Source organism: Anoplophora glabripennis, unplaced genomic scaffold (assembly GCF_000390285.2).
Source record: "Anoplophora glabripennis isolate ALB-LARVAE unplaced genomic scaffold, Agla_2.0 scaffold53, whole genome shotgun sequence".
Lineage (NCBI taxonomy): Eukaryota > Metazoa > Arthropoda > Insecta > Coleoptera > Cerambycidae > Anoplophora > Anoplophora glabripennis.
Genome location: NW_019416376.1, coordinates 604,033 through 748,211, shown reverse-complemented (window position 1 = coordinate 748,211; position 144,179 = coordinate 604,033). Strand labels below are relative to the sequence as shown.

The window sequence follows — 144,179 nt, the reverse complement described above, 5'->3', positions numbered from 1 at the left end:
ATGCTGTAATTGTAAATATTAATCGAAACGATTTAAATAAAAATGTTCTTATTAATAACTGGAATTCTTCATTTATTCCAGCTTACGCCGAAATATTACTTTATTATTTACAGGAAAACAGTGATGTTTCAGGAGAATGGTGTCCTCACGACAGAAACGCAGTTGTTTTTGCGTTTGGTTTCAAGTTTTGAGAGTACCCTATTAACAAAAAGCTCATATAAAAGAAAAATGTGACACATAGTAGCATGGTGATTATAAATTCAAAGAAAACCCCAATAAATCACTCCCTAAGCAGTGTTTCTTATAGGTACAAAGGAAGCTCTTAAGTCTAACAGCGGTTTTAATCATGGGTATGAAATGGACACTTAAATAGACACTTAATATATTTTACGATTGACTAGGATAATGTGATACACTATACCTATGCAAGGAAGGCTTCTGATAAAGGACTATTACTGATATTTATTGCAAGGGTTGCACTTTATCTGATACAATGGCTAAGCGTCTTTGTAGTACCTCTTTTTGTGGAAGTTATAGTTCAATTTAGGAAGTGACAAATTACTGATGTTTATTACCAAGTAAGCATTGTACAGTACAAGCAGGAAGTAGTTTCATATCGTGTAGGTACATTTCTCTAATTTTGTAATTATATATTCTTCACGTTTTTGTAGAAGTGTAAATTATATGTATTTCCAATCTTGCTTTCTTTGTATTTATAATCCTGCTTTCTATTAAAAATATACCTAATGCATTACAGAAAATTACAATTTTTCAAAAACAGTGATACCACAAATCTGTGGTTATTATTGTAAAGAGTAATTTTAGTTTTCTTCTTGATTATAAAACTTCGTTATGGGTTATTGACTTTTTGATTTATGGTTAGAATATGTTGTCTTTGAGAACAAGATTTATACCTAATTGGTTTTTAAATTAAGGTCTGATATAAATTATAAATATCTAAATACCACTTACTCTTTAATATTATGATTAATGTTCCACACTTGGCAATTAAGAAAATATTGGTTTAGTGTTTTTTTCCATGATCCATTTTAACTATATCCGTAACATAAATTAAGTGACTGTCGGTGTTCTATTGGCACTACTACTCCTGCATATTTGAACAGTTTTCATTTCTTTTAGAATACACATATGTGTAACAAGTAACATTAGATTGTTTGAAAAGATACTTAAGATTTTCCTTCTAAATCCCCACTAGTTAACCGAGAAGTAACGCTACATAGTAATTTCGTTATATTTCAGTCGCTGGAAGGTAATGTTTTCGAGAATAGTAGGGGAGATCATTAGTTCCAGACCGCATTAAAAAGAGCGAGGAGTTTGGAGAACATATCGAATTTTCTATGGCACAATAGACCTGGCTCGAAGATGTCAGGAATAATAAAACTAATACTTAATAGTTAATTGCAAGCCATATGTCTGTTGGTTGCCGGGCTGCAAGCTGGATGTTTACGCTGATAACTGTTGTTAAAATTGTTGGGTTTTTAATATTATATTTTAATTGAAGTCTATTCGAATGCATTACACAAGTATCTACTTCGCGCGATGCAAATGTTGTTCTTATGTGCGTTTATTACCTAGTTGTACCTATGTCTTGTTAAAATTCAGTCATTTGCCTTGGCCTCGACTTAATTCCAGGCTTCTGTATCTGTAGAGTAACAATTAGCTTTGCATTTAGGCGCAATTATACTACAGATAAAACTAATTTTAAATATTTCCGTGCAATCGTCGTGTTTACCCAAACTCATTTGCTTCTCCACGTCCAATAACGTTACACTAAAGTAGAATTTTAGATGTTCCTACAACAGGTTTTCAATAGTCGTATATTTGAATGGGACTGTGTTAGGATTTAATGTATGTACAAAGTTTTGTATGGTGTATGTAACGAAAATTGAAAATTATTGGTAATAACAGACATCTTTTTTTCCTGCTATTCCTCACGAAAACTGATTTGTTCTTTAACCTTATTTTCATAATTTTCATACTCCGCCACTGCAAGTTTTCACCTTGTGAGGTTAATTAGACTATTTGATGAAAAAAAAATGTAATTTTAGACCCATGGTTTGGGAAACACGTACCTACTTTTAAACCTAAAAGTCTGCTGACTTTTCTAGTCAAAATGGAAGTTATATTTTTATAATTAGTAAAATGTCACATGCTGCTTGAAAATTGAATTAGGAGACATATTTATTCTTCTTCATGTTTATTTTCTATATATTTAACCCAGTAAATGAAATTTGTAATACATGTAAATCAAAAAGTAATTCGTTTCAGATTGGAACTTGATTTAATCGTTAATTTGACAGCAGATTTGGTGCATTACACTTGTCCAATTTCTTGATGAAGCGACTTTATGAATTAATTGATCAATAAATTCTTAATGTAAAACAGCTATAAAAGAATCGAGTTTTTGGTTGTAATATGCATAATAGTATTATTTTTTAACATTAAATTTCATATTATATTTTAAAACAGGTAACTAAAACTCAAATGAAGCGTTTTTTGAAAACCTATAAGCATAAACAAAAGCAAAAACTCCTGTTGAAGAGCGTTTTTTAATACCGCTAAAAAACTCAATTTTTTGGTAATTTTTACATTATAATCATTGTTTAAACAATGATCTTGTTGTTTTAAACCGATACTTTTTGGGAAATATTATTTCTTTTTGCCTAAACTAACGATTAAACCAAGTTTCAATATGAAACGAATTTTTTTTACATTTTTTTTTCATTTACTGGGCTAATTAGCATAATGTGATATTTGTAACAATTTCTCTTCCTATCCCTGAGAGAATTTCTTGGATAATTGGGTTTTTAGGCAAAATGAAACCTAATTGAGATATGCCGGCTTCTTCAGTACATTCAATTCAGTAGGAAGCAGGTGCAGGTACAATTAATTGGCAATTGAGTTGGTCACTGTTACTGTGCAGTTATCTAACAACAGAGCACGAATCCAACGAATATTCCTGCCGTTGTTACTTGTGGGAGTCACTTTTCTCCTTTATCTTCCATGTAGCGTCTGCCGTTACTTCTCAAAGTGACTATTCGACGGAGCAATGGAATAAATTTTCATTACAACAGCAAATGCCAATTAAATGATTAATTAACGTGCAAGATGTAAGTCCAATGGTCGTTTTGTTGAAATTATAGAGATGATGGATTAGAGGAACAAACGCCGATTCCAAGGCAAGATAATTTAGTAGATAATAGATATTATCTATTTGTAGCGCTGCTGCGATTTCTTGACTCGAATATATTCTAATACTGTGCAGATCACCTGTCTGTCGATTTTTTTCTTAAACTAATAAGTTACGACGCTATGCAACTGCAACTGTTCCAGTAAATTTTTTGTTCAATTAATTATTCAGTTTATAGTACATATACTTTATTGTGTGACTTATTGCTTTTCAAAGAGTAGTATGGTACCTACCTATTTAAAATTACTGTACGCAGGGCTAAGAAATACTCACTCATTCAAGACAACTGGAGAAATCAGCTGTTTTGCTTCAACGTTCGAATAACCCTGTATATAACTTCATTAAATATGGTATTAGAAGCATTTTGAGAATTCATTTGAATTAGCTTAACACTTTAAATACGAGACTACAGCGAAATAAAACTGTTCGAGCGTGATAGGAATTTTTACCATGTTACCAAATTAAGAATATAGTTGCAATGCAGAAGTTCAGCAAATTTACAAATTATTACTCAGTTGCCATCTTCCACAGTTAAGTAGAATATCAGATAAATCCTTACGCGTCTCTATTAAAACAATCATCAGCGTAAAACGGGCATAACAAGAACATAATTATCTCAACGTGTTATTGCATCATATAATTACATATCTCTTTGATGGCTTCATTAAAATCATTATCTCCGAAATTTCACGGCTGAAAAAAAAAATGAATGATTTGGTTTCTGGGCGGCAGGAATGAGTTTCCCAGCGGTTTTGGTAGTGGTAGTGAAAAAAAGCGGCCTATTAGATTGTGCGTTTACCAAAAATGTTAAATATAATTACACTGAAAAAACAATTACTTTCTATTAAAGGAATCGGTTGTTTTGAATGCAGTTAGTTTACATTTATGCTAGTTACATTGAGATAAACCAGTTACATTCAATACAAGCCATTTGATTTGTTTGAATTAAAAAAAGAAACAGTTTGCAACAGATTTGTCTATAATTAACAAATTAGATTTAATATAACCATTTATGATTTTAGAATATTTGTTAGGCGAATTAAAAGAATAAATTTTTAATACAAATTTATATTCGTTTTTATTTAATAAATATTATTTTATATTGGCCTATCTAACGTTACAATTAAACTTTAAAGGAAAATTATTCCAAATATATAATTTCTTAAATGTGAACCAGCTGGTTATAAAAGTTAAATTTTTATATAGTTTAAAACTATTATCAGTTCAATAGTAAAATATATTATTTAAAAATTATTCCAATCACGTGACCAAGTTGTGTTCTCCCCTGACAGTCGTATCTTCGCCATCATGGCGACTATGTATGCAAGGTGCCTGTAGTGTATTGTGTAGTTCAGTAGGCTAGTATGGACCTCGGTATGGACTACGAGTATATCAAAAGGTAGTGTTTCTTGTTGTTCTTAGATCATATTCATAATATAACATGTGCATATAGTTACAGAGTGCTGTGTGCTGTGTTCCGTTTACTCATCATTAAAATGGATGCAGAAACTGTGGAAGTTAGGGTCAAACAAGTAATAATCGTCAAAAAGTCAGTTTTAAATAAGGACATAGTGTTGCTGTTGTAGTTTCATAAATTTATAATAAAACCCAATTTAACAATCCGCCAATTATTTTTAATCATTAAACTGTCAACAACTATGACAAGTAGTTTTGATCGATATATGTATGTATATAATAAGTTCGGAAAATACAAATCTTAAAATTAATTTTTAGCAAAAATGAAATGTTCGAATAAAAGTATCGTATATACTCGCATGTGCTTCTCTATTAGTAGATCTCAACACTATGTACCATTTCAAAAATTATAAACTTAGTTAGATAAGTTATCTAATTATCAGTTTAATTAAATTTGAGAAAGTACATAATTTTGAGACTAATCAAGAAAGAAATACGTCCAATTTTAGCGAAAAAAACAATTCACTTTTTATAAACCATTCATTTATTAATATTAAAATAACCTATTTTCACTGAAAAACTGTTAGTTCACATTAAGCTAAGATATATTTCTAATAATCTTATGTCATCTACATCTTAAAATATGTAGATTAATAATAAAGAGGCGAAATGTGATATTACACTAAAAATAAATTAACATTCAAATAAGATTTATTACAAAACTATGAACTTATTATTAGTTACTTTTCACAATATATATGCTAGGCAATATCCAAAACTAGGATTAGTTCATGGTAAACGATATTTATTTAGTCCAAATAAATCCTTTTTTCAGTGTAGATGTTGGTGAAATTTAGTAGGAAATTAGGATCCACGGATTTGGTGGACTTCTGCTTAATGAGATTTAGAGCTAAACAAAATTTAGGTGAAATGAGGTTTAATTTTTTTTTGTATGTGAATTCGTCTTTAGTTGCCTGGTATTTTACATTGCCATTTTTTAACTGTGTCATTGCTTTTAATTTACAGAAGTATTTTTTACAGTATGTATTTTATTTAATTTGCTGTCTTGGCACAATAATATGAATAAATATTTTTGGGACCGCTGAATAATTGATAACTAGGAGACGGTTCCAGAAGTTCTTAATAAGTTTTAGCACTTTTAATTTTAAGCAGCGTTTTAATTCAAATATTTTCAGTTGTTTTTCAGAAAAACGCAGGCAAAACTGATCACATTTACATATCTAGCGAAATAATAATAATACAAGAAATGTTCAAATTTAAATTATAATTTATTAATTAATTAAACGTTTTTCAATAAAATGCATTAACTTATGTATTTCCAGGGAAAGAAATTTGGGAATATTTAATAATTTTCTTCTTATACCAGATGGAATCTTTAGTCTCTCACAAATCCTTACGATTTCATACCTTTTCTTGGAAGAAATTCAGTAGCAATACATTGTTCAATGCTTGAACAAATTTTGGCTTCGCTTATACTTGTCGAATACCTACATCACTGAAGACTTAAACTTGAATTTGTTCCAAGGCTATCGAGTATTGTAAAAATACTTCACTTTTGTTTCGTTTCTTCGAGGTGTAAATCAAATTACAATATAAATTTGAACGCTCCTCGTACATTGTATTAGGAGCATGATATAATACTATGTGCGTTAAAAAAGTTACATTAGCCATTGCAATTATTTTAAAAAGTGGTGTAATAAATCAACAAGCATTTTATGTTTCAGTATATCCTGATAACTTTGTCATTTGAAGATGGAAAAAGTTAAACTTGCAAATATACTCTTCAACTGATTTATCAAACCATTTTCGAATCTAATCAATGTATAATTATACGCAATTACGTCAAGATAAGCCTTTTTGCGTTTATATTTACATAATATGCATAACAAATGAATAAATCTATAGGTATTTATTGGAAAAGTTACAGTAATGAAGAAAAAAACACGCCAAAGAGCAATGCCTTTAGTGATTAGCAATCAATAACTTTCTTTGTCAGAATGGAACCGAACCAGTGGCAAATTAGAAAACTGTAAATTATTATCTTTATAAACTTGTTACAGTGGGCAGACGATGGAATTTCTTCGCGGCACAAACCAAATCAACATTAAATTATTGAGACTAATCTTTTGAATTAATAATCAACGAGCGCTGGTTTTTTTGCTGGTCGGTTTCTTCAAATTATTTATAAATAGGCACAACGCTCTATTATTTCGTGTTGGTAAAAAATATTGCTTCATCTGCTTAACGAGGTATAATCTTGGTATTACATTGTACTTAAACATTATTATACTCCTATATATTGGCTCTAACAAAAAAGCGAGTATACGTGTAATCTTTTTTTATCTTGTGTAGGTACTGGGGTTTTTATACGGATCATTAGAGTTATTTTGACTCGAGAAAACTGAATGCTTTGTCGGATGTTTGTAAGATACGGTTCTATATGAAGAGATTAATTTGGCTGTGCTTTCCTAACCCGTAGAGAGATCAACCAACATGTTGTATATCGAAAAGTGCCTTCATCTGGGAGAATGATAATGCTGGGGCAAGATAGGTATGTAGCATGGATTAGTAAAGTCTAAATCGTATTTAGATACTTGATTTTATAGATTACAGAATAGATGCATTGGAGACTGCAATAGTCGCATAAGAAAGTAACCCCAGTTTTGTTGGGTTGGGTGTTTTCTTTCTTGTACTTAGGTATGTCGAAAAGTGCCCATATCTGGGAGAATCATTGTGCTAGGGCAAGACAGACAGTTGTCTATTTTAGATACACGAGCACCTTTTCATACAAAATTCAAACATAGGTATGTATAATATCCACAGAAACTTATAAGTACCTATCTCCCTAATCTAACCTGTACCTACATTAGGGAGGACCAAAAAAAAACGATTATTTTTTTTTCCTGTATCTTGTGAAAATATGTTAGTTTATCATATTTTAAGAGCCCCCTCAAAAAATCAGCTCAAAAAATTTTTTAGAGGTCGCTCAAGATTTTTAAAAATTTCCAAAATCGTCAAAAATTGATTTTTTTTCTCGTTATTTTATCATTTTCTAGGTTGAAAAAAAAATCTCGATTCTGAAAATTTCAATTTGATATTTTAATTTCTAAAGGTTACTCATAATTATTTTAACTTTCAAAGTAGTGTACCTATACCTATGTTTTCGGGTGACCTCTACAAAATAAATATCAACGAACTAATATTTTTTTTATGGAATTTGATGAACAAAAGAATAGAAATAAATCATGAGACACTTAAATTTTAAAAAATTAAAAAATTATAAATATTTGATACTCACAGTGTGGTAGTAAATTTTACCTCGAGAAGATGATATCTTCACGTTAACAAATAGTTTGTAATTTCTAAATCGCATTTAGATACTTTATTTTATAGAATACAGAATATTGGAGACTTCTATAGTCGCATAAGAAAGTAACCCCAGGTATAACTATTCTAACCAGTAAATATTCTAAATCTAAATATCTTTCATATTTGCCACCATAAATATATTAGGTATACTAGCAGCACCTTTTTGGTATAGTTTTATATGAAATTTATATATATGTATTTAGACACTTTATTTTATAAAATGCAGAGTAGTTGCACTGGAGACCTCAATGGTAGGATAAGAAAGTAACCCCGGTTAATAATGTTTTAATATAAAAATCTGAATATCTGTATGAAGTAAAAATTCATAAAATATGTGAAATTAAAGTAATACCTAGTCTAGATAAATCTAAACATTGTTCATATATGCCAAGCTAAATATTTTAAACTAGCAGCTCCTCTTTGGTACCTATAGTTTCGTATGAGATATTCACGTTAAGAACTAGTTTCTATTTTCTAAACCGCATTTAGATACTTTATTTTACATAGTACAGAATAGGTGTATTGGAGACTTCAACAGTTGCATAAGAAAGTAACCCCGATTAAAATAATAATTTGATACCAAAAATTGAATATCTGTACGAAGTAAATATTCTGGATATTATTGTTACTGGTACCGAAATGTGCTAGGGAACGATAGACATCTAACATGGTCTTCGTTTTGTACAAAATTGCATAATATCGCATTTAGATACTTTATTTTATAAGATAAAAGGTAGATATACTGGAGACTTCAATAGTCGCATAAGAAAGTAACCCCAATTAAAATAATATTTTGATACAGTGAACTGAATATCTGTACGAAGTAAACATTCTGGACATATACCTACATATGTGAAATAAAGATTTCAGTTAGAAGGAACTACCAAGGTGTTTAGGCTCAGTCAGAATTTTTTTTTTCTCACAATTAAATACTTAGCTAGGTACTGCTAGGTATAGGTACTGCAAAACATACCTACCTACTTATTCTCATAAATTCTCATAATTTAAAGCGCACCATATTGTTTTTTAAATTGGGATTAATATGTAATTGTGACGAAAAGAATAATAGTACCATATCCATCTGGATCAGTGATTTTTTGAATATCCAATTCATAAATTAATTTAAATTTAATACTTATATGTTCACAATGTTACTGATCTGTAGTACCTACCTGTAAAACTAGAAGAGTTGGTACCTAAGTACTTTTAGATGATATAACTAGTTTTGCGGATAAATTTGCCTCATATCCTTTAAAATTTGATACGAAGGAGCAATTCTGACAACAGAGTCTTCAATTCTAATTTAGTACCCATGTATTATTATTTCCAGCCAACACGGAAGCTTTCTTGAATCCTTCTTAACCTCAACTAACGTTTCAACTAAATAATGGACCATCCCACACTGCACAAACGCTGATATTATCTAATAAACACTGCACTAACGTGAACGCCGCACCGAGATTAATCGATTTCGCAGAGAGCGCTCACATTAATTAAATGTCATAGATTTATAATTCGAATAAATATACTTAATATTTCGTTCCTCAAAGAAATGTTCTGCCGCTTACCGTACATAATGGTGTAAGAACAGTACGAACGTCATGCTCAGAGTCGAGGAATTTACGACCACATTTCATTATCGATCGCGGCTTTCAATTCACGGTGGTCCGCTGTATCTGAAAACCGTGCATAAGTGTGAATGTTCTCTTGTATATTTTTGCACGTAGATGCCCCAAGAAACAATGCCGAATACAAAGAAGCAAGCAGGTAGATGCTCATAGTTGAGCCAAACTGCAATATGGACAATCGATAAATGATCATTTTTATAGCAATTTACTCGATTTATATTAAGATGATCGTTGAAAAAGAATTAGGTATCTACCAGCAAAGATAACAAAATAATAATTTCTTACTCATACAGTTGTACAATAATATGTACATGTCTGTCCATACTTATTCTGAAGCTTCGCATCGATCAATTTATTCGATACGTATTTGGAGGCAAGGGATGTTGATATAGTTTTTAAATAGCAAAAAAATTCTTACCTTTACCCTTACCCTTATCTCTTCCTGAGGTAAATGGAACAAGAATGGTTTTGCCATTTTCGATAATTATATACTGCACTGAAAGAAATGCGTTTTATTCTTTATTAGAATTCTATATACCATTATAAGACCATTGTATACTATATGTGACAGTTAAACAGGTGAATATTGGATATAAAACGCGTATTGCTAGCACAGTTGTATAGTGACTATAAACCTTATTCTTTATTAAATTATTGTATAACTAGTATACAACGTTTTTTATACCCTTTACGAAATAATAGCAATAACTGTTATTAAAGTGTTCCATATCGTTATTAGAACATCTAGTACTGGTTATAAGTTTTATAATAATAAATGTATTAAACTGTTGTATACTCTGTATGAGTTAAAAACATATGTCATTAAGTTTTCAGAAATTTTATTGGATAACTGTAATTACAAGCTAAGGTTCTAATGTAAACATACATAAAACATACTTTTAAGCATTAAAAATGATGACAAATCGCTCCCAAAACTGTCCAGTTTATTTTCTTAGCAACGATGCACCCGTATTTTCTTGTATTACATGAGAATTTGCACTATAACTCTTCCACCTTAAGAATGAAGCATCCCCAGAAAGGTTGAGCTTCTTTCCATATAATTTTATTTCCTCTGGTTGATTGACTTTATACCCATGCTCTTCTTTGTCACCGTTAACCTTCTGTTCCTCCATCTTATGTAAAACTTAACATCAGCGATTTCTAATAGGACCTACAAAATAATAATTTTTAAGATTTAGACAAGATTTACATTTGAAAAAACAAAACAATTACAAGCCATAAAACAGTTAGATACTTACATAATAATTTTCCATTTCACACAACGCGATATGATCATGTATCCCACAAAACATGTGCATATACTGTCCATTTTCATCAAACTAGACGTGTGTAAGTCGATGCACAGCGGACTGTCGGAAATTTTACGATTGTTGTATTTTCTCTTCTTGAGTAAAGATAATAAAGACGTTGTGGTTTTGTGTGTTTATTTTGACAATGATTGAACATGTATGGACAATAAAAGTGGACTGTATAAGATAGTTGAGTACCGTTCTGCTTCATGCATAGCATGCTACTGAAATCTTAGAAGGGATGAGCTCGTGCGGCGAACCCTAAATCAGCGGCTGGAATAGCCAGGTTTCTTATTGAGTCGGCGCACTTCGCTCTCGGGTCTGACATATGATTATTATTACAAGACTATGAATATAACTTAACAACGATCATAACCGATTATGCACCGAGAGGTGACGATCACTTAACCATTATAAGATGCGTTTTACACGTTAAAAACGGAAACATATTCAGTATAAGAACGAATAATTCTGTTAATACAATTGTTATATACAAATTCGGATACTGGTCTTTATACAACAAATCTTCCCTACTATACAACTGGAATATAAAGTCTATAACACCTAATAATGTATAAGTAATTCATTATAACCTTTATTTCATAGATGCATAAAGTGTATTAAGCACCTTCCAGTTAAACTGATTGAATAATGAGTATGGAGATGATTGCTTTTTTTTTAATAAAAGTTGTATATTGGTTAAAAAAGTTTTAATATGCGCTATACACATTATTCTAGATAAACAGTTTAATAACCCCATTTTTTTCAGTGTACATGTCTGCCTATATTCTGAAGCTTCGCATCGATCAATTTATTCGATACGTATTTAGAGGCAAGGGATGTTGATATAGTTTTTAAATAAAAAGTTTCCTGCAACCAGGGGTTTCTGAGGTAAATGGAAGAAGAATGGTTTTGCCATTTTCGATAATTGTATGTAGGTATTTTAAATTATATACCTACTGATAGTATCATTTTCTAGACTTGAATGTATCCATTAACATTTAAAAAGCTCTCGCTCTTTTGCGTACTAAATCTGCCAACTGAGCTGAAAAGCGATTTATAAGAATTTTAACAATTTTTTTAACTGACGCCTTTCAGACTTCCGCTATAAACTGTGAAACAGTATGTACCGAATGTAGGTACTACATTGTAAGACCATTTTACCGTTGAATAAGAAGCTCTTTATAGGTATATGTTTAATTACTGTGGTAAAGCCATTACTCAAAAGACCCCGACAAAAACCTTCAACCTCGTTAGTCGTGAGAATCTAATAAATATTGCCGAAGACGTGAATACTAACGTTTTTCTTTTCCAAGTTAACGTTTTTTAATAAGTCGCAACGAGCAAGCGTTGAAAGCCAAATGATAAATCTAAAATTGCTAGTTCTTAAAAACTATAAATCATTCGGTTTTCCTTAAGAAATTATAAACTGTCTTTTACTGTTACTTTGACACTATTTACCATTTAAGAAGCTTTGAAAAAACGTTCACTGAACTGAACTGAACTGAACTGGACTGAAATAAACTATTAGGCTACATTTGGTCTGTGATGAAAGTTATTGTCTTTCTTACAGTATATTCTTCTTGATTAAGGACGTTACTATGTTAATTAACAGCACATTTGTCACAAATCAAATGAATTAATTAATTACGTTTACGAGTTTCGTACGTTTCCAGCACGTGGCGCCTATATTGCTACGTTCACGGTACCCGCGACATAATTAAGACTTAAATATCCTCTGTCAACCTTCTGTTAACATTGTCATAACTGTTTCCCTCGCTAGCCGACGTTTACCGGTGTGGAGTGATTCAAATAATCCTTCGTTTGAAGTACGTCGAAAAAGATTGTCGGCCGTCTCCAAAAGAATAGGCTAACTGTTCTCTCACGTCCGCAACAAAGTTATCTCTGCTAATCATCTGCGGATGAGGTGTTATAAGGCTGATTATGATTATTTTCATTCATGGACATTTTATACGGTTTGTGCCACACTCGGTGTCTGATAGACAATAAGTGGTCGTCCTGGTGGAAACTCGTAGCGTCTTTATAAATAATTTCTTTATTTCAATCGTATTGCAATGGTAATGTCTTGCTTTAAATGCCAGGCGTAACAAATTATTGTCTTTTAAGTAAGTACTATCTAACTGTTTCAGTTCATTAACTTTTTTCTGAACAAAAGTAAAGCTAAATCCTTCCAGTTTGTTGTAATTGTTGTAATAACACGAAGAAACACTTTTTTGTTTCGCTTTTAATTTCTCGTATTATCAAAACATAGTGTTCGTTAATTCGATTTTTCTCGAAAACGGATCGAGATACCGAAATGAAACAAGAATACATAATTAATGGAAAAATGATTGCTCTTTCAGGTTTTGAATCAATGTTAGACAAACAGGGTAAAAAGTTGTTAACTAAATTCTCGGTAAAATTGGTCGTAAGTGGCGCCCTCTATGAATAATGCTGAAATTACAACACGCATCTTATTCGTCGCCTTAAAAAAATATAGTTTTACAAATTTTCAAGTTCCTACACTCTTAAAAATTGGGGTAAAAATCCAATACATTTGTGAATTTACACTACAGTATTACATAATAAGTAAAGTAAAATTAAATATTCTTCGTAATAATAAAAATATTTATATTTTACTAAGAAAGTTATGTGTTTTTACTTTATAATCTCAATTTCGGTAAATTTACACCGTGCTATTACCACAGTTAAAAAATTTTACAATAAAAATGTATATTTCATTTGGTTATGTGATTTTACATTAAAGGGTAAGTATATTTACAGAAGATTTAATGTAGAAACAACAGCGCGTCTAGACTAGCAATGATGCAATTGGTCAGACAGACCACGCTGTGTAGTTGTAGTAGTGAGTTGTGCGTATATTGTGCGTTATACTTATAATTAGTGATCTTTCTTAAAAAAGATAAAGGTAAGATATTTAAACTAATTTATAATTTTAATAAATATGTGTGGAAGTAGTTTACTTTGTCATAACATTATTATTAGGTATAAATATTAATAATATGATGAGAAATAACCACTCTGCCTCGACCAGCATTGAATTACTTCCACAATATTTTACTCACATCTATTTCATTATTAGTTTTTTCTTCATTCTAAGGGTATTAAGCTAATTCTAATCAATTCATATAGTATGAAATAGTTCTTTGATAATAACTGATAATAAGCTGGATGCTGGATATGGTAAAGAAATAATTCCACAGACAAGGATGGAATCAGAAGCTATCTAAAATAACAATAATCTACGCAAATACACATGCCTGATATAATGAAATTATTAAATAACTTTCCTAATTACAAAATTTACTCTTAAACATTAGTACATAATTGTAGGATTATAGTGTAATACCTTTACAATAAAATAAATAGTTTATTTTGTAGTTTAGACTAGGAGTTATGAAACTATGTTTTATTCGTGTTTATTTTATACGAAAAAAGTTCTTTTCCTCGAAAAGATATGGATTACTGTAGGCAACTCTTAATTAAAAAAGCAATGTCTTAATTGTTAACAATTAACGATTTTATTGACTTGATAATGTGTACCAAAAAGTGGCTAGTTAAAATTTAACAATATTAAGAATTCTTAACCATTGATTTGATACTCATATACAGGGTCATTCATTGAGAATGGGCAATCTCTAAACTGGACCAACAACAAAGTTGGAATTTTAATTTCAAATTTCTCAATAATTTTGAAATTTTCAGCAGAATCAACTCGAAAATTGGTGATTTTATGTTTTTTGGCACGAGAATTACGAATTTGATGCTGAATTTGCCGCTATCTGTACAGGTATTACTCTCTGTTACTTCAGTAAATCAGAACACATTTTGGTGTGTAGTAACTCCTGTTTAGAGATTGCCCATTCTTAATGATATACTTATTCTTAATATTTAAACTAACTTAATAACTTTTTTAAGAGGTCCAATTCTAATATGTTTGGGTTAGCTCGGCTGACTTGGAGGTTACATTACATTATATTTTTTGCTTTTTGATTAAATTTAATTTCGGATAACAGATAGTCAAAGTTGTCCACAATAAACATTATTTTAACAAAAACTTTCAGAACTACTTTACTTAAACTTTACTTTACTTTACTTAAATCCAGCGCTACGGAGTTAAATAGCATATCCTACTGGAATTTAATAAATTTATACCTATTAACGAAGTTTAAATTTGAAGTTAACAATAAGTACTTTATTATTTAATATTTATGTACAATAGCATTGCTGTTAGTGACATTTTATGTGAAATGTGTGTATTAAAACTTATTAACTGTTAATTAATAACAAAAGTTTAGCCAGCGCACAGCTCACTTTTGAATTTTTCTGCACAAAATTACATTGATGGGAATTGATTTAAGTTAGTTTGACACCTTTACGAAAAAATAAAAAAAAAGGTATGTATTATAATTTTGTAGTATGAAACTTAAATGTTACATTATTCTAAATTATATCTACGTAAAATTTTCAACTTACACCATATGCATTATTTAGTGAAAATACACTGCATTTCTACATGTAGGTGTAAAAATATCTCTAAGGCCCGGTACTTTGAGTCTCGGTTAAGGTTTGATTAACTAATCAAGCGATTAGACTGTGATTTATAAAATAAATCAGTATATGTAAAGTCTAATCAGTCTGATGAGTTAATCCAGCTTTAACCGAGACTCAAAGTACCGGGCCTAAATAATACAATTTTACAGTGTGAACCTAAAAAACACAAAATAGTTTTACAACACCATTGTAAAAGTAGTGTGTAAAACAAAAATTTTACAAATTAAAATTACAATTTTCAGTTGTAGAATTACAATTTTACAGGGTAACATTAATATTTTACAATGTAAAATTACAATTTTACAAAGTAAAATTACAGTTTTACAAGGTAAAATTAAATTAGTACTTATTAAAATTGTAACATTATGCATGTAAAATCACACAGTAATATATGTATGGATCTATTTAAAATTACGATGTGAATTTACAACTTTTTTGTAAATTTATATAAGCTCAGTAATATTCAGGCACGAATCATAGGTAACAGAATTGCCAATGATTCGTGCCGTAATTTTGCGTTTTTCAAGGTTTACATTTTTTGCAGTGTAACCTACATATTTTCAGAATAATCGCAAAAAAACTATTTAAAATTTTAACTTTCAACACCCTGTATTTCCGAAACTAACAACTTTCGGATAAGGCATGTTTGCGCCAATGGTCACCATTTCACGTGTAGTATCTTCAGCTTTCGATTTTCCCATTGTTAATGAATCACCCTGTAGAAACGACCCTATTAGCAAATTTATATCAACGATTAACCGAACCCGGGCGGAATAGACGTACGAGAACTTCCAGCGCGAAGACGTCAGAATCCCGAGTTACATGCTCGCTCTTGCATTAACCTTTTTGTCGGGCCGGTGTCCATTGCGCCGCTTTAGCCACATTAATGGTTTACGGCCCATAAATAACGAAATGGCAGCATGCAATTCTGCGCATTCTGTAATTTACACATTCAGGTCTTTTGTGACTTTTATTATAATGCTCCTTAATATTTCTATTAAAAAGGACTTCCGCATTTCACGCTATCGTTTAGAACAGTTAATATGTTTACACTTTGTACATTCAGACGCCTCGCAAACTACCCAATAAAACGATAATGCTGATTTATCGACCAACGGTGTACAAAAGGCTCGCGCTGGCGTTTTTACGCCCAGGCTGATTTGCGACCGAGTAATTTGAATAATGGCCATTGTGGCGATGATATAAAACGGAAATTTATTAGAGAGGAAAATTGTTTGGGAAGAAAAAGGCACAGGGCGTTGCGGTGTGAATGGGACAAGCGTTATATGGCGGTAGAACTCAAAGTAAGAAGAAAGTTACCAGAAACATGGTAAATATACTCGAAAGGGGTTGAAATTGTTGAATTTATGTTCATTACATTCAACGTTGTTAAAAGTACACTATAAAAAAATCAGTGATGCAAAGCCACTCCAGATATTATCATGAAATGGAAGCGGAGGCGGTTGGTTCTGGGGCACTGCCCACCTTTGAAATTGTCATAGTACAAAATTACTCAGTTAAATTTGAATCATATTAGAGAAAAAGTTAACTGTTAATTAGTTTTACATACATAGAATAGAGTCAAAAGTCACTCACTTGATAGTTAGCAGAAACTCGAAGTTGAGTAAAATTCACTCACTTCTGTTGCAATAGTTTTACTCATAAAATTTTAGTTGTGCTCATACTAATAGAGTGAAAATTTCAGTCAATCAAATGTGGATAGAAATTGATACATTATTGAGTAAAATTGAATGAAATTGAATGAAAATAAGTCCAATTTTTGTTATTTTATCTACATAATTTTATGTTTTATGAGGTAATAATTTTTTATGCCTTTTGGCGCAACTAGAATAGAACTTTTCTTGGGAACTATTTACGGAAATTTAAAGAAAAGCCAAAGAAATTTGTATGTTAAAGTGTGTATAAAATTTTTATTAAAATCTTAGCTGAGCACTTTCGACTACATAGTCATCATCGGAGCTATTCCTAAAATATCAACAAGAGGTTGAAATGACATTATATAAAGCAAATTTTTACTTACGTTAAAATTTAGATACCAAAAAATATTTAGGAAACGTTGAAAATCTTAATAAGTTCGACATAACAATATACAACTTCAAATATAACATCAATTACTGGTAAATAACAAGAGAAAGAAACAGAAATTGACTAACAATGTCGAACACGTGGAGTGAAATAAAGTGAGGTTAAATGTTAAATGAAATTGAAAATTGACATTCTACAATTCTAAGGATTACCAACTAAGTGAAAACAAAAATTTTTAAAGTTAAACTACCAATATACTAATAACAAACTATCAGCTGTGAATTAATGAGATTCCCAAAGATACTTGAATAAAGGTTTAAAATTACAATTTAAATTGACTTGAGTATTAACACAGTTATTAGGGTTCCTTTTAATTTCTCTTAGAATTTCTAAGTCTTCCAATAAATTAATTTTATGAAAATCAAAATTATTATGAATATTATGAAGAATTTTGCTATTGTTTAAAGGTGAAAATGAATGGTTAGTAAAATTAATATGATGCCCAAAAGCTGACTTTTCAGGTCTTTTTAAATGTTCATTAATACGAATATTTAATGATCTAATGGTTCTACCAACATAGGTGACGGGACAATCATTACAAGATAACAAATATATACCGCTATTTGACAATTTATCCTGTGAATCTTTAACTTTAGAAAATTTTGAACGAATTGACTTATTTACTTTAAAGGAAATTTTGAGATTAGGAATACTTTTAGTTAAAATTTTTGAAATATTATCCGAAATACTACCTAAATAAGATAAAGATCTAAAATTGTAATTATTATCAATGTTAACATTTTGTGAACGAAAAGCTAAATTTCTATTTTTCTGAAACAAAATTCTATTAATAGTTCTCTGTACAATATCAGGAGAAAAATCATTATTAATACATAATTGTTGCAATATCTGCACTTCCTTATTGAAATTTAAATTTGACATTGGTATATTTAACAATCTATGAACGTAGCAGCGAATGGCTGCCATTTTATGTTGAAAAGGATGATTGGAATGCCTTGAAATTAAATGATCAGTTTGAGTTGGTTTTCTATATATGGAAAATTCTAAAGAGCAATTATGTTTGAAAATTTTTAAATCTAAGAAATTTAATTCATTATTATGTTCAATTTCTAATGTAAAACTAATAGAGGAATGAAGTTTATTAAGATCAGTAAGAATATTATCAATGACTGTAGGAGGACCTGTCACAAATGCAAGAATATCATCTACATATCTAGACCAATGAAAAATATTATTAAAGCTCAAATTACCATTATTACTAAAAATCTGCTTTTCTAAATTGTCTAAAAATAAATCAGCTAGCAAAGGTGACAAAGGATGTCCCATTGCTAAACCGTTTGATTGTCTATAAATTTTATTATTAAATTTAAAAATATCTTGTGACAGACACAGTTTTAACAAGGCCGAAACAAAAGCAGTTTTAATAATACATACTTTTTTAGACTCTAAAATATCCAAAACAACCTTTACTGCCTCATCTCTCGGAACATTAGTGAAAAGATTACTTACATCAAATGAAACCATATGGAAATTATCCGGCATATCGACTGATAGCAACCTATTGACCAACTCTGATGAATTTTTAATTACATAAACTGGTTTATAATCTAAAACATCTACGATAAATCGGTAATTTTTTTAAAATTTGATACTACGTTACGAAAGTAATCTACTGGAATTACTCAAAATTGCGAAAAATCATGAGAAAAGTCATTGATTTCATTAAAAATTATAAGTGAAGTTATTGTTGCATTTTTATTCAGGAAAAGATTGGGAAATTATTTATCTAAAGGATAAATGATGTTTTATAACGTACATAAATACTATAATTATGATCTTAATGTAAAATGAAACTGTACATTTTATTAACTTGTATATTTTTTTTACAAAGGGCAGACCATACTCCAAATTTACCTGCGCCCGTTTTTCGTACTGAACTCAGCCGATAGAATAATATCTGCTTTCTCTTACGTTAACTTACTTTTAAAATATTAATGCAAAGAAGTAATAAGATAATATTTATACTTGCCACATTATTGAGTAAAATTGAATGAAAATAAGTTCAATTTTTGTTGCAGTGTAAATTATTTTATCTAAAAAATGTCTCTCTGTCCTTGAGAGAGTATTGATTGATACAATGATGAGCCTCGTTTTAGTCACTTGCATCAAATAACTGTCTCAGTGGTCTCAATTCTAGTCTCAGTAGTTTAGAACATGCGTCAAGAGATCTAGATATAAAGTCTGAATAAAAAATAAAGTATCTCAAGAACTGAGAGGATCTAGACTGTAAAAGGACATTTTAGAAAATTGTAGGCACACTTAACGTTTTTTTATAGATTCTACAATCATATTTACGAGTCATAAACAATAAGATTACAGGGTACATATGTTTTATGAGGTAATAATTTTTTATGCCTTTTCATGTTCGTGTTGTAAAAACTTATGCAGCAATTCATCAGACCTGCATAATGCAAACATCAAAACACGTTTTGCTAATAGATAATTAAATTAATGATAATAACGACCAGCTACGTAATTAATAATGGAGTCACTGAAAGGTATCGTCATAGGGGATGTCAGATTTACGAATATAATTGCTGTACTCTGTAATTATCCCATTACCAAGTTATATATTCCAGTTACGGTGAAATGAAACTGCGATCATTGAGGCGGAGCACGTTGAGGCCTATTTTGTTAGTTTTTAGATCAGATGGATTGGGTGCTAAACTTCCTCTCACGCACGACTTAATAGCTAATTAAGAAAATCGTTTATAAACTGATAATTTTAAAACTCGCTGGCAAATACGCTTGATTTGAATGTAATTTTATTTTTTTTTAGTAGAAACACGACCTGCTTTTTTTAAATGGATTTCTCTGAGAAAATGGTTAGGTATCGTGGTGACTTTTATTGTCTGGAAATGTGCCATACTGTTTAAACTTAAGTTAATCTCAAAAGTGGGTACAAATTTATAATCTTTAATACTTTTCAAATGATACGAAGGCATAGATCTACTTGTGGTAAGGCTTTTAGAGCGTATGCTGGAAGTGTAATATGTGTTAGAATAAGACTTGATAGGCATAACTTAAAAGTTCTTTTTTAAATGAATGACCTAAACGTTACACATTACAATTTGTCATTGAGCAATTACAATTTGTGGTGCATCTGGGTAACTGTAATTCTGATAAAAGGTACTTTTAGAACTACCATTAAAAACGAGATTATATCAAATGAGTCATTAATTCATTTGAAATGCTGCTTCATTTGCCTTTCACTAGATAACATGTCAGTTCTAACATTTGTCAATAAACTGTTATTCTAGTATTAATTTGATGTTTATATGAAAGTGGTGTTAATAAGAAAATGTCCCAAAATACTTACGTAGTTGGAAGTCTGAAATAATTAAAAACCATTATAAAAATTAAATGCTTTATTGAAGGAAACATATGACCTTCTCCATCTCAGTCCCATAAACTTGGTGGTACAAGGGACATAACTATGATTTTTACATTGTTATACAAAATATTTAAGCCTGTCGTTAAAAGCAGTAAATCTCATTTAAAAAAATACCTTCAATTTCAGTAATCTTGAATAATCATGACTATCATTTTACAACTAATAAATCGTTCTCATAAAAAATATTTCGATTAGGTGTATATCTGAGTATTGTTTCAGATTTGTTTTCTTCCTACATCGCTGCAGATAAGATAATTAGAAGTTAAACAATAATTTACTGCCAGTCTGGTTAACAGAGTTGCCTTATTTTAACTGAATTATAATCATGCCTTCAAAGCATAGATTAAATTGCGATTGTAGAGTGCGATATATTAACGATATAAGTTATTATAATTACCCATTATAACTTTTAAATGTTGATAAATGATCTCCGCTTCCCGCATACAGGTACAGTGTAGTTTCAAAATAAGGATTAGTTTGTTTTCGATATAAAACTATAATCTCACCGAAATGTTGATTTGATTGTAAAACTTTATTCTAACTATATGTACACAAATAGCTTAATTCAATGTAAAATTTACTTCTTAATAAATAATAGTAAGTGAATAATAAAAAATAAAGAGCCGATACAGTTTTGTTCAGAGAGCATATCTTTTTTTTCTTCCTTCAATAAGCTCATCTTTTGTACGAGAAAACTACATTTGAGTAAACTTACCTAAAACCACCAGTTTTTGGTATATGGTAGATGGGTTTGTGTTAGTATTAACGACAATTCTTAGAATAATTTCCAAATCAGATAGATCATGGAGAACATAAAGGCTAGTGACTTTATTTAAAAAAATTATAGTCCCATTTCCTTATTCAATAATTGAATCTAGTTTATAGTATAGTTTTAGATAGTTTTTAGATCAACATTAACTGCTGATATTTTTCACGAATTAATTGTGTCTTAGTTTTTCTATAATGAATACTTGCAGTCCAGTGTTGTTTTTGAGCTGAAATCGTAAATAACATATAGAGCTTTGTTATATGACAAAGAAAGTAATATTTGTAGAAGTTTGGTTTCTATTACATGATCGGTAGCTAATTCTTAATTGCCAATCATTTGCCTATAACGACACCCATCATATAGACAACAGGTTTTACGACCGTTTTGTTTCATGTTAGATTTGCGCTATCAATATGTATATATTTAGCAAAATACAAATTGTTAATCATTCGCAACACCAGTCACAGCAGACTCAACAGGATTTATTATATCGTAAGTAGCATATTGTTTGTTGTTATATGTACGTTATTGATCAGCGAGTGTTCAGCAAGTTATATAATGAACGTTTATTTGGATATGTACAATATTTAAAATTAATTTATTAATAGTTTCTGTCACTTGAAACGTTTCTAATATTTTTCGTTTTTTTTTTATATAAAAAGTCATATATCATTTAGAAATTAATTAGTATAATCCGTAATTATCTAAAAAATAATATCCTTATTAATATATTTTTTCTTTTATCGGAACGATAAAACGTATTTATTAAGATAAGTATGTCATAAAGCTTTTCAGTCATTAAATTTCTTAGTGACACAAGAATTCTTCATATTTTTTTAACAAAATTTTATCTCTATACCAAGATTGTACTTTGAATTATCGAGCTATAAATTTTGTTTTATAGTTTCACAAAATATATTTTTTCTTATACCTTTGCATTAGTATTCAGATATTGTCAATTTCTTGTTATATCTATATGTGTAAAGTGTCAGCTTAATCACTTAAATTAAATATATTCATTCAGAAACAGGCTAATAAGAAAAAAATAGATGCGGGTCCGTAAATTCATTTACATTCTTCTGTATATATTTTGCATATGGTAAAAACTAAAGTTATAGTAGTTGTTCAAATCGTTTTAAATTAAATGGTAAATTAACCATTTTGAAATTTGTTACAGGAGTTTTGCACTGATTTGCGTATAATTGAGTGTCTTGGTATAAGAATTACCAGAACTTTTTATTTGGTCGCTGGAATGAATTCATTTTATTTTTATTGATACATCAGTCCTTTTTCGAGATTTTTGTGCTCTTGGTAAAATCTTGTAGCATTCATAGTTTTTACGCAAATTTTTTTTTTTTTCAATTTTAGACAATCATTATCACTACTACTCAAGTACAACAACTACTCACCACAATTTACTACTTACTACGATAGTCAATAGCAGAGGATCCAGAAATTTTTTTTAATGGAAGTTAGGTCAAATCGACTTCTTTTGAGCCAAAGAATATCGCAGTACCTTTTTGATCATGTGCTTATGGGATACCCTGTATAAAAAGGTAAGGGAAAAAACGAGGTTTAGAGAAGCAATTTTAATCTAAACGCAAATTATAATAATAATTTTTATCCAATACAATAGATATTACTTATTCAAGGAATGCTAACACCATTAAAGTTTTTTGATGTTGGATTGTGAATAAATTAATGAAAATCCTATTGATCATTTACATTCCTTTATAATCAAATAAGCAGTTTGTACCGTTCTGTCGATTAATAATTTTGTGGGTGAACTTTATTAATTTCGTTACTAACGTGCATTATGAATATTTAATAACTTTGCGTTATGGCATCCTTTATCTTTTGAAAAATCGATGTAAGATCATAAAGTATAAACTTACAGTTTTCATAACGTCGATTTTAATCGGTAGAATTTGTCAAAAGAATACACATATTTACATATTTCTGTATATGTTTCGCAGTCATGTATTTTAAATATATAAAATGAATTCTGTTTTGAAAGTAATAGCTACAATATATTTCCGAAACGGTTTGTTAGCTGACAAATTTGGAAAAAAATTATAAGCATATTAAAATTTTAATGTGCTGTTTTAATTCGTAACATTCAGAAAATTTGTAGAATTCCTTTTTTGTTGCAGATTTTGGTTTATTTCTTATAAAAATTTAAATTCAGTTTTTGTAGTATCATCAAAACATTTAAATTTACTTAATAGTTATAGTTAAAAAATGTGAATTTTATATAACCTGTTGCCTAAGGCAGATTTATAACCCGCATTTTTTAATATAGTTAATAAGTTAATAAGGGGACGGTGTATTATTATTGAATAATGTTGTTTAAGAATTTATTATTTCCCATCACTTTGACTAAAACTATTTTTTTCGTTGGCAATAAAAATAATAAAAATCAGGAAAGACTGTATAAACATTTACTTGATTGTATGGTGAGTCATAGTAAAAATGTATTTTTAATTCATATAAACATAGTGAAATATTAGGGGAAATATAACAGATCATTGTAACAGAAGACAAAACGAAACAATATTTCTCTTTTTTAAATTATATATCTGTCAGACTTAAGTGAACAGCAATATTAGCTATTAAATAGTAGAAGGTACCAATTAAACAGAAATTGTACTTAAATATGATGGAGGTGACTAGTATGCAAATTCCGTTTTTTAACACCTTCAAAAAAATCTTAATCCTTTTATTTACATCACTGTAATATAATGTCTATAAATAAATTAATTAAAAACGAGTTAAAAAAAATGTTGGTAACATCATTTGCATAAATTAGCTTTTTTATTTAGGAATTTCTGATTTTTTTTTTTAATAATGAGAAAATAGTATGTATCTAATTGTTCGCAGGCGTTTACAGTTGTACTTTATTAACAGGTTCCGAAAATTAAAGATGGTCTTTACTTTTTCGGACAAGGAGAAATTCTAATGATGAATTGATTGAAGCACCGTAGGTACTTTATTCTCTAAGAATGACCGCACAAAGACAAATGTCAATCTATTTGAACACGTATATTGTTTAAAGAAAGAAAGTTTTTTGTGGGAAAGATTCTGTAATTGTGCCGTTAAATGATACGTCTAATATTTTAAGCTTTTTTACGCATTATGACGCTAGTGATGACAAGCCGTTTCTTCTACAAACACCCTTTCAATTGGTAATGAGAACTTATTAATAAATTCATTATTAAATGTACTTAAGTTGCAGAAAGAAATGTCTAATTCTGCTAATAATTAACTAGCTTTAGTTTAATACAAAAATAATTGGTTAATAATTTCAAGCTATTATTCACACACACATCTGTAGAACAAATTAGAATACTTAATAGTTATTCTGCTATTATTTATCAAAGTACAAGTATATTGTGATGTTTACTACACATTTTTCTTATTTTACTTGCATAATTTTATATATTTATTTCACAAAATCCTGATCCGTAATACTGATGCAGTTGAGAAACAATTAAATCTGTTTTCACTGGAAAATCCTTCGAAAATCATTTATTTGGGACATCCTGACTACTGACATCGCGAAAGACGTCTTTGCCATCGCGAAATTTACGCCACCTAAATATATTTGTAGCATAAAACCGCGTTATTTATAAGCTTATTGACGTTTCGCGCAATAAAAACCGCGAATAAAATCAAAACAGGTTTTGGAGTTTTCTCATTCTTTGAACCCAGTATATCACTGATTGTTAATTCTTTGAATTAACCATAAAGCGAAACATTAAAAGTAAGATTTACTATGATATACGGACATATTTCGCGAAAATTTACGAGTTTAATAACTGTAAATCGAATCGTGGAAAATATGGCACAAACGGGTTGATAAATTTGGCAAGAGATTGTAACTATTGAATGGTCTCGAATTTAATATTTATGTGACGGTTTGCCCAGCTTAGATGATAATGAATTCTAGTTTTACAGCTTGACTGAACTTATCTCGTTAGCGAGATACGCAGGTCAAGAAGATGGTTCACAATAGGAGTGACAAAGACAGAAAACCTTAATGTTAGGGCAGGTAGCTTTGCAAAAATTTTACCTAGGGCTAATAAACAAAAGAAATAAAAACGATGATTGCTTCTGTGCTCATGTGTACCTGGATCTAGGCGCTTCTTTTTTACACATTTATTTCAAAGTATATATGTATATGTAGTACAGCTGTGGACAGTAAAAAGTTTCCGAATTTAACTGCTTGTTGTCCTTTATAGTAGGTATATGGTTTTATTAGTTTCTTTCTTGGAACCTCTAGTTCAGTAGTTTGCATTTGTCTACATACTACTTTATTATAGTTATATAACTTATGAACAGGCAAATAAAAACTTTTTGTAGTAAATATCAAATCATTCTGGCGCTTTTTGTGCTAGCTACTAATAAAACTCATCTATCATTATTATTCCACGATTTTTATAAAAATCTTGCGTGGAACTGTACAGCAAAAACTGAATTTCATGTTAATTACCAATTTATTTAATGCAGCGACGACGGGATAACGACCCCAGACCTTCGATTTATGTTGTTAATTCCTTTCAATAAGTCCATTTATCAACACGGCGCGTATTTGATCTTGAATAGATAATCAGGATCCGGTAGCTTGTCTATGATTTTTCGGTTGATATACTTTAACAGCCAACATTGGTTTGTAATTTGTATCCACTGTTCACAATGAAATGCATATTTTTTACAACCGCTTTGCTGACGGCTACAATAAAGAGCGTCTCTTATATATCAGTTAATGATCGGTAATAATTCAGTAAAAGCCATTTAATGGGAATCTGATGACTGTTTGATGACGTTCATTCTATAAAATTAATTACTATTTTATATTTTTAATGTTCCGGCTTGATCGGTAGTCCCAATAATTTTTAAATAATCTTACACAAAATAGATTTAACTGGGAATAACCGGATTACAATAACAAAATTTCATTTTGTGGTATGTGAATATGGATTACATTTTATTAACTAGTTGTAAAATGCGAAATACAGTTTAGTTTGTGTTAAATTATCATCACCTGTTTTTTTATTTTGTTATTTACGTTTTCTTCAAACTTATCCGCAAATATTTGAACAACTTTGCAAATAGGTACGTCAAAACCTTACTTTTGAGCAAAATGGTAATGTCCGATGTTTAGCATAAATTGAATTATACATATTACCGCAGTTATCAGTTCGCAAATTGAAGTGACCTATACCTGAATGTCTATACTCCGGCATAAGTGCAGTCCCTCATTACTTTTACCATAATTTTATGTCTTGACGCGCAACTAATACGAAACACAGCTTCAGGTGTGCACAGAGCTGGTCAGTGCTGCAAAAGTAAAACGGGCATTTATTGAAATTGCGGAGAAAGCTAGCCGTGAATTTATTGACATCGAAACATAATTTCATATTTACACTTTTAGACTTCCATTCAGCATCTCAGTCGACTTATAGACCATGTAAACGGTATGTTTAATCGTCTGGAAAACAATCGGTTGGCTCACTTGCCGTTTAATCTGATTGTTCTCTTTTGTTCCGTCATGCAGAACTGGCAAATTTGACATGCAAACATTGAAAATATACATTTTCGATGAGGTTTACGTATTCCAACGCGATTTAAGGCGGCGGCGGTGGTTACAGTGGACGCGAATTCCCACGAAAATATGTTCTTTCAAAATCATAGTGATTGATACGAAAAGTCAGATTAAAATATAATTACTCAAACCCAATAACACCATAAGTCCCAGTAATAACAAAGATTAACAAAATCAGTTGTGAAAAGTATTATCACTAATAATATACAGAGTGTGGCGTGTATAATCTATAAAAATTACACCACAGCTTCCTGACGATATTTGTAATAGAAAAGTCTTATACGAAAAAGTTCTATCTTCGCGTTTTTTTTTTGTAAATTAAAGTTCGTTTAGTCAAAGAAAATGGAAATGTTTTTATGCGACCCGAGATGCAACTTTATAATTTAAGTCGGTATAATCTAATACTAAATAAATTAATAATTAATTAATTAATTAATTAATTAATTAATACTAAAAGAAGGTTAGATTACATTGTCAACAAATTTGTGCAGTCAACGGATTTTGTATTTGTATTGAATTCGTTATTCAGTGTTAAAAAGTGAAAGATTCCAGACAAAAGTTTTTATTTTATAATTCCACGATAGTGACAGTGAATTTTTATAAATAAGTAAAACATAAGAATAGCGTGCCGATTACATTAAAAACGAGATTCTTATTTCTTACTTTGCTTAATTTTTTAGTTTGTGCAGAAACTAGTTTTACAATGAACCGAGAAAACAATGCATTTACTATTTCCGAACATGTCGATATGGTGTTAGTGTATGGTGCAGCCAGAGAAAATGAGCTCGGGGCGACTAGGTTGTACCGGGAACGATGGCCACGTCACCCCCCATATGCAAATACAATCCAGCGGCTGCGAGACACGGGAAGTGTTATCCCTCAAGGAGAAGGACGTGGTCAGCAAATGAACCTTAATGTTGAAGATACAGTGTTGGAAAATCTTCACGAAGACCCCACAATTAGTACTCGACGACTCAAGTAAGAACCTCATCTCGTACCGTACATCGCATCTTAAGACGCCAGCTGTTGTACCCCTATCATCTGCAACCATTACAACAGAATTTCCATAATGTTCACAATAGACATGGGCCGATGAAAAACCTTACGCGATTAGGGAAACTCATTTTCAACATCGGTTCTCGGTAAATGTTTGTTCTGGCATAATAGGCGATGTACTTGTAGGTCCCTATTTCTTCGAAAGGCGACTAAATGGACCAACATATGCTGACTTTTTGGAGAATCGGTTGCCTGAATTATTGGACGATGTGGCATTACAAGATCGGGCACGCATGTTTTATCTTCAAGATGGGGCTCCTTAACACAGTACTCGAGAAATAACGACACTTTTGAATGAAATGTTTCCTCAGCTATTAGACGCTTTGGTTCTGTGCCGTGACCACCTCGGTAACCCGATCTAACTCCAATGGACTTTTATCGTTGGAGTCACTTGAAGTCATTGGTTTACAATACACCAATTGCTGCGGTGGAAGAATTGCGAAACCGTATACTTGAAGCTGCTGACACAATTAAGGGAATACCTGAAATTTGAGAAAATATTCGCCAAAATTGGGTGCGTCGGTGCCATGCCTGTATCCGCGCTAATGGAGATCAATTTCACCATTTTCTCTAGAAATAGTAAGTTTTATTTCATTTTGTTCCAAATTTTAATGGATTATGTTTGTATATATGCTTACGGATGTGGTTTTGTTTGCGAACTCTTGCAGTAACAACAATGCATTTAAGATAGTAATTACTATTAATTATTATAATAAGAAAATATCAGTTTTTTAAACATCTATTTTTCTTAGTTTGTACTTTTGCATTGAAAAATTCCCCAAAAATTGAGAAGTATATTTCTATCTTTCAACGACGATTTGTTTACGCGGCTGGTCTACAACACGCAACTCATTGATAGCACATGGACAGGGCCGTTCCAGAGAAAATATTTTGACCCATAATTGAAATTTAATTTACGAAAAAAAAAAACGCAAAATAGAACTTTTTCGTATAAGACTTTTCTATTACAAATATCGTTGGAAGCTGTAGTTTAATTTTTGTAGATTATACACGTCACACCCTGTATATAAATCACTTATATGTATAGGTCAAAAAATGGAAGAAAACGTAGTCATATTAGGTGTAATAATCATCGAACCTTCGATTGAACTAAATTGAATTTAATGACTGCACCTCGAGTAGAAAACTAGATAGATTCTAATTATCCATCAAACCATGACCAGACCCAAAGGGTGCTGACACGCCGGAGGGTGAACGAAATATACCCACCCCAGACGCGCGCCATATGGAGAAGGTATAGTTTTTGTGGCAGTCGGTTGTGTGTAAATAGGCGTAACAGTTGTTATTGTATTGCTATAAACATCTCCTCAATTCCAAACTGCACCATTATATCTCAACGTTGGGGAATTTCGATGACAAGGGATATCCTTGCCTTTGTCTGGATGAATAACTATTTCATTTAGCTAATTTAAAGTTCAGCGAGAAGATTAATTTTGTAATATGTGTTTATTGTCCGTTTCCATTAAATTGTCGGGTGTGAAAGATTAATAATAATTCTTTAGATAGGTATTTAAAATTGTTTTTCTTTAACTTTAAAAACCAATTTTTTCGCTTAGGAATGACAGATGAATATGTAGATAGCAAACATGAATTTAATTATATGATTCTAATTAAATAAAAAGGTTTAAATTGAATAAATCTAAATAAAATGTATTAAGTATTAGTCCGCGTTAATACCACTCACAGATGCAAAACTGATATGTCTCCAATAGCCGTGATCGTCTAGTGGTTAGGACCCTACGTTGTGGCCGTAGTAACCCAGGTTCGAATCCTGGTCACGGCAATGTGCAAACATTGTCACGGAGGAGACTTTTTTTTATTTTTAAAAGTATAGCTTACTATTTTCTTTTCTAAATAAATGATTTTAAGCTAGTTTTTCATTAATTTAATTTTAGTTTCAGTATTGAAATTTAAAATTATAAAATTAAAAAACTACATTTACCCAAAGGAATAATAAATAAATTCATTGATACCCATAAAAAAGTAGCTATATGACTATACAGAGTTTGTAAGTAAACAAATTGGATGTTAAAGAGTTATAAATAACAAAGTTTATTAGAGAACAAGTTTAGCTCGTAACAAGACGACTATATCTCACGTCAAAACTTGTCGATAATCAAAACATGGATCGTTAACCCAAAAAGAATATAATTGTTTTTTTTTTCTATTGATAGGCATTTAAAAAATATACTTTGCAGTTTCGCCTTACAGGTGAGTAAAAAGATCTAATTATGTGAAAATAATATATTGAACGTTTTTTCATACCAAACAGTCATTATGTTCCATAAAAATTATTTTCGAGCGTAGTATGAGATATAGTGAAAATAATAATTCACACAATGGACAAGATTAATCTTCGAACATAAATCTAATAATTACTTGGAAGCTGCGATAATTAGAACGGTCAAAACTAACGCACAGTTACCCGAAAATTAGATAACGAATTTATTTAGATATATCTTAATCTTCGTCAGCACTGCCTTTAGTAAAGATGAGCTAATTCAGTTTTAATTGTAGATTGCCGTACCGCTCATTTTTTCCTTTGTCTGTGTGTATAAAATGGTGTACTATTAACTAAATTGAAATGTTAATTAATGGGTTTTCGACATATGGAATTAACCTGGTTCCAAATGATGGGAAGAAATTGAAAATGGTGTAATAATAAGAGAAATAAGGGACCCGCTAAGATTTGTTGGAGTGAGATATGTTTACGTTTTCGTATTAAGTGCCAAACATGTGTTGCAACTAGTCTAAACAATTTCACGCCACTATAACGTTCTCAATAGTTCTAACAGTTCTTTGGTAGAGGCATTGAACCTCAAATTCAACTTTTGGCAACTAAAACTCTAAAACTAAACTGAAATTTTACGGTTTAATATTTTATAAAAGTATCTCAAACAGCTAACCATCCTTCAGTATTTGTTTCTTTTTCGATTGAGTTTGCTATAAGTCTGAGTATGGTTTTCCAATAACTAAAAATGGAATGGCATGTTGGTAAGTACATACATTGGTACAATATTTCTCTCCCTTATGAAAACCACAGTAAACAAAATTATCTACCAAATCGACATACCAATGATAAGCTCTTTTTCTTTAAGGGAAAGGAGTGTTGGATCAATTATACAAGGCTATTTCGATTGGGCTTACCAACATACCATGTGTATCATCGCATCTTTATTTATTGGTTAATTTAGAAAAGTTGAACATGCTTATTCAGATTTATGGTAAGCTTTCCAAAGGGAAAAAGCGTATATGAGCAAATGGTGTGGTGCTGGTGCTTTGAGAAATATTTTTGTAAAATATACAAACGTTTTGAATTTGATTTGCAAATACAATACAAGTTAAATTTGAATCATATTAGAGAAAACTTAACTTTTAATTGTTCTTGCATTGTTACTGAGGTGTAACAGGTGTAATAGTTCCACTCATAAAATTACTATTCTACTCACATTAACAGAGTGAAAAATTCACTCAATCCCGTGTGCACAGAAATATTGAGTGCGACGTGAGTGGAATTACACTCAATTTCTTTACAATATATCGAAATTCATCAAAAATACAAACACTTTTTTTACCATCTGCTTATGTAAGAGAATCAGCACTGTCTCTTATGTGTCTGGACACGTGATATCTAATTTATCACTAGATACGAGTCAGAGTATAACCACATTAAGATTTCTTTTGCCATTAATTATTTTTATTACAATCCGGGACTACTGCATTAAGTCGTTTAAAAATCACCAGTATACCAGCTGCTCAAAAGTAACATTCCTTGTAAAATAAATAACTTCTGATGATAGATATTTATTATTGAAGATATCTCAAATTAAATAAGATCTTATAGATATTCAAATTTGAGTGCTTTGATACATTATTCATAGATACAGAGATACAATCGCGAGTCTCCCTATGTTTGCCTATGTCAGAGGTGTACAGTTATTTATCAGTTTACTTTCATACGTTGAATTTCTAAAGTAATTATTGACTGACTATAAAAAGCAGACATATTGTTGACATTTACAGTAATTATTTTTATATCCTCAGTGAAAGAGTTACACATCAATCCAAACGTATTAGAACATCTAAAACATACTTGTGATAAAGCAAATATAGAGGCGGTAAAGAGTGTGTATTTAAGCGAGAGCCGCCGTGTCTTCTTCGGATGAGATATCGGTTATAGATTTTTAATGAAAGATTCCTAGCTTAAAACATATTCTTCAATATTTTTTTAATTGTTTCTGGCACATTTCTTGGGGCGTGGGGAGCCTTTGCCAATCCATTGTGATGGTTGACCTTTTGTCTCAATGGGAGGGAGTCCACACGATTTTTTTTCTGCTGTTCGCTCATCAAGACCTTCCTGATCGAGGATCACCTTCAAAAATTCCGTCGTAGGACGTTGAGAACGGTCGTCAGAGAGCCAATTTCTGTGGCTGTCCAACCGGAGCCATCGAAAGAGTAGCTTTCCGACTTATTATTATTCTATTAACCCCCCTTGCAGGCCACACCCCGGTGTCGTTATCGATAGGGCCATTAAGGGGTCACCAGAGCGTTTCAAGTAGCCGAGAGTCATCTGCGGCTTACGGTAGGGCTTGTCGCGCAAAGGCGAACACGCGCTCTCTCGCACTTGATCAGTCAAGCGACGCGACGGCGTGTGCTCTTCGTTGCCGACGATCCCGCAGCTACACTGCCCGAAATAAAGAAAGTCGTCCATTCGGACGAGGTACCACCGGGGGTCTGTATTGGAAACATGGGAACCTGCGGGAGACGTTAAGTTTTTGTAGGTTGGTACACTGTAGAAAGAATTCACTCAATTTCATTCAATTCCACTCAATTTCACTCAATTTCACTCAATTTCACTCAATTTCACTCAATTTCACTCAGTTTCACTCAATTTTACCCAATAATGTGTCAATTTCTGTCTTGATTGAGTGAAATTTTTATTATTAGTACTATTACTACTAAAATTTTATGACTGAAACTATTGCAACAGAAGTGAGTGACTTTTAACTCCCTTTTGAGTATGTAAAACTAATTAAGAGTTGACTTTTTCTCTTTGATTTAAATCTAACTATTAGAGTAATTTTATACTATGAACATTTCCAAGGCGGGCGCTGCTTAAATTTCATTAATATCTGGAGTGGTTTTACACCCTAAGTCTGAGTAAAAAGTAACTCAATAATAGTTAAATTTAAATAATATTAGAGAAAAGTCAACTATAAATTGGTTTTATATACTTAGAATAGAGTCAAAAGTCCCTCAATTGATGGTTAGCAGTAACTCAGATTTGAGTGAAGTTCACTCATTTCCGATGCAATAGTTTCACTCAGTTGTACTCATACTAATGTAGAAAATTTCACTTAATCGGGTGTGAACAGAAATTAATACATTATTGAGTAAAATTTAGTGAAATTTAAGTGAAATTTTTTTACAGCGTAAAATAGAACAATACAGAAGAAGAAGTAACATATGAAACATTGAAAAAGTTAATAAACGTAAAAAAACTATATAACAAACAAAGAAATACCACCTTAAGTTGATGTCATGTCAGATAAATTGTTGATTAAAAATCCTTATGGATTATAAAATATATAAGTCAACAGAAACTTCTTCATTCTGCATTTAAAGTTTTTGAACGTCACATGATTTTTAATTCGATATTAATTCGTGGTAGGTACCTTTAAAATATTTTCTTCAATTGTTATAAAAGTTTTTTGTCAACATACGTTTACGATTTTGTCGGGCAGTGTATTTCCCTGTCTCCGGCAGTCGACCGTAGGTCACGAAGTGTCGTACTTGATGAAAATAACTTTCAAAGATCTCGCTGCGAAATTATCTCTGCTTGCACAGGTAAGTGCGACAGGTGCAGAAAATGCCGTATGAAAAATTAGTTCCATAAATCTCGGTGTTTATTTTACCTTCGGAGACGGTCAAGTTGTATAATCTAGCAATGTGTTTGCTTGTGGGTATTTGGCAAACAATTTAAAACTACCAAAAACACTTGGGGCTTCTCGATGGGCAGCGTACCTAAGCTGGAACGATTTCTAAGGATTATGCGTTAAAATTGACTGTAATAAGTACTGGATTCTATTTTTAACTCCTTTCAGTAGAAAGCAAATATACAAATTAATTAATTTAATCGTGTTTAAGTATTTTTTGTATAATTGTGTTTTTGAAATAGGCAAAGAATGAAAAATGTGGTTGCAATAAGCCAACGTTTATGGTCTGCTTTAGATTCTCAGATCAGTTATATTTGATAGCAGTGCGATTTTCAATTTATTTACTTCCTGATGTCTGAGTTCTGAGTCTGTCAGTGTGGATACGCAATAAACTTCTTACCATTGATGTAGAAGTGTTTTTTTTTATTTACTTTTATAATAGCATCCTTTACTACGATACACTTTATTGACATTTAATTAAAGCATTTTGCGCTCCACTGAAATATGACGGAAAATAAATTGTGTGAATAACGATACACGATATCGTTAGTTTGATAAATATATCGTTTGTTATATAAACATAGTTTTACACGTATTAGTTTTCTATATATAAGATGTTGAAATTAAAATATATTGCCTTTTTTTAAAAAGCAATAAATCGATTATTTTATCCAAGTGTTATCTTATGTTTTTGTTTCCTTTTTACTTTTTCTTCAAAGGAATAACCGCTTAATACAAAATTTATTCTCTTTATGTAAGTATAGCAATCCACTTTTTTATGCATAAAAATAAAAGTTTCTCTTAGATAAAATTATATTTAATTATACTAATATTCACCAAGACAATTCGCTTTTTATAATGCAGTCATCAATATTCAAATTAATGGAACAACTGTAGTTAATTTGAGTATTTTTAATGGAATTAAATCCTTTAAAACGAGCTGATATGTCTACGTGGTACAAAATAAGCAGTAATTAACCATATGACTTAAAAATTTACGGTATATTTATAAACTACAATGTTTCACGCTTTCATATTTTACTTTTCCTTTTAAAGACTGACACTCCTGAATAATTCAATAAGCCATCAAAAGCGTCACACTCGCTTGCAGCATTTTCAAATAAAACCTAGCAAACCTCCGAGATTCCCTTCCGAACACCATAACATAAATCACTGGGGATAAAACAAGAAATATCTACACATTTCGCGCATTAAACATTAAAATCTCGGTATCTAATTTTTCAAGGAATACCTGCGAGCGTGTTTTCAACAGCATCGTAGGTATACATCAAATTCATTGACAAGTTCCGTCGCTGATACCCGCGAAAAAACTTGATTTTATCTCTTCATAAAAATCGCAGTCGCTAAGTAACCAGTATGTAGGAAACTAACAATAAGTACATCTCATAGAAAAAAAATGGTCCCTAAATTTGTTTTACTTGTAATGCGGATATAAACTGTGATAAGTTTTAGGTAATATTTTATTCGTTTCATAATTCTCAATTTGGCGAACATGTTTCCGAATGTATCGATATGCACCATCCACACGATACGGCATTTAACTGTAATCGATTTGGCAGTTCTTAATTATTATTATTATTATTATTATTTATAATATCGATATGCAAAATAGATGGTGATAAATGTATTTTTCAAATCATTATTAAATTGTGTTAATTATATTGGTTGAATATTTTTAATGACGAGGAAGACAACACCAAATAATGCATGTATATCATATCTCTACAGAAGGTAAATAATAAAAGAAGCTGTCACAATTGACTTTCAGTCATTGGTAATAGTTCCGAAACCGAAAACAGATACTATAGTTACTACAGTTACAAAATTTACGATACACCCTTTATAGCAAAATTTAAATTACTTTTAGTTAAGGCAATTATCCAATTAATTATTTATTATTCATATGCGTAATTATTTTTATCAGCTATTTCTTCCGGAACTTTATAACGTGGAAATATAATTAAGCAGGTGAAATAAGTCAAACTATGCGCAAGCTATCTTTAGGAAGAAGCAAAGTAGTGTAATTCCAGTTTGTTTGTGTTCTTAGTTAACTACTGGTTTTGAAGAATCGTCCGTGGCTGTGGAATATCTATAAAACACATAATTCATTTACTAACCAAAAGAAAAACTTAGAAATGACATATTTACTTGACTGATACTAAAGTAGTTAAAGTATACCTGAAGACAGAAAATGCCTGATGTAATATGACTGGCTCACCCTGTATTTATCACGATATTACCTGGAACACATCCCAGAAGTCACATATTTGATTTAGTGGATGAAGAAATGTACCAGTACAAATCCGAGCACTAAAAAAAGTGTTTTAGTTCGTGTCGAGTTTTCCTAGAGACATTATATTTGCATAATACCTATACCAGTACCGAACTGGTGGCAATTCAAAATAAATGTCACCCTGCGAAGTGTTAAGACGTAATTTTTATGGCTCTGATCATTAAAAGGCTTTGCAAACATCATAAAGATCGTAAAAATGAGGCGAACACGTCGCCTTTGGAAGTTCAGGCCTTATGGTAAAAATTCTATGAATAAATATTCATAACTTTCAGGAGCGTTACGGCAGTTCTCGTTGGCATCTCTGAGAGGGAAATTGCAGTTATATTAAAATATTGAAAATAAAATTGTACAATTCACTTTCCTTTTCATCTCTCTTCTTATTTTAGTCTAGTATTGATGATGTTTGTGAGTGCTAGAGACATACGAACCATTTTTGCAGCACTATAATTCATGCAATTACTTCTAAGGACAAAAAATTAAAGTAGTAGTGGTGTAAATAAAAATTATCTTGTACTCACGAGGAAATATCAACGAATATTAATGCGAAAACAGTAAGACATCCAGACGCATTTTTTAACATATCGACTTTCGCAACCACTTTTAAATGATAATCCGAGAACAGATCAGTACCCAGTTCTATTGTACTGCGAAGTTTAATGTCTTTATCGGGTTCTTCCCAGAGCAGCCATAATGATGCGTTAAGGATACTTAATTTCCCTGACCTGCAAGTATCTCCGGTGATAACAATTTGTTTTCTAATTTAGTGCCATATAAAATGCCACATTACTGGAATAACCTACAAAAACACGAAGTAACATCTAGATGTTACCTTTTCTGCCACGCATAATTCAAGCCGTTGAAATATTGTATACGTTGGAAGGAAAATATTATTCAATTACCTCTACGTAACGCTGTATGGAAAAAATTTAATAATTATCTGTGTAAACAGTTTTCATTGATTTATAAAAAAAATACTATACAATGCCATTATGTGCCATAAAACCACGTGTCATACAGTCGACCACCAAGCAAGTGTCAAACTCACACACACGCACAAACAACAATGAAATGCACTGGTCACCGGCACGCCAGGTCAGTAGGGTAGGCATTAGGGTACCGCTAGATATTATGGAATAAATTCATCGATGCGAAGCTTCAGATGACTCGGATAGTGAGAGGGATTGTAATTATTCATTAATATATCATTGATAACATGTCCTTCTGGTGATGAACTGGTGTTGTAAAGAAAACAAACGCTTCGTAAATCGTAATCGTAAATAAAGTAACTAGAGGAATAACTTCGAGAAGAAAACACTTCCTACTGCGCCCATGATTGGCGCGAGTCTGTGGTGTAGTCATGGCCACCTGTTTGCACAAAATAAATTTACTTGAAATTAATCGTTCTTGCTGTTCACACTGCACAGATCTTAGTAGAAATATACATTACTTTTAATATTTTCAGGCAGCGTCGATTATTTATTTCGTTTCCAAGAAAACAGCTCAGAAGGTTCAACTGAAAGTACTGTCTACTTATATTACAATACTAACAGTGTCATTTTCCGTAAAATAAACTGTTTTTATATTGTGTGATGAATGAGACTGAAAATTAGTCAAGTATGGTGGCTGTAATTAGCTTTATTCTGAACAAAACTTGTAGGTAATTCAAGCATTGAGTTGTTGGAGTTCTAAATCTTGCAATTTGTAAAATACTGAAACCTACACTGAAAGAAGTGCTCTTGTCTCTTTATTAAATTATAGTATAAGTAGTATAAAACGTTGTTTATACTCTTTACAAAATGGTAGCTATAACTGTCATTAAAGTGTTCCATAATAATTAGAACATCTAGTACTAATTATAAGATTTATAATAATAAATGTATTAAACTGTTACATACTCTCAGAAATTTTATTGCAGAACTAAATATAATTACAAGCTGAGATTTTATTGTAAATGTATTAATTACAAATCGCTCCCAAAAGTCCAGCTTATCTTCTTCGTAGTGTATTCTTATATTAAATTGCAATACATGGGTATATATTTGCATTATAACCCTTCCACCGTAAGAATTAAGCATGAAATAATTACCTTCTTTCTTCTAATACCATTTTCTCTGGTTGATTGACTTTACTCGTGCTCTTCATTGTCACCTTCTGTTCCTCCATCTTATGTAAAGCTTAACATCAGTGGTTTCTAATAGGGCACACAAGATAATAATTTTTAAGATTTGAACAATATTCAAATATGAAAAAACAAAGCAATTACAAACCACAAAAAAGCTAGATATTTACATAATTTTCCACTTCACACAACACAGTATGATCGTATATCGTGAATCCCACGAAACATCTGTCTACACTGTCAAGTCTCATCCAACTAGAAGGAGCGTAATAGTCGATGCACAGCGGACTGTTGGAAACTTCCCTGCGATACAAATTAAACATAAAGCCTATAACAGATAGTAATATATAACTTTTATTTTATAAATGCATAAGGTGTATTAAACGAGTGTTTTTTAAATAAAACTTGTATATTTGTTATAAAAGTTTTAATATAAGCTATACACATTATTCTAGTGAAAAGGTTTAATAAGTCCATTTCTTTCAGTGTAGAGACAAGATAATGGAAATAAATATAGATTAGATCTAGAAGAAAAAATTTAAAATATAACAATAATAACAAAGCTACATTTTAGATAAATGCGTGTTCCTTGGGTATCTGTAACGTTTACTAGCTACAGATTTAGAAAAATAGACATGTATATGCGTTAAACTTGGCAGCATTGAGGTGAGTAATCTTTAGCATGTGGGAAACAATTAAATTTTATTACGTAATAAGTTGTCACGTAAATCATATTTACGTCTATATAACATCATAATTAGCAGAATAGAAGAGCGAAGTCAAAGGTGATGCAGTGTAATTTAAATGACCTCAGGACTTTTTGAGATTGTAAGAGCAGGAAGACACGCGGTTCATCAAATAGTAATTAACATAAGTTGCGATGTATTGTTTAGTTACGAGGGTGGATCAAATGTAAAATTTAATTCGAAATCTAAAGATCTAATTGTAAGTTAGACTGGGTTTTAGAGATTTCGCATATCATATCATAGCAGTCACATTATTTCATATAACTTAATAATGATATTGAAATAAATTACACTCAGCACAAGACGTTGAATATAAATTTATATCAATTTTATAAACATGCTAATCATAGGCCAAACGTAATAGCGAATTCTCATTAGCTTAAGTAGGTACTATTCCAGAAAAGAACCGATAATTATGGTAGATGTACATAAAAACCAACTGATACTAAGTAATATCGGGTTATCGGTATCTAAGTAAATATACACATAAAATATTTATTACAATTTAATGGAACTCATACCACCGTCCGCCATGTTTATTTGTGCTCTCAGAACCTCTAGTCGTAATGTTTATATTGATTATAAATTTTGTTTAAATATTTTATTGCAGGTGCTGAAAAGCAACTCGAAGATATCCAAAGGCGAAATTAAATTATTTACGAAAAAGCGACCTACATGGTTTTCACAAGAATGTGAACATTGTCAAAATTTGTGATACAAACACAATTTTTTTAACCACTAGAGAATATTCCATTTCTCACTATGCAAGTAAAACAACAAAAAATATATCTAGACAACAAACATATGTTTCTTCTATGTCAAATTTACACGGTTTCTCTCAATTGACGTAAGTATTCCTTAAAATAATAAAATGATACCAGTAAAATATTCTGTGATGTTCACATAAAACAAAGTGCTACTTATTGTACTATTACTTACTTGCCAAAAGTCACTGCTCTTTTTGCGTGTTTACACAGTAACTGACATCACCTTTCACCATTAATATCACAAGATTATTGCATGTGAACATGCCTCTTTAACGCGGGTTATTATCCGGCAGGATATATGAGGTGATAAATGAACGTTAGAACGCCTCCTTAAAGAGACTACTAAGTGTTTTTTTCTGTAGGTAAAAATTACGTGCTTTATTCACAGTAACAAGAGGGCTTTATATTTTGTATACAAAGTTAAACAAACTTTATAAAAAATAACAGTTAATATTAGATTTATAACATAAATCTTTACACAAGAGCATGGATATCCTTGAAGAAGTCATTTGTTTATCAAACTTTAAAACAAACTGTCGAACGCTAACGAAAACTCACCTTATTCACTCGTTCTTATTCGTTAGCGTTGTCATTTTCCATGTCGATCCCGTTTGCTCGCGACCATCAGATCGTGAACTATCCGTAAGAGATCTGTTAAGCATCGTCTTCTCTAATTGCTGCAAAAAGTGCACATAACTTGTTTTAAAACGCCTGGTGCTTACACTAGTTAGTTAAAAGCGTCTCACAACGTCGTATTTTAAAAACAGTTACAGTACACGGATTCCCTACATGGAGATCGGGTATCTAATTGCAACATAGAATGTCAAATTTGATCATATTTTCCTTTGAACAGATAATATACTTGTGCTTTTATTGCCCATCGGGGTGTTTCTACTTATCAAAACAAGTCGGATAATACCAGTGGCGTGGCATTCCACCCAAATGAGGCACTACTAACTAGATAGTTTTCAGTCAGTAATAGACGTAAAAAATTTTTTAGAATAAAGTGCAGTAGTACATCGAATAGAATTAATTGTACTTTTGGCTTTGCCATTTTTTTAAGGACTTCTTTGGAGCACCTACACTTTTGGGCACCTTGATTTTCAACTAATACGCCTCTTTGTTGTCGACTACAGTTCCTCAGTCATTTCTAGGCGCTTTTGATGCCAAACTGATGATTTAAGCGGAGATTTAGCTCGCAAAAGTTTTTAACAATGTTTTGAATTGTAAAAATTTGTGTATTTAAAATATCTGTATGAATTAATAATATTTGCTTCTCCCTCAGGTCACCGGTTCTGTATATTCGCAATTAAAGACGCTGATGCATATAAATCCCATAATAGATCCATCATCACCCGTCCCTCGAACGGACGCGACGCAGTCCTGGCCTTGCACATCTCCAGTAGCTCCGATAAATTTCAGTCAATGCATCAACCGGCGATGCATTTACCGAGTATCAACTATTTCAATCGTCTGTCGAAACAGCCGTGGTGAATAACGTACCTGTGGCTTAATAAATGCTTTTTGATATCTTAATTACTGGTTCTGGTATAAAATACCTCACAGCTTCCTTACCAGCATCCATAATAGTCGGCATTTAATGCGGCTGGACAAATAAAATAACTTATCACCGCGTTGAGAGGCACCTCGGTCGTTATTCTCTAACAATATGGGCTCCTAGTTGAGTGCAATGGAAATAGATACTAATTATAAGTAATACCAGCGCTAAGCACCCCGCCATTTCAGTGGAGTAGGTATTCGGTCCCTGTTTACAGCTACCAGCATTGTGGGGTAACATTGATAGAATTCAACTAAAAATCGGAATGAGATAACAAGCTAACTATTGAGGTTGTGAAATGGTTAACGTGGATTTTATTAGCAACAATAAACACAACGTTTCTTGTAATCAAATTAGAAGCGCAGTTTGCTACGTTTGCGTTTTCCGCTTGAAATTCTACAGGATGTTCAATTTTCTAGTACAAATCTTTGAAGAAATTTAAATTTTACATGAGTCTTTTACACAAGAGAGCTGTCAAATGGATTTTTAGTGCAATGTACTATATTTTTTGTAATCTAACGAATTTTCTTTTACAAAACATAGTAATGGAATTAAACTTCATTAGAAGGATTTGCCTTTTTTGTGATATATTGTGGAAATATTTATTCGTTGAGGTTTTCGTGTTGGCTGGAATATCTTAAGTATTAATATGCAGGATTTTATATAGATTCTAACGTACAAATTGTTGTTTTATAGTGATTTACATCTCAGATTTCCCGGAGTTCCAAGTCAAGCTAATTAATTCATAATCATTAATTAAAATATATCTCATTAATCTATATTAGTCTGTCAATTTTTTTAATAAGTAAACACATTTGGAACAGCTTAATTTGCAAATGTATACAATCAATTATATCGTCGAACTTGTTTATGTTTAATAAACTTCAACAATTTTCACTTCTATCGGTAGACGTTATCTTATTAATTTGGTTTTCTTCGCTGCTATCGGAACTTAATATAATAAACTATTTTGACGGAATCATCAGTCGTTTTATTATGAATTAACGAAAACGAGGCCAATATTTGTAAAATATATACTTTTTTCGTGTTCTTAGTCGAATAGCAAATTAATATTTAAATTTTACAATTTGTAATGCATTCAAAACAATAAATACTAAATCTCCTTTGACCCAGAGACCTAGAACTACCTACCCTTGTTCTATATAATTAAATGATTACAGTTACATGTACGGATATTTAACCTGGTCCACATCATTTAAATATGTAGAAAAACTTGTATAATGGCCAATAAAATGCCAGTTTTTGTTTCTGTTACGAAAATAATAGAGCACAGCAGCCAGATAATAACAATTAACCGCTGCCAAAAGTTGCAATGCAAAGTTTTCGCATTTATTTAACATTTTGATATCAGCATTTCCTTGTGGTTCATATTTCTCAACAGCCGATTGATATTTCTCTTAAAGAAGAAAAATTAATATTTATTATACTATACTGTACTACTTGTATGCAAAACTTCGCTGATGTCATCCAAAGCTTTATTCGATGATTTATTTGGTGTACACCAATTCCAGGATAATCTATCCACTAATGTTAAACATTTTAAGAACATATATCAATTTATAGATTTTAATTTAATGTCTCTTTGAGCTTTAAACCGTTAGCGGTTTTAAATATGAAATATAATGATTCATGATAGGTCAATATTGCCTATTATCACCAAACGTTCTTAAGAGTATTATTTCTAAAAACAGCAATAAAAATTAGTTCTTACTTGAAGGAATAGACTTTAATAATTTAGTATCTTGTAAGATTTCTGGTTAAACCGAAATAGTATTAACTACTGATTCCTTGGTAAAATACAATTTTGCTGTCATTGTACCTTTAGCTTAATATTAGCTTCGATAGACATTATAATACTATTAGCCATATCGACTTTGTACTATACCGGACGTTTTTTGTTAATAAATTGTAAAATTCAGTAAAAGCATTTTCCTGTAAGGTGGATGGCGTGCTGTGATAGGGGCCATTTATTTAATTTATCTTCGACGGTACGGGATTTATAGATACAAATATAATAATAATGTTGAAATATCAGTTTTCATCGGCAAAGAACTAACGAGTATTTTTCATCAAGTATTGGTAGGAGTAAATTTCAGGAATGCTTAATATTTGTCTATAGGCTAGCGTGTGTAATTAAGTTGTTCTTCAATATTAATAAATCAGAGGTACACGATGTCTTTTCAAAGAGCTTTTAAATTATATTTTAAATATGCTGATTATTTAATACGCATTTATTTAATAACCTATCATATGGTGAGTAGATTGCTACTATTTAAAAAATTCATATATTTCATTAGAAACATCTGTAACAGTTTTTTTGTGCAAAAGCGGTTTGAATATAAATCAAAATTTGCTTTTAAGTTAATTAAAATCAATTTTTTCGTATATCTAGTGTCTAATAAGGAATGCCAGTAGATACTTTCTATGTGGCAAAAACAATTTTTTAATTCGTATAAATGGCATATGTTATTTTTTCTGTTGTACAAAAAGTTATAATCAATATTCATAGAAAAAAAAAAACTGGAATGGGAATAATGTTTTATTAAAAATTGGGCCTTTAATCAAGAAAATAATCTTATACAAAACCTATTTTCATAAAAATAAACATATGATTTTTTCATAACAGCCATTTTATACTCTTTTTTATTTTATAATTAATTGTTAAAAGCATAATATGTATTAGATTAAAAATTTATGTTTAAAATTAAATATCCATCTCTAAATTATCTTCTAATGGATTTTAATACTTATTTATGGACTTTTACTATAAAACTGACAACATATCTGTTAGGTTTATTAAAACATTAATCAAATATTTTGGTCAGTTTTTTAGAAATCTTTAATACTAAAAAAATATACGCAATATTCATTCAGCATTGCATTTGTTTTGATATTTTTATTATTAAAAAATAAAGCAGAAAATTATAGCGATGAAGGAAAATCAAGTTGCAAGAAAATATTCGAAATGTGTGACATATCAGTAATATAAATTCAGTTAACCATTGATGCTGGATAAAAAATATAAACAGAAATTCATCTTAAAAGCATGCTGATTCATAAGATTTCATTTCGAAAATAATGGTAGTGTTTTTAATTTAATGATGTGATGTTCAAATTACTTTTGCTCGTCTGTTCCAAAATTAGCAGCTGAAATTGTAGCTATTGCCTAACGTCGGGATTAATAGCAGACCAGTTTTTTTAAGATCAAAAAATATATCTTGTTCTTTTAATAATAGTCATTAAAACACATTTTTTACTGTTATTTGTGTTATATACTAACAACTACTTTCATTGAGTAGATTTGTAAATATTATCACTCTTTTACATACTGAATTCTACTGAAAAAGATCAAATAATTTATCAAAATTACACCACAGCTTCCTGACGATATTTGTAAGAGAAAAGTCTTATACGAAAAAGTTCGAGTTTTTTTTTTTGTACATTAAAGTTCATTTATTGAACGAAAATGAAGACCGACTCTGTTATTTATTAAAAACTTTGGAAATATTTTTATGCGACCCGAGATGCAACCTTATAATTTAAGTCTGTATAATCTAATACTAGTAATACTTGAATAATTGAACTTTAATTTACAAAAAAAAAACAAAACGCAAAAATAGAACTTTTTCATATAAGACTTTTCTATTACAAATATCGTTAGGAAGCTGTATCATAATTTTTATATATTATACACGCCACACCCTGTATATTTGATGATAAATTAGAGTTAGAACTAGTTTCAAGCCGATGAATTTTTTGTTTTTCTTTAATTATGAGTTTCTTGTTCCAAAAATAACGAAATATTTTTTACCAATTAGCATATTTATACCTAATACACAAAATATTTAGTGTAATTAAAGTAATTTCTCCATATTCAGTTGTTTTATATCCTTTTTAAATTTTTTCTGTCCTTTCGACTTAATATCGACCAACTTAGAGAAACCAATAAAACAATTTAACACTTCACAAACTACCAATAAAAATTAATTTATTAGTAAAACCACATGAACTATTGTAAATTATTATGAATCGTTTGCGAAAAAACAAAATAATAAACATCGACCCATTTGTCAAAAAACGGCAACGGTTGACAAATTAAAGCTGTAAATTCTCATCTCTACAGAAATGTGTCCATAAATATACAAATTTGCGATGTAAAAAGTTTATTACCTATCAGTTCTGTTGAATCAACAAGCAGCTTAATTAGCACAGCAGCTCTCAAAATTCTTTAATGAAAATAGTGTTCGGTATGTAATAAATTTTCGTTGATATCTTGCTTATAAATGTCACAGCAGTCCAGAAAGAAATATATCAATAGTTAATTAAACAACAAATAAAATTGCTAAATAAATATATTTTAAGCTAGACGTTCAATTATGATTCGTATAATATGCATTATTAGCATGAAATGTATTGTTGGTATTCCATAGAGTTAAAAACGTCTTGATAAATTAAACAAATGAAAGCAAAAAAACCAAAAATGATGAACAAATAAATAATGAAGATTATGTAGAATCATATAGCTATTTGAGCTACGAAATATGTTTATGATTTTTTACAGGATTATGAACGAATTTACGATTTTATTTGTAATATGTGTTAAAGAAAGACAAAATGTCTTCCATTACTTTTTCCTATTAAATGGTTATTGCTTCCCTTTATTCTGCGTTTTTAATTCATCAATATTGAATATTGTTGGGCACATTGAGATTTAATTTGATCCCAATGGCATTCACTTAAATTTTCGATTCTTCACAAATTCCTTTTCATTATTCTAGACCGTCGATCAAAATTTTTCTCGAATTTTTCTAACCGCAAGAAGTTTATTGCTATATATCTACTTGGAAAGCTGTAACTAAAATATTTACAGCTTTCTCTCACACAAACATGCTTATTTCTTCCCACAGTTGTGTGTACAATTTCATGGTAAATAGGTCTGTGGGATTAGCAGAGAAAATGGATTTGGCGCGATTTTGAAAACCCCCGTAACTTCATTAGAAGCCCATGGGAGACGGTGGAAGGCTTGAAATTTCGCACCAACACATACTATCGTTTATTTACGGATGTGTTTCTCTAGGCGCGTTTCAATTTTACTCGATAATGGAATGAGCCGCATAAAGTTGGAAATAATAATTAATTTATTTATTGTCTTGTATTTTTAAGATTATTTATTATTCATTAACATGTATACCGCTATGGTAAAGTTACCTAGATATGTGAAGACTAAACGGGGTGTCCGCCAAGCACACACCAAAACCGCAGATTCGTCATATCAAAATGTTAGGATTTAACCAAATTTTACTTTATTGAAAAGCTGATACAAGATGCAAGTTGTGAAAAGTTTATTTACATGTTTCTTCTTTCAATAATATCTGAGATAAGCGCACAAAATCGATATAAAAAAAGTCCAACGCATCCAGTTCTGGCGATTCAGATGGCTATTGCACGAGAAATCTGGAGGAACACTGTTGTGGTTGAATCACAAACCACGTCTGACATTTGGTGGCACCCTTTCAATGTGGATTCTAATCAGCTTTAACGTACGGGTTATGAAAATTCCATCCTTAAGAAATCCTACCTCATTCATGAAAAGAATAAATACTGGCTAAAAAAATAAGTGTTGCTCAAGTATACCTAAAAACCTATTCCTAATCACTATATGTATATTGTACTCTAGAAATTGGAATATGGAAGAAACCAAGGTAACTACTATAAAAAAATAGGAGTCGGTTGTTATAAAGCAAAATGCACTGGATAGTATTTCGTTTTGCTAAAAAATATTTTTTTTATTATTTTCCTCAATAAATAGTCAATAGGAAACAAAAATAACAAACACTTTTGATGATTTACTTACATAATTTTGATGGATATGTACTTTATTTAATATTTAACATGTATGTAATGAGTTGCTTAAATTACTTTTATAGAAAAAAAATGTTAACAAATCTCTCAATTATAAAAAAATATTAAAAGCATTAGTTTCTATAAATCTCACAAAGGAAAACGTGCCGGCGTTTCATTATTGTCTTATTAAATTTGAAATTCCTTACACTGTAGGAATCTCAGTTATTCTCTCAATTTATGTTCTCCTTAAGTATAATTCCAGAATCAAATATTCAGTACGGTCAGAGTTCTATGTATTATTGGGATCATGTCAACTTTCTGATTTAACTAACCATTCTTTTTATGTGTATATTTGCAAATTTTTGGTGAAGGCATAAAATAATTTAACTTTATAGTTTAGTTTGGACAAAAATAATATCATTTTGTCACATATAAATATTTATAGAAACAATTAAAGAACGTAAACTGAAGAATTTTTATAGTTTATTGATAATTAACAGTTGCGAATTCAAATTCTTATCGCATTAGTATTAAAGGTAGTAATTTCATAAAATAAAAATTTAGTACCATTATTGTGAAAGGACAGCAATCTTCAGTCCAATAAATTACCAAAAAATTTAAGTTCTAATGTACGAAATTACCATATAAATGTGACAATTCAGGAATTATTAATAAGTCCAACGAAACTATTATAATAAATAACCAGTGTTTATATTACAAAGTAACATAAATTAAAAAATTCTTGTATGTAGGCGGCTATGGAAACACCGACTAGGAGCCGACATTTCTATTACCCATGCTACATATGCAGGCATCTTTAATTTATGTTTACACATATTAAATATTCATTTATACTCTATTCAAGCGACTCCTAACGGAATCCCAATTCAACTAATCAGTATGTAAATTCTTTATCAACATTATTAGGATACTATCCCGACAGTCTGCACAACAAAACTAACTCACCTGTTCGATTTACCACCATAAAAATTAATTGGATCACTCACAGAACTAAGCAACTGACGCGTGGTTTCTAGCATTGCAAATTAATTGCCAGTTTATCTCCATCAGAATCGATATAATTCATAAACTGATGTAGGTCAACATTAAAAACAAAAATTCAGAATCAGTGCTATCGAATAATCTGTACGATTAGTGACAAACAGTAGTCGCTCCTGAACGCGTAAGCAGGCTCCCTTTGTTAAAAAAATAGCACAATGACAGCTGTTTTATCAATTTTGGGAATTGCTTTATGAATACGCCTAACCGCTAATGTCGACGACCTTTTACGCAAGCCTATTCTTGACTAGAGATTTTGTGCTGCGTGCCATTATTGAAATTAGAAACAGTTATGCGAGAGCTATCTTTAGTCCTTAATGGATACTGACATCTGCAGTATTTAGACGAATTCGATAATTACCCAAATATTGGAAATAAAACGAGTTCTCGCTTTCTGCGATTGTCCACTCGCTCTGGGATTAACAAAAACCCGTAGTATCTTGTATACTAGCTTTACCGGTTAATGTATTATGCGTTACAAAACATGTTTACAATCTAGTAACAAGGCTCGTAATCGATAAAAACAATAGATGTATCTATTAACATAATACAATCTTGCTGTGACGAAGAAACTGAGTTGGTTAATAAGTCAAGAAGAGTCGTGTAAGTATATTTAACGAGATTAATTCAATGAAAATCTCCTTGGAGGAAAATATAGTTTAAATTGAATTTTGCTTGTTTAAAAAGTTACGGGCCTTCATAGAAATGCTATTTTGTTACTCTATTTTTTCGAAAATTCACCATACTTTCCATTCGGGACAGACAATTAATTACGAAAAATCATTGAGGTAATGAAATTAAGAGAACTTATATAACAATTTAGTACTTAATTTTACTGCAACTTTTGATTATGTAAGGACTCGCAAAATTAATTTAATATTAACTGCGTAAATGTAGTTGCACAATATTTTTCACCGGAATGTGTGAACTAGGATAGTAATTTACCTACTTGCTTCTCTATAGAGCTTTTACAGCGTTTCTAATAAAGCTCCGCACAAACGTCGACGATAAATTTTACCGCCCGTTATTCACTTAATGAAATTTATTAACAAAAACCCGGTATATACTAGTTTCCTAGCACCAAGCGGCGAGAATGAACATATTACAACTGGATGGGAACAACTAATAAAATATTTGCTTAATTACTTGCGTGGCGCATATTCAATAAGAACTTGGAATACGTTACGGTAAATATTATATTTCTCAAATACTTAATTTTAGCTAGTTGCAAATAATATAACCGGGGTGGTCTATTTATAGTACGCTTCCTGCTTCTTTCTGTTGAACAGACGCTTTTGAGACATGCTGCTAATCCACGGTGTTTGCATGTTAGGAAACTTTTCGGGTCCTTGCTCAATTAATTATGCTAGAGTAGCTTCTAATACTCGACCACCGTAACAGATAACTGTGGCTGAAAAAAAATCCACATGTAATCAAGATATTTTTTGTAGTAAATAAAGTGGTGATACATAAGACAACGGCGTTTGCCCAAAGTCTCTATCAACAAAGAGGAAAAATATGACATACAAAAGACTTGTCCCGTATTTACAGTAAGGTCTATGCTTTTGATTGTTCAACTATCATTGTAAAAAAGTAACAATCAAGAGAAAATAGAATGAAAATATTTCTTTGAAGAATTGTAACCTTTTTAGGAAGCAAAACTGTACTTAGGAGACGATCTAAATCTGTTTCTTTTCATCTGAGGAAGCTACTCATGAAATATGGCGCATTTACTTTGTATGCCTTGTGTAAATGCAGTCGTAAACGTTTTTATGAGTGGAATATAACAATCAGTTCAATTTGGTCAAATTGGCAGAGAGCAACCTGCTAATTTGCAGGTACTATGAAAGCAAGACCATAATCACATTGTGGAAACAACTACTCCACGGATTTATGTTCCTAGCAGCATTGAATTGCGTCTGAATGTTTGCCAAACGATTAAGATAATTCGTCAGTAGATCCACCAGACATACAGCGGTGTTGAACTTAGTTCTCATTAGTGAGCCTTAGATGAGACCATAGAAGATTTATGTAAGGTGTAACTAAATGCTAATCGGGGCATTAGACAGCAGAGTAGTTGTTATTAAAGTGTATTTAATTTTTTCAAAAATCCATTTTTTGAAGCTTTGTTCAAAGCGAGTGATAAAAAGTAACCCGCATTGTTTTAGATAAACTGTTATCTTTGTGTAGTTCGGTGGAACTATAATAACTTTGTTCCTTCAATGAATTCAAACTAATTATACAATTTGGCAGCAGACCGTATGCAATTAAAACTAACTAATATTTCAACAAATAATTTATAAGTGAAAATTATGAAAGAAATTACCATAAAAAAGACAGATTAGTTTATATATCAATCATTCTTCAAAGAAATTTGAGTCACACTAATTTGGCAAATTTTTTAAATTAGCATAATAACTTAACAAGATGTAATTATGGTAAATAAAAATGAGCAGTGTTAGGAACAAATCTGTAATTAGATATTAAATTTCATTATTATTTTAATCTAACTATAAAAATATAAAAAAAATAGAATTAATGGATTTTTATATCTGTTGAGATATTTAACTACTATTAAAAAATTATTGAAAAAATTACTAGTCTCTAATAAGCTTTTATCAAGCTTTTCAACTATAAATCTTTGCGAGTCGTTTCTTTAAAAACTCTTTAAAAACAAATTATCTTAAAATTAATTAATTAACTTACTCTTTTTACACATTCTAGATAATAAAATATTTAATTTACCTCTCTAACAGTAAATCGTCTAATTGCATGTAAATATTAATTTGTCGTATGGTGATAAAATCTTTTACGACCACTTTTACATATGTCGTACGCAGAACAATCCCATAAGACGGTTTTACCATTTTAATTCGTCCTCTTATCACCATTAGAATTAAATACGTTGGTTTAATTCGTACTTTGGGAATCCAAATGCCTCGACTGAAATTCGGAGGTCAAAATTAATGTATTATTGTAATAACAGTAAAATTATTAAGCCTTAAAAATTGGACTTGACTGCCGGAGTTTTAGTAATGATCAATTCGTATTTAAATATCGCTTTCCCGCTACTCCTTAGAAGAAAATTAAGTGAGGTAATTAAGTTTTATTACGGTAATTTTGGATGAATTTATATGTTAATATTTTGTAGATTGGCGCTTATGGCTGGCAAACCATATTTCGAAAGTTTATTTTGGGTACTTGCTAATAAGATCCCATAACTTAATTTACAGATTACGAATTAATTGATATGCTGTACAATGCGGAATAATGCCTTGAACTTTTTCCTAGTTTAGGTTTGCTATCAAGATTTTAAAATACCCTGCGTTGGTTTTAATTACGTTTGAAATTAAATTCCACCGAGCAGTTGAATGAAAGCTCGAACAGTTAGAATTCATGGTAGTTATTTCAAAAGGTTGTTTAATAATAGCTCAGAATTTTTTAAGAATAAATGTACATACTCTTGAACTGCCTTGATCTACTTTCTAGTAGTAATTAATCAGTGTAGTATGGTTTGTAAATACGAGTTTTCTAATACTTTCTTCCTACAGTATATTCTATACTTTCTTACTGCAGTGCTGTTGTGAAAATACAATGTAACAAAACCTAGGTAATCATACTCTCACTATCAATTACTGTTGACATTTTTTATTTCGAAAGGTCGGTAAATTTATTGGAAACTTCGTACCAATCACATTTTCTCATAATTTCGTAGAAAACTACTAATTTTGTAATAAATTTTCAGTTCACTTATCCGTTTTTCAGATGTATTTCAGCGTGATTTCAATTTCATTGAACTGTATCAAATTTCAAGACATTGTTTGTCTTGTAAGCCACGTTAATGGATATTATAGACCAGGTCGGATCTGTTTTAAGGTGGATGTGAGAGGGGGCAAGCAAATCTTTTCTGGATTACCTTCAGTACAACTCACGTAATAAAAGTGTAGATCTCTAGATCTGGGCGAGGTCCGGAACATTTTCAAAATTGCAAAAATGTTTAAAAAGTTTAAAAAATACCTATATTATCTAAGTTTTTTACTTATATCTTGGAACGTATGTACTTTAGAAGAATATTGAAGAGAAAAAAAGTTTTAGAATTGAATTTTGCACAATATACTCTAAGTTAAAATAAACTGTTTAAATTTATTACCGATGTTGCAAAATAGCAATAATCGATGAAAAAAGGGCAAAATAATCAAGTTTTTTGTATAATTTTTTAAAAATATTTGAATTGCTCCGAGGGCATTCTAATTTTTGTAAAAAAAACTTTAGAGTATAATAAAACAACACCAAATTTCATTAAAATCGGTTCCATAGTTTTCGCTAAATAATTTTTTGAAAAAATTTTTCGAATTTTCAAAATGTTGCACAGCTTCTAGATATTTGAAAATTTTTTGACATAGAAAAGATCGCTCAATCTTTCAAATGGTTTGTGAAAAATTGAAATCGGTTGATTAGGACGGCCACAGTAAATTTTTAAAGTTAACACTCTTTTTTTTTATTTTTAACAATATTTATAACAATATTATTAACAATATATAAAACAATATTTATCAATTTGCAATTTATTTTTTCTCAAAAATTATAACTTATTATATTTATTTGAGGCCGTGCAAAATTCGAAAATTTTTTTCAAAATTTGTTTCAAAAAATTATTTTGCGAAAACTATAAAACCGATTTTAATGAAATTTGGTGTGATGTTTTATTTACTTTTTTTTACCAAAATTAGAATGCCCTCGGAGCAATTAAAATATTTTTAAAAAATTATCCAAAAAACTTGATTTTGCCTTTTTTTCATCAATTATTGCTATTTTGCAACATCGGTAATAAATTTAAACCTTTTTAACTTACAGTATATTGCGCAAAATTCAATTCTAAAACTTTTTTTCCTCTTCAATATCCTTCCAAAATGCATAGATTCCAAGATATAAGTAAAAAACTCAGATGAAAAAGGTATTTTTTTAAATTTTTTAAACATTTTTGGAATTTTAAAAACGTTCCGGACCTCGCCCAGATCTAGGAATCTACACTTTTATTATGTGAGTTGTACTGAAGGTATTTCGGCAAAAATTAGCTTGCCCCCTCTTACATTCAAGAACTGAGATATTTCAATAGATGCGCACTGGTCTATTAATACAACAAACTTTAATATTAATTATTACGATTTTTTAAATTAGTTTAGTTTTTAGTTCTACAGAATGAAATCTGACTATACTGAAATATAAATAACCCTTTCTGAAATATGTAGAAAGGTTCGCAAGTACCATATAACTTATTTATTGTTCCCAACGAATATCCCGCGATGTATAACATAAAAATTAGATGGGCAGAAGATCAGTCACCTCGCAATAAATACGGTGCGTCGCAGGATATTTATTGCAACCATTTTTCATGAAACTGTCTTTATCTATCTTTGTTTTGCCGAGGCTCCGTCGTAAATACCAATAATTATAATAAAGGAACGTATAAGGATCGAAGCAATAAAGTCAATACCTGATAAAAAGTCATCAAACACCTTTAGAATTTTTATAGAGGCCTGTGCTTTTCCCCGTCAGTTCTTGTTGCTCAAATAGAGCCTTTTCAATTAACGGCAATTAAAAAGCAGTTAATAATTCATTAATTTTATTAAGAACTTGGCGCTGTTTGAATTTATTAAGTCTACATTGACGGCTTTCCGGCAAAAACGCGAATCGTATTAGCAAAATGTATGTTGAATGTATTTTGATGTCGTAGTCAATTAGTTTCACGGTTCATAGTTGATTTAAAACACTTGAAAGCGTTGTCCAAAACAATCGAGTACTTAATATTAACAACACCTTAGTGCGGCAATTTCGGAAAAATTCTGGGCATTCGTATTGGACTTTGTAAACTCACAAGGGTCGTAGTTATTGAATTACAAAAAAACAAATATTTTCAATCATAGAGCCGGCAGAAATATAAACAAATATATTACTGTATCCTTTTCCACATCTCCCTGTCATTGATGCATAAACGACATATCAGCGTACGCCAAACCTGCAGTGTTCAGCACCAGCACCCTGTGGGAACAATTTATACTAACTGTAAACACTTCCAATCAAAATGATTTGACTAGCGTCTTTCAATAATTTATCAAGTCTCGTCGGCTTGGTGGCCTTTTGTTGTTCACTTGCCACAATAAAACATTACATTTACTGTTGCGTTTTGCTAGAGGAAAATTAATTGTCAACGGCCATCTAATACAAAAGTCTGCGATGGTATCGGGAATATCCAGCGTAACTACGTTCACAATCAGTTTTTGTTGCGGGACTGTTAATAATACAGTTATTTGAGTGTGATGAAATTTAAGAAAATTATTTATCGTGTTTTGACATTCGATGTCGCCAAATTCTCGTTCAATGGAAATGCCGAATGGAAATTTTAGATGACCTCTGATCCTGACAGATAATTATCTTTGTTGAAATACGAAAGCATGGAAAAGTAACAGAATTCAGTAATGAGATACTACCTACACTCAGTCCGCTTAACATGAACAAATATTTTTTTATGAAACTGAAAATAAATACATCAATATCATACTGAGGTCAAGATAGAAATTTACCTAACTTTCGAATTTCTGATAATACAAATAGTGAAACTTGGTCTGCAAGCTTCCGTGGAGTGGTTCAACAATTTCTGGGATGGGCGTTAGGTTAAACCTTTTGAGGTTCCGAAAAACACATCGCTCTCTTCTTCAGAAGAAATCCTGATACCGTTTCATAGTTTCTTGAAACTCAGTCCTAGCTGATCAGAACCTTAAAAATTGTATAAATTCTTTCACCTTCATATCAGAAATAGTTTTTCTGTTTTTTTTTCTGACACTAAACTTAAAACAGTCGTAAACAGCACCAGTGTTTAAACTGTTCGGTCAATACACTTCCTCTTATGTAAGACACTTTGAAAACCCTTTCTAGATATTCACCTCTTTGTTAGTTCTGAAACTGCAATAAATACCCGGTTCTTTACGTTTGGGGCCACCGCATAATTGCAGATAGCCGTTACAATTGCTATTATTCCGACATCAGGCCCCGTTACTTCTTGTTCCATTTGATTATCATCAAATTCCTCATAATTATCAATTAAAATACGATGTTTAAAGCAACAAATTGCTACCACATTATATCTGGCGTACAATTTAATTAAAAAGCAAATCGCTGTACTTTCTATTGACTACGTACGCTGATTGTCTCACACTAAAAATCTCGCCCGACGAGTCTGTAAAGTATTGAACAATTTTCTTTTAAACCACAGCTTGGTTAAAAGCCAATTAAGACGCCTTTATTTAGATGAAATATTTTTATTGGGCTTAAGAACTGGTTAGATATGTTAGTGGCCAAAATCAAACGTGTGTCGAATGTGGACTTGTCTTACTGTTAAAGGTTGAGATTCTAATTGCTCCACATACTCCACAATTTACGCCATGGTTCTGAAAAGAAAACCTGCGACAATGAATATTCACTATTAGTTCTTTTCCGCAAAATAAACTTTATAAACAAATAGTTGCAAACCCATAATTTACTTTTTGAAAATTCTATTATTTTTTTGTCTACTAGAGATTCCCTGATACATACGTCGTCTACTAAATATACGAGTACCTTGTGTTCCGCTGGTTTCCTTTCATTTTTAGCTTACACTTGTTATCCATATGCTAACATGTGTCTCTATTTTGTCACTTGTTCCTTAAAAGTATATATTAGAGCTAAGGATAAGGTTGATAAGGATTACTATTTCATTTGCATCTAGTTGAATTAGTCTAGTAGACGAGTTTAGTAGACTAATAGACTAGTCCCGACTAGTCTTGTAAACTAGTAGACTAGTCTAGTAGTGTAGTAGACTACTAAGTATCTTCGTTGGACTAGTCTAGTAAGCATCTAGATCTAATAGACGGATCTAGTAGACTAATAGACTTGTCTCGACTAGTCTAGTAGACCAGTAGAATAGTCTAGACTAGCCCAGTAGACTAGTAGACTAGTAGACTAGTCTAGACTAGTAAAGTAGACCAGTAGACTAGTCTAGTAGTAGTAGTGGTAGTAGACTAGTAAGTATCTAGTTGGACTAGTCTAGTAAGCATCTAGTTGGACTAGTCTGATAGACGCGTCTAGTAGACTAATAGACTAGTCTCAACTCCAGTCTAGTAGACCAGTAGACTAGTCTAGACTGGTCTAGTAGTAGTAGTAATAGTAGTAGTAGTGGTAATAGTATTAATAGTAGTAGACTAGTAAGCATCTGATGGACTAGTCTAGTAAGCACTGTACGCACTGTTGGTTAGACTGATAACCAGTTTGCAGACGAAAAAGATTTAGAAAAATACATAAAATGGAATTACTGTGATGTATAAAGCCAGGGGCGTGCACATGGGTGGGTTTGGATCAGAATAATAATTAATGTCTTAAATGTTCCAAAGCTTTAAGCTCCCTTTGATAAAATTCTGAATACACAACAGTATTTAAAAGAGTAGTTAATAAAATAAAAAATTGTAATTGTAATAGTTTCCTTGTTCCCTGGTATAACAACGCCATCTTATAACAGACACGAAGTTATGTATTTTAATTTTCGAATAACGGTCTAATACTTTTAAAATCCACACGCTGTATATTTATGGAATATAAGTAAATTGGTTTTTTAATCAAACTATTGTGTAGACAGAAGTTATTTGGCGTACGTATTGCTTTTCCCGTTGCTTTGTCGGTATATACCATACACTGTTATTTCATGTTTAAGCATGACCTATAATATGTAGAGGATAGTTTCGAGTTTACTAGTAAAATTTAATAATAACAATGATAAACTGTTGCCTTAAAGTTAAAAGCGTCAAATATTTTTGATTTATGTGAATTTTAAGTAACACCTAGTCTTACAAGTAAAATGTACGGAACATGATGTGGATGTGTGGAAACAGTTAGCGTGTCTAAAAAATGGGTAGTACAGGGTGGACCAAATATAGATTTATATCGGAAAGTGTATAGAAAATAAAATGGTGATGTCTTTATTGAAATTGCTTAGGATTAAAATTTTAAGTTATGTGTTTTTTGCATGTTTGAAAAAATGTTATTAAATTAGTTTTTGCTCGAATTAAACAAATCTTAACAAACAGTACAAATGGGGACCATCAATTTGAAACAATCTATTAGGTACATGTACTATATGTATACAGGATGTCTCTTAAATAAATGCCAAAAATGTTACATAAAACTTTTAACTCATTTTGCAATAATTTTTGCCGCTTATTCCTGGGACGCTCTGTACATACAGTGAAGTAATTATATGAGTATTAGATTCTATAAAAACATGGCTATCCGTTGTGTTTGCTATTTGTATGTTCTTAGAAGTGGCCCGAACATACGTCTTCCTCAAGGAAATATATCTGTTATTCTGCGATATCTTATCTTCTTTTTACGAACAATTGAGCATAATTGATAAGGTACATTGATTGCATCGAATCCTGATGTAATGAATGGTTTGTTAAACAATGCGATGTAAACACTGTACCGTTGTTTGTTTAAAAGCGTCATATTTAATGTACTGTGAATTTATCACTGTTTTATTCATTATAAATACATGACAGGTATTTTATCTTTCGGGTATATGCGCGGTTCCCACTCGTGAGGACAAATTGCATGTTGTCATCATTTGGAAGAGACCCACCGGATATATCGGGAAGTGTCAAAAATTGCCTGGACGGGTCGATTTGTTTGTTCAGGGATTTTGGACGTAAATAAATGATTGCAGGATCGATAGTCTAAATCACAAATGACATGGTTAGAAAAAATACGAATCCTCTAAGTCATTTCTGCTAGGCTGTAGTTATCAAAAGAAGCTGGTATTTAACAGAAGAAAAAAACAGCAGTCTAGGGGTACACAGGGTGATTCCTAAGTACCTGCAGAAACTCCAGGGACGTAGTCTATGATTAAAATGATGTTAAATAAATTTAAGGCCATTAGGTCGTTGTTTACGAGGTACAAAATTGAAACTAAAAATCAATAAACACATTTTTTTCCAACGATTTTCAGTCAGGATCATTTAAAAAACCTTCAAGTTTCGGGCGCCCTCTGACAGTTAGAATATACGAGTTTAAAGAAGCAATATTAACTAATATTGAAGAACACCGTAAAACTTGCTACAAATTTTAATGTAACTAATAAATTGGTATGTTCGATTCTCAAAGATCAACAATTATTACCTATACTCCACATACAATGCGTTCAAGGTTTACTGACACGAGACTGTCTCATTCCCTAACAATTTTGCCATTGGATTTTGTATAAAATTTTAATTTTTCCTCAATAATGAAGCTTGGTTCCATAATAGGCTATTGATTGTTGATTGCTAAAAAACAGGGTTAACAGGAACTATGACGTTCAAGCAATTTTATTGCATGAATCGTTCAAAGGGTCATTTTAGATGAAAAAACCGCGGACTGCTATTAAATTAGAGGGTGGAAATTGGAGATAAGGGTGAAAATGCGCCCCTTTCAGTTTTTTATTTGTAGCTCGAAAACGAAGCAAAATTTCCTATAGTTCATAGGAAAAATTATTTAGAGAACAGAATTTCCCATCGAAATGACTTATTTATAAAATTTTAAAGGAAAATTTTATGCAATTTTTTTTTACTTTTTAGCCTCTAATTTTTTTTGAGTAAAGATAGGTATAGGCATTGCTTCATAGAAAAAAAAGTAGATAAAATTTCCTTCAAAATAAGAGGTTGTAAAGTATATTTGGATGAAAACTGACTGATATATGGCTGCTCAACCTTAGCCAATTTTTCGATTTACGTCGCGTTTACCCTTTATACGTTTTAATTCTCATTTTTTGCAAAAAAGGAAGGAAATAAGACGTTCAAGGATTTTCATCACATAACTTGTTCGAAGGGTCATTAAAAATGAAAAAACCCCGGGGTGCTATTAAATTAGAAGGTTGAAATTGAAGAAATGGGTGAAAATGCTCTTTTGTACTTTTTTAAATATAGCACGAAAACGAAGCAAAATTTCGGTATAGTTCATAGGAAAAATTTTGTAGAGAATTGAATTTCCCATCGAAATGGCTTATTTAAAAAAAATAAAAGAAAAATTATATGCAAAAAATCGTTAATAAACAATTTTAAAAAAGCAAAAAATAAGATTCTTTGATTTTTTCTACTTTTTTACTTTAATTTTTTTTAGTAGGAGTAGGCAAAGAAAATTGCTGTACAAAACAACTAGATGATTTGATGATGATGATGATGATGATGATGATGATGATGATGATGATGATTTCTAAATGATGCGTTTTCAAAAGTTTTTGGACTAATATTGACTGAGTTATAACCGGTCAAACTTAAATATGTTTTAGATTTTCGTCGTTTTTAACATAATACTGATTATAATTCTTATTATTTTTACAACAAATTGGTTCTTTACTTAATAAAAAATTATTTCAAAAGTTTTATTTTCACAACTTAGAGTCAAAAAAGTGTATTTAATCAATAGCCTATAAAAACCCTCTCACTATATTAAACGTTTCATGTGTAGATGCGTATGAGGAATCGAACAATCGCAAGTTCTCGAATGAGAAAAAACAGCAACTCCTGGTTGGCATATGATTTGAGTGCTCTCAAAATATTGAGACTTCACCGTAACTAGCGAGTTCGTATTTGAAGAAGTGTTAAGTTGTCTTAAGAGGTTCATATTCAAAAGTTAACACTTCGTCTCATCAGTCTAGCATGGCGACAAAAAGTAGGTAAGGGGAATTAGAATCAAATTATTGATCCAACAGATGACATGACAAACGATGCGATTTTAAGAACTGAAACAGGCACTTAAATTTTGCATAAACGATTAAATTTTCTCATATATTTTTAAATTCGTTATGTCGAAGAAAGTAGGAATTTCAAAGAGAGTACTCACTAATCCATGGAACTATATCTATAGCTTTATTTACAGCTGTCCGTGCGTTAATGAAAATGTTTTCTGTTACAACGAACCGAGTTCTAACAGTGAGTCAAGAGCATCGGTAAACCTTCTCAAATGATCTTGCAATATTTTAAGGAGGCCTCCATATAAGGATAACAATATATGGGAACCGTACAGTCCGTAAACGTTATTCGCAGGCGCTATTATATAACGTTTAGAGTCGTAAGGTGCTTTTCTACTATTAGAAATTGGTTGCGAACAGGTATTATGCGACGGCGATGGTGTGACCACGACTATTATTTCTGATATTTTAACGGCATCTAAGAACATCCTCAGTATGTGTAAGGAGATAACTCTTCAGGAGTACTCCTGTAATTTTTTTTAACGGATATTGAAACGGAGTAAAAATGTAGCGGTTCTTGGGGTAACTCAAGATTTTGAAGTGTTGGCTGAATATAGATTGCCTAATCATTAAAAAAAATTAAAATGTGTTAGTGAAGACACAAATACAAGTCTATTTTTTAAAAGATTTGAATATTAAATCTAAATTCAGGATATACCAATTAATTTAAAACATATAACCGATACCTACATTTTTAATGCTGAGAACACAAACAATTTTTTATGATGTGAATATACAAATATACAGGGTGTTTCAGGTTTAAGTCAACAAACTTTAAGGAGATATTCCTCGTAAAAAATAATAAAAAAATCAAGTATAATTTTTTTTCCAGAGACGCTTCATTTTGGAAATATAGGGCGTTAAAGATTTAAAAAAAAGTCGAATTTTTTAAATAACTTCTAAATGAAGAAGGCTATTTAAGCCAAATTTGGCATGATACATCTTCTTATAAGATACCATTTTTCCATAGAAGTAGAAGTCCGGTAAGCAACCAATGGCGGAGTTATGGGGACTCAGACTCATTAAATTATAAAAAAAAAATAATACGGCCCTACTGAAAATAAAAAATAATGCTGTTTTTAGATAGAACAGTTTTTTATAGACAAAAAGTGTACCTTCACTTTTCAATTTTTTAAAAAATCTTTAACGCCTTATATTTCGAAAATGAAGCGTCTCTGGAAAATGTATACTTGATTTTTTTCTTATTTTTTATGAGGAATATCTCCTTAAAGTTTGTCGACTTAATCCTGAAACACCCTGTATAAAAAAAATTATAAATCACTAATTATAAGGGAATCTATGTGGAAAATAAAAAATAATGTACCATTTAAATGACATATTTTTAGATTATAGTTAATCACATCCATTTACAGGGACCTTGGATGTTTTTTAATTTGTAATTTAATGTATTTGGAAGTCAACGCCCACTGAGATGTAAGTACGTCTCTAAATTTTCAATTTTCAAATTAGTTAAATAAAACTGCATACAATTTTTTAACATTTTTTCTGTAACTGATAACAACTAGTTTTCTATTCATTTCCGCTTATTTTAAAACAATATTATTCCTTTTTCTGTTTCAGTGTAAACTGTTACATTAAATCAGATGACAAGAGACTGCGTGCTATTAGAAATGTAGTAATTAATCGCCTCCCAGGTTACTCATGGCCCCATATCTCTTAGATTATGGCAAATATGGTGAAGCAAATGCGGAGAATCTGTGTATTAAATAGTTGAGAAAAAACCGCGAACGATTATAAGAATCTCTGAACTGTGCTATAGAACTAAAAAGGATCAAAACCCGTGTAGCTTGCACGAGAAACATCTCAAGTGGCGACTTGATCAACTTTTCATTTTTTCCCATAAGGTAAATCGTCGTCATATCGACATCATATGAAAATATGCGAGCGTGATAAAGTTCAAGGAAGACAATCTGTTTGTTTCCTGGGATGATATGTCCTGCATTGTTAAAACGAAACTGTAAATGATATTAGTGGCATACAGAGGTATAAAACAATATCCAGTGGCATATAAAGGTATTGGTATGTGCTATACGGTAGTAACTGAGAAAACGATCAACATCGCGTTTTGAAAATTGAACAGGATCAGAATCCTCAAGTGGAGCGACAAAGAAAACACAAACCGAATTATGACCTGGTTGTATTTTTTAGAAGTACGTAGAAAACGGAAAAGTAAGTTTTCTGTGATTTGCTTATTGCGGTTATTGATTTTTAATTAGCAGCGTTAAGTTGGTAATAATTGTTAATTATATGTTTGTAGTCACTACAATTAAAAGTTGAATGGCATTAATCGTGTAGAAATCTCACTTCCTCTTTCTCTAATTAGTCGCATAGGAGTTATTGTGGCGCCAAACAAAGTCTCATAATAATTCACAATTCATAATTTTTTCCATGTTCTTAGGATACAATAAATCTTTACTTCATTTTTCATCAAAGTTTTGTAGCCAAAAAAATTGAGACATGGAAAACATACCCCATGTGTTAATGTGTTAATAAATATTTTCTGTAATATCTTCATAACCGAGCATAATTTCGACTTTTGATAGGTATACATTTTTTGCGTAGAATAAAATTCTCTACCTGTTTCTGTGTAAAAATTTAAACTTACAAAAAAATTACAGAAGAATATTCGCAAAGGGTTGTAGTAAAATGAACGCCCTGTATGGTTTAACCTAATAGGAACATAATTACTGCGTAGCCAGTGTTTAAACCATTCTTTTGTGTAATTTAGAGAATAATAAATTTTACTTAGGTTAGAAAATTCTAAATTCTAAAATTTAATTGCAAACCACAAAACTGAGACTCTTTTTTTGCTTCTTTTCAGTTTCATTCAAACTGTACGCCTATCAACTAAAATAATCATGTTTCCGACTCGCTAATCCAGATAGCTAAATAATTAGAATAAGGCTTAGCGAGATGAACACGTCTAAATAAATATATTTTTTGCCTCCACGAAATTATCATGTTAGTTTTTATTCAGCCATTAAGCTGACGTTAATTTCAGCAAATTTTATTAATAACGCTCTATTCCTATTATGTCGGTACCGACTAGATTATATTGGAATCTAAATTAATAAATTAATGCATCATAAATAAACAGATTAGAAACGAAACAAATAACATAAAGAAAAATTCGGTGGCCCGCTCGGTGTGGGTTCATGACAATTATGAATTCATAATCGTTACTAATTTCATTATAACTGTAGTGAACAGTTATTGGGTCTTATAAAAATTATCATTTGAGGAAATTATTACCTTTTAGAAAACGCTATTAAAAAAACTGAATAAAATTTTCATAAATTCAGGAAATTTATTGTTTTGTAGATCGACCCTAGGCGACAAATTTGTATCGTTAAACGTGCCGCAAAGTTCAAACCTTAGGTTTTGGATGTAGAATAACTGTTCAGAAGGTCTAAAAACGTCCCAAATTGTCTGTCAATATTTTAAAGGTATAATAATAAATACATTTAGAAAGGGACGATACATAACATGCATTTTGCGATATTAAAGATCCAAATATTATGTAGATATCTTATTAATGTTTTAAACAAACTTAGGAACAATTTTATTACAAAGTATTTTGGAATATTCAGTAGGTGTTTCACCTTTTAAATGTCCCGATTGAAAATCTATTTTCATTTACGTATTGATTTCACAACAAAATGCACTGTTTATTTATTGGTGCTAAATATGCAATGGAAGTGAAGAAAGAACACCGAGTAAAGCAATGATACAGACAGAAGCTTCGAATGTGATATATGATACAATTTGTTCATTAATATGAGAGAGGTATATATAACAAAAACTAAGATTTTAGTCGAACAAATGGTAATCAAGTCACTAAATCAAACTTAAGCAGGAAGAATTTGCTTATATTGATCATTCCCCATTATTGTGCATCTGCTAACGCCAACTACGTGCCACCAAATAATTCTTCTGATAGCCAATGTGAATTTTATGGTAATCTACTTTTTTCCTACCACAGATATTTTATACCATAACAAATTAGAAATTTATTAATTGTTAGCTAAATTATTTAGGATAATTAAATGAAAATTTATTTCAGGAAAATAGAAAAAAAATGTTACGTTGTTAAAATAAATAGAAATAGTTTACTTCTTTTTAATTTTACTATGTTTGTTTTCCTATAATGCTGTCTTATTCATGTAGGGGATACACATTTTTTCCTTGTCCATTTGAGTACTTTCCTACCAGTGCAAAATGTTAAGTAAACAGAGAAAAAGTACGTAAATAATTGTAGACAATACATATCTTTAGGTATACCAAAGTATGCCGAAAAAAAATCTGCATCCTACTCCTTTGACTTGACATGAAGGAATAAAAAAGCTGGTTACGCTAAATTCAAGTCTATAAACAACTAAATCTTATTAACGCAATAATTAACTATTTATCTTTTATTTGTTCAGGAATATTGTTAACATAACGTCAACACCTATACAAATAATTTAATTTTTCTAAAAAACATCATATTTAAGTAAGTATTTTATTTTTTATGTGGCAACAACTTTAATTGCTTAAGTGGACAGATGAGAGTGGTTTCAATATTTTAAGGTAATAATGTGAGATAGCCGACGTAAATAATAGTTAGGATTAAACAACTCCTTTGTTTATTGATTTTCTCTGTTAATTAACCATTAAGGTATCAATAAAAACATTGGTAACCAGTTTCGGTATAGGATACCATTTCGTTACTTAATATTTCATTAATTGCTTACACGAATTACTAATGAAAACAGTTAACATTGAATCCGTAATTAAGTAGAAATAAGATATACAAATTAAAAGAATATATTTTATAACGTAGGGTTTATTAACCTGAAGATACCTACCCAATATCAATCTCGTGTCATAATTATCTTAAATAACTATTTATTTTATACACTTTTTAGTTAAACGCCGTTTTCAGGAATTTTTATGAACCGTTACCCAGCGAATTAAATTTGTATTACCTTGAACACAGTCGTTATTACCTTTGTTTCAGATATACCTACAAGTTCTTATATAATGTTATTACAGAACGTACAAAAGTACATCGATAATCTTAAAAAAATTTGATGAATTAATTGGTGAGATATAGTATACGGGGAGTGTCGCCAAAATGCAACCATAGCATCGCAGTTGTGTGGCAGACGTTATCCTTTGTGATTTAATACCCCAGCTTATGTTGTTCAGAGCAAATTTTGACGTTTCCGTAATATTAGTGCCCTGATTTACTCCATGAGGTGGCGTCGTCTACTGGTTATAAAAAATCCACGTAAGAAGGTTGTTTGCTTGCCCGATCGTAGAGCTTTGAATTGGCATCGTTTAAATGCAGTGCGTCTGCTTAACCCAGTTCGATTAGTTTGTCTAACATAACATCGCTTGAGTCAATAAATTAAACTTGAACAGAAATCCTCGACTTTCATTGGTCTAGGCCAGGAAAATTAATGGATATGTGAAAATTTCCTCGTATCGGGTTTTAGGAAGATTTTTTAGAACACCACCACCAGGTTTTTGCCTCGGGTTTAACGAAAAAGGTACTTCTCATATTTATTCGAAGTTATCAGATTGTACAAGTCACAATTTGCCAATAGCAGGAAACTCTTTGGGAAGTAATAATTCTTTCTAACGGTAAATCAATTGAGTAATTATATGTGTCTTTCTTAATCGTAGCTATACGAAATTGTGTAAATGAACGTTGTTTAGATGCATGAAATGATTTGACTGGGAAGTGTTTATATTTAGGAATACATAAATTATATCCTCAAATGTATTAATATCCTGGTGTCCAAGTATAGATAGTTTAGTCGATAGTTTGTCGACTTATCAAATATAATATGCCAAAAACCCGATTAGAAAATATTTTATTTATAAATATTATAGATAGTATTTGATTTGTATCTTAAGAATAATATTCTGTTCATTCAAACAAATGTTTGCCTAATAAATAACTAATTATATTTAAATTTCTAAACATACTGAACAACTTTTAATTTGTTTAAGCAAATGATATGTAAATAGTGTCATATATTAAAAATATAGACATGTTCTTAGAAGTTACATCAATAAATTTATAAGGATACATTTTCACATACCTACATGTATCATCTAAAACTGAAAATTAAACATAATATTTAAATACTGGTAGAGATTCAGTCAAAAATTCGAATGTAACTTTGTGTAATTTATAAATATCTGACTATATATTATGAAGTAGAATTGCAATTACCAATACATTTAAATGGCAATTATATAGTCAACGATATAAAGCACTGCAAACTTTATTTAAGAGCTTTGTATGTATATTGAAATAACGGTATTATAGCAAATCCAGAAGCTGCAATTTAATAAATATAAGCTAAGACACAGAATAACATCATTATTCATATTTTTTTCAATGTTTTTTATTTATTCAAATTATATTTAGAAAGAGCTAATAATTTTAATACACATTCCAAAGAATTTTAATATATAAAGAATTTTTTAGATTTTTTTTTAGTTTAAACGTAAGATTTATTCTTAATAAGTTCCTTGTACTGTTAGGCAATGATATTTTTCTAACAAGAACTATTTGCAACTGAAATATATAATATATATTATTGACTTAGATATTCATTTTGCGGTTCAGTTATGGTCACCAATAATTGCAGACAATGTAGCTAAATTTTATATCACTTTGAAATTATGTACTAATAAAAGTTTACGGTTTAGGATATTGACATAGGACACTCATAAGGTCAGTAACATTCAGCATATACTTACACAGGGATCAGAATTTAGGTATCAACTTAAATACCATCAGCATAAATACTGGTGCTTCACAAGTTGAAAATACGGTGTTCAAATGATCTGCACTGACTTTTTAAATGATACGATGTTACAGACACTGTTACCTTTAACTAATCATACTTACTCTTGATTGCCTCTATATCTTTAAATTGGGTAACGGTGTAACTAAAGACCTCTAATAGGTACGCAGTACTTAGAAAGTACTTTTTTATATTATCGTGTATGTTATTGTTAAATGTTTTTCACATGTAAGCTTTGTAGGAATCTAGAAGTGGTGATAAAAGTTTTGCTATTAATGATTACTGTGAAAAGTTGTAACCTATGTACAATCCAGGCAACATACATAGATATACAGGGTGAGTCGGGATAATCGCACCATGACGTAACTTTAAATTTTTAAAATAACTTGAAAACTAATGAAAATTATTGAATATTATTTTGACATATAGAAACAATTCCTGAAGTTTGCTACTCTCCCGACACACCCTGTATGTTCTTTTATTAAACTAGTAAATTAGTAATATTTTGGTTGATTTATAGTTGTTCTGAAGGGAAATGTTTTTCCATGCTTTGAAAGAGGCGATTTCAAATAATCATTATTTCGCGGAAAAACTTTTCCGTTCCAAATAATTATAGATTCTATGGAGGTTTTAAGAGAAACAGTAAAACGATGGCAGAACATAAAATTCATTTCAATATACACTGATAGGGAATGCTTAATCCAGTCATAAATCCATCAGTTTTTAGAGTAGTAGTTCGATAATACATAATTGATCAAATTCGTACTATCTGTTATAAAACTTACAAGGTTAGTTGCCTAGAAGTGGATTCATTAATAAAATAAAGATAAATCATTCTATTTAAACGGTGCTTTGGGAAAATGTGAGGAATGTACGAAATCAATACAAATCAGGGGAATTAAGAAAAATTCTACCTCTAATAAAATCCCATTTCGTTGTATCCTTTTAGAAATATAAAACAATGTAAAGTAATAGTTATTTACACCATAAAGGAGGTAAGTATTACTTAGTCGAGGATGATTTTGCGCCCGAGCGGAGCGAGGCCTGGCAATAGAGTCCGAGACTGGTAAATTATACTCAACTGCTGCGTGGTGTACAACATTTTATCTGCTCCCACAGTTCTTTATTATTCTTTATTGTAGTTACAATTCTAGATTCTAAACATGGTATGTAATGTACGTTTACAATTACTTATCGTCTGGGTTCTGTTTCCCACCTAGAAGTTCTCAAGAAATATCAAGATTAGATTGGAAATTAAAACTGAAATTTCACGCCTTTTTATGCGCTATCAAGAACATCCTGAAACATATACAGGCCATTCATTCCGAATATCATCGGCAACGTTACTAGCTGATACAGGAGTTGATGTATTAGCAATCAAGCGACATGGTGAGTGGAAATCAGCCTCAATTGCAAACGGTAGATAACATACAAAACATAAATTATTCATCCCTTCCACAATGTCCATGAAATAGAAAATGAATTATCATATCTGATATTCGGTGTAAGTTCGTTACAAATATTTCTTCCTATGCATGGAAAACATGTCTTTATATCAGAAACAGTAAAGCTGTCTCGTAGCAAAAAATGAATGTCAATAAAAGCCGATGATGTTGCTTATTAATATCATAAATCAAGTAATTTTTAAAGTAGTAGTTATAAGATACGTAATACATCAAAATCACTGGATCTGCTGTTAAACATACAAGGCTAGCCGTGTAGGACTAAATGTCTCAATTAAAAAAACCGATAAGTCTAGTTTTAAATTTCAACGGTGCTGGAACCGAAATAAGATGTTATTTAAAGCTGCCACTTCATTTTCCTATCAGAGAACAAAGTTCCGACTGCGGAATATTGACATTCTTCACGGGATTATTATTAAGTTGTTAAAAATCCTCATCAATTACTTTTCCAGTATCGCTAGTCGTAGGAGTAGGAGTAGTAAGCCAATCATCCACAAAAAACTGGTCGAAAATTTCGCCTAAGTACCTCCAATTTAACCTATCCAATACTTTCATATTATGTATTTATTATACATATATGTATATGTCCATAGATGGACAAATTTACAGATTTGTTTTAAGAAATGAAATGTAAATTTTTGCGATTTACATAAATAATATCTATTGGTGACTCTTGTTGTGTATTCATATCTTCATTAATTTCAAAAGAATAACGGTTAAATTAACAAACATATTTTATACAAATCTACATTTATTTTCTGATTATCGAAATAACTTAATATTTTTTGGTATTGTCGTAATAGTTAAAACTCTTTTACAAATTACAATAATATTTGCCTCCATTTGTCTCTAGAAGTACGAAGTTGTGCGAGAGAATCGGTGGCATATTATTATTCAGTAGATCGCATTTGGCCCCAGAGAAACTTACCTCGATCAACCCTAATTATTGATACATTAACTGAAATATTATTAGTACATATTAAATTTCTCTTATTAGGACCCGATTTATTTGGATTTATTCTTGCCACAATTATAAATATTATTCAAATCACAATTTATTGATTCAATTGATTCAGTAGCGGTACATGCTGAACAAGATTTGTGCAATTGTAGGTATATCATCTGCGTACATGTGCAATCTACCATATTTCACTACATTAGGTAATAAATATAAAATTAGAAAACAAAATTGGTCCCAAGATGCTACCTTGTGATATACCGCTTTTTATTGATTTAGCTAATACAATGCGAAATATCGCCATAATGTTAAAAATGTTGTCACCGCCGTTCTTGGTGGTGAAAATTCGAAATAGATATTTGAAGTTATTCAATTTTCGTGGCTGAAAACATACATAGAAACCGAGAGAGTTGCACTAATCCAAATTTGGAGAGGACATAGCTATTACAATGCGAAACATCGCCTTAATGTTAAAAATGTTGTCACCGCCGTTCTTGGGGGTGAAAATTCGAAATATTTGGAATTATTCAAAATTATACTAATTGTTGACAGTGATTTATTAAATGCCGTTGCAAAATCATCGATAACTTTTGCTGCCTGGTAGAACTAATATGGATTTGAAATATTATTTCAACACAAATTTTATCTATCTGAGGAAAAATGTATCAATTTTTGCAGACAAGTTTATACACAAAGTTTTCTAAAATTGATCAAAAAACATTGCTTAAGATCAACTACATCCAACTTTCTCTCTTTAATAACATCTGTCCGTCTGAATTAACTTAGCGGATGATAAAATTCCATCTTCCTTGGTTTTATTATAAATATATTTCCCGTCCAGACTAATGAAGGAAGAAATTAAAGTGGCACGAGTATCCAATTAAATTAAATTAAATAGCTTTGCTTTAATTATTATGATTTTCCTTTGGCATAACGCATATGGCAGCAAAAATCAGTTGCAACGTATTGAGATACTTTATTTGCAATAATTCTTATTTCATATTCGTTAATTTTACGTCTTTGGTTGTTAATACAACTAGTTGTTCTTGATCGATGGTAACGTATAGATGATATATAAACAAGATTAAAAAACTTCTTAAATTTCGTCATTCTAGCCTGACTTTTCAGAGTTTTGTTAGTTGGATTCTAATTATGACTATACTTTTTCAAAATTCAAATTTCCTAGGAAAGAAAAACAACTAATTATGCTATATACTTATGATAAATTCTGCTGCAAATTTACAATAACATCCAGTCGACTATATTCAACTGCATACCTACAATTATTTATAACACATCGTATAATTTTCATAATTTTCGTAATATAGAATTCTAGATCAGCGGGAGCCAAGGGGTTTAGAGCTGATCACAATAATTTACTCTTGAACAAATATTACAGGTCACGCAACAACATCAAGAGTTCCTATTTAGAGCTCTAGATTTTATCTTGTTTCAGGTCTAGTAAATAAGTCACGTCACTTTTAATTAAAAGTTTTTGTACATTATGACGAAATGTATAATATTTTACGTTTTTCATTCATTTTTTGTAGAAATTTATTTATACAGGGTGTAACAGTGACATCGCGACAAACTGTCAGAAGTGAATCATGTCCCCGAAAAATCACGAAGACTTTTTCTTATAAAATTTAGGAATAATTTTATCGAAGATCTTTAAAACGCTGGAAGAGAAACACAGTTTCTGATAAATTCGAGAACCATTGAATATGTAGAATTAATTTTAGTGCAGTGCACTACCCTACTACCTCACAGTAGCTGCCTAAATACATAGTTTGAATAAAAATTTAGCAAAGGAGTCCTGGACCTTTATTGTGATATCACTGTTGCACCCTGTATTCGTCAAACACTTTATTTCTATCATTTTCAGAATTGAAGAATTTTAAAACACCGTTATGAATTAATAGTGCTAAGAAGTTATTTAATTATAATTTAACAGTAAACTGTTTGAATACCGAGATAAATATTTTACTTTTTTAACCGCGATAAAAGATTTTATCTACGTGACATTTTTTTTATTAAGAAGTTATTATTTTACACTAACTGGCCCTGGTGACGACAATTTCCTGCATAATTCTAGAAGAATCTCAGAGGATATAAGACTGAGATATTCGAGGTGACTAAAAACTAACTATTTCCTTATTAATTAGCACGTATTATATTTTGTAATCCGTATCGTCACCTATCCTGAGTCTACTTCTGGCACAAAGCCCTTTTAAAAGTTCACCAGCTGTAGACGCAAACAATGTAGAAGAAAACGAATAAAATTCACCCTGAATATTCAAGATATAGGGAACAAAAGTAAAACAGAAAAACTTATTACAAATCAAAAATAAAACGAAAACTAAAGAAAAAAATTATTTTACAGTGAATGTAAGTTATTCATCTTCTGGCTCTTATCATGTTACTAAGTAAATTCATGTTGACTCGGGACAAGCAAATACAGGCGACTGACAAGCAAATATTGCCATATTCGTATGGTGAAGCACGGGTAACCTTAATGAAACACAACTTATTGACCTGAAACCCTTTGACGACCATTAAATCAAAAATTGAGATTTTTTTTTACATTTCTCTCGGATATCAAGTAGAAAAAAATATTCTCAGAAATTTATGAAATAATTTAATTACCGAAATAAAGCACAAAAATTTCGTAAAATTGTATCTTTCCAATTTTTTCATATACAGGGTGATTCACAAATGGTGACCAAAAATGAAACCTTATTCTTTGGTGAATTTTAAGGGGAGTCTTTGCTAAGTTTTTATCTAGGGCGCTTCGTTAAAAAAAATACAGGATGTTAAACTTCAAAAAATATTTTTGATTTTTCTAGATAATTTAAAAACTAGTTAGTGAAATAATTTGAAATTGGGCACACGTATTTATATAAACATTGTCCAAAATCTGAGGGCTTTTCCTAAAATTTACATGCTCCAGTGGCGGAGATACAGGGTATCGGTGGCATATTTTTCGGTAGCAACCGTGATATTTTCGGATTCGTCTTTCAATTTTATACACATTACGTATTTCGAAAAAAAGTCTGATTGTGGAGTAAAACTTAAAAAACGAACTTCGACATTCGAATAAAATGCGATTTAAAATTACATAGTAGGCTGCGATAATAACTTTGATATTCTCAGGAGTTAGAAGAAAGAATGTTTTTCATCAGATTCAAGCAACAATAAATTTCGAACAAATTACATTTTCGTTACCAAAAAGATGTCACGCCTGTGTTCGTGGAAATGGAAGTATTTTTGAGTATATAATCAAATAAAATCATTAAAATGATGACTAATGTTATTAATTTCTTTATTCGAACAAATAAACGAATGATTAGTGCCTGTCATATCATTTAAGTAGAAGTTCAGTTGATTTTTTAAAATTTAGTCGAAAATCAGACTTTTTCCGAAAAACATAAGAGAGTATTAATTTCTAGAACATTGAAAGACGAATCCGAAAATATCATGGTTGTTACCGTAAAGCATTGGCGTACTATTTTATTTAGAAATATACGCCACCGATACCCTGTATCTCCGCCACTGGAGCATGTAAATTTTAGGAAAAGTCCTCAGATTTTGGACAATGTTTATATAAATACATGTGCCCAATTTTAAATTATTTTACTTACTAGTTTTTAAATTATTTCAAAAAATTGAAAATGTTTTTTGAAGTTCAACACCCTGTATCTTTTTAACGAAGCGTCCTAGATAAAAAGTTTATAGGAAATATTCCCCTAAAAATTCATCGATGAATACAAGGTTCCATTTTTGGTCGCCATTCGTAAATCTCCCTGTATAGGAAGGCAAAAATTTAATTGTCGGAGCTGGAGACCAACCCCACCCAGTGGCCAACGAGGACAACTATGGACAATCAACAGGATTCCACCCTTATTTCCAATTTAATTATATACTAGTTCTGTCTAACCAGGCTTTATTAAAAGTCATCTCTTTGTTAGCGTTTTTTAAAATTTTTAAGTCTTTAAAAAACGATTTTCATCAGTCGCCCCTGTGCTGCTACCGAGGCGACGGGCTCCTACCATTGACCATCGACAAATGATCGGCCGTCATCACCTCGACACTGGCCGTGGAGCACTGAAGAGACCTGGGCCGTTACACGGCTACCACTTCTTTGATTTAACAGCAAGCACGCTCCAGTCATCTTCAGTTAACATCAAGACACAGGTACATCCTGACTCCTCGAGAAAGTTCCCTCACGCGCGGGTGTCCAACACGCGTCGTCGACATAGACGCAGAAGACACACGACTTCTTCGCTTAATAGGACACGTTCTACAAACAGTGCGCAGTGGACGGTTCCAGACTTTCTCTTCCGGCATCTAGTGTCGCTACCGGAAGCGCCGATTCGGAAAGGGGCCGGTTTATGAGGTGTACCAAAAGATGCTGCTTCATGAAAAATTCATCAAGTAGCGTCGCAAATCATGGCGACTAGTGCTGCCGCTGAAGGAATAGTCGCTGTGAATTATAGAGCTAGTTTTTCAGGCGAATTATAAGCATCGATGCCATCACTTACGCGATTAGATCGTTACAGGTAGAATTAATTGTTCGTTGGTACAAAAGAAGCCGCTCATGTGACCGAAGTCAAAGCTATGGTTCATTGCCTGATCAGGGAAATATGTTCCTGCAGCATCACACAACTGAAACTGCATCAGACGGGTGCTTGTCGCCCAGGGTATCCACCCCTGACAGCCACTACGGCTTAACAGTTTCCAGTCCCTTGTCCACATCTTCGGATCCGGGAATGTCGTCTCAGCCGTACACCCCCAACTACTACAACAGGCAGGACAGTTGGGGATCCAGCCAGGACTACTATGGAGAGAACAACAACATCTACAACAAGTACGACTGTAAGTACAAGTCCCAGAGGCTGGATTCTTCCAGCTCCATGTCCGCCTATGGCAGGCAGGGGTACTACAGCGAGAGTAAGTACAAGAAGGAGGGTGGTAGGAAGAGTGCGCAGCCCCAGGCGGGGCTGGAGGTCATGAGGAAGAGGAGGTTGGCGGCTAACGCGCGCGAGAGGAGGAGGATGAACAGTTTGAACGACGCCTTCGATAGGCTTAGGGACGTGGTGCCGAGTTTGGGGAACGACAGGAAGTTGTCCAAGTTTGAGACGCTGCAGATGGCCCAGACGTACATCGCTGCTTTACATGAGTTGTTGCAGAGGGATTAGTTTGGTGTGGGCGCACGTTTTGGGTATGTTTGTAGTAAGTTTTCCCCAGTGTAGAAAAAATTATCAACACTGTCATTAATTTTCCAAATTATACCGTTAACGACGGAATCAGCAGCTTCTGAAATACTTGCATCAGTTAAAATAATATAGAGCAATAAATTTAAAGAAAAATAATTTCAAATTTGATTAATTGTTGTATAATGTCAACAGTAAGGTATAATTATATTAGTTTGACAATCATTATAATTAATACATACATAATTACAATTAATTACTTAAAAAAAAATGTTTTTGTTTAAAAAGTAATACGAAATAGTAGCAACAGTCTAACAAAGTTTTTATCACTGACGTTTTTTACTTACCGAACTATTTGTAAACCTATAAAAAGTTATTTGTTGATATTATTACCAAAGGAGTTTTTGTGTAACTAAATCTCTAAAGAATTATTTATTTTTATTATTGCCAAAGGAATTTTTATGAACAAATATTTATTTAAACATGTATTTCACACTAAAAACTTTTATAGAAAGTTTAACTAATTTCAAATATTGTCTCTATTCTATTTAATGTTATTTTTTTAATATGATGAAGTTATATACCCATGGTCTTTGACATCGACATCCAAGTATGCTGACAAGCAACTCCAAAGACGACTCTCATAATATCGGCCGTAATATCAAGTAAACATAGCTCATTCATGTTAATAGAAATGGATAGATTAGTTTTATTATTTTTTATAAATGCTTATTACTAGATACAGTGGCTTTAATCAGCAGAGTAGTTGTCTTCTACAATGTTATTAGTTTTTAGTTAATAGTTTGTCTTTTAAGTTACTTTTCAGCATATCTAGTTGGTGGTGTTAAAGAGCATACTTATATGACTTCATCAGATGCTTTATTTTGATTTTTTATGAAGTTCATGAGCTAAATTATAAAAAAATCGTCAGTAGGCAATGAAAATAGTAAAAATAAATAATAATATACAGGTTTATTCATAATCTGTTATATTAAAGATTTAACGAATTGGTATGTGAGAAAGTAAATAATAAACAATTTATTTCTTTTTTCGAAATTTCGAGGAATTATGCCATTCGGCATTTTTCTCTAGAAATTATTAAATTTGACATGCTTTATTAGTGACTGTATAAAAATAACTTGCTTAGTCTTAACTTGCAAAAAAATAAACTCCTAAAAATATTAAAACTGATTAGATTTGTCGTTTGCTGAAACCATGTTTATTCATTCTAAAACAATCTAAAAGATTCAAATAATTATGGAATATTTAAAACATAAGTTCATTTCTGAAAATTTTGGATGCCTACGTTATCTATTTTTCATAATCCGTACAATATATTCGGTTTGTTACGAAATCTAAATTCTTTACTGTTTACCTACTTGGTTTAAAGCGATCGTAAACACAGTTTTCGTAAATTATTCACCAATTAAAATATATTTAAATCCCATATAGTATATTTTGGTCTTTGAGATTAACAATTTGAATAACTAATACTAATTAAACTGCATACAAATTTCAGTTTTTCGTTTACATAAACATCATATGCCGTTATAGTGTACTTAAAAAATCCACACATTAATTAATATTGATATTTATTGCTTAAATATATTAAATATTTCACAAACGTGAATTTACAACCTTTACAAGTATCTTTTTTTACGTTATGCAGTTGAGAATACATCGAAGTTATGCAGATCATCGTTTAATAAAAATGCAGAGAGTGGATCTAGCAATAAAACAGTAGTAAAATAGATACCTTTATATTACAAAAAATATCGCTATAAGGCGCTTAGAAGCAGAAGCTGGCATGCCCATTTTATCGCAAGTATTCCTAAAACGTGCCAACCTATAAATAATTTATCAAAGTACTTGCTTTTATTTATTTAATTTATTTTATTTATTCGAAAATAACAGTTCGTGTTATTTCCATCAGGTCGGGAAACACTTATTTGTGCAATATTAGTAGTTAAGAATATCATGTGCAATATTTTATGTTGATATTTTTAATAGTAGTGTTTTTGTAGAAGTGAGCTTAAGGTAATTGAAAAATTTTAAGTTTCAGTGGTACCAAGATGAGATTGTTTCAATTTTAGTGTGGCTGTATCTGGAACTTGAAGTTTTTTAATCATTTTGCCTAGTTCGCATTTTAATGTTATTTCTTCAGTGCGCTTCAAAAATCCTGTTTTGAAGGGTGGATCTACCGAGACGTGTATATTAAATGGAAAACATACCTGAAAATCGTATGGTGCAATTTTGCATATCCACCCTTTAGGTATAAGGGGTAACTACTAGGTTTAGCATACTTAGGTAGAGAAATTCATTGTGATATAATTTTTATACAGATGTTTATGTTAGTTTGTGATAGATATTATTTATAAAGAATAGTTACTCGCATCTTCTATACTCAGATACAGTACGAGCTTTCCATTTTATTAGAATCTAATGTTTTCTGTTCACAAAATTCAATGCAATAACGTTTTTTTTAACATATTGTAACAGTTATAAGCTGCTAGTTTTGTTTCTATACTTATTCATTGATTTTACAAATAGTCGGAGGAAAAATTGTGATGACAAATTAAAATCTATTTTAATAACAAATTTTTTAGCTCTACTTCAAAATGTTTTGTTTTCTAAGACACTGTACTGTTTTGTAGAACACATTATTTCAGAAGCAGCAACTTGTAAAAGACTACTGAAATTTTTCCAATTGGATTGGATTGGAATTATTTTGTTTGTATTTAGTAGACTTTAAAAATGTTTCGTATGTGCAATATTACTTATAAGTTTGTACAGGTAATATATCAGAGAGATATGGTGGAATGGGAATGTGCAATTTATTCTGTTTATAGCTTTTGAACAGTATTAAATTGTGAGTAGTCTATTTTCCCAGGAAATAGAGTGACGACATAATGCCAATTACTAATTAGAAGATTTTACGGTGTATGGACCTATTTCGTAAAATTTAAAAAAGATAAACACATTTTTACGCTTTACATCAACGTAAATAATTAATATTTAATTGTCAATTAATGACGTCATTTTATTTTCACAGTAAATAGCGTATAAAGATATATAATTTTAATGTGCAATATTTTTTATGAATTTTATAGTTATTTAAGGCTGTTATTTATTTTTGGTTTGTTTTATTTATTAATAAAATATATCGTTCCTTAGTTCTATTATAAGTTTGTTTTTTTTTGTAATTTTATATATATTTATTATAAATGGCAAATCTTCAAGTTTGACATCCTTGGTAATATGGACAGGTAATATATTTGAATTGAAAATATTCTTAAATATCGTCTACTTGTATATACCTACCATAGCATATATTAAAAATTGAGTCGATTTATTAGTAACCTGTTGCCCTGTTACCTTAAGATGTCAAATATTTGCTAATTGTGTTAGGGAATTTCGTCCTATTTTCGTCTCAACGTACTTTTAATACGAATAATATTCTTGTTTTTTTTTGTACTATAATTATTTACCAAATGTATCTGACTTTGTGCAATATTTTTTTAATAAATCTGTTTTCATATACGTCATCTCATTCATTACCCATTTCACTTTCTTAAATTTTATTAAATTATCGTTTTGAGATTAACAGAAAACTAAATAAATAAAAAAACTAATAAATAAACACTGAAATACACTGAAAAACAAGTATTTGGATCAAATGAGCAGTTTTAAATGGAGTTATATGCTGTAAATGTTATTTTATTCTATTCAAATGCATATACTTTCGTCAAATTATGTAAAATATTTGCTGTTATCTATAATTTTTCTTAGAATTTATATTATTTGTAAATACTATATATAATTTAATTCAAATCTTTTATAGTTTTGATATTTATTATCTCGGACTTTAGCTACAATGTCTCTTACAGTTCATTATAAACTACAAACATATTTGTTTCAAAACTACCAGTTCCTTAAAAAATATATGTATACAGTGTAATAAAGCGCCGATGGTCTATCACATGTTACGTGAAATATTTATATTTTTACTGTCCTTTCTAAAAGCAGGAGAAATTTAATTTTATTCTTCGCCTAATTCCGTTCAAGAAATGAAACGCTATGTTAAATCCGAATTTTTCTACAAATATTTGTAACATTCTTCATACATTCCTGTATACATTGAATACATATAAAACTATACATACACTCAAATTTTGTTTGTATTACAGTTGACAACACGAACCTAATAGATATCTAGCATTTTCCTTCTGGAACGGGTTATAAAAAAGACATATAAGCATAGTAATGTTCAATATCACTAGATTATTTCAGTGACATTATTTAAAAATGAACTTGAAAGGCCACAATTAATTCTATCTATAAATCCCATTCTATGAAAACTGCTTATCTGTAATAAACATAAACGTATGTAAGCCTGAAAAATTATTTTCTTTACGCGGTTTTACCATGCAAATAACACAAGATTGCCGTTGGACATCGCACAGATAGTGGGCCCTAAGGTAGCAATAAAGAGTATATTATTATCCTGTCCATATCTGGCATTGTTATAAATCAGTTTATTTTTCCGTATTAATTGTCAAAAATGTATGAGTCATTATCAAAAAGGAAAACCGTAACAGTAAAAACGTAATTGATTTCACGTAAGATGCTGTCCCGTTATCCGCCATTATTATTCCTATTTAACGAGTTGCTTCTTTCATATTTACTAAATCTCCGTATCACAATGGCCTGCGAAAATATTTTATTGCCTTTGTTCACAATATGCACTTATGTTAATCTGCATATGCCGCGAAGAATGCGAATAATAGCACCTTAATTTCGGATTTATTTTCCTTCCTGGTCAGTCGATATTATATTTTATTAGCGCGAGTCTTGGTTGAACCTAAATTTAGCAAAGCGGACATGCGATTTGGAAGTGAGTTAAATCACAATAAAAGAAAGAAAAAATAGAGGCAATGAGTTTTCATGACTCTGTTTCAACCATCTTAAATGTAAATCTAGCTCAATGTGGAAGATGAAGGCGACATGGTAATTCAATGAGCTGCAAATATTGTTTATATTTTGCCTCGTCCCAGAACTCTCTAATAAAGACTGTCAAGACAAATAAGAAAACAAACAATAAAGCAACTTTCTTCTTGCTGTTTCTTATAAAATAATGAATAAACAATAATAAATTTAAAAATATTCTTAATGGCTATAGTACCATACGTACGTTCAACTACAAATAGAGAATGCCTTTTATTTTTACTTTGCTGATTCTGAGTATTAAGTGAATGAAGGTAAACAATACTGGCAACGATTCCAGACATCGTTTAGATAATGGTGAAGATTATTTTTACTTGTAGTATCCCTGTGTATATTTATACTTAATTAGTAGAATAAAGTCTGAGTGGTACTTTTCTTCAAAGGTGTTTGTTCTCGAGCTAAAAGTAGCTGCGAATCTTTAAAAAAATAGGAAATATACCAGTAGCAGTTTGTTCTGGAATCTCAATTCATTTATTAACTTTTATATCCCAATATTTTTGAACTTCTGTTATTCATATTCATTTTATGATCTATAATATATTACTGTTTTTTTCTTGGCACTCTTAGAAAATAAATTATTTTAAATGTTATGTGAACCGGTCCACAACATTGCACTTTTTGAATATGAAAAGAAGTACGTCACAAGCATATATTTTATACAGTATCTCCTACTGTGTTACTGTTGCTTACTAAGAAATGTGTCCCACAAAAGCGACATAAACAATATGTTTTTGTTGTTTGGAAATGAAATTAACACACAAATGTACTTTTAATTTCTTAGAATTCGAATACAACTGTTAATAGATAAGTTATGTGTTTACGAAGTATATATTGGCAGTTCTTTCAACTGACCTTAGGTGACTTACTTCGATATTAACTCAAACAATTTTATTATTGTAAATCAGACTCTAGAAAGTCCAAATGAATGTGACAGGGTAGTATATTCGGTACAATTGATAGTGACAAAAATAATAAAATCTTTATTGCCAAAAACATTGCCCGACCAATAAATTTTAAGTTTTATTGCCAATTAAAAATTTGTTAGGGGCCCGTGTCAACGCTACTTGTGATGCGACACTGCGGAAAAGATGTCTTAATCGAATAAAAATCATTGCTGTTTTTATGTACCTATAGTTCATTGGAAGAAAATTCTGGTGAATCTACTATGTCTTGGCATTTTTTATATTCAAATTAATTTCAATAGAAACCAACGTAGTAGGTTTCTATTGACATTACAGGACATTAAAGACTTAGCTGACTATCCTGTGTAAAATTATAACTTAATTATCTGTTCACTGATTGGCGCTGCTCGTTTTGAACCAGATTAAAAAAATGATAGCGATCTCACTATCACACTCACTACGTGAGGCTTTCCAGAAATACCGTTACAGATTTTATTACCGGGAGGTTTTCAATAAATTAAAGTGTTAAGGTATTCGTTAATAAATGAATACAACTGTGGAATCCGAATAATTTCGAGCTGATAACAATCAACATGAACTATAACAGATTTAAATCAATCGCTTGCGTCTAGCTTACAAAATATATAGACACTTTTATGGTACATGTGATAAAATATTTAGTTGGTTATAATGAACATTAATATTTATAATATAAACGCAAAAACGAGGTGTTAGATATAATATAAAATATAATCGATAAGGTTTCTTCGATGTGTTAAACATTTTTTAGATCCCTAGATAAAATTAAAATTTTTTTAATAGTTGCTTATCTTGACACATTCATACTTCCTTTTTGATTCGATGTGGAGGATAAACCTTTTTAAATAACTGTATAAATTAATAACTAATGCTGTCAGAGAGAGCCACAATTCAATGGCGTATCAAGCGGGTCAGGCGAGACATGCGTGAGCCGCTGCTTCAGTATGTTTCTCATGTTCACATCACATTAGTACCTACATGTATGTTTTCAGCCAAGAAAATTGAATAATTCTAAATATTTTGAATTTTCATCACCAAGAACGGCGGTGACAACATTTTTAACATAAAGGCAATGTTTCGCATTGTGTTAGCTATGTCCTGTCCAAATTTTTGTTAGTGCAACTCTCATGGTTTCGACAATGCCTGTAACAAAAGCTGGAACGCGTGGTATTTTATTTGTTAGTTCTCGGAACGGAGGGGCCAAAAAGTAAAATATTTCAGTCAACACTAATTTATCAGAGAGTGAATGGCTCTCAAGTAGGTATGGCGTTGTTTTTCGGAGAAATTTAGCAATATTTCATCATCTCATATCATATTTCGTCATCTATTGCGTCTGGGCGCCAGCGCCAGCGTAGAAACCCATACTTTTAATAACGCGCGAAATCACGAGAAGAGCGTAGAGGTTCCAAAGTAGAATTAAATCAAATTGTTAAATTGATAGTAAGTGGAAAAGAAAATAACAGATCAAGTAGCTGGTTTTTTGGACGGATTTTCCAAGCTATAAGAGTATATTAAATAAGATCGACTAATCCGTCCCGTATTTGCTACACGGAGTCGCTAGAGGAAGGCTAGGGTTACTTGTAAACGGCAGCCTTTGCTAAGACAGTCTTTGCTACCTTTACTCCCTTGAACCTCTTAGGATATAACATTGCGTTAAATAGACTTGCGATATATTGCTGCTTCTGATGCCACTTTTAACATGACAAGGACGTATTGCGAAGGTCACAGGAGTTCAAGTAATGTCAAAATCTCTTTCGAGGACACCGTGTAGATACACGGAACCACTTGGTGATGAACGAGGCGTTGTTATCGTCCAGGTTCAGCAAAAATCGCCGCGCTCTGGTTTGCATGGCAAACTAGTACAATTTGTGCGTACGTAATGTTACCGCGAATCCTGTTTTACACCATTATGCAGGTAGCGCCCGAGATATATTGGTTCCAGTTGCTCCTGATGAAGTTACACGGTATTTTTGTTCTGTTACTCGGTATTGCTCGCTACATACATTTAGCAATAACCGTTGCCGTCGCGATATATTTCGCGACCGAGCTTTTTTCGTTTTATTATTCTATTTGCTCGGAAAAAGTGGTTCTGGTCTTGTGCTAAATGGATCTTGTTAGGATGGAGTACGTGATAAATCAAAATGGCCGTAGTAAATCAAAAGCAAGAGCCGCAAGATTTAGTTATTGTGATATTTATGATGTGGTCTCAGTTCTACATTCTCACGATAATAAAGTTATTCGCGGTCTGGCGTTTTCGTTGCTGTTGTGATTGAATGAATAATAATAAGAATATTTAAGTTTGAAAGATACGTTTTCTTTCGGTGAACAGAAGCTTTGACAAATTTTGTTGGGTGTACCTATTGCTTGCCCTTAAAAACAAGTTAGTCAAAGGCTTATTTTTACAGTCTCTGCAATAAATAATTAATTTTACGTTTTAATTAGCACCTGGGGTTTTTCGACATGGGCGCAATGTACCATCGAGATATAAAAGGAATACCAACAATCACTTAAGTAACCCTCAAAAGTTTATGACCTGCATAATTATCCTCATAACTGTAAGGCAACATAAAATTAAATGATATTTTAACTGGTCGTTACAAACGAAATACAACTTAATTTATTTACTGGCATTGCAGGGCATAAATAACTGATCCTACTCGCTTGTTTGGCGGTTAAATAAAAATTAACAGGTTTTTAAATTGAAACGACCCGAAATGCCACTGAAATTTGGTGGTAAGTCGAATGTGACCAATGCAGCTGAGTAATTTTAATTATTTTCTTCAGAATAAATACTTTCCGGACGCATATGTTTGGAAAATGTGATATATCAACTTACCTACAAACAATTTTTGAGATATATTACTTAAAAAATATAAAATGCAAAACACAAACACTTACATAATTTATCAAACAACTTTAACACTAACTCTTTCTAATGCAGATACTTGCCGCATACTTTTTTAGTTAGACCTTTTAGTATTGAGAATATCACAATCACTATTGTAAGAAAGAGTTAAATCAATAAGTTAAAAATATAGTTTCCTGTGATATGCAAAGTAGCAATTTGGCAACAACGCAACTGCTTCCAACAGAACGAACATGCCCCTTTATTCTTAGATGTCAAATATAACATCAATAAGGTATCTTATATAAATGTTACAGAGGGAATGTCATTAAAATAAAACCATTTATACGATTATTTTGTAAAAAATTTACGTCTTTTATTATTTTTGCTTGCATGCCTTTTTGATAGCAACGTAAAGAACAATATTATTGTAGTAGAATAACAGCTACCCATTTAGAATAGAATAGAATATGACCCATGGGTAAGAATTAAAAATAAATACAATAACAAGTATAATAAACTTTCAATAATCTGATACATGTATGGCTTATTAAAACCAAGGTGTTACTTTCGTAACTGTACTTGTCTAACGGTATGGTAAAATTTTATTATATGAAGTTAGAACATTGTAAGTTATTATTGCTTAATAGACAGCCATAGCAATATATTTTGTAAAAAAGGTGACACAGAACCTTTCATACAGAAAATTAGTAAACGTGGGATTGATGTATTAAATTTTAAATTTGTAGAATAATATTCAGTATCTATTAATTAAGAAAAACTGACTTCGTTCATTTTTATGTCAACATATGAAAAGTTTGATTGAAAATAGTTCAATCTTTTACTAGTTTTCTGAATATTATAAAAATAAAAAATAAATTTACAGAACACGTAAACTTTGTTAAATATCGTAATTAGAATTTTTCAATATAAAAATTTTTAAAAAGTTATGCATCGGCCGGGAATCGAACCCGGGCCGCCCGCGTGGCAGGCGAGCATTCTACCACTGAACCACCGATGCTTGCAACAAATTGTCTACTTTTTCCAATTTACCACTAATATAGCTACAGCGGTGAACGCAACAAAGCAAATTAATTACGTATTTAAATGTGCTGTATTAAAAAATAACTGAAACAGTTTCCACAAATATTACAATGTAATTATATTTGATAAGAACTGTGACACCACCAACATTTCCTTTAAGTGTATTGTTGGTTGCATAACGTCTACCTCAAATCAATTTATTCTCTTTGTAATTATTATTCTGTTTTCAATTCAATATCACTTTAGTTAGGTTCTTGATTAAAATACAGAATTCTGAATTAAAGTCAAAATGCTTTTTCGTTTGTTTAAATGTGCAGGTACACTAATTTCTTATTTAAGTATATTAATTCGTTGATCATTTTGGAAAAAAAGCACTCATTTTACACAAATAAATTGCACCTCAAATACAAGTTGGTATTAAAAATAACACCAAGTAAATTTGTACAATAAGATGTTACAGAAACATAAAAAAATTGTAACTACTTGATTATAATTAATGATATTGGGGAAACGACTACAGCTCTGCCTAGCATTGAACTACACTTGCAATATCAAGTAAACAGCTAAGTTTATTCATTAGCAGATGTAGACATATCAGTTGTCATTAGTATGACCTAAATGAGAAAACCGATTTAGCTACTTGAGTAGTCTATCTATGTTTTGGGGGTGGGTGAGATGTAGACTACAAAGTAAATTATATCTTAAATATCATTGCTCAACACTTACTGAATGATCTTTACTAGATATTGTAGGTATACTTTAATACTGAATGGGATCTATAGTCCGCAGAGTTGTGTGAGCTTTGTAGACATTTAATATATAACATATTTTAAAGGTTATATCTCAAGTACAATAAAAAATTATTAATATAACTAAACAGAAAATGAAAAATGAACAAATCAAGCCACCTTAAATATTTTACTAACACTAAACTAGTTATGTACTACCAAAACTTTACAAAAATCCTTATATTAAATCATTGAGTGACGGCACTATTAAATTCCTTTCATCTCGAGTCTGCCGCAACAAGTTTTTTTCATTTTTAAGCGAATAGTCTCACGATTCTTCCACTATCGTTTGCCTTAAGTTTAATGGTACTCACGTTAATTCATTACTTTACAGGTACCGGTACCACAGTTGGTTTCAATGTCGGAATGGGACGATGGGCAATGTATTTGGATTAATTGTTCAGTAGTTGTGACTGAAGTGTTGTGTAACAGTGTTATACGTCTTCCTACACTGTTGGAATTCTGGGTGTCTGATTCTTGGGGAAATGTGGTGCTGTAAAAGCAGAATGAGGATCAGGAAGGAAGCGTAAGTGTTAAGTATGTCAGTGGTTTCAAAACTGTTTGGGGCGATACAAAAATAAAGGCTTTTTCTATACTGTACAGAAATGAATTGAAATACAAAAGACATAAATCAGATAAATTAAAGTTAAGAACTGGAACAAAGACTCACTGAAAAATATTCAAAAATTACATAGGAATCTTATCAAAATCAAAATTCATAGAGCTTTTCTTGATGTCACTTGAATTTATTATCTACTGCTTATATTTTTTAGTTGTATTGAAGATTCGTTCCTTTTTATTCTAAGTTTTCATGAAATTAAAGAACTCGCTTTATAAATATCTAGTTGTTGACGGAAATGTGAGATCAGCATTTTTAATAAATGAAAGAGGCGTAAATAGTAGCAATAAAGAATTAATTACAATAATTACTATACATACCTTTAGGAGGGCATTTTCCCTGATTTAATCTTGGTCTCAATGGAAATATACTTTGTTTACATCTCTTATATTTAAATAAAATTTTGATATTCAAGTTTACTGTGATATATCGGTTTGAACTTCCTATGTACATGGTAGTTGAAGATGACAGAAGCAATAATTTTAGAATAGGTTTTCCGACTGTTTTCTGAAATTCCGTTGAAGGCCATGTGCTTTGATGACGTATCGCATAAGGATTGTGATGCAAATATGTTTATTTATATAAGTTTAATTGTTTACTTTATACAGTAGCACAAAAATGGAGCATGCATTTGCATTTATAAAATATTGCAAATGTTTGCTGACTGTGCACACTGCACATGAATATGGAAGTTCGTTTCCCGTCAATAATAAATTAATATTCATAAAACTAACTGGTATGATCCTAGGCGTTGTATTATAAGATTTGGTTTTAAGTTTAATTTGTGAAAAACAAACCATTTTAAAATTTATTTTGACGATGTTTCCATACGTGAGACAGGAATGCCTTCATTCTGACATAAAGCGGAAGTAGATAAACTGATCATTTTCGAAATATTCAGGGATAAGAATATTCAAAAAAAGAGCATTTCATTTTCCAGTTTTTTCTTTTTAATGCAGCGAAAATGAGAACAAGGGTGCAATAGATTTACCTATTTCCTAACAATGATGGAGTTTTCCAAGACAACAGAAATAATAGTATTTATTCTATCGAAAATATGTTCTTAAATAAATAGGACGCTTTTTGAGTTTAACTTCTGCAAGTCCTTTCTGTAGTTCATTTCTATTAATTCATTAGCATCAAATATTTACTTTGTTACTATTTATGTCACAAATGTGTGTTAATGGTCTACAAACAGAGCTGTCGGACTGCAAAGTTTATTTATGGGCCCCACCCTCCTATATCCAATGTGTTTTAAATAACATGTAACTCTAACATCTCGTAGATTTTTAGAAGTAGGTATTAGTCGTTTTTTATGCAAAAACCAATTCTTGCAGGTAATAAAACACAAGATAGAACTTACAACTCACAAAAATGAAGAAATAATATCTGCGAAGATATTTGATTATACAAATAGAACAACCGTTTGGAAGAAAAAAATAATTTTTGTCATTTTCCCAAAACAAAATAAAATGTAATATAAAAATACAGCATTTTTTGTTGATTTACCGCATTATCCTATAAATAAATAAATAATTCGAAACAGAACACACTGGGAAAATAACAAGAATATATTTTTCTTCCAAACAGAATAGATAATCAACAAACTATCAGATTTTTTTTTAAATCAAGGGTAGGGAGGTTCTGCTGAATAAAGTACCCTGTATACCCAAATTCGGTAACCCGCAAGATTCAATCATTACCAAATTAATACCGCCACCCGGCCATTTAGACCTTGCTCTTATAGATGAGGAAATAGCACTTTTCTTTCAAATAGCGCCCTAGTGTGAATAATGAACACCTTGAACTGGCCTCCTTACCGATTGTTCATTGTTTCGTTTTTGTCACCTTATTAAATTACCAGTCCTATTGTACACAAATTTCATCGGATTAAAATCCAACGATTTAATTATAGAAGAAATCGGATAAAACGACGCTGATCCATTGGAGCGTATCACTCGAAATGGGTCTTGAGCGTTGTCAGTTCTACAAAAAGTGCGTAGTTGTAGTAAATTGTTTATTTTGCCTTGCAATATAAAAAGAAACTGTAAAGGGCACAAGTCACCGTGAACTTTTTCCAATGCCAGACGTAATAATAGGCACAAATTTAAATATTTTTATTAATTTTTTTTCGACAGTGTGCACAAAGTATGAAACTTCGAATCACTTGTCATTCAAGGTGAATCCATAGTCTATTCCTCTGTTAGAAGATTAAAGGAAGAAATAACTTCATACACACAGATGTACAGGGTGTTCTAAAGTTCGCGTCTCGGGCCCATAACAGGCAAACGAAAAACGACAGTAAAAATCTGTTTAGATGACCTGAATAGGAACTTTCTAAGGTCTGTTTTGCACTTGAAGAACATTTTTTTCAAAATTCGGAAAATAAAAAATTACTGAAATTGTAACTAGTCATGACTTAATCAATATTGCTGAAACTGCTGTCACAAGTCTGTTTATACAGGGTGTTTCATAATGATGTGCATATATTTTAAGGAGGTGTTTAAAAAGTAATTTTAGCCCCATCCTGTATATTAGTTTCTGTCAAAAGCTGTTTCTTGCATTATAAACAAACTAGTAAGTGGTTGCTAAAAATTAAAAAATGTTCACAAACAACGAAAAAGTTGACATGATTTTCATTGATGGTGAATGTCAAAAATATGCCAGAAGAGTTGCTAACAAACGTACCTCACTGTAAAAGACATTTTAGACATATTCCTTACATGTTTTCTTTTACTAGAATAATAATTATAGAAAAACCTAGTTAACAAATTTTCTACAAAACATGTGGATCGACAAATAGAAACAAAATACTTTCTTAATATCAACAGCAAGTTAATTGAAACAAATTGTGTCATATAAGACAGTCGAAAAGGGTTAGATTTATGGCAGCTTTTCACAGTAAAAAAAAATACATTTTTTAACCTCGAATTGTTACGTGCAATACACAAGATTGTCGTCACTCTATTGATGACGTGAGAGATTGTAAATAAAACTGGTTGTAATTTTTTTCCTTATCATTCTCGATCTTATTCATGTCGTAAAACAAGTGGAAGGTACAGTAAATAGTACATAAATACCTTAAAGCTAGTACGAAACAAATAATATTCAAAAGTGAACTTAATTACAATAAAAAATTGGACTGTCCAAAACGCATGCATAAATTCATCAGTTCCTTCGTGAATTAATTCAGGAAATTCTCTTAAAACCTCTATTATTGCAGACAATTAACTATTTGGAATCCTTTACTGGCACTTAAATTGAAGACGTTTTACTAAATAATATTGTCGTTACATGCCATCTGTTATAGTTCGCATATACCTACTTGTGCCACTTCACGTGTTTCAGGACAGTAAGCTTGAGCTTATAGGCCACTAAGCGAGGTGCTAACAGCTTCATAAAACATCGAAATAGACAATAACTGAGTAGGAGTTCATTCGGCAGCAACGAAGTCTCTCGAGGGATGTAAATAACAAACATCAAGGTAAACTACCTCCGGGTGATTTTGGCCTTGCCCTACTATGACGAACTTGACCCGCTCGCCAAGCGGTTGGGGTCAGGGAAGTTCGTATTGACTGAAGATCGTGCTTCCTACTATCCTACTATGTATATTATGCAAGAGAGAAGTGAGAAGAGGGAAGGTGCGGCCTTAATATTATGAATTTTATAGGTGTAACAACTATCACAGATATTCGATACAATTGAAGATTATTTGGAAACTAAATCAGAATTATTGAAAATTTGATTCTATATTACTGGAAATAAAACCAGTTCTTATAATCGTCGATGTTTCGTTGTTTTATTGCAACATCTTCAGGACTTTATGGAAACTATAACTATAAAGTCTTAAAGATGTAATAAAACAATGAAACGTCGATGACTATATGTATTGTTGCAAATAATAGGCATTTAGTCTATTAAACTTTATTTAGTGGTTATTCGCGTACTAGCTAATGCAAAATGTCTCCATATTAAATATATGTGTTGTACAATAAATGTAAAGATCTATGGATGTGTAATCTTTATGGGGACACGTCTGTATCCTTAGCGCTTACGATTCTAACTAACTATTCTTAGTTCCACACAGGACAACAAGCACTAATCCGTAGGTACAGGGTCCTTGATTCCTGGAAGGTTGCTGTGGGTTTAATCGAAGCATCCCAACATGTATAAATAGGCTTTATTTCCATAAGGTTGATAAAGCAGTGGTATATTTTATAGCAAAATTGTAATATTGAGAAAAGATTAAGCTATGACACTAATAGGTATAGAAGGCCAATATTTTTAATATCTCAAATTTGTTTACCTTCTTAGAGGAGTTGATCTTGCATCTTATATAAGCAATTCTAACTAACATGTTAAATTGGAAAAAATTGCAAGGTGTATGTTCTATTCACATTAATGAAATTAATAGACTCTTTTAGTGTAACATCACATATTTAGGCAACCCGCAACAAATTGTCACAGTTAAAATTGTACAGACCGAATCTAACCCTTGTGTACTATTTACATAGATATTATAAAAATGAACAACATCTAATTAATTTATTTTTGCAAGGATTTGGAAGTATGTAAGAACAACCAACACATGTTTCATAAAATAGATACACTGATATGCTTAAAACTTACAAAAAACGATTTAAAAGAATATTTAAATTTTATATTAAATTTAAATAAAGTAAAAATTTAACATTAGCCTAATGCTCATGCTCGGAAATTATAGCCTCATACGCAGGTGAATTCTTGTTGATATGTTATCGCTGTCATCATTAGCGTATTTTCTCTTTAGTTCTACTATTGTAAGTATTGTTATTGTTTTTCTTGATGATGTACTGTGTCAGTGTGTTTATCGAGTGTTTTTTTCTTCAAGTGGTTTATTATAGACGTACTCTTAACCATAACCAAACATTCCCTGTACGATATCCTGTTGCGAGACAAATGTCTATTGAGTGTTTTTTTATGTGGTGCCAAACTTTGAAAAATCAGACAGCTAAATATAATAAGCAGGTCAAAGATTGCCATGAAAGTGAAAATAAGTACCAATCGGACAAAGAAAAAATACAGACACTTTTAATTGCGGCCATAGTAAAAATAATAATTAACGTACAAAAAATGTAGGTAATGAATATAATTAACTTTTGGGGTTTTACAAAATATAAAGTTTATAAAAACAGACCAAGGAATTTGGATGATCTAATGAATTGCATAAGACAAGCTTGTGCAGTATGTATATTATTTTTAAATTTAAGAAGAGAATTGGAAAAATGTTTGTGAGGAGGTTTGGTGGAGAAAACTAAAAGTTAGTTTAGATTAACGGTTTGCAATTTTTTTGTTTAACAACTTATTATTCATTACATTTTTTGTAAGTTATTATTTTTATAATTAATTAATAATAATAAATTAATATAATTAAAAATATTAAATTTATACTGCCTGTACTCTTTCTTTGTCCGATTGGTATTTGTTTTCACTTTCATGGCAATCTTTGACCTGCTTATTATAATTTTTAGATTTTGATTTTTCGAAGTTTGGCACCACGTAAAAGAACACTCAACAGACATTTGTCGTTCAAATTTGGTATATGGGTATTTTAATGGGTGTTGAATAGCCTGGTAATATTATCTTTTTAATCTCATTTAATATATCGTAGTAGGCCAGGCTTTTGTGACATCAATAAAATGATTAGTAGAATATAACCGCCTTTCAGGGTACTATTTTTAAAAAAATTGGCTTGCGGAAAGTCCACAGCCTTCTTACATTTCCAGTGATGTTAACCTGAAAAACGGGACACACTGTATATAATTTTAAATATATAAATTCTATAGTTCTATTAGTTTGTCACTTGGCGTTTGAAACTTCTTACATATTTTTAATATTGCCAGAATACCGCTATATTTAAAATCATGACAGAGAAGCCATTTTTTTGGCATTTATGTCCAAAGTACATAAGGTCGAAAATCGATCTAGTAAAAATATTGAGAAATTCTTCATGACATTGTGTGCTATAGGGTTGACTATTATTTGGCGTGACGTCAGTACTAAAAAGGTCTATTGTAAAATTACTTGAAAATTCCTAACTGCTACAATTAAAAATGCATCAGTTTGACCGAAGATTTGCATATCAGCTTCACACAAACATATTTTCAATCGTATAAACATCTATTGATTCCAGACTTTTTATTTCCACTGTATAATAATTATAATCATCTAATGCAATGTTTGTATTGAACATATTTATTATTTCTCATAAATCGAATTGAAAATAAGAATAGACAATTCATGAAGTTCTATTATTAGAATCCATACGGTTCCTAATTAAATAGAACATTTCTTTTCAATAATAAATAGTCATTAGGCACATCGTAAAAATGTGACCATTATTAAAAATATATTATACGTCATTAACATTTACTGATTTTGTGATTAAAAGCATTGTTCTCTAGAAAAGTTGTTTCAAATCATATCAGTATTAACCTTTTCGAAAATAGACAATTTCAATTGCTGTTCAACTTGTGATGACATCAATTATGTTAAATAAAGCCAATATATATAACGTAGATCAATGCAATTCTCTATTTCTTATTCTTAATAAATCATGGTTGAATGTCTGTAGGTATTAAGTTTTGTATGAAATTATCTTAAATCCTAGATTTATTAAAACATGCAACTATTCGAAAAATATTCTTGTTGCAGTGCCAAGGTATGACTCATATCAATTTAAACAAATATAACAATCGAGATAGAAGAATATATGTGCAGCCTCAAGAAAATGGAAAACAAATGTGCCAGAAATTACATTCTTGGCAGGGCAAACAGTTTTTGTTTTTGTATGTACCTGAAGACAAATTACGGAATTCTATAACGAATCCATCATCTATTTTGGGAGTTGTTGATGGGCGATTGTTATGGGTGTTAAGATTAGTGAAGTTATTAAAAACAATTTAAAAATTAATAAAATATGATTTCAATTTTATTGTTTTTCCTATTACGTCAACTCAAAAATATGCATGATTTTTAATGATCTGGGTGAATAAACTCGCACAAAAACCTTCTAGGAAGTGTACAACATAACACACTTATCTGAGGTTCTTATTCTTGTTCGGGACTACGTGAGAGTTGTCAAGTCATTATATTGTCTAATTTTAAAACGCTTTTAAGTATATTCTTGGCCAGACAAATTGTATGCAATATTTATAGGAAAATTGTCCATCTTCAAATATATTATACAGGGTGTCTCATAATTAGTGTCCAATAATTTACCACTTGATTCTATTTCCAAAAATAAGAATATTTTTTCATATAAACATTGATCGAGAAATGCCTCCCTAATGGGGCCTCAAAAAATTCATTTTTTAAAAATATTTCCGAAATGGGTTGAAGGAAAATTATGAATTTTGACACCATGAACGCTCACTAAGAGTCGAAATAGATCATCATAAAATTTTTCAAAAATTTTGATCAGGGGCGTCTCAATTGGGGGGGTTGTCGACTAATATTTGCCCAAATTTTTTTGCTTGTCGAAATTTTCAAATTCATATGATAGACCTTCATTTCCTCTACAAAAAGGTACTCTCTATTTCTTTGTTATAACTTACCGTCAAAAATATAAGTAATGTATATATAAAAAATGTTAATCTACACTATTTGATGTGCGAAAAATATATAATAAACTTGTCTTGTCCACAATGACAAACATCTCTTTGAATATTTCTAAATTTTAAACATGAATCTACTTATCAATCGTGAATAAGTCAAACTCTTGTTTGTAGTGTCGACAGCGGTGTTCATACATTGGGACAGATCCATTCTGTTTGTTGTGTTCCTATTTATCCCCCTTAAAAAAAATCAAATCATTACATACCGAATAACAGTGACTCGTTGAGTAGTCCAAACAGGGCGCAGTTTGTGTAGCTTTAGCGAACATTTGGCACTTGCTTTCGAATATTTTTCGATATGCACCATCCAAACCGTACTGCATTTGGCAGATATTTGTCAAGTGACCTCATCATCCAGATTAACAAATTTCTATAACTTTGTTCCTCTCATAAGTACAATATAACCTAGATTTTAATTTGCAATTTGCGAAAAAAGCTAAAAAGTAATTGAACTTCTTTAGATTTAGCAGAAAGTTATGAAATATGCAAATAAAAAATTATCAATGACTATTAGTTCTTTTTCCCTCAAGAAATACATCCACATGTTCATTTTGCTGACAGATAATTGTGATTCTAGCAAAACAATTTCATTTGCACGTGTTGGACAAATCAAGATGGTGCCACAAACTTAAATCAGTCCAGACTAGACAGTCAATGTATTACAGAATTATTTTATGAATATTAAAATTAAAAGAAAATGTGCCTTAGGATAGTGCAAAAAGGAATGTTTTTATTCCATTTTGCAGCTTATGTGTTTTCCTGATTTTTTTTTTTAATGTTAGATTACAGCTTCTGCATACTCGAATCCTTTTGGTGTAGTCAAATACTAATTTCTTAGGAAAGTGATTAGAATTTGCATGACAACTGGGATGGAATTATATAGCGACACAATTGTAGGTAAATTAAATAGTAGCATTTCGTGAGAGGCAAGTTGTCGAAGAGCTCAATCACGTCTGTAGACGGGTCTCACTTACTTGCCAAGAGCTACTAATAGCGCACACCGAACGGTCCGATTGAGAAAAAAATAAACAAATCGGGAGCTTTTACTATTTTATTCACCCACGATTGCTATCGTCCGCAATGAGGAAAGCGGTCTAGTGGGGGATTCTCGACGGACGATAGACAACGGACTTCCATAGAGTCCACTGGTGATACGAATAGAAGAATTTTGTGTCAGTCGATCGGTCAGCAGCTTATTTGACACCGGTCTAGAACCTGTTGTGAGAGCTTTGGTTTCCGTGTCGGTTCTCTGCACTTTCTAAGTCAGGTGAGCTTTCTTGATAGCATTTTAGGAGATATTTCAGTTCAAAAAGTGCTAAGATTTTAAAATTTTTGAAAATTTACATTTCCAAAACAGCTTTAGGTCAATTTCTTTTTATATCATTGGAAAGGCGCGATATAACTTATTTATAATTTTTTTACGACATTACTTCATGTTACAAGTTGAAAATGTGGCTTGCCAATTTTTAATCCCTTACACAAATTTATTTTTTAAATTCTCTGCATAAAATTAGAACTAGTATAAAATTCAGTAAACAGCGTACATATAAAACAACTCGTTCTTTATAAAAAAAATATTTTTCATAATTTATAAATATACGACTTTTTTAAAAATGATTGTCAATTTCTACTTACATTGCGATGCCATCGATTTTGATAAATAACGAATTAAATATTTTTATTGAAAATTGTAAATTTAAAAAGTATGTGGCAATACTTATTTTACCTTCATTCCATCTATGTTAAGGTGTCCGAATTATATTACTATTTTGTAGGTCATAAAACTTATTTTGTTTTTTGAGTATTTTACAATACGTGAAAAAAATAAAATTGAAGATGCCCATGCGGCAAAAGAATTGTTATTTTTGAAGGGTTATTTTTCCTTAGTAAAAAATTCTACATTGAAAAAGTAGGCAAATAAAGAGTAAAAATACAATCACATTATGACTGATGATAAACTTAAATAGTTTCTAATTAAACTGATGAATCAGTCCACAAATATCCATTTTGGTTTTTCTGATGAGTTAAAGGAAGGACTGTTGACAAATTTTAATTTTAATAATGCTTTTGTTTATTCTGTTTCAAATGTGAAAAGGTGGCAAGTGATGGTCTCAACATCAACAGTCAATACCGTTTTCTCTATTCCTATTTCCTCTTCCATCGAAAACAATTTTTTTGTATTATTCTGTATTTTGTATTTGTCTGTCTTTCAGTTTGTTAACTAGGCTAACAAAGTTTCATAAAAACAACTTTTGGCTGATCCGCTTGGTGAACTAAAAAAGAATGAATGCATATTATTTTATATCAAGCGGAAAAATATATAATATATGACTTGTTTTATCACCATCACATGAAATCAATTATTTTTTGTATTTGTAAGCATCTTTTCTTAAGTAACGTGACATTGACCGGTCTTGTTTGAAATACGAGAACCTCCATGTTATTAACATCTGTAAGTTCCCTGTATCTCGCAGACGAAGCTTTTCTCATAATGTTCATAGGGACCTTTCATACAAACTGTTTGTGAACTTTTCAACCACCATGCAGTGTAGTGAGTTTTAATAAAATAACTATTTTACCCCATATTGAATAATATTTTTTTCTCCGGTGCCATGCAATTCAGTTATTTGTTAAATGATGCCAAATGCCAAAATTACTCTGGAAAAATACTCAAGAGACAGTTTAATGGCGGCGCATAATAATAACAGCTATTTTTCATGGAATTAACCACAAAATCAAGGCACTTAGCCAAATTCCTACTGGACACAGTGTTTTAACTGCAATCTAAATCGTTTTAGAATTACTTTAATTGTAGCCTGAATAATTTATGTTACGTTTATAACAGAGAAAATGTACACAGTGGGCATTTCAAGCCAGGTTTTGATAAATCTACGTTTTCTTACAGGAAAACAGAGGTATGAAATGATTTGAAATGTACTTTGTTAGCCTTTTACAATGTATTTTGTGTTGAGAATAATTTTAGTAAATGTGGAATTCTTAGAAGCAGAGATTCCAACAATATATTTTTTGGATACCCATATCCCGACCACTTTTAAAGATGTTTTATTCAAATTTAGTAGAGAGAGTTTTCTGAGGATGCTAAAATTGGAATGGAACATTATCTTCAAATAAAGATATCTCCATGTTTTTTAAAAAAAGTTAGTTATAAAAGAATAACCGCATTGCAGGTAATTATTTCGTGGTAAAATATGAAAATGTTTCAATTTCAAATGAGAGAGATATAAGGACGCTTCCATAAAAAGTGAAACTGTATCTTTAACAAGTAAAATAAGTCCACAATTTACTTCCAATGACTATATTTTATACACAGATAAAAGCTAAATGATCCGATACTTGGAACGTTAAAGATAATATGTAATTAATTATCAGGTACATACAGGATCTTATAAATAAAAGTTGGCCTTTACAGTTTAACTTGACAAGAGATTCATCTCATCGTATTTTACCTTGTAGTTGCAAATACAATGGATATGGATAGTACTGGTTAAGAAATATTTATTTATTTTTCAAAATTGTTTGAACAAGACAAATACGGACTTAGAGAAGAGCATCCCACTGGTACATGAGTATAGCGGTATTTTTATTACGTGTGTGAAATTTAATAAAAGCGTTTTTACTCAAGAAGTTGTTTGTGTACCGGTTATAGAATAAATAACATTAAGTCAACTTTGCTTACAATGTAAAACCGATGGCACAAAAAACTGTAACATAATTGCTGAAGAATAATATGATTCCGTTGTTTGCTATCATTTTCTGATTAACACTCCTAACACTTTGTTAGAAACTAGAATCTGCCAAATCATTGCCTCTTTTTCTAATCTTCTGTTCCGTTATAGCCCGTGGAAATAAAAATATTCCTCCTGGTTGCCAGAGATAATAGATGAAGTTTTGTTTACGACAAGCTATCGATATAGTTTAATCTTTTCTGTTATTATTGCATTTTTCAGTTTCATACTATCACGGGTATAATACGTCATAAACTGAACATGTACTTTGTACTAGGAACTACAATTTGGTTTAGTACCGTTAATATTTGCTAAATTAAGGATTTGCTTCTCTACCTGCTTCTCTTGATTGGCATTTACTAGAAGGATATCTGGTAATTCCTAGAATTATTCTTTTCTCTCTATAGACCTTTGTACCTGTCAAAATGTTGGAATTTCCAGTTGAGGCCATTTTATGACTCAGCCTAATTTGTTAGATCCATCATAAGATGATATTTATTGAAGATTATAGAAGTAATATGATTGTTCTTGGTAAAATAAATAATTAAATACATTCTATTCTGTTTAATGTTACCAATAGATGGTAATTTTTATTGTTAGTGTAATGATAAAGAAAATAATAAAATTGTAGATAAATGAGTATATAATTCTCTGTACTATTTTACTATTTAAATAAAATTTCATATTCTTCATTTCTACTTCAAATTGAACGTAATTGATTTCGGATTTGTCTGCTTATTTGTCATACTCGGATATGATATCATTATTTTGAACTATCCATGAAATTCACTTTGAAGGAAGTTACAAGAAAGCGAAATTCATATACCTCTAATAACAATTTAATCATATTTTATAAATATATACACATTTATTTGTTTACACGTTTCTAATTTAAATATTTTTGTAAGTATTATGTACTCGAAAAAATGAATCATTGTTACCACTATAAAGTGGAGTATACCAGATTACAGTATTGTAAAATGTATATGCAATAACAATAATCGATAAGTCTCTATTGCAATAAAAATGATAATACTGTCCTATAGCGTTGTTTTACGCACCACAGGTTTGTGAGTAGTTGGTCTAATTGAGTTTTGTAGGCCTGTTAATATATTAATATATTGAAGTTTATCAAACAATGCATACATTAATAATTATAGTGATTTAATGTATTCTGAAAATAAATGTTATTTCATTCCCACAACATAATTCTTTTATAGAGTTGGCAACAGTAATATTTTCATTGTCTACTGATTGTTAAAAAGCATCATCGATGTTACAAAGTAGGTAGATACTCGAAGCAAATCTACGAATGTTATTAAATTGTGTTTCCAATACAAAATTTATAAGTAAAGTTATGGTCTATAAAGTTAATTTAAGACATTGCATATGAAGAAAAATATTATTTCAACATAATGATCTTAAATGTTAAATTGTGTCTTGAAAATTAATATTATTTTAATAAATTTGTATGGTGGTTATGAAATATTTTTTTATCAATTAGAAACATGTTTTCCGAAATCTTTTCAACGAAACAGTTTTTAGCAACATTTTCATTTGATATGAAACTAAGTCACGTTGAAAGAGCTTAATCGTATAGATTTACTGTCATGAATCACGACATACTACGAGCTCTCTGTTGTGCAAAAAAAAGACAGTTTGTAAATGTCACTTTTTGTTCATTCCAATCACAAAAATGTAGTATGTGTTTTGTAATATTGTGAGTTTAAAACATTTCAGAAAATAGTGAGATACTCAGTCCCAGTCATTGAAGGTAAAATACAGCGTTACTTTATAATTTTCCCAAACAGCGCCGATTTGCACCAAAATTTGGATTTAGGTTCTACCTACTGCAAAGTTGACCCTGTACCGGGGTTTGCTTTTTATTTTTTAGGGGTAAAAACTACCCCTATTCGAAAATAATTATAGATTCGAGCGTGTAATAGGTTAAAATCATCTTTAAATAAGTAATTATGATGAACTGAAAATTGCCAATCCCTAAAAAGCATTCCCTATGACAGTAATCATTAAAAAATAATGTTGAAAAATATTATTCAGCATCTTGGAATAATTTAATCATATGGTGATATTAAATTAAGATTTCTTTACTGTTTTAATTTTTTATTATTTATTTATAAGTTATAACCCTTATAAAAACCACCCCAAATTACAGTTAATTTTTTTTAGTTCAAAATATATTATTTAAAATGTAATGTATTTATTTTATCAAACCTTAAAAAAACCCTACTGATTAAAATTTGAATTAAAATAGAGAAAATAAGAATTTTATTTTTATATGGATTATAATTTTTTTATTTTTATAACAAAAATTTTGTGTGAATAGATGAAAATACGTCTTTGCCTAAGATATAGCTGTAATGTGTATTTATCAATACTTCAATATACGTGTTCTGATATCTGCAAAAATATGTGATTGGTTTTCTACCCATAACTCGCTTAGTTTTTAGCCCTTCAAGCCCTTCAAAAAACCAATCTGTAGGTTTTTTCAAGAGCTATAAGCTCAAATAAGTTAAATTTTCTTTCGGCCCTTATTGTTATAAGGGTTTGAGCTGAAAGGGCTTGAACAAGTTGCTATTTACGAACATATGCAAACTTTAAACAGCCATATCTTACTTAATTTTTATCCTACAGAAAAAAAAAACAAAATTTTCAATAAAGCAAAACCTACAATTTTGTAGTCTACCAAATTTTGCGTATCATTAATAGTTTTTGAGTTATTTTGAAGAAAAGACAATTTGTTCCAAAAATACAAAAAAAATCCAAATTTTCATGAAAATCGTTGCTGTTTGGCAAAATTATACGGGAAAATTGTCATTGACGGGACTATACTATGCATTTTTATGACAAACCGCACAACTTGTTTTTCTGACACAGCATAGCTTTCGGTGTGCGACTGGCTTAATGTTAACAACTCATTTTGACGATCTTTTCTTTTCTGCCAAAAATTCCAGTTTTCTAGAATTAAAACAATAATCGCTCTACAACAACATATCTTTTTATATACCTCGTTTGATGATTCATATCAATCAAGTTTATTACGAAAAGAATAGACTCATAATTTATTCGGTAGTAGTACCAAAGCTAATAGAAATGCATGCCAAACTGTTCCAAAAATGAACCATACAAAATCTCTTAGCGGTTTCTTAAAATGGCATAATAGGCTCGTAGTTGTCGGCGACAAAACTTTATATTCCGATCACGTTGTTTTCTGTTCTTCCTCAAGCTTAAAAGCGTGCTAAAAATGGTTATCCTCACTCTTACAGATTTCTGTTTCAATACTTTTGAAAGTACAATTACAGCTTTAGATAATTATTTCAATAAGAAGATAAGATTCTTAATATTAAAAGCAAAATGTTATTGGCATTAAAATTTATAAATTCTAGAGTAGCTTAGCGCAACCTAACCTAAATTTTGTAGTATATTTAAATTAATATTTTTGCTTTATTTTTCAGAATGGCTTTAGAGTGGGGGTACAGTCAAATTAATGGTAAGTTACCTTAAGCTTACATTTTTAACAAGGATAATACTTCCTCAAAGTATCATTTCATTTATTTAACAGAAAATCTCAAAAAAAGCTTTGAAAATGCGTTTCTAAAATGGAACGCTTGCATACGGTTGTTGAATAATCAGATCATTTAGACTGTGTATTCGTCTTGTCCAAACTCTATACTTGACACAAAATAGCTCATTAACTGCAGGCAGGGGTGCTGTTGCAGACTTACGCCAAATTAGTCTTAGATAACTACAGTCGAAACAACCACGTTAGGTTAAAAATGGCTAATTCTTAAGTAAACTTTTATAAAAAATACCATGTATGCAAGGTAAGAATAACTTAATGAGTGACAATATAGCTCATTAACACAATGTTTTCAAACCCATGGAAATAAAATAAAAATGGGAAATCGAATATTTTCCTAAAAAAAACATACCTAATTAATTGTAAATGATTTTTGTACACTATGAACAAGTTACTTTTTATGTTGTTCTATTGTTTGATGATAAAACTACATTTTTCTTGACAATGTAACGCATAAGTCTAGTTAATATACAACTTTGTTGTATACACGCAAGGTTGACCATAAAACCGACAAACAATCGGTGTAGCAATTAAATATTAAACAGAAAAACCAACGTAATTTAATTTAAGAGTTTTACGCCTGTGGCAAGAAAATTGATTTACGATAATATTTTTAACTGATTACGTTAGGTAACGGATGTGCTTGTCGTCTAATGGACACAAAATTATAGAAAACTAAAAGTGTTTTTGCTGATTCTGCTTTATGATTTTTAGAGAATACCGTCATTAAAGAAAAGATCGCAAGGAGGAAAACCAATAATTCTCTTAACAACATTTTTTGTATTCCAAAAAATAAGGCCATTTTATTCTATAAATTGTTCTGGGTTTTCCAATTTTTTGAACGCCCTGTACAAATTTTTGGAATTATAAAACTTTTTTCAAAGTTTCAAGACAAGCGAACATTTTTATAAAGATTAGTTTGACGAAAAATACAAATGTTTATTATAGTTTTGATCCTCGTTGTATAATTGTTTATCTTATTTCCCATCTTTTGAAGAAGCGTAGATCTTTGTGAACACAGTATTTATCGCAACTTTCTTAAAAAATTTTGAAAAAAATTCTTTATAATAATTAGCTGTTTGAACATCAATATTTCCGATTAATAATACAATACATTTTTTACACCGATTTTATTATAATCCTGAGCAATATCTGTACATAAAACTGACCTGAACCGCCAGCATATCCGTTAGTAGTTCAAAAGAAACACAAACTTCTAGAACAAATACTAATGGAGATCTTTTAAATACATACGTAAAAATAGATATAAAAAACTAGAAACTAAATTTATAGCTTCTATAAAAACATTTATATCTGACATGACATCGCCTGAGGTATTTTTTAAAATATAACTGGGTTTACTAAGAAACTTTTAATTGCGAGTATAATTTTTTCTAGGAAACTTTAATCCAAAAGAAATCCCATATTCATTAATAATGATTGATGAAATAAAACACCTGATACAATTATTCCATATATGTAAAAGTAGGTAGTCACAAATACATATTATACAAAAAATATAGGATTCTTTCAATTATAATCATTAAAATTCGAGCTAAAATTTAAGCACAACACTATCTTCGTACTACAAAATCGATACATTTTATTTTATTTATTTAAAAACTGGAAAACAATTGTCTGGAAATTTACTAAATGTTTTACAATGTTTACATTTTTTCCGTAGGACAATTCTGCCGCGTGTACACGTGGTGTGCATCAGCAGGTTCAGCGCTGTTGTCACGTTGTGACGAAACTCTCCAATATTAATACTCGCTGTATTTTGAAAACTGTTAATCTTACACCGCTCACCGCTGTAATATGTTCATTTACGATTACTCTATCTCATGCTGAAGTAATGACAGTCAAACTTCTTATACCCTGTATATTAATTTTAATAATAACTAGTTTGGTTATAGAATTGATTTTATAGAGAAATATACTGAAAAGTAGCTTCTTTCAGGCAAGGCACGCGCTGTGGTTTTCTGTCGGGCTGAAAAAAATAGTTATTGGTTGAGGTTGCAAATCTAATTGCGATGCTGTGAGCACGCGTGACCAATACCGCGTGGCCTCTATCGTGTTGGTACGGCATCGTTGTAATTCTAAATTCCGTAGCATTAAAAAAAGGTCATGTTCGGTTCTTATGCATTACAGTTCACTATTTTCGATAAAACTATCCAAGTCGTTTTTTTCTTTTGCAGTGAAAGTTAAAGCACACCAGCCAATGACACCAAACCGTGCACATAGTGATATAAATACCGGCCAGAGGACTTAATCTCAATTGCAAACTAAACTATTATCTTAAAGTACTTTACAAATTTACTGAATGCTAGAGAGAACTTTTCTAATAAATTTAAAAATTTGAGATTTTTATATTTCATTTAATATAGAAATAGTCTGTGTCTGACAGACTGATGTCTTTGGAAGAAAATGTGACACGGAAATTGCCCAACCATAGAAACTGCCACTGAAACTTGCAAATAAATTCAATCATTTTACTATTCCAGGATCAATTCGAAACTACATAATTTGCATTCTTTACATCAGATTCGGTATCCAGAGAGATTTAGTCGTACATCCTGGTTGTGTGGTGTATGTCTATGATATAACGGTACTACTCTTTGTTTTTTTTTTCCAAACCATAAACCGCAGAGAAAAGCCACCATAGTTTTCAACAGGTCCACATACATAAATTTGTATATTTTTATGTAGATATTGGGTACCCTTTTTTCTTGGAAATATTCATGGACGTTTTCTAAAATAAAATTGTTCCGGAAGTAATCTAAGGTCAAATTCGAATTCTTCACATATTATTTATTAAGATTGATTGTGTGGAAGTTCCGTGTTTCTGTCTTCTTTTAGCAATTTTCTGTCAAATTATGAAACTAGAGATATAAACTTCTTACAACTGCTGTACTAATTTTTTTTTAGTAACTTTATTTTTAAGTAGCATTACACTTTTCTCAGTTGAATTTAGATAATAAGGTTAAGAAACGGTACTTCGACAAAACAAATACTCTTGGCACCATTTCAAGTTCCAATAAAAATATTAAAATTAGAATGGTTATTTTCAATCACCTATAAATACTTCCTAACAGATCTATAAATCAGCGGCAACCTGTCATTCACTTGTTCGTTGTCTGTACTCAACAAACTTTATGAAATCTATAAAATTGGCTTTGAGATTAATTAAAAGTTATAAAATACAGATAAAGAAAATGTCACATTGATCATACTAATTGAATAGGTTAATATTTATACAACAAATTATTTTTGGTCAAACTGAAAATCTGTCATATTGACATTTTTACATTGATTGGTGTTAAAATCAGTATATTTAGCTGGGTCTCTGCACAAAATCTGATTTGATACCCCAATTTTGTTTGGGCGACCCAAAACATCTAGCAAATGAGAGGATTGTTGGACCAATCGTTTAACAATTGGAAATTATATTGCCAACATGTCAGATATGTAATTTCATACACCTTTTTTTTATTGGCCGCATTAGGAAAGTTGAAGCTATCTTCACTAATCCCCATTTTCGATGCGCATTTTTAAACGACAAATGAATAGTACAGGTGCGTCACTCTTGAGGGTATGTGCCACTCCAAAGTAAAACATTGGAAGGACATTGGAAGATATAACGGAAACATCAAACAATCATCTCTTAAGAATGCATTTCAATGGCGTTTATGAATCTGTTTTTATCAACTTACATCGTCGGGTTTGATTTAGACTTCCAGACGCTCAATTTATTCATTAAATTCAATTGATGTAAACAAGAATAAATTACGTACATGCTATATTTTATAGGGGTACATTCTTATCGCGCGCAATGCAGTGATCTTCGCACTAACAGCTTAAATCGACAAATTATTCTATTTATCAACACTCCTGCATATGTGCATTGCTGAAACATTGTAACTAAAATACTTTAGTAAAGGACTGTATATGATAAACTAATTAAAAAACATCATAGAAACGCGTGTCCGGAAATGCCTCGTATTCTAGATACACGGTGTTGAAACCTCAAAGAAATCGTCAAACTTGTGTAACTTTAATTTTTAATTATTCACAAAAATATTTACATGTCACCATTTTTTATAGTCGGGGATAGATTTATTAAATTTCGTCAGCAATTTTTGTATCTTCCAAGACATTTGTTTTTCATAACTATCTACCAAGAATAATCTTACATACAAATAAAAGAATATGATCATAAAAACGGTTTTATGTGTTCGAAATAGCCTGGAAAATCTTTAACAGCTTTGTTTTGAATATACGTCTGTTTCTACTTAGAATCATAATCAACGCACTGTTTGAAAAGGCAAGCTGTTAAAAAATTGCAAACTTATGTTGGATGGAAGGTTTATTTTTCGCTGTTTATACGACTTTTTCATTGCATTGTGTATATAGACAAAGACATATTTTTAAACAAAAAGAATCTACAACATTTGTGGAATATAGGTATCGGAATTACTAAAGTCAGTTTCAATTTAGTAATTTTTTAATGATAATACAAGAAATTCAACAGACGAGCACAATTACCATCCCAATAAATACTTTTCTAGGCAAATCTAGTGCACTCATGCATAAAACATTGTTTACCTGCTATCGGGAATATTTAAGAGGTAGAAGAAGCATAGACACGCATTTTCTCCGCTAGAATTTGCTGTCATTATGTAAATTGGCATTACATAAACTGTTTTCGTTTGAAATTGTCACGAAGACATCAATTTGATTTAGTTACAATATCGTACTCATTCTAATTACATTAACATAATCAAAGCTTAGGTCCTGGCTCGTGTGTTATGCAACACTCATTATTATCATTATTCGATTGCATCTAAGTGGATGTTCTATCAGAATGATCATATTATCCCTTCGCTAAATCTTATACATACGCAGTATGTTTGAACTATACATTTGCATTTTTGTAATACGAGATGAAAAGTGAGGAAACTATTATTCAACTTCAGGCTGAGCTTCGTCAATTACAAACATGGTAACAGCTCTTCGACATTTTATTTAATATGAGACTAAGATATTTTTCCATAAAAATATTTTTATACCAAACCAAAACGAACGGTGGGCCTTTAACATTAAAAAATTTTAATGTGACAAAATGTGGATGTATACTTAATTAAATCAGAAAATAATTTTGCAAATACCTAACGTTTTATTTATATGTATGATTTACTAAATTGAAAGATTAGCTCCAGATGTAATATTTTTTCAGGAATGGAGTTGTAGCAAATTCATATCAACGACCTGTTCATTTTGAAATGATTCTGACTATTTTTTGATAATTCTATTCTCCAAAGTGTTTATATTTCTTACCAATGGGATATTTCCAACCATCATATTGCAAACAATAATTTATTATATTTAGATTAAATAATAACGTTTAATAGTTATTTATTGTATAATTGTTTTAAGTAGCATTTTATCTACGCAAGTGTTCGGGCGTTTAATATTCTTAAGTGGATAAAAGGCAATTAAAACACGAATGCAATACAACGTTTTATCCATAATCACATTACAATCATATTTGTGGGGTCAGAATTATTGGAATTTAATAAAAAAAATATTCGCACGACTTGATATTTCTTACTAGTACTCAATGAAACGTGGTAGGTTAGGAAAGTAAGGAAGTAATTGTGTTCCTGTGGCTGTTTTTGAAGAAGCTCAAGAAACAATTTTCCATCGAAATCAGTACCTGACACCAAGACGAGCATTTCAAGAAAATTTACAATTATAGAAGGATTTTGCATGAATGCTGTTGGAAAAGCAATAGAAAATATAGTTATTCCTTACAAGAAGAGACATCCGTAACTTGTGCAAATGCTTCACAAACTTCGGCAGATGTTATGCGTTCCGAAAATGATGGCAACAATGCTACAACGGAAAGGAAGTTAAATATGATAAAACAAAAAAATCTAAATGTCTATTTACTATAATGTTAATAAGTAAATTTGATTTATAATAGGTTTATTATTTTTCATAATTCTATTAGTGAAATGAAGTTCCTTTCTTTCACTAGTGGATAAAGTATCACTTTAGACGCTTCATATGTGTGGATAAATGTCCGATTATAAGGTGATTATGGATAAAAATATATTTATAGTAATTCTACAAATCTTTACGTTAAAATATTTTTTAATATTAATTGTTACTTTATGATGTAGTTCATACGTGCGTTCAAGGCAACAGCTTACGAAGTTGTCAAGTAACTAACAAGTGTTAATAGAAGCAAAAATATTGGAAATTTATTCATAATTTATTATGCTGTTGACGATAATAATAATTAGATCTAATATCAATCGCAACACATGTCATTGTTATAAGCTTTTATTTATTTGTCATGCGATATTATACTGATTATAGTCATCACGCGGTGATAATTGCAATATAACTTAAATAATTGCAATCATCCAGTACGATTTAGCAGATGATTACATAAATTACTCAACCGCTGTGCGGATCATAGAAAATTAGATAAACTGTTATTATAATGTACTTAGTGTTATTTACAGTAATTATTATTACACGCTTAAGAGTTTCACGTACACACTGTCGGCAAACCAATAAAGTGTTTAGAATAAGCATTTCATAGAAATTTCACTTTTTTCTTAATAAAAAATAATCTCAGAACTTCCAAAATTCTTCGGTATCGAAATAAATGAAATAGACCTCTGAGTTTGGAAACCGATATTAAGAAAACATAGGGGTAAAAAAATTTGAAATTTGGACCATATATAGCCTCACTATTACTCTATTGTGTGCTTACAATGTATTGTTCTGTCACCTGGTAAAGTTTCACGATTAAAACCAGGATCACCACGTGTAAGTGAATGCATATTTAAATATGTCTTTTTCAGGTCCCGAAACTTGGCCAAATTGTTACCCAGATGCCGCTGGCCAACGTCAAAGCCCCATAGACATCAATCCCATAGATCTAAAAACTTTGAATTACAATAGGAGATTAGAATGGAAATACGTGCCAGAAAATACTGAAGCTATCACAAATCCTGGTTATTGTTGGAAGGTTCATGTGAAAGGAGCTGGTTCAGGTAACAATGCAAACGTAGAATTTATTTTTGAAACAAATAACTAAAACTGATAGAATTTTGAAAAATATTTACATTATTCTCTGCTTCCAACTTACATACAAGAAAATTGTGCAAATTCATAAAAATTAAAGTTATTTTTGTCCATCCATAAATGGTGTTATCAATTTTGTTCTACTGCTTATTCGTCATTATGAATAAATTTGATGTTTTGCTGATACTTTAGCTTTAACTGGAGGACCCTTAGACGGCAAGTACGTACTAGAACAATTTCACTGTCATTGGGGGGAAAGCGACGACCGAGGTTCCGAACACACCATCAACGGACAAACATTTGCTGGCGAGGTTGGTACTTTTTTGTACTAAGTACTGATATGTATGTAATTTATTTTTTGTACATAATAATACCGTCGTGTTTGGTCAAAAATATTTTCTGCAGTGGTCAAATCCGCAAAGGTGTAACTGTAATTTTTCTAGATTCTACATTTTCTATGGTTTTCAGCTACACTTTGTGCACTGGAATTCGACGAAATACCATTCATTTTCGGAAGCTGCTAAACACCCAGATGGTCTTTGTGTACTCGGAGTATTCTTAAAGGTAGGTGTACTGATTGTTTTAGTGTCTTAGCTGTAGTGATGGTCTTATTCCTTACCTTTGTATATAAGATTTATTTATTTTTATCAGATCAGCTAGGGTATGTGGTAGCTAAGGAAAATTATTGACAAAAAATAAGTTTTTTGTATTAGCAGAAAAATAAACTTAATATTATTTTGAAGCTTCGTCCTTTTCAAATTTAATTATATCAGTAAGAATTTAAAATATATTATTTATGTTGCGACGAAAATTACATCGTCAACATAGTAGGCACATAATTTTAGTATGTAAACACAACCGGGGTAATATTTACAGAAGGTTACAATAGACTCTTTTAGTGTGACATATTGAGGCAACCCGCAACAAAATGTCATAGTTGAGATTGTACAGACCGAATCTGACCCTGGTGTATTATTTACATAGATACTATAAAAATGAACAACTTCAAATTAATTTATTTTTACAAGGAGTTAATAATTAAAGACAGAGAAAAACTTGAAATACAAATGTACGACTTTTTCTTTATTTCTATCAAAATTTGCTGGCATAGAATATATGTTTAAAATAAAAAAAATATTAAAAAAATTAAAATTCATCCTTACGGATATAACAAACAACGATTTTTATAACTAACCTTTACAACAACATAAGGAGAATATCTAAAAATAAAATAACATTAAAATACCTACAATTTTTACAAATTTTCAACATACAAGTAATTGTGATGATACAGTTGAAAATATGCTTTAATTGCTGTCATTCCAAGATGATATAAAATAAATAATTAATTAGGCAAATTCATAGTTTTAATTCTAACTTGATTTATTTTATCACAAATGTGATTTCCAAACAAAAGATAAGTTCAATATCTTTTTAGGTACATAATTGAACGCATTAAATTTATTTGGCAGTTAATATTTGGAATTCTTGGCAACAAAGCCACCGCTAGACTTGCCGCCTATTACCAAGTAGAAGAGTTACCACGCTAAAGTTTATTGCTGGATACCGACTGACAAAAGCCTGCATCCTTTTCGGGTTGCCAATTTTCAGCCTTTAACACGCAGTCTGTGGCGATAAGCTATATTGTCTGTGATTTAAATAAAGTAAAAATTTAACAGTAGCCCTGTTATTCCTAGTGCTCATTCTCGAAAAGAATAGCCTCATAAGCAGGTGAGATCTTCTCGATATGTTATCGCTGCCATCATTAGCGTATCTTGGCATTTTCTAGTTCTACTAAGTATTTTTATTGTTTTCCTTGGTGTTGTACTGTGCCAGTGTGTTATTGAGAATTTTGTTCTTCAAGTGGTTTATCATAGACGTACTTTTAATCACAACCAAACTTTTCCCGAATGATATCTTGTTGCGAGGCTACTTTGTATACATGAAATTATCTTTAATGCGCATGCCCAGTAACATTGATATAATTTTAATTTATTAATTACTATAAAAGTCAATTTTGTTCCATAAATTTAAATATATAAATTCTATAATTCTATTAGTTTGTTTCCAGTAAAAGAGACTTGGAAAAGTGCTATTTCAGTGTGTTTATTTCGACTTTCTTCAATTTTTCAATTTTTTTAATTTCTTGCTTCAGAAAGAGACAGGAAAAATACAGCGTCTTTTTCAATTTTTTCGTTATTTCCGAATTGTTAAATCTTTAATAAAACACATTTTAATTTAATAATATTTTAGGCTGGCAAAAAGAATTCCGAGTTGGACAAAATCGTCGCCCACCTGCCAAAAATCCAGTACAAAGGACAAACCGCCAAAATCTCATCGCCTGTCAATCCTGCCCTTCTAATCCCTGAGAACAGTGGTTACTACACTTATCAGGGATCACTAACAACTCCTCCCTGTTCAGAATGTGTGATCTGGATAGTGTTTAAGGAACCAATTGAAATTTCGCACGATCAGGTAGGCACCTATTTGTTGAAGAAGTGAACAGAGTTTATATAAATAGTCTTTGTTAATTTTAACATGAATATTTACACAAGGTTTTATACAGATAATTTAGAAATTGAACAGAGCAAGTGAAATCAGTTTATTTTGACGCAAACCAGAGATTGCTATGATTCCCTCGAATTATTTAGTACCTAGTTTAATTTCAACCACAATTTTATGAGCTAGGGAAGAAATATATTTATGCTTGGCTTTAATTAAAAAAAAACCTCATAAATTCGATGTTAAATTTTAATTTAATGAGACAAAGATGCAACAATTGAATCAAAATATAGTCCGTTGTATAAGATGGTTTGTTGCCACTGTTTACGGATATTTTCACATGTCAAATATTTCAATTATTTATCGTCACCAAAGACTACCATGTAAGAATTGAAGAAATCTTTGCATCATCCTAGTTCAGCCAGCAAGAGGATGTCCAGAAAGTTGTATGACCAAATTTAAAGTAAAAATGTTTAATTGAAAAAAATTGATCGATACAATAAACTATTAGTTTAATAAAATAATGTAATTATTTTATTTCCTTTTTGTTTCAGTTGGCTGCATTTAGGAGACTAAGATCATACTGCACTGAGGACAGTTGTCCTGCCGACGAGTTTAAAGGATTCGTGAAAAACAACTTCCGGCCCACTTTACCCTTGGGAAAAAGAGAAGTTAAAGAATGCAGGCAATAGAAGGGAAGACGAATATATTAATTTCTCCTGTGGAGAACAAAAGAACTGCTGAGAACGTATTAATAAAACCACCATATATTTTCAGAGATATTTACTATTTCAAAGGTACATATAAGTTTTCGATGACAAAATTTGCATACTAAAATACATATAGTAACAACAACAGTTGCAGTTATATATTCTTACATAAAATGTACAAGTAGTTATTATGTAGTGCGTAATAGTGTCATATTGTTTGTTTAGTGCGATAAATTGTTCAATAGCAATTCAATAAGAAACTCAAAGCGACAATATCAGGTGTATTAGAATAATGTTGAGAAGATCTCTATTAGCAACTAATTAGTCAAGTTCCTAACACAGATAAGCAAAAGCACATAGCGTGCCTTAAAATGAGAAGTTAATATAATTATATTACAAATTAAATACATACATAAACTGTAAATAAAAAATTTTCAGAACTGTGTTATTTCATTTTCAAATATTAGCAACAATATCACTTCTATGAGAAAACGAATAAAGAATGTAAGTATATGTGAAACAGAAAACTTCTCATAAAGTTGAATCTACCTGAGTAAGTAAAAACCAAAGAAAACAGAGTACTACTTGGGCCGAACTACATCAAAATAACAAAAAATATATATTTATGCAAAACGAAATACCGCTTTCAATTAATTTTTAACCTCTCTTACTAGTACTAAGCAATTGTAATTTTGCTAGTCCAGATAATTTAGCATCAATTATATTTATAGAATTTACATTTTTGGAATCTTTTTATTTTGTCAAAATAAAGAACATTTAATTCATAAAAAAATAAATAAATAAAAATGGCAATTTTATAAGATGCTTTCTAAGATTTCCTATTCCGTTAGCCAAAGACAATTTTTTTAATTTAAAAAATACTAATGTTGGGTGATTTGTTGGAAATTAATGAAATATTAAAACTATGACTTCGACATTCTTATGCAACCAGATAAACACAAATTCAACATTAACTAAGCTAATGACAATAACACAGAACTTTTATATATGCTGGTCCAATATTATTAAAAACAGTTTCAATGTAGTAGTAATACTGTAATGGTAATTGCAGTTTGCATAAACGTAGCTCATTTATATTTTTTCTTAAAATAAAATTATGTAACTATCCAAAATTGATCCATATGCATACGAGTAGTACTTAAATTTATGGATTTCCTTCAGTACAACTCACGTTTAATAAATTTTAAAAAATACCTATTTTATCTGAGTTTTTTACTTTTATCATGGAACCTATGCATTTTGGAAGAATATTGAAAAGGAAAAAAGTTTTAGAATTGAATTTTTCACAATATACTGTAAGTTAAAAATGTTTAAATTTATTGCCGTTGTTGTAAAATAATTGATGAAAAAAAGGCAAAAAATCAAGTTTTTTGGATAATTTTTTTTTAAATGTTTTAATTGCTCCGAGGACATTCTAATTTTGGTAAAAAATACTTTATAGTATAATAAAAAAACACATCAAATTTCATTCAAATCGATTCGACAGTTTTCGCAAAATAATTTTTTGAAAAAAATTTTTCGAATTTTCAAAATTTTGCACAGCCTCAAATAAAGTATCTAGATAATTGAAAATTTTTTCACATAGAAAAGACCGCTTAATAATTCAGATATCTAGATTATTTGAGGCTGTGCACAATTTTGAACATTCGACAATTTTTTTCAAAAAATTATTTTGCGTTTTAAAAATTATCCAAAAAACTTGATTTTTTTGCCTTTTTTTTGCTATTTCAAATTCAATTCTAAAACTTTTTTCCTCTTCAATATTCTTCCAAGTGCATAGGTTCCAAGATGTATAAGTAAAAACTCAGATAAAATAGTTTTTTTTATTTTTTAAAAATGTTTGCAATTTTGTAAATGTTCCAGACCTCGCCCAGATCTAGGGGATCTACACTTTTATTATTTTCTGAGATATAGTCTAAAATATCGGAAATCAATTTAAGACCGCCCTATATATATATCGGGGCTAATTGACAATTTATTTTAAGGGTTATCATGGAACTATCATATTAGCAAAGCTTTCAAGAAGCTGTATATTTCATTAACAAATCAATTTAATATACGAGGAACATGTAAATTCCAAATTATTTATTTTAATCTGACTAAACATAGATTTATTCTTATTTATATAATCAATGTTTTGAAACTTTATACGAGTATTTTAGTATTTTAATTCAACGTGCCCTAAGGTTTTTGAAAATTTTCCTCATCGGATCAAGTGTTTACACCTAAATATAATTTGAATTCAATATAAACAGGCTTCGTTAATTATTCTCCTATCCACAACCGTTTTTTTGTCATGAAGCTCGTCCTGAATGTCCTCTAAGGTCTTTCCCTTAGTCTCAGGGACGTATAACAAAATAAATATCAGTCCTAGAACACAACATCCCGTAAATGTAAAAAATGGCACGTGCATCCCAATTCCCTTAGACCAGTGGAAGAACTTCGACATACAAGTAACGAAGACGCTGTAATATATGTCCATCGTGCATAGAGCAAAAGCCTTAACGTTAGTTGGGAATATTTCTCCCATGATCAGGAGTGGGACAGTTTGCAGCCCGATACTAAATGTAACGACGAAACAAAGGAGAGCTGCTAAAGGCACAAAATTGTACTCAGTCGTATCGTATCCAATTTTTTGTAAGTACAGATAAGTTGCGTGCGCTAATAACGACAGCGCTGTGCCTATTATCGAAGTTATAAGAAGCGGCTTTCTTCCGCATAAATCTACTACGATGGAGGAGACGACGGCCAGAACCAACTGAACACTNTTTCACATAGAAAAGGCCGCTTAACCTTTCAAACGTTTTTTGAAAAATTGAACTCGGTTGATCAGGACGGCCACAGTAAATTTTTAAAATCGGCAACATAGATAAATCAGCGGAAAAGCTGTCGCTCGCACACGCGAAAAGTGACTCAAAACACGAAAAGTGGGGGAAGGCAGCTTTCTGAGTACTTTAAAATTATAATTTTTGAAAAAAACATAATTGCAAATTGTAATATAATCTAATTTTTTAAAAATAAAAAAAAGATACTTTAAAAATTTACCTCCTAATCAACCGATTCCAATGTTTTAAAAACCATTTGAAAGGTTGAGCGGTCTTTTCTATGTGAAAAAACTTTCAAATATCTAGATGATTATTATTTGAGGTTGTGCACAATTTTGAACATTCTAAAATTTGTTTTCAAAAAATTATTTTGCGATTTTAATGAAATTTGGTGTGTTGTTTCACTATGCTATATAGTTTTTTTTACCAAAATTAGAATGCCTTCGGAGCAATTAAAACATTTAAAAAAAAAATTATCCAAAAAATTTGATTTTTTTGACTTTTTTGCTATTTCAAATTCAATTCTAAAACTTATTTCCTCTTCAATATTCTTCCAAATGCATAGGTTCCAAGATGTATAAGTAAAAACTCAGATAAAATATGTTTTTTAACATTTTTGCAATTTTGGAAATGTTCCGGACCTCGCCCAGATCTAGGGGATCTGCACTTGTATTATTTTCTGAGATATAGTCTAAAATATCGGAAATCAATTTAAGACCACCCTATATATATCGGGGCTAATTGACAATTTATTTTAAGGGTTATCATGGGACTATCATATTAGCAAAGCGTTCAAGAAGCTGTATATTTCTTTAACAAATCAATTTAATATATGAGGAACATGTAAATTCCAAATTATTTATTTTAATCTGACTAAACATAGATTTATTCTTATTTATAGAATCAATTTTTTGAAATTTTATACGAGTATTTTAGTATTTTAATTCAACGTGCCCTAAGGTTTTTGAAAATTTTCCTCATCGGATCAAGTGTTTACACCTAAATATAATTTGAATTCAATATAAACAGGCTTCGTTAATTATTCTCCTATCCACAACCGTTTTTTTGTCATGAAGCTCGTCCTGAATGTCCTCTAAGGTCTTTCCCTTAGTCTCAGGGACGTATAACAAAATAAATATCAGTCCTAGAACACAACATCCCGTAAATGTAAAAAATGGCACGTGCATCCCAATTCCCTTAGACCAGTGGAAGAACTTCGACATACAAGTAACGAAGACGCTGTAATATATGTCCATCGTGCATAGAGCAAAAGCCTTAACGTTAGTTGGGAATATTTCTCCCATGATCAGGAGTGGGACAGTTTGCAGCCCGATACTAAATGTAACGACGAAACAAAGGAGAGCTGCTAAAGGCACAAAATTGTACTCAGTCGTATCATATCCAATTTTTTGTAAGTACAGATAAGTTGCGTGCGCTAATAACGACAGCGCTGTGCCTATTATCGAAGTTATAAGAAGCGGCTTTCTTCCGCACAAATCTACTACGATGGAGGAGACGACGGCCAGAACCAACTGAACACTGAAGTAAATTATGGTGGAAAGGCTCGGTGAAAATCCTCCCGCTTCTTTGAATATGGTTTTGCAGTAGAAAATGATAACTGTCGTGCCAGTAAGTTGTTGCACTGTTCTTAATCCTGAAAAAGTAATAATTTTATTAATTAACATGTTGGTAAAATTATTTTACTCGCTTTAGATATTATTTAAGACAAAACAATGTTTAGTTGTTAGTTTCATCAATCAATTCATATTTTCAACAAAAACTCACACTTATCTGCTTTGCAATTTGACACACAAGTGTTGTTACCAACTTTAATAACAGTGCATTTAATGTTATTCTAGTATGGGGCCATGCTATTTCAATTTCCAGTATATTTAGTTTACAAGGAAGGTAATAAGAATAATCTTTGGATTCAAATTCAGAAAAATTTAGAATTTTAACACCTTCCTTATCTATTTTGCATTAGTCCCTTCGTATCAAGAATAATATAGGATTGTACTTAGCACATAGTGAAGTTCATTTTCACTTTAGAAAAAACTTTTGTTCTTCGAATATCTCAATTTCTAGGGTATCAGCACTAGGTTTAAAAACAATTTTTTCCTATTCTATATTAGTGGATAGTTCCCCATAAAAATTATAAATTATTTTCTTTAAAATTCTCTAGATACCATACCTTTCTTCAATTAGTTTAGTTCTGGCTCAAAAATTCTTATTTATTAAATTGAATTTGCAATTAGATTATATCTATGTTATCTGTATTAAAAACTTCGATATACGAACCTAAAGTGATGAATATTGCCTTCCTATTGCTATTCACTCTAAATAAGTCAAGAAACGACCCTTTATTCTCCTGTTGCTCCTTGACAGCGCTAGATATCCTATTCAGCTCCACAGTGACATCCTCAACGCCTCTGAAGATCTGGAGACTCTTCCTTGCCTCTTCTTCGTTCCCCTTCATTAAATAAAAATACGGACTCTCTGGCATCCACGGGAATGTGGTCAGTAATAGAAGAGGTAATATGGTTGATATGAATGCTGTGGTGTCGAGTGGTAAATAGGTGCCGAGAACGTTTATTAAAAGTATANATGCCTCTGAGAGTACTGAAAGGTAACCGAGAGACAAGTACAATAAACTAAATTTAAAAGATGGGCTGCGGGACACCTGTGAAAATTAAATTTTCCTTTTCAAAAAAATAATGTGTACAGCGACGTATTTCTCAGTTATGCCATGTTCGTAAGTTGAAGAGAAGTATCGATTTTATCATAAAATTTTTTTGGCATAAGTGTCGCAATGATCTAAAAATGGAAAACTTTGTAAGAAAATGTGAAAAACATCTTTAATTATCTACCAATTTCTCATTAATGCCAATTAGAAATATGACATTATTATATTCGAAAAGCTCATAAAAAACATTGGCATATGTCCTACTAAGCACTTAAGAAAATAGGGCTTTGGAAAAGTTGCGGAAAATTTTTCGTTTTGATCAACGTTTTTCTCGTGAATAAATTAAAGCTTATTGCAAAGAAGAAAGTAGTACGAAACGGCATAAACCAGAAAATTGTGTCAATTATTTTTCTACTTTGTCGACCTCACTCGTATTAAAATTCAAATTNCTAATAACGACAGCGCTGTGCCTATTATCGAAGTTATAAGAAGCGGCTTTCTTCCGCACAAATCTACTACGATGGAGGAGACGACGGCCAGAACCAACTGAACACTGAAGTAAATTATGGTGGAAAGGCTCGGTGAAAATCCTCCCGCTTCTTTGAATATGGTTTTGCAGTAGAAAATGATAACTGTCGTGCCAGTAAGTTGTTGCACTGTTCTTAATCCTGAAAAAGTAATAATTTTATTAATTAACATGTTGGTAAAATTATTTTACTCGCTTTAGATATTATTTAAGACTAAACAATGTTTGGTTGTTAGTTTCATCAATCAATTCATATTCACAACAAAAACTCACACTTATCTGCTTTGCAATTTGACACACAAGTGTTGCTACCAACTTTAATAACAGTGCATTTAATGTTATTCTAGTATGGGGCCATGCTATTTCAATTTCCAGTATATTTAGTTTACAAGGAAGGTAATAAGAATAATCTTTGGATTCAAATTCAGAAAAATTTAGAATTTTAACACCTTCCTTATCTATTTTGCATTAGTCCCTTCGTATCAAGAATAATATAGGATTGTACTTAGCACATAGTGAAGTTCATTTTCACTTTAGAAAAAACTTTTGTTCTTCGAATATCTCAATTTCTAGGGTATCAGCACTAGGTTTAAAAACAATTTTTTCCTATTCTATATTAGTGGATAGTTCCCCATAAAAATTATAAATTATTTTCTTTAAAATTCTCTAGATACCATACCTTTCTTCAATTAGTTTAGTTCTGGCTCAAAAATTCTTATTTATTAAATTGAATTTGCAATTAGATTATATCTATGTTATCTGTATTAAAAACTTCGATATACGAACCTAAAGTGATGAATATTGCCTTCCTATTGCTATTCACTCTAAATAAGTCAAGAAACGACCCTTTATTCTCCTGTTGCTCCTTGACAGCGCTAGATATCCTATTCAGCTCCACAGTGACATCCTCAACGCCTCTGAAGATCTGGAGACTCTTCCTTGCTTCTTCTTCGTTCCCCTTCATTAAATAAAAATACGGACTCTCTGGCATCCACGGGAATGTGATCAGTAATAGAAGAGGTAATATGGTTGATATGAATGCTGTGGTGTCGAGTGGTAAATAGGTGCCGAGAACGTTTATTAAAAGTATACCAAAGACAATACTCACTGGGCACACTGATGACAGCAACCCCCTTATCTTGGGTTCGGCTATCTCTCCGAGATACATGGGAACCGCTATGAAAGAAAGTCCATCTATAGCTCCAGCCAGAAACCTTTGAAATAGAAATACAGAGGAAATAATACCTACAAACTTTCAGGATAGGTTCTTATTGAGAAACAAATTAAATAATAAGGGTAACATCTCCTAAAATTATTCCTAACAGCTCTCTGATCAGTAGGTATATTTATTAAAGCACTAAAGTGTTTTTTCTAACGGTTTTATTTATTTCGACGGAAAAGATCACTCCCCAAAGTTTATCACACAAATCTTTTATTGTTAGTTTTAGTATTATACATTTCTTTAAAATGTATTAGTACAAATTAATCAACAGTGAACAAATGGTAGGCTATTAAGTTCATTCTTATTAATACTTGATAGTTTTCTAGTATCTTCGAAATCGTTCGTCTTTTGCCACATTTGAAACATGTGTCTTTCGGTATGATCTAGTTTACCATCAAAACTAACCTGACATTACTGGAACCATGCTTATTAAATTTGATTGGTTAATTGAGAAGAATAAGTGCATAGTTTCGAAATATTTAATGAGATCATCAATTAAAATTTGTAGGTTCTTAGAATTGTTGGTTAAAAGATCAAAATTATTTAATTCAAAGTGAGGGCTTAGTGCCATCTGCCATAAAAAGTTCCAAGTATTGAATTTTTATTAAAAATTTCGCTAACTAAATTTTTTTAATATAGATTTAATCTCGACTCACATTCGATCAACATTTCTCAAAATTCAGTAATGTTACTAACCTGCCTACAAACATCAACGTGGATGAGTCCGCAAAGCCGATTAGTAACCAGGAAGCAATGAAAGGAACAGAAGAGAATACAATCATTCTTTTTCTACCAAAAGTGTCCACTACCAAACCGGTGACAAATGCACCAAAAACGGCTCCAATGAGTGGGGTTACGGTCAACCATGATGATTCGTTACTGGTTATAGTAAATTTATATTTACCTTCGAGTAGCACAGGACCAAATGGTGACGACCACCCATAGTGCATTTCGCTACATACTACTCCCAAATTGGCTACGGTAGAAAAAATATACAGAAAAATCATAAGGGTCAACATTAAGAACAAAAAACATATATTTTCATTTTTCAGATGTCGCTCCATAGTTGGTAGATGCTTCTGTTGGGCTCTTACTATTGTTGTAGTGAGCAAACTTTATTATCAGTATTTAGTGTAAATTATGCATCGACATTTCTGTCAATGACTCAGCATGTCCCAAATGGGGCCCAAAGAAGTAAGTGCACCTGTTGACAAATTAGCAGAGCAATTTGCCAGTTTGAAAAAAGACTTGAAGCATTAAAAAATGAGGTTTTGAGTAAAAACCCTATCCTCAGCGTCTGATACACACAGTAATTTGTTTAGATGACTTTAAGGGGTTTGAAATTAGTATAATTATGTTTTTATGTCAAATAAAAGAAGACAAAACGCTGCTTTCATTTTACAATCAGTTCAACAATGTAAATTTCAAGTTCAACTATATCATCAATTTGGTTCAATGATCTGGATCAAGCGTGCAATATTGTCACAAACTGCTAAGGAATAATCTGAAGAACACAATTTAAAATTAAAATTATAGTAAATCAAAAATATTTTTTTTTGGTGCTAAGAAAAATTTTCAATATTACCAAAAATTAAAAAAAATGGGAGTGACTTGACAGTAACATATGGTTCAAGCTACATGTAAAAACATTACTTTATAGTAGTCGTTATATTATTAATAAAAAAATTATATTATATTGTGTGAGTGAGTTACCTACTTGTTCTTTCTTATTTTAATTACTCTGATTATTTCTATGGTCCATGCATTAGTAAGTATACAATAAAAAATCGGATTCAAAAAGTTGTTGTGTTGTTGACTTGTATGTGGATTAAGAAAATTCGATGATATATTTCACAAAATTGTAGAGATCAAGTGGCTCAGCTAATACAGAAAAAACATAAATATGCAATGGTTCCATAGCAATCTAGATCTTATCCATTGTGAATCAAAACATCCAAATTTTTAAAATGTTTGCTTGTCTTTAAAAAGGTCTGTGGACTTCAATAATTTTTTTTTGGTAACTTTACCATAAAGCCCTTTTAGATAATTTAATTTCCCTCAAATTGAGCGGTTCCAGAGCCCTGTAAGATGATGTTGCGCTGTTATCGTCGATCAAAATAAAAAAGTACTTTTTGACTTTTGCAATCAATTACTCGGGAAATAATGATCGCACCTACAGAAAATCCAAGAAAGGTTTTGAAAACTGATAAGTCGTAATTATCGGTTTTTTATAAAAAAAAAAAATGTTTTTTAATTTTTTTTTAATAATTTAGGTTTTTTGATGAAGAAAATATGGATTATTGCTGAAAAAACCATTTTCAACATAAAAAAATGCATAAAAGTGAAAAATTACTGGTTACATTGATTTTCAGCAATAACGACAAATTTAAACATTCCGGGCACTAGGAAAAAAAATCACAGCGCTTTGAAACTGTCAGGGTTTCTTTAGGATACTTTTTTCCAACCAACATTTTTTTTTATCAAAAACCAATAATTACGGCTTCTAGAGAATACTTTTCAGTTTTCAAAACCCTACTTGGATTTTCTGTACGATCCTTATTTCCAGAATAATCGATTGCAAAATTCAAAAATTACTTTTTTGTTTTGATCGACGATAACTCGGACAGTTCATCGTACAGAGCTTTGGAACCGCTCAAATTGAAGGGAATTATATTATCTAAAAGAGCTTTGTGGTGAAATTACCAAAGAAAAAATATTGAAGACCTTTTTAAGGACGAGAAAAAATTTTGAAATTTTTTTAAGTTGGTTTTCTCAAAAACCGCGCTAAAAACTTTTAAAGTCAAAATCCGAGAACTAGAAATTTGAAGCTTAAATTTGCTTTAATTTGATTCTTAATTTCCCTCTAAGTTACAACTCTTTAAAAATCACCCAAAAATTTGGGAATTTTTTAATTTCCCTTAATTTTATGACTAGCGTATATTAATAATAATTATCATGCATTAAAAAAGACTGAGTTCCGTACCTGCGATAGCTGCGACGTACTGATAAATTCTACTTCCTGTGATTTTGAAAGGTGCACTCGCGGATATTTTCATTATTACGGAAACTTATTACTTTAACATGAGTGACATATAGAGATATGCGACGTACAACCACAAGATGCTTTCTGAGGCATTTAAACTACTTCTGCATACGAGACATTTTACTCAACAGTGTCTGCTGAAACCAATCCGATCGGGTTAATATTAAAAGTTTGCGTCTTAATAAAACAATTGACTGTCTCCAGCAAGTGTCATGATTGCTGACCGAGAAAGGAAAATAACAACTTTTAATTGGTCAAATTAGTCAACGACGAAATGTGATAGATGTGGCTCATAATGAATGGCAATGTAATATGTATACTGGAAATGCCTTTTAGAGAGTTTCTTATACGGGGTGTTTCGAAAAATCCCGAACCTCACTATGTGATTGAGTCCTATGAAAAAGTTTGTACGACATCAACATACGATATAGCAACAAATTTTACATCCGGATATGGGGTTAAAAAAATTTCATTGTATGTCCTTGCAGACCATTTGTAAGTCAAACTTACTTTTCTCTGGAAAACTCGTCAACATTGTTTCAAGCAAAATTTGCAGGATTACGGATATTGATGATTGTTTCCATATTTACTTTTGAGGGTGATGTAAAATGTAATGATGTAAAAATATACTTACATTATAAATGTCCCACAAATTAATAAGTAAGTTTAAAAATAACTATTGTACCTACTTCCTGTTCATTTTTGTGACTGTGTTTATCATACTAAAATCACACTGCACTAAGGAAGTTGTCCTGTTTCCAAGATTGTAGGATACGTAAAAAAAAATAGATATGCTTTCGAATCTATCGATATGCACCATCTACACGATACGGTATTTGTTTCGACTACTTTTGACAAATCTTTGGCAAGTCGCAGCGTCATCAGCTGCTGGCTTTAAATCCAAGTTGTATTTGTGTACCAAATTTTGTTATGAATTAAACAGAAGTCAAAACAATAAAAAACTATAAATAGGTTTGTTAAATAAAGTATGTTTTTTTCTTCTTCAAGGCACATGGTTCTATAAAGGAATATATTTTACTGTGAGGAATCTAATTAAGAATTTCGATTTTTTTTACTTTAATTTGTACAATTAAACAGCACAGAGATCAACAATTATTTCTACGAACAACCGCAATTTTATGATTGATGATTTGCTTCAGCTGTATTTTATTTTATCAAAAAATTCACTTCCTTAAATAAATGTAAGTTAACAAATAAAAAGAACGGCATCTATTCCACAAAACACTGTAAATGTAGAAATATAATGTTATATGAATATGAAAAATCTGATTAAAATTTATCTGAGGTTAAAATTATTGAAATAGACAATTCTTGGCAGGCATTGAATAATAAATATTTAATTAATAAATAATATTCAGTAATACTTTACGTTTAAATCATATGATTTATGCAACCAGATAAATAGAGAAATTATGTGTAGCCTAAGCTGAATTATAATGTAAATGATGCTGTTGTCATATTTGTTGGCAAATATTATTGAAATCAGTTTGTGATAGTAATTACCTACTTCTGTGTTTGTACAAGACAACATTCTTACTAAAATTAGTTTATTTACAAATAGAACTACATAATATACAAAAATGTAATATAACTATTAACAATATTAATTTAAAAATGATTGATATGTCCATCAATTTGCACCTTAACAACCTAAATAAAACAAATTACCTATAAATAAAGGTAAACACCCATTTGTTGAGAGATAACCTTTAAACATTTTCCTTGGTTTATTTAAATATCAAAATACCATCTCAGTTTAGTTCATACAAATCAGCTTCGTTAACTACTATCTTATGCCCAACTATTCCCTCGCCTTGGAGTTCGGCTTGTATATCCTCTAAAGTCTTTCTCTTGGTTTCAGGAACATAGAATAAAATAAAAAGTAGTCCTAAAATACAACACCCTGTAAATGTAAGAAATGGTACGTACATTCCAATGCATTTTGACCAGTGGAAAAACATCGAAATACAAATAACGAGGACGCTAAAATAGATATCCATAACGCATAAAGCCAAAGCTTTGACGTCGGTTGGGAATATTTCTCCCATGATCAAGAGTGGGATAGTATGCAGTCCGATACTAAAAGTAACAACGAAACAGATAAGAGCTACTAAAGGCGCAAAATTGTACTCAGTCGTATCGATCCCGATTTCTTGTAAGTACAAGTAAATCGCAATCGCTAATAACGACAACGCCGAACCTATTATCGAAACAATAAGAAGCGGTTTCCTTCCGAAGAAGTCCACTACGAAGGAGGAAGCAATGGACAGAACCAGCTGAACGCTGAAGTAAATTATGGTGGAAAGGCTCGGCGAGAATCCTCTTGCTTCTTCGAAAATGGTTTTGCAGTAGAATATGATGACCATGGAACCGGTAAGTTGCTGAAAACTTCGCAATCCTAAAAAATATATTTTAATTCATATTCATATACTGTTTTTCTTAAATACGGGGTGACCTATATGCACAAACTTGAAGAATTATTCTACACGTGAGATCATCAAAAAAGTTCTTATGAACATAGGTCCCAAAATTAGTTCGTATTTATATTCAGATAGTTTTACTTAAAAAATAAAATATTAAATGACACGATTTATTACAGTTTCAGTGCACAAACCTAAAGTGATGAACATCCCTTTCCTGTTACTCTCCACCCTAAACAAGTCAAGAAACGACCCTTTCTTCTCTTGTTGCTCCTTGACAGCGCTAGATATCCTATTCAGCTCCACTGTGACATCCTCAACGCCTCTGAAGATCCGAAGACTCTCCCTTGCCTCTTCTTCGTTCCCCTTCATTAAATAAAAATACGGACTCTCTGGCATCCACGGAAATATGATCAGTAATAGAAGAGGTAATATGGTTGATATGAATGCTGTGGTGTCGAGTGGTAAACAGGCCCCGAGGATATTTATTAAGAGAATACCAAAGACAATACAGACTGGGCATGTCGATACCAGTAGTCCTCTTATCTGTGGGTCGGCTATCTCTCCGAGATACATGGGTACCGCTGTAAAAGACAACCCGTCCGTTGTTCCTGCCAGAAACCTGCCAGAATAGAAATATCAGGATGTAACAGTGGAACAAAGTTTCGAAGCTGATTTCACTTGTGGTAGACAAAATAGACAATAGGAGTTCCTAACAATTTGTTAAAACGGTTCCTAAAGATTCTACATTGAGCAAGAATTAAGTGTTATCTGGTGAACTTGAGTTCTCGCCTTTTGTATAATGTAATATTTGCCAACAATGCTCTCTTATAGTTTTTGAATTATCATCCATGATTGATGCAACCTATGAGAAAATTAATGACAATAATTTTTAATTAAATTATTTTATTTGATATGTTATCGCTGTCACCATTAATGTATTTTTTTCTTCTTTTGTTGACTTTTTCTAGTTCCACTAAGTATTTTCATTGTTTTTCTTGGTGTTGTGCTATGTCAGTGTGTTTATTGAGTGTTTTTTTTCTTGAAGTGGTTTATTATAGACGTACTTTTAACCAATACCAAACTTTTCTTGAATGATATCCTGTTGCGAGGATACTTGACTTACATGAAATTATCTTTAATGCGCATGCTCAGTAACATTGCTATAATTTTAATTTATTAATTACTATAAAAGTCAATATTGTTCTATAACTTTGAATATATAAATTCTATCTATCTATACATTTTTTTGGCACTTATATACAAAGTACAAGGTCGAAAATCGATCTAGAAAAAATATTGGGAAATTTTTCACGACAATGCACAGGTCTTTGATCCTGGTCTGTAGAATAGCTTGAAGGATCGTAGAGTCTTAAGAAATGTTTTAAATAAAATACTCTTTTTTAACAGTAGAAATGTTTAAGAAATCGCTAGGGTAACGCTAGATGTTAGGAAAATATATGTGCGTAGAGGGGTATAAACTTTCAAAGTGTAACAAATGTTCGGTTGCCACCGCTGGGCGTAGGAGTGGTCCAATCGGAGTGATTTTAATGTCGTTGTGTATGTTGGACCTGTCTGCATCGAATAAAACTAGTACGGATGGACTATACGTAAAAGAGTGTATATTATTTTCAAATATTCTAATAAGATAGTCAATTAAAGTTTAAAGCTGGTAGAATTATGATTAAATAGCAAAATTATTAAATATCAAAGTGAAAATTCGGTATAAAGCTTTTAATTTTGAATCTGTATTAAACATTGTGCTGACCTCTATGCTGCTTTCATTCAGAATAATTTTGCTCAATTCAGTTTTTTATACTAACCTCCCAACAAACATCAAAGTGGATGACTCCGCAAAGCCAATTAACAACCAAGAAGCAACGAAGGGAAGGAAAGAGAATATAATCATCCTCTTTCTACCAAAAATATCCACTACTAAACCAGTTACAAAGGCTCCAAAAATGGCTCCAGTGAGTGGGATTACGGTTAGCCACGATGATTCGTTGTTGGTTATTGTAAATTTGTATTTGCCGTTGGCCAACACTGGACCAAATGGTGATGACCATCCGTAGTGCATTTCGCTGCATATTATACTCAGATTGACTGTGATAAAAAAATGGTGGAGTATTTGAGTTAAGATTAAGTACAAAAAACGAGGTTTTATCAGAAAGTAGCGGGAACTGTTAATTTTCTTAGAAAGTATTTATTTAATCCTTTATCCTATCCTCTTCAAAGTAATCCCCCTGTAATATTATACATTTTTATATCAGCGTAGGTACATTACTGGCAGTGCTGTCACTACAAAAAAAATAATAATCGACTTCATAAACAAGATATAACACGTGCAATTTGAAAATTTGCGTTACTTTTTGATTATACCTCGTATTATCATTGTTCTTTAAATCTCTCATAGTATTTTAGATAGTAACTCTTTTTTCCCCACAATTGCACAGGGTTAGTAACTATAATCTGACAACTTATTGTGAGTTTATTATTGAAATTACAAAAATGTTTTTAATACAAAAGTTTTAGCTTTTTTATGAATTTTTATAACACAGTGTTAGCAACTGATTAATGAAAATCGCTAAATTAAAGAAATTTTTGTTTTCAATGAAATACCCTATATACAGCATACTTATGCATACTTAGCTTCGTTATATTTTTCTCTTTTCAAAAATATATAATATGTTACTGTTTGATTCAGGACTTTTCGACATATTTCAGTTTAAAACTATTTTTGAAAAAACAGGAAGGAAAATGTCTAACGGATCGCAGTGGCTATGGACGAGGCACGCGGAACAAACAAATGACTTTGACAGAAGTTTATTTATTATCGTTAATTTATTTCCTATAACAAACTATTTTAACAAAGAAATAATGTTTAGTGAGAACGAAAAATTTGAAGTTATCCGTTTATTTTATGATAATAATGAAAATCATTCTTAACTTTAACAATCTTAACTTTAACAGAATTTTAATACCTAATTAATAAAAACCAACTAAAACACGAATGGTCACAGATGCTTAATGTGACCGCCATTATTATTGATGCAATTCGTATAATCCTCATTAATTTTCAGAACTGCATTTAGTATGAAATGGGAATTAAATTCACTTAAATTTTGTATTCATTGATCAACTTTATGTCTTAGTTCATCTAAGTTTACACTAGTTTCCTTATAAACCTCGTTTTTTAAGTAACTTCACATAAAACTGTCCAAGGGTGTAAGGTCTGGGCCATTTGGAGGCCATTGAGTATTTCCTCCATTCTACAAATCAAACCTATTATTTAAATAATTTCGTACTGCTCTGGTAATTTCCATTATTCAATTTTTTTTTCTAATACTGTATTATAAAAATTCATAAAAATATGCTAAAACTTTTGTATTAAAAACTTTTTTGTAATTTTAATAAGAAACTCGCAATAAGTTGTCAGATTGTAGTGATTAACCCTGTATATATTAAATCCACCCAAGAAATAATTGCACTGTTTTCTAAAATAAATAAAGAAAGAAATTGGATCTTAATTCAGTTTTTCTGCGTCTTCCAGCAGCAACACGGTGAATTTCGACATTTTGATATGTTCTTTGTTATTATACGTATCGCAGCGCATATTTTGAATACTGTTTTTTAAATAATTGTTATGACTTTCTTACCTGCGACAGCTGCTATGTATTGATAAATTCTACTTCCACCGGTTCTAAAAGGTACACCCGTTGATATTGTCATTATCACTAAAAGTTATATACAGCGTGATTTGTAAATAATAATAATAATAATTTGTAAGAAAACAATTATATTGTGTGATAAATACCTGCCGTAAATTCAAGCTATAAAAGCAGTTCTTTTGAAGAAAAAACACAAAAACAAATGGAAACGTGTCGGGCATAAAAATATCGGTTCTAATTAGAGCCGTAGATATATGCTTTTAATTTTTATCGCCTGGTAGCGTGCTACTTCAAAACATTATATTAATTGTATGCACACTGACGAATTATTCACGGGTAAGCTCGATTGCCTTTCAAATTTTCTGATATTCGTCTTTTAGATATTTGCACAAGAAACTGCTGCTGACATTTGAATCATTAGTGTAGGTAATTTATTAGAAAATATATATTTTTTTGATAAAGTTTCGACAATGGCGATATGGCTGCTAGACAGACTTGTTATACCAATGAAGACTTTTTGGAAATATGTAGGAGTGGATTAGAATACACAATCCGAATTTGGAACAAATTTATTCATAGTAAGTATTCTAATTATTTATTATTAAGTAAATTAAATGAAATAACAAGTGTAACATTAAAGTAGTAGTAATTGACAAATCTGAAATCATGCTTAGGTACATACATCAACTAAAACAGATATTTCCAGAAAACGAAATAACTCATATATCAAAATATGATATTTAATTTTATTAATTATGTATTTTACCTGTTTAAAACATTGTTTAATTTATAAGCATAAGTGTCACTATTCAATACAGGGTGTTAGTAAATAAGTGCGACAAATTTCAGGGGGCGATTCTACATGAAAAAATAATGGCAGTTTGCTTATAAACGTATGTCCGCAAATCATTCTTTTCCGAGATACGGGTTGTCAAAGTCTTAAAAACTGACGATTTAATTTATTGCTCTGAAACCGGTCGAGATGTGCAAATGAAATTTGGTAGGTTTTAAGAGGTAGTTATTGCGCATTTTTTGACACGCAATTAAGAATTTTATGTTCATCATTGGCGTCTCAATTTTTTTAAAGAAAAAAATGGTACGCCATTGAGATATTACAAATTAAAAATCATTTTTGAATTCCTCGTTTAATTTGTGACAAAAAATACGGAAAACTGATGCTGAAAATAAGTTTCAAATATTGCGTGTCAAAAAATGCGCAATAACTACCTCTTAAAACCCACCAAATTTCAATTACACATTTCGACCGGTCTCAGAGCAATAAATTAAATCGTCGGTTTTTAAAAAAACTTTGTAACTCGGAAAACGAATTATTTGCGGACATACGTTTATAAGCAAACTGCCATTATTTTCTCATGTAGAATCACCCCCTGAAATTTGTCGCACTTATTTACTAACACCCTGTATATTTACTGTGAAATTTAGTATAGCGAATAAAAGTTGGTTTCAACATTCTTTTTTTAAATATTTTTTTATAGTGTATCTGTTAACACCAACATCGAATTTCTCTTTAATATATGAGATATCGATGCGTAATGTTCTGCAAACATGGTTTCTAGTTTCTCAATTTCGTTAAAATCCAGGATATCCGAATCTGTTAAAAAATTTTCGCAACGTTCTTTCACGAAATTTTTGTCTGTTTCTAAAGAAATTTTGTTTATGTCGTAAAGTACTCGATGACAATATACATGAAATGGAGATTTGAGATCAAAAAAATTTTCGAAAACATCGTCTTAAGTTTTGTGTTTCTTTGCGTCTTCGAGTGAGGATTTAATTTTCCTGTCGCTTAATCGGAAGTGTCCCATTGTTACCACCAACTTATTGCTATTACCGGTAGAAGTCTCTGTGGCTGATACACTTAGTATGCCATCTTCGTCCAAATCAAAATTTACAGAAAATGCGACATCGCCTGCTCGTTTTTTAGGCAAACCTGTTATTGTCATTTTTCCGAGCATATTATTGTAAGTAGTAATTTTCCTTTCACCTTCGTAAACAGTGAATTCTGCTAAAGTCTGGTAATTAAAAGCTGTTTTCGTATGCTGAGAAGCTTTAGCGGGTAGAGGAGAATTTCTAGGTATCAAAAACAACATCCGATTTTGATTTACATCAACGCCAAGCGATAAAGGAGTTACTTCAATTACCTTATACTTTTCCATGTCATGATGTCCTGCCAAAACAAAAGCCGCTTCATCCGGATTTAGGTCCATCTTGATTTTCTCAACTCCAAAGTAAGAGGTTAACATTTCTTTAATTTTTGGTATCCTAGTAGACCCTCCCACTAAAATAATTTCGTCTATATCTGATTTAGATAGATCTGAATCTTCCAAACATAATTCCACCACGTCCATTATTCTACTAAAAATATCATTGCTTATTTCCTCAAATTTCATCCGTGACATAGATATGACAAGATCGGAATTTCCATCATATTGATCTAAGAAATATGTAAATTCTTCCCTGAATGATAAATTTTTCTTCAAGTGGATACACATATTATGTAATCTTCGTTTGAACCTGTTTGTTAAATATTTTTTATTATCAAAGAAATTTTTACAAAAATATTGAAACAGAATTTTGTCAAAATCTCTACCCCCAAGCAATGTATCACCATAAACGGCTTTCACCTCAAATGTGTTATCTTTAACGTTTATCAGAGAAACATCCAGTGTTCCTCCACCAAAATCAAACGTCAATATGTTGGAATCACTTCTGTGTTTATCGGAAAGGTAATGGATAGCAGCAGCAGTGGGTTCTGTTATTAACTTTAAGACATTTAAACCAGCCATCTCTGCTGCTTGCTTGGTAGCTTTTCTTTGAGCATTGCTGAAGTAGGCAGGCACAGAAACTACAGCCTTAGTAATGTTTTCTCCTAAATAGACACTAGCTGCGTTCTTGAGGTATTTCACAACTTCGGCACTAACTTCTTCCGGACTCTTAATAATTTTATTATTTAAGACTTCTATTTCAAAAGCTACTTGTCCATCCGGAGCAGGAACCAGGGAAAAATGTTCCTGATTTCTTTTTACGTATCTCGAAACAAATTCGTCATCATATTGTCTACCGATAAATTCCAATAGCTGGAGTGCTAGGCATCTAAAAAATATTTATGGTATAATCTTAACCCTTCTCCGCCTATCTCCTATACAGGGTGGGCCACCAGTAACGCCTCGGTCGCTAGGGACCAAACGGCAAATATTACAGAAACCTGTTTAGGTGGGTATGTGTAGGTTGATTACGGCTACAATTTAAAAATATTTTGAAATATACAGGGTGTCCAGGAAAAGCGTACCATATCAAACTTATGTATTTTTAAATGGAACACCCTGTATTTTACTGCATTTTTGAAAGCACCATAAAAAATAGGTGAACTTTATTAAAGGTTCTGCATACCCAGGACTTACGGTTTGTAAGATATTTCAATGTTAGTGAAAATGCAGGCTTAGCGTAGAAATTTAATATTTGCAATAAAAAAATAATTTTAAAGAAGCAGCTTTGGAGGGTCTATTTTAGACCCTTGAAGTTATAAATTATTATATTTGTCGTCACTTAGTATTATGCAGGGTGCTCAAAAAACTGCCGAATACTTCTCTCAACTTTAAACAGCAATAACTTGGTTATTTTAAATGGGACACCCGGTATATATTTTTACTTTGGGAGTTAGGAAATTTAAAAATCTTTCAAACTGTGTATAGGTTCCCTATATCTGTCTCTAACGGTATTGGAGATATTTGTGCCGTTTCGTTTTTTATCGAATTTTTTTGTAAGATGTATCCACGTGTCTTTATCGAGGTCTTTATGGAATTAGTTTGGGTTCTTCTTGATGACGTCTCTTTAAATATATTGAGAAAAATGAAGATTCAATTAGATGGCGCACCTGCAAAATTTTCATATTCAGTGAGAAATTATTTAAATCGAAAATTTAATAATAAATGGATAAGTAGGAATGGTACATGTCAGTGGCCACGTAGGTGTCCAGACCTCACCGTAATGGACTTCTTTATTTTTATTGCTAATATTAAATTTCTACGCTATGCCTGCATTTTCACTAAAATTGAAATATCTCACAAACAATAAATCCTAGGTATGCAAAACCTTTAATAAAGTGCACCTATTTTTTTACGGTGCTTTCAAAAATGCAGTAAAATAAAGGGTGTTCCATTTAAAAATACATAACTTTGATATGGTACGCTTTTCCTGGACACCCTATATTTCAAAATATTTTTAAAATGTAGCCGTAATCAATCTACACATACCCACCTAAACAGGTTTCTGTAACATTTGCCGTTTGGTCCCTAGCGACCGAGGCGTTACTAGTGGCCCACCCTGTATATGAAAGAATATACAAATAAAGTAAGTCGTGTTTTAGGGAAGCGCAATATTAATACGGTTGATACTAATATCAACGTTCTGGTGAGACTTCAGCCAAGTTGCAGCAGAAAGGTGATAGAAATCCTGAAGAGTCGAAATAATTTCGTCAAAGACCAATAACCTAAGTTATTTAGTAAAGACTTAAAAATCAAAGATCGGAACGTCACTGCAACGACAGGGATCATTACACACAGTAAATGTACATACCGGCCAGAGGCCTTAATTTCTACTTTTAGAGTGACTTCTGAAAATGGGTTATATGTCTTTCAAAACGTCACGAAGTCTAAACCGAGGACATAGGAAAACAAAATAATAAATTAATATTAAATTTTTTTATTAAAAAATAACTAAATAAAAAATTATACACTTATTTCTATTATACACTTTTTTCATTGGCCTAAGCATTTATTATGCAAGTAAATAATCAAAGAAATAATATTTACCTTGTTTGCTGAACGTATAAACACGAACTGAGCGGCAGCAGAGACACTATTGAATCAACTGTGCAAACCTTTGCAACTCTGAACCTTTATCGTAATTAGGTATTCCCCGAACGATTCTTAAGCATTTATTTTATGTATATCTGTTATCTATTGTTATCAATATGACCTGAAATGTTGTTTACTTCTTAACAGAGAATGATAAGAGAAAGTGGATTAAACTTAATCACTTATGAGGTTTTTATAATAGCTTTTTTCTTTAGCCTCAGAAACATCGTTTGTTCGTTTGTTCCTAGAGTGGGAAACAAGTTTTTAAGTTTCATTTAATTGTTCATACTTATTCAGATTGAAACAGCAGATGAACGATATTTCAAAAGCTGAAGACAAAATAAATGTATTTTTTAGCAAAATGAGTAATTATAAAAATAGCATACAAAACAATATTCAATATAACGCTACATGTAATAAAGAAGTATTTGTTTCATTTACTTCTAATCAATAATAAGGAAGTTCCATATTTATTAGACACTTAAATAACAATAAAAATAGAGGATCATCTATGCACATATGTATTTTAAGTTCTATTACAGAAAAAATGTATATTATGCATATTATCGACGAAAATTGATGAGCTAAAAGAATCAAATATGCTATATTTTCATTGATGCCGATAAATTAATTTCCTAGTAATGGGATTATTAAAAAAGCAATCTTGCTGGTTAGGTTTCCTTATCTTTAACTGTGTAGATAAATATAATGGTATTCCACTCAGTTGAGATAAACGTGGTCTGACAGAGCTCAGTGCTCAGTGTATCTTGGGTCTTGTAATAACAACGTACATGCTTCATTTCATCTATTCGTTTTGTAATTTATCTTTGCAGTTTGTATAGATTTTTAGTTCCAGATAATATTATTTTTTATGTGGTAGTAAAAACACTTTGCTTCGTTTGTATGTTGTGAAGTATTTTTGTTTTAAACAGCTTACGGTAAGTTTTCCGTAAATATGTATATGAATGCTTTCAACAATATAGCCAAATTTAAAGACATTAAGTAAATATTGCCAGAGAATATAAAACTGACTTATATTTAGATACTTAAATGCTGTTTTCTGATGTAAATAATTTAATCATTATAATAAATAGTTGAAATAAACATAATAAGCTGCAATTGAATTTCCCGTATAGTAAGTAATGAAATTAAAAATGAAGTAGGTACAATTTTTAATACATACACAAAAAATCAGACTTCAGAAATAACTAATAATTTTAAAAATATTATATAAAATAAATATTTGGATGTAAAATAATAACAAATAATGGATTGCCTAACTGTGCTTCCCAAGAAAGTTATATGGTTACTGAAAACTAAGGATTTTTAAATGTCTTTTGGACAACATAGAATAAGTGATTATGTATCGTTTTTCTTCTCTTTTACTTGTTATTGTTTTAATTCAAATTCAGGAATATGCCAACACGTACTGCCCAAGAAACATACTGTAAGCTCAAACGCTTATCATCAAAAACTGCCAAAAAATTCCATTTGATGTATATCAATAGTATTTGCATAAATCAAGAGGATGTCTCGGGATGAAGTACCAATATTTTAACCACGTATCTAACTAAAAAAAAACAAGTTTTGTCTAACAAATTTTAGTAAAAAAAGTTTCATATTTTAAACAATTATATTACGCAATTATCCAAAAACCAAAAAGATTTCGAAAAAAAATGGTTGCTCTTGACGAGTTAAATGGGCTGCAACATTTTGGCAAACTTACACGCAAATATGCTTTTCTGGCAGATAGTTATATGTCTGTAAGGCGTTCGAGGACGAAATTGTAAAAGTTTCAGTTTTATCAATGTTTCGTATTTACATCCAGTAAGTTATTTCGATGAATATATTTTAGATGTCCAACGCACCAGCCATTGGTATCGATCTTGGAACAACCTTTTCCTGTGCATCGGTTTACAGACGGGGCAGACCTGAACTTATTCCAAATGCAGAAGGTGACAGACTTACTCCTTCTATTGTTTACTTCAACCCTAGAACAGGGGTGCCCTCTGTAGGTCAAATAGCTGATGAGTTGCTAACGCAATGTCCGAAGAACGGCCTTTTAGGTGAGATATAAAAATTAAATTAATATACAGGGTATTTTAATATTATGTGAACATAGATCTATCGCAGATTGTAGGGGAGAAAAAATAAGATAAATTTGCTTGTTATTCAATGTTGCTTCGTGTAAGAACGGTACTAGTTGTTGATTGTAGGCCACTATGGAGGGAACTGCTTCTTAGACAAGGCTTTTCATAATAAATAAGATAAGATGCGAATTTAATTATGCAGTTATCCTCAAATTATCAATGAAACATTTTTTTTCTAGATGCCAAACGTATAATTGGGAGAAAATACGATGACGAATTCATTTCAAGGTACACTAATTCCAACGAGATACACTTTTCGCTGGTTCGAGGAAACGACGACCAAGCTGCCTTCGAAATAGAAGTTTCCGGTGAAACAGTCATCAAGAAGCCCGAAGAGGTGAGCGCGGAAGTTCTAAAATATCTGCGGCGCACAGCCTGCGAGTATCTGGGAGAAGACATCACTAAAGCAGTTATTTCAGTCCCTGCCTATTTCAGCAACGCACAAAGAAAAGCTACGAAGGCGGCTGCGGAACTGGCAGGACTTACTGTCCTGAAACTGATAACAGAGCCAACAGCTGCTGCTGTCCACTATGTTTCCGATAAATTGAGAACCAATTCAAACGTACTAGTTTTTGATTTTGGTGGGGGGACTCTAGATGTCTCGCTGATAAAAGTTAACCGAAACGTATTTGAAGTGAGAGCTGTGTATGGTGACACACTTCTAGGGGGCCGGAACTTTGACGAAGCTTTGTTTGAACATTTTTACAAAGACTTCTTAGACATGAATAACGATAACTTTGCAGGCAAGAAGTTCAGGCGAAGACTGAGTTGCATGTGTGCCAATTTAAAGAAAAAACTGTCAACGAATGAGGAATTTACATTGTTCCTGGATAGGTACGATGGGAATTCAGATCTCAGTATATTTATGAAAAGGGCAAAGTTCGAGGAGATCAACGAGTGTATATTCCAACGAGCCCTTGACGTGGTGAAGTTGTGTCTAGAAGACTCAGACTTGAAGAAATCTGATATAGACGAAGTTATTTTGGTGGGAGGGTCAACGAGAATACCCAAAATACGGGAAAGTCTGAACGATTACTTTGGCTCCGAGAAGATCAAGACGGATTTGAATCCGGACGAAGCGGTGGCAGCCGGAGCGAGCATACACGCTGCCTTCCTCTTAGGCGACTGTCAAAATTTGGAAAAATATAGAGTTACTGAAGTTACACCTATGTCTCTGGGGGTTAATGAAACCGGGAATCTAATGAACTTCTGTATACCAAAAAATTCTCGCTTGCCAATTGAGGTTTCCAGTAATTTAGTAACGTCTTTTAATAATCAAAGTATAATAACATTTTCAATTTACGAAGGCGAGAGGAAAAACACAATTTACAACAATAAATTAGGCGAGTTCTCAATTACGAACATTCCAAAAAAACGTGCTGGGGACGTTGAGTTTTCCGTACATTTTCATCTGGACGAAGATGGTATCTTGACTATAACAGCTAGGGAGAAATCTACAGGTAGAAACAACAAGTTAGTGGTAACTATGGGGCAGTTTCGTTTAAGTGAGAGAAAAATTAAGTTATCTCTTGAAGATGCTAGGAAACATAAAATTCAGGATGATGTTTTTGAAAACTTTGTGCGTTGCAAGCAGAGACTTGACAAGCAGTGCCGTCACGTATTATACGATATAGAAAAGATTTCATCAGAAAGTGACAAGGTTTTTGTGAAAGAACGTTGTGAAGGGTTTTTAAGGGATGTAAATACTCTAGACTTTACCGAAATTGAAAAATTGGAAGCCAAGTTTGCTGTGTTTAACAATTCAGTGTCGAACATATTAATGAAAAATTGCATGTTGTCCCTAAATTATTGATAAAATCACGTGTCTGATAAATTCTATGATATTTACTCGTAAACATATAATTAAAGAAAAATGTTATAAGTTTTATTTAATTATTGAACTAAATACATATACGAATTCATACTTTATATTAGGTGTATACGTAAGTGAAAACTAATTTCGTGTATTCTACACCACAATAATAAAATGTATGTAACACTCGTCCTATTGTGAGTGATATAAATGTACCTCACGATCGGATTTTTCTTTTTAATTTTTTTAGCATGCAGCATAGTTTGTTTATTGTCAGTTAGTGTCTAATTAATTAATAATAATAGAAAATGGAGAGAAACAATCTTCTTTTTTATTTTGATTTTACTCAAGTTGACCTAAGAACGTTTAAAATAAATCAGATAATTGAATAATCAGATAATCCTTTTTTGAACCCTTGGAGCAGGATGATTTTGAATATAAAAAAATTGTAGTAATGACCAAGTTAAACAAGCTGTGCATTCCCAGATGGAGGCACAGCGAATATTCCATTTTTTATATAAAAGAGGAGACAAGCTAGTGGGTGGCGCAAACAAATAAGAGGGGAATAAAGATACCATGTGGCTCTAATAACTTAGGAAGGAAATACACCAATAAGGAATATAGGATTAAGGTGAGTTAGTTTTAAGAACAAATATTTAATCAGTTTAAATTTAACTAGAGTTTAAATTACATTTTCTGTATAGACAAAGCTGTTAACATAATGCATATCTTCCTAGAAACTAGACAACAATACATTTTATTGTATCTATAAATAACTTTTTTAAAATAGTAAAAAAATGACAATATCCTACAACATTCTCAACAAATTTTTCAATATAAATTTAGCATCATAATTTTCTATAGGATTTTTTTACAGAAAGAACTCAACATCAAATGTAATAACATCAAAAAATTCTAATTTAATTGAAAAAGAGTAAACCTAACAAACATAATAAATATTTGTAATTTCACTAATTAATTATTTTATTCATTTAATTAACTATAATCTGGTTTATTGGCTCATTTCAACAATTTCTTGTGAAGGTTGGGGTTAATAAAATACCAAACCCAGGTACCCTCTCTACCTGACTTTGTTTTATATTGGTACATAGGCATTCCTTAAATACCTAGCAATTAGAATTATCAGAAAAATTGCATCGTTATAATTGTGCGACGATATTTTTAGTAAGTGAATTGGTATGTTATCATACAATTGACCATAACAGTAGAAGATGTGTTAGTGTGTACAATAATTCACTGCATTGCGAGCGGTAGTGGTCACTTCTTGTTTGCTCCCATTCGTCGGGTGTTAGTTTGTAGTTGAAATGAAATTTATAAGTTTCCAGGTACTCTTCGGAACAAGGATCTATCAGTATTTGGCAGCTATAACAGGTAAGTGCTAAATGATGTTTTCCCCAACAATTCAAAGGGCGTTTAGTGCTGGCTTTGATTTTTTATCATTCAAAAAAAAGGTTTGGTTAAAGTGATCATCTCAGGATTGTATTGACGTGCTGGTAATTAATAATTGCCTGAAATAGAAGTAGAAAATAATCCAAGTGGTACTTGGATATACATTTTTTTATTTTTTTGTAACTGTCAAATAAACTAATTCGTTTATTAAATCAAATTGTAAACATTGTACCTAGGGATAGAGACAAAAAGAAATTACTCTTATATCAAACTAAATAAGAATAAACAATTAAATGGGATTTAAAAAAGATAGTAGATTTAATTGGGAAATTAATTTATTAGATGCAAAAAGTGGTCAAGTGAGAGATTAAGTGTTTTTTCAAAGTTAACTGACACCAAAAGAAATTTGTGTAAATATGTAACGAATTAAATTTACCAGTGTGGATAGGTATTTTACAAATAAAGCATATTTTCGTTATAATACAAGAGTAAAACAGAAACAATGCTCTGACTAATACTCAAAATTTCCCAGAAATGCTTCCCCGTATCAGCTGAAAGGATATTTTGAAAATTAATGTAAGATTTTCTCACAAATGTTGATTTTTATTTAGAAATATATTAATTGTTATATTCACATAAACAAAAAGCAATGATTTTAACAATAATAACTGGTAACTTTGTTGTTGTGGATTTCTAGAACATATTAGTTTAAATATACGAAACAGTAGTTAAAATATATACTTTAATTGATCTACCTATTTTAGTAACATCGCATGGTAAAAATGCTTTGTGATTTTATCTTAATCGCGATATAAACCATTATAAAAATAACATTAAATAAGAGAACCTCACGTAAATTGTAATAATAACGAATTATTATCTACTATTCAGTACGCGAGTGTTAAAAAAAAAGAAACAAAATTACCTAATCGTTAGATATAATAACACTGTTGGTGTCAACTTCACGATATGTACGATTTTATCGTAAATAATACCTATATTATATAGGTTATAAGTTATAACAAATGTTCTAGATTGTAACCTTTAACGAAAGCATCTCTAAACAATGTAAAGAAAAGCAAAAAATAAATCTATGTACCTACTCGTAAGCAAAGGCAACCTTTGAATTACCTTTTCATATTCTAGCTTTAATTTCATATCAAATGGTTCAAAATGGTATAGGAAGAAGCAAGATCTGGCTTCTCGAATGTGTCTTATTAAAAAAAGATGTATGAGTTATGAGTGATAGATGGGTATTTAATTAACAAATTAAAGAAGCGACATTGCATTTATGTGAGAAATGTCAAAATAAATAAAGTTGTCTTGATTTCAAAAACTTATAAACTTTAGGTATCCTGTATTTTAATGGATCACTTGTTTGAAAACTGAGGCCACAAACAATCATTTGTTACGGCTAAGCCAATAATTATTATAGTCCAAATACCCATCTAGTCAATGGATGTCCAGGAAATAAGCTATTAACAAACGTACCTCAATTAAAAAAATATGTAATTCGCAAAGTAGACAGATTTTTATTGATGGAAAATAAATTTTGTGTTTTTGTATTAATTATATTTAGGGTGATTCACAAATTTTAAGGGGAGTCTTTCGTATAAAGTTTTTATCTAGGATGTTTCGTTAAAAAAATACAGTGTTAAACTTAAAAAATTGTTTTTAATTTTTTTAAATAGGAAATTTAAAAACTATTTAGTGAAATAATTTAAAAGGAGGAGGAGGCCGGTTTTTGGCCTAATTTATTTTTGGCTGAAAATTTTTTTTTAGTACCTACTAGCAATACTGAATCGCTTCCACCCTAAACGGACCAACCCCCTCACCCTCCTTTCCCCTCCACCTCCTTAAATGAGATGACACACATTTACATTGAATAAAACGAAAAAGAAAAAATCAATAATTATACATACATGTTTGTGCATATTTGATTAGCCACTTTGAATTTCGTGATTCTGAATTCATAATTGTAATCAGTGATCCAAGAAAGTTTGTATGAACAAATATTTGGAGATTATGAAGATCTTTTTAATATTTTTGTCCGCCATATGGAATATGTTTAAAATTATTTAAATCAGCTTAATAACTTTTAAAATAGTGTACAAAATGAGAGAACTAATCATAGAATAATATATGTTTTTTAAAAGCAAGTATATTAAATGAGTACGCCGGAATTTTGTATCCATGTCGAATGACAATTTTTATAGGTACATTTAAAAGGTTTCCACTGATTCAATTGCAGCTTTAAAATATGAATTCTTCCACGTAATGTAAAATTTAAACATTATCGTAGTAAAGGACAGCAAAAAAAACGGGATGTAATTTCGATCAAGGCTAATCTACTATTCTATAGTTATATAATTCAAAACTGCTTTGTTGATTTGCTGTTGTTAAGGCGAACTAAGTGTTTTTGTGCTCGTTGCTAGAAATACAATAATTATTTACCCATCATTGAGGTGAGATGTAGTCGAGATGTGCATCGATTTGATGACACATACTAAAAAGCTTATAATTTTTATATACTTTTTTCGTTGCAAAAACAATAATAAAAAATCAATGGCTTGAACCGATCGATATTCGAATTTAGAAGCAACTTAGAACTAACTGACAAATAAACATTTAACATATAAACTGTAAGTATAAAAACACTTAAACCGTACAAAATTGGAAAAATTATAAATAACTCAGCTCTATTGTTACTTTATTTTAAAGGAACTTATTTCAATTAAGTAGTTCTTTCCTTATCGCTGCACTAAATGGTGGTTAGGGTTTACAAACATAATGCGAGATAAAATTTATGCAATGTATATATTTTTTCCTTTATCGCGACTTGTTACTTTACAGTAATAGTTCACAGAAATAACTTAGTAAGAAGATAACTTTTGTAGAAATCGTTGACAATAAAATATACATACAAGGTGTTGTTTTAGGCTATTTAGGCTATTTATAATGGCTATTTATAATAAACAATTTAGGCTATTTATTATGATCTACCCATATGTAATTAATTGAAATAAATGTGACTGATTCAACGTGTTGCAGGCACGTTATGCATCCTGTCATCAGAAATGCATTTCGGATGGACATCCCCGTCACTGCCTATCCTCGTCAGAGGCAGCTACAAATTCCAGATCACCGCCGAAGAGGCGTCGTGGTTAGCAGTGACCTTGCTGGCGGGAACGATCTTCGGAGCCATCTTCACGGGTTGCCTTGCTGACATATTAGGCAGAAAGAAGATCATCCTCTTCACAGCTGTACCACTTTTCGTCTCGTGGATGCTCATAGCTCTGGCTAGTTCCGTGGTCGAGCTGTACGTCGCAAGGTTTATAGCAGGTTTATCCAGTGGGATGTCGATTTCGACGGTTCCGATGTATTTGGGAGAAATAGCAGAACCTGAAGTTAGAGGTACAATACCGTCAAAATTTTCATTATGTGCGAAATGAAGGTATTTTTTAACTTTTTTTAGGTATGCTGGCCTCTCTTTGTCCGGTCTGTGTAGTATTTGGAATCCTTCTCATCAACATCCTGGGAAACTACCTAGACATCGACCAAACCGCTTTCGTTGCCAGCATTTTCCCAATAATCCTGTTCTGCACGTTTGTATGGATGCCTGAGAGCCCATCATTCCTTTTATTGAAGCATCGTAAAGATGAAGCTCAAAGGACCCTAGAAACCTTACGAGGAAAGGAGAACGGCGAGGTAGAACTAAAAAGACTGACAGAAGCCCTGAATCAGTGTCAAGGAAAAGTTACAGCTTTTGATTTATTTTTAAACAGTACCAACCGAAAAGCAGCGACAGTTGCATTCGGTCTCAGAACGGTTCAACAGTTTTGCGGCACAACAGCCTTGACTTTTTACTGCAAGACTATCTTCGAACAAGCCGATGATATTATCTCTCCGAATGTAGCGACGATAATTTATTTTTGTCTTCAGTTGGGCGTTGCTTTCTTCGCTTCCTTCATTGTGGATATTTTCGGGCGTCGTCCTTTGCTGGTAGTGTCCCTGATAGGATCCTCAACGACATTGTACCTGTTAAGCAGTTACATCTACATAAAAGACAACACTGACCTCTTCTTGGAGAGCTACTCGATCATACCCATATTAGCGTTATTTTTCAACGTTGTATTCATTAGTATCGGCATAAGGAATATCCCTTTGCTCATGATGAGCGAGATGTTCTCCACAGACATAAAACCTATCGCTTTGTGTGTAGGAACTATCTTTTATAGCATTATTGCCACTTTATCTGCCAAAGTGTTTTATTTCACCAATGAGCGGTTTGGGATGTACATGCCATTTTTGATTTACGGCACCCTCAGTCTTCTAAGTGTGATCTTTGTGGTATTTTATGTTCCTGAGACGAAAGGCAAGACCTTGGAAGACATCCAGAGAGAATTACAAGGCTGTAAACGTGAACAGTGCAGCGAACGTTACAGAAACAAAGAAAGTGCGTGACAGAAAACTACTCCCACTTCGACTGAGAGGAAAATAGAGTCCTGAGGTTCTCCTGAACACATAAGGAATTTTAATATAATAGAACTTAATAAAATACTTGGACTGCTACTTTTGTATAGAAGGAATATTTTTGTATATTGCATACCTTCTGGTTGTTAAGAACAATCATCTGGATCTCTTATTTCCTTTCTTTACTTATATTTATACCACATTCCTACCATTACTTAGTGATAGTAATGGGTGTGATATTTTTAATTGACATATTGTTATAAGGATTATGTTACAATACCTACATTTTTCTTCAAATATCTGATGTGTATATACCTTAAATACTATACAGTTGCCTTAGAATTTTTGAAAAATATTTGTAGTTATAGATCATACGTTATTACTGTTCAATGGTTTTGGCAGAATGCCAAAAAAATATAAATAAGCATACTCACAGGTGGTCGTACCGTGTTCTTGATCTACAGCCAACAAATCAGTGACGACTTATTTCAGTGACCTTTTTTTTAGTGTTTATATGCGCTTCTAAAATTTATGTGACGATAAATATTATATTTGCAATAAATGGGAAGCAAGTTTTGAAAACACTTATCTAGTGTTTTGCCCTTAAATGCAATTGATGTGGATAAGTTTAATTTATTAATTAGTTACACATAACACGTAGACAATATATATNATTAAATTTTATTGTTGAATGATAATTACAGTGTCAGATTCTAATGCAGACTGATTAAAATGGCTATTGCCGTCCACTTGTCCAAAATTGATGACAAGGCATTCCTAGGCTGTCCAGCTCATGTTAGCAATGTCGATGCTCCCATTTCCTTAACTCTACAGGTAGTTGACCCTATATATATATATATCTACGAGAAAGAACAAATCGATTTTCGAACATATGAACTACAGGATAAGTCCAAGAGTGTTAACTTGTTTACATAAACTCATTGTTAAGCATTTACTTATTTATTTTTGTATTGTTATATCCTTCTAATTTTTAATAAATCAACTTTGACATTAGGTACTTCACAAAAAAAACCGCAAGGTTCGACATTCGGAAAGAATGCAAAAATAATTTAAGTAAGAGTTAATTTCTATTATTTGTTGTGCCAAATTTTGCGACGCAGGTGTTTTTATAAAAATATATAATATCCAAGGAAAAATATATTTAAATTTCTAAGTACATGATTTTTCAGTTTGTTTAAAATAGTGTGAATAACGTTATCTAGGTATTTATTATTCCCCTAAACGATTTTGCTGAACAGCGAACATAGAAAAAACTTAATGTAGGTAAAATTACTTGTTTGTGGAAGTGAGCTGTGAGGAAAGACAGCTGATTTGTTTGAA

General features: G+C 31.1%; 8 protein-coding genes and 2 non-coding genes across 11 annotated transcripts; 5 read left to right on the top strand and 5 right to left on the bottom strand.

Annotated features, from left to right (window-relative positions):
• Positions 1–30,213: 30,213 nt before the first annotated feature.
• On the top strand, positions 30,214–30,285 carry Trnah-gug. The gene has a single exon. It is a non-coding gene; the product is annotated as a tRNA-His (tRNA).
• Positions 30,286–74,566: 44,281 nt separating this feature from the next.
• LOC108905527 (basic helix-loop-helix transcription factor amos-like) lies at positions 74,567–75,121 on the top strand. Its single transcript, XM_018708412.1, has one exon. The coding sequence runs from the start codon at positions 74,567–74,569 to the stop codon at positions 75,119–75,121; it is 555 nt and encodes a 184-aa protein (XP_018563928.1).
• A 9,755-nt stretch (positions 75,122–84,876) lies between these two features.
• Trnag-gcc lies at positions 84,877–84,947 on the bottom strand. The gene has a single exon. It is a non-coding gene; the product is annotated as a tRNA-Gly (tRNA).
• Positions 84,948–86,110: 1,163 nt separating this feature from the next.
• On the top strand, positions 86,111–112,445 carry LOC108905554 (carbonic anhydrase). 2 transcript variants are annotated; one of them, XM_018708492.1, is made up of 7 exons: positions 86,111–86,284; positions 101,252–101,286; positions 108,255–108,446; positions 108,670–108,788; positions 108,946–109,041; positions 110,731–110,952; positions 111,534–112,445. In XM_018708492.1, exons 1-7 carry the CDS (start codon positions 86,244–86,246, stop codon positions 111,669–111,671), a joined length of 843 nt encoding a protein of 280 aa, XP_018564008.1. In that variant the 5' UTR covers positions 86,111–86,243; the 3' UTR covers positions 111,672–112,445. The 2 variants fall into 2 exon arrangements, with proteins under 2 accessions (XP_018564008.1, XP_018564009.1); XM_018708493.2 differs by lacking the exon at positions 86,111–86,284 and adding an exon at positions 95,126–95,299 and having other exon boundaries at positions 111,534–112,153.
• A 3,036-nt stretch (positions 112,446–115,481) lies between these two features.
• Positions 115,482–122,544, bottom strand: LOC108905526 (facilitated trehalose transporter Tret1-like). Its single transcript, XM_018708411.1, has 4 exons — positions 122,520–122,544; positions 119,663–119,942; positions 118,531–118,958; positions 115,482–116,189 (listed from the first exon to the last, which is right to left on the bottom strand). The coding sequence occupies exons 1-4, from the start codon at positions 122,542–122,544 to the stop codon at positions 115,552–115,554; spliced, it is 1,371 nt and encodes a 456-aa protein (XP_018563927.1). The 3' UTR covers positions 115,482–115,551.
• A 1,120-nt stretch (positions 122,545–123,664) lies between these two features.
• On the bottom strand, positions 123,665–128,326 carry LOC108905569 (facilitated trehalose transporter Tret1-like). Its single transcript, XM_018708511.1, has 5 exons — positions 128,265–128,326; positions 128,107–128,184; positions 126,274–126,553; positions 124,645–125,072; positions 123,665–124,428 (listed from the first exon to the last, which is right to left on the bottom strand). Exons 2-5 carry the CDS (start codon positions 128,177–128,179, stop codon positions 123,782–123,784), a joined length of 1,428 nt encoding a protein of 475 aa, XP_018564027.1. The 5' UTR covers positions 128,180–128,184; positions 128,265–128,326; the 3' UTR covers positions 123,665–123,781.
• A 1,184-nt stretch (positions 128,327–129,510) lies between these two features.
• Positions 129,511–130,628, bottom strand: LOC111691464 (78 kDa glucose-regulated protein homolog). The gene has a single exon (XM_023454336.1). It carries the CDS (start codon positions 130,626–130,628, stop codon positions 129,870–129,872), a length of 759 nt encoding a protein of 252 aa, XP_023310104.1. The 3' UTR covers positions 129,511–129,869.
• A 57-nt stretch (positions 130,629–130,685) lies between these two features.
• On the bottom strand, positions 130,686–134,436 carry LOC108905525 (78 kDa glucose-regulated protein-like; the record flags this gene model as incomplete). Its single annotated transcript, XM_023454335.1, has 2 exons — positions 134,423–134,436; positions 130,686–131,229 (listed from the first exon to the last, which is right to left on the bottom strand). Coding segments are annotated over exons 1-2 (558 nt in total), but the record flags the coding sequence as incomplete, so codon positions are not given.
• On the top strand, positions 133,747–137,263 carry LOC108905542 (heat shock 70 kDa protein). Its single transcript, XM_018708479.1, has 3 exons — positions 133,747–133,930; positions 134,848–135,058; positions 135,322–137,263. The coding sequence occupies exons 2-3, from the start codon at positions 134,848–134,850 to the stop codon at positions 136,953–136,955; spliced, it is 1,845 nt and encodes a 614-aa protein (XP_018563995.1). The 5' UTR covers positions 133,747–133,930; the 3' UTR covers positions 136,956–137,263.
• Positions 137,264–138,276: 1,013 nt separating this feature from the next.
• On the top strand, positions 138,277–142,860 carry LOC108905524 (facilitated trehalose transporter Tret1-like). Its single transcript, XM_023454330.1, has 3 exons — positions 138,277–138,347; positions 141,417–141,779; positions 141,841–142,860. Exons 1-3 carry the CDS (start codon positions 138,281–138,283, stop codon positions 142,827–142,829), a joined length of 1,419 nt encoding a protein of 472 aa, XP_023310098.1. The 5' UTR covers positions 138,277–138,280; the 3' UTR covers positions 142,830–142,860.
• The last annotated feature ends 1,319 nt before the right edge of the window (positions 142,861–144,179 follow it).

What these genes read in the sequence shown, in the direction of transcription:
- LOC108905527 (XM_018708412.1), top strand. Translation starts at nt 74,567, where the DNA reads ATGTTCCTGCAGCATCACACAACTGAAACTGCATCAGACGGGTGCTTG.
- LOC108905554 (XM_018708492.1), top strand. Translation starts at nt 86,244, where the DNA reads ATGTGGTGCTGTAAAAGCAGAATGAGGATCAGGAAGGAAGC. An exon ending in GGGGTACAGTCAAATTAATG is followed by an intron (nt 101,287 to 108,254) that starts GTAAGTTACCTT and finishes TGTCTTTTTCAG; the next exon opens with GTCCCGAAACTTGGCCAAAT. An exon ending in TACTCGGAGTATTCTTAAAG is followed by an intron (nt 109,042 to 110,730) that starts GTAGGTGTACTG and finishes ATAATATTTTAG; the next exon opens with GCTGGCAAAAAGAATTCCGA.
- LOC108905526 (XM_018708411.1), bottom strand. Translation starts at nt 122,544, where the DNA reads ATGTTGACGAGTTTTCCAGAGAAAA. An exon ending in GACGAGTTTTCCAGAGAAAA is followed by an intron (nt 119,943 to 122,519) that starts GTAAGTTTGACT and finishes TTTCTACCGTAG; the next exon opens with CCAATTTGGGAGTAGTATGT. An exon ending in GGCAATATTCATCACTTTAG is followed by an intron (nt 116,190 to 118,530) that starts GTTCGTATATCG and finishes TTACTTTTTCAG; the next exon opens with GATTAAGAACAGTGCAACAA.
- LOC108905569 (XM_018708511.1), bottom strand. Translation starts at nt 128,179, where the DNA reads ATGACAATATCAACGGGTGTACCTTTTAGAACCGGTGGAAGTAGAATT. An exon ending in ACTTTGATGTTTGTTGGGAG is followed by an intron (nt 125,073 to 126,273) that starts GTTAGTATAAAA and finishes CTATTCTGGCAG; the next exon opens with GTTTCTGGCAGGAACAACGG. An exon ending in AGGGATGTTCATCACTTTAG is followed by an intron (nt 124,429 to 124,644) that starts GTTTGTGCACTG and finishes TATATTTTTTAG; the next exon opens with GATTGCGAAGTTTTCAGCAA.
- LOC111691464 (XM_023454336.1), bottom strand. Translation starts at nt 130,628, where the DNA reads ATGTGTATCCACTTGAAGAAAAATTTATCATTCAGGGAAGAATTTACA.
- LOC108905542 (XM_018708479.1), top strand. Translation starts at nt 134,848, where the DNA reads ATGTCCAACGCACCAGCCATTGGTATCGATCTTGGAACAACCTTTTCC. An exon ending in TCCGAAGAACGGCCTTTTAG is followed by an intron (nt 135,059 to 135,321) that starts GTGAGATATAAA and finishes TTTTTTTTCTAG; the next exon opens with ATGCCAAACGTATAATTGGG.
- LOC108905524 (XM_023454330.1), top strand. Translation starts at nt 138,281, where the DNA reads ATGAAATTTATAAGTTTCCAGGTACTCTTCGGAACAAGGATCTATCAG. An exon ending in GTATTTGGCAGCTATAACAG is followed by an intron (nt 138,348 to 141,416) that starts GTAAGTGCTAAA and finishes AACGTGTTGCAG; the next exon opens with GCACGTTATGCATCCTGTCA. An exon ending in AGCAGAACCTGAAGTTAGAG is followed by an intron (nt 141,780 to 141,840) that starts GTACAATACCGT and finishes AACTTTTTTTAG; the next exon opens with GTATGCTGGCCTCTCTTTGT.